Source organism: Panthera pardus, unplaced genomic scaffold (genome assembly GCF_024362965.1).
Source record: "Panthera pardus isolate Hobbes unplaced genomic scaffold, ASM2436296v1 HiC_scaffold_24, whole genome shotgun sequence".
Lineage (NCBI taxonomy): Eukaryota > Metazoa > Chordata > Mammalia > Carnivora > Felidae > Panthera > Panthera pardus.
Genome location: NW_026526810.1, coordinates 29,048,093 through 29,182,533, shown reverse-complemented (window position 1 = coordinate 29,182,533; position 134,441 = coordinate 29,048,093). Strand labels below are relative to the sequence as shown.

At 49.9% G+C, this 134,441-nt stretch overlaps 1 protein-coding gene, 1 long non-coding RNA gene and 2 pseudogenes across 6 annotated transcripts; 1 reads left to right on the top strand and 3 right to left on the bottom strand.

The window, feature by feature from the left end:
- The first annotated feature begins 29,276 nt into the window (after positions 1-29,276).
- Positions 29,277-82,980, top strand: NOX5 (NADPH oxidase 5). Of its 5 annotated transcripts, none has more exons than XR_008417043.1 (18): positions 29,277-29,494; positions 35,121-35,244; positions 36,894-37,044; positions 41,650-41,860; positions 43,502-43,736; positions 45,480-45,633; positions 45,818-45,996; positions 46,935-47,117; positions 48,604-48,736; positions 51,985-52,121; positions 54,163-54,354; positions 56,695-56,739; positions 57,141-57,265; positions 57,541-57,625; positions 58,296-58,395; positions 62,327-62,493; positions 73,954-74,068; positions 82,888-82,980. XR_008417043.1 is itself a non-coding variant. In XM_019441646.2 (17 exons), the coding sequence occupies exons 1-17, from the start codon at positions 29,445-29,447 to the stop codon at positions 74,011-74,013; spliced, it is 2,331 nt and encodes a 776-aa protein (XP_019297191.2). In that variant the 5' UTR covers positions 29,277-29,444; the 3' UTR covers positions 74,014-76,960. The 5 variants fall into 5 exon arrangements, 3 of the variants coding, with proteins under 3 accessions (XP_019297191.2, XP_053744885.1, XP_019297190.2); XR_002077939.2 differs by lacking the exon at positions 82,888-82,980 and adding an exon at positions 74,948-76,960; XM_019441646.2 differs by lacking the exon at positions 82,888-82,980 and having other exon boundaries at positions 73,954-76,960.
- Positions 69,069-71,872, bottom strand: LOC109262777 (uncharacterized). The gene is made up of 3 exons (XR_008417044.1): positions 71,230-71,872; positions 69,854-70,014; positions 69,069-69,289 (listed from the first exon to the last, which is right to left on the bottom strand). It is a non-coding gene; the product is annotated as an uncharacterized LOC109262777 (long non-coding RNA).
- Positions 80,544-81,963, bottom strand: LOC109262570 (suppressor of cytokine signaling 5-like; annotated as a pseudogene).
- Positions 82,192-96,889, bottom strand: LOC109262569 (suppressor of cytokine signaling 5-like; annotated as a pseudogene).
- Between the last annotated feature and the right edge of the window lie 37,552 nt (positions 96,890-134,441).

Sequence of the window (134,441 nt, the reverse complement as noted above, 5' to 3'; positions counted from 1 at the left end):
AGCGAATGTGGCCATTCTCTGGGGTCTGCTGGGACCAGAGGGCCTCAACAGTCTCTACCAAATGTCCTTCCGGCAGTGGAACCTCTTCTCCCCGTGTGGCCCAAGAACCTCCTGGACCCCACTCTGCTCCTGGGAATTTGCCCTTCCCACCAGAGCACTGCCAGGTATGGAGCTGCGGAGTTGCAGACTTTGCGCTCCCCTTGTTTACAGTCTTAATGGAATTTAAACCCTCTCCTTTCTCCTTTCTCCCTTTTTAGTTTAGTCCCTATGGCTGTTTCCAATTTTCCACTTTCTCTCCAGCTGCTTTTGGGGAGGGGTGCTTTTCCCATATTCTCCACCCCCCCCCATCTCCGTCCTGTTTCTGTCCTCTCTCTGTCCGCAAAAGCAGCTCCCTGCCCACCGCAGCTTCTTGCTCCCCAAGTTCACCTCTCTGCACCATGTACCTGCTGAATTCTGTGGTTCAGATTGTGCAGATTGTTGTGTTAATCCTCACATCAGTTTTCTAGGTGTGCAGGATGGTTTAGTGTTGGTCTGGCTGTATTTCATGGACACGAGACACACAAAAAACTCCCATGCTATTCTGCCATCTTGTCTCCCCCCTTGATTTTCTTTTTTTTTTTAATGTTTATTTATTTATTTTGACAGAGAGAAAGAGAGGGAGAGAGAGAATCCCAAGCAGGCTCTGTGCTTTCAGTGCAGAACCCAATGCGGGGCTGATCTCACAAACCATGAGAACATGATCTGAACCAAAATCAAGAGCCTATCGCTTAACTGACTGAGCCACCCAGGTGCCCTGAGATTTTCTATTTCTTCTTGAGCCAGTTTTGGTATCTGTGTTTTAGAAACTGGTCCATGTCATCTAGGTCTAATTTGTTGGCATATAACAGTTCATAGTATTCTTTCGTAATCCTTTTTATTTCTGCAAAGTAGGTAGTAATGTTCTCATTTTCATTTCTGATTTTAGTTATTTTAAGAAACTTCTCATTCTCTTTTTTTGTTATTCTAGCTAAAGATTGTCAATTTTATTGATCTTTTCAAAAAAACCAATTTAGTTTTGATTGATTCTCTCTTTTGTTTTCCTATTCTCTATTTTATTTATCTCCACTCTGATATTTATTATTTCCTTCCTTCTGCTAGGTTTCAGGTTAATGTGCTCTTCTTTTTCTAGCTCCTTAAGGAGTGAAGTGGGTTATTTATTTAAGATATATTTAAGATATATTTTTTTATTTATTTATATTTATATATAATATATATAATATATTATACATATAATATATATATTTATATATTTATATATATTTATATATATTTATATATTTATTTAAGATATATTTAAGGTATATTTAAGATATATTTATATTTAAGATATATTTATATTTAATATAAATATATTATAAATATATTTATATTTAAGATATATTTAAGATATATTTATATTTATATTTATATTTATATATTTATTAAGATATATATATATTTAGTTTTAGTTTTATTTATTTATTTTGAAAGAGAGAGTGAGAGAGAGCACATGCATGCATGAACAGGGGAGGGGTTAGAAAGAAAGGGAGAGAGAATCCCAATCAGGTTCCACACTCAGTGTGGAGCTCAACATGGGAGCTGATTCCACAAACCATGAGGTCACGACCTGAATCAAAATCAAGACCCAGATGCTTAACTGACTGAGCCACCCAGGCACCCCAAGATAATTCCCTTTTTCTTTTTAATGTAGGCATTTACTGCTATAAATTTCCCTCTGAGCACTCTGAAATTCACTGCTGTAAATTTCCCTTTTACTGCACCCAATAGTTTCGATATCTTGTGTTTCATTTTCACTCACCTCTAAGTATTTTCTAATTTCCTTTGTGATTTTTGATTTGACCCATGGTTGTTTTAGAGAGTATTGTTTAATTTCCACATATTTCTTACTTTTCTAGTTTTTGTTCTGTTATTGATTTCTACTTTTTTCCATTGTGTCTGGAGAGAATATTTTGAACCATTTCAATTTTTAAAAATTTATTGAGACTTTCTTGTAGCCTAACATATGATTTATGTTTTATGTACCCTTGAGAAGACTGTGTTTTCTTGTTGTTGGGTACAATGTCCAATATGTCTGCTAGGTCTAGTTTGCTTGCAGTGTTGTTCAATTGTCTAAATATTTAAAATACAAAAACATTTATAAATCAAGTTTTGAAAAGCTAAATTTGTCCTCCTACCTCAAAAAATATATATAGAAGGTTAAGATTTAGAATTTTCTAAGACTCCTTGGAATCCACTCTGGAGTATGGTGGCCCTGTCTATGGGTAAGGGCCTGGAAGAAGAGTAGGTCTAAGGACAGTACTGGCCACTGTTGAGGTCAGGCCTCATTTAGATAATCTAGCAGACTATTAATGCTACCCCCCCCACCCCCTCCAGGGCTTAAGCCATCATATTAAGTCCTGAATCTTGGGTGAGTGCACTGAAGTCAATAAACTCAGTTGCTTCTAGGGATATATTAGGACCAATGAGGTTCTCTGGTCATGTGCCCATTGTCATACTTCCTTCACCATAAAATGGGTACCTTAGTCCAAGGCGATGTAACACGGGATCCCATGAGCAGGCATTCTGTGAGCCCTCAGATGGCAGTGTTGGCATAAGTGCTGTGGGCAGAAAAGAAAATCCCCATATATAAAGAAGAGGAAGGATAAATAACTTCCCCCTCCATGATGAAGGGGTTCGATGTAGTTAGCTGCTTGTTCTTTTCAAGAGATGGTACCACATTGACTGCTCAGGTTCAGTCTATGTCGTTGTACAGTCAGGCAGTCAGCAGTAGCAGTAACTAGATCAGCCTTAGTGAAAAGGAGGTTATGCTGTTGGGCCAACATATGGCCTTACTCCTTCCACTATGGCTGTTCCATTCATGGGATCATTTTGCAAGCACCGAGGTAGCCAAAGACAGAGACTAGCTTACCTGCACTTGATGAATCATCGTTTTCACTGGGTTTCGCAGTGCTCCTCTGAAGAGATACTCTCAGGTAGGCATTGATTGAGAGTCAAAGCTCTACACACTCATGCCCACCCATATGGAACATCTACCTGTCTCTTTCCCAGAGCCGCTAATCTCCATTCTTTCTCCGTTCAGGCCATTTGTCACTATGCAGACACCCCCATATATCTTTAAGTCATTTCTCCCTCCCCAAACTCTTGTGTTCTCAAAGCTGTACTCACTGAGAGGATTCCCCACCACCTACACTTTCTTTGGGTACACTCCTAACGGGGGATGTGCTGCAACAGGCAGTCCTTCCTGCTTTATACCAACATACCAAGCTAACCCATCTGTGAATCAGATCCGAGTTATTTCTCCTTCCTTTATCTGATTGTAGGGAACCCCTCCCCAAGGTTCAAGGTGAGGTGTTGCTGCGGGCATCTTGAATGTTTGGGTCTCCTGTTCATGTATCGTTGCTGCGGGAATCTTGGATGTTTGGGTCTCCTGTTCACGTGAATTATCTGTGCCTTCCACGCCCACGTGAGCCCAATCCTGATTATGCCATTTCCGCGAGACAATGGATTACCGCTATATCTATCCATCTTTTGAGGTGGTAGATATGATGATAAACACCTTATGACGGGTGTTTCACGGTCACTTGATATGCTATGGTTATGTGCTCAGTCTCCACTAAGATTCACCTCAGGACCTCTTTTCCAAGCAGAAAGAGTTTTTTTTGTTTATTTGGTTTGTTTTGTTTTTCTGCAGAAAGCCTAGCTTTGCTCCAAACCCTATAGGTCAGAATCATAGGTTTCCTATCAGGGCTTGCCAGAGACTCCTCATTGTGTATTTATCTACTCTGTTTATCTCTAGTGCCTTGGATAGGCTGGGTCGTATGGCCCAAATGTCAGTGCTGTTCACATCCTAGAGCCAACAGAGCCCTCTCTTATTCTGGGCCTCACTCAAAATTGATAACCTGCTGAGTTACCCAATAAATGAATGGAAGCAATACCAAATGAAGTATACATTGTCTCCAAAATCCAGAGACCCATCCCGTGCTGTGTCTCTTTCTTAAAGATACGGGGGAAAGAGGTACGAAAAATTGATATTATGAAAGGATGAACTGGCATGGCCAGACTATTCACTGATATGACAGGCTTCCAAATTTTGGTAGGGTTCACCTCCTACCCTCTGGCACATTTCCCTAGAACTTCCTACTTCTTGTTTACTGAAACGGATTAACATGATGTTTTATCAATACAGTGGACCAGCACGATATTCTGTGAAATGATAAAATTATCAAAATCCCCGAGGACTGTCTCATGACAGAGAACAAGAGTGTTTAATATAGCTCTGGGCCAAGACAATGAATGTGTACATCTGCCTTTTTCATGTAAATATTATCCTCATTTGCTCTTCTTTATTGATGGAGATTGAAAATACTGCATCTGCCAAAACATTAGTCACATACTAAGTATCAGGTCTGTTGTAGCAAACCTGTAACACCTGGCCCAGCAGCTGTAATTAGAGCTACCACTTGGCTTAATTTTTGGTTGTACATCACGTGATGCCACAGTCTGTCTGGTTTTTGCAGGGGCCATAAAAGTGAATTGAATGGGGGGTGTGATGGGGATTACCACCCAGCATCCTTTAAATTTTTGAGAGTGACACTCAGCAAATGCATAAGGATTCATTATTTCTACTGATTTGCCATCTTGGTTGTTGGGGGGGGGGGGGACACTAAATTAGGAGCTTTCACTTGCCCTTCCTATATAATGACCCAAATGCTACAGGTCAGGAAGACAACGTAAGGACTAGTTGCTGCTAAGAAACTCTGCCTCAATATACTCAGGGACAGTGAAATAACCAGAGGGTGGTGTATGGAGCCTTTGGAAGCAGTGTGAAACAAATATGAGCAAAGAACCAATTGACCACCTGGGGTCCTAAATCCCCACTCTAACCAGGAGCCAGGATGCCAGGCCAGGATGAGGGTGACCAAGTGGAGGCACCTACAGTGCAGATTTCAAGGAAACACTCTCAAATGCCAACCCCGCACTTGCACAGCCCTGAGAACATGCACCTCCTTGGATGCTGTGCCCAGACATCTTACTTGCTTCACCTTAGTCTTGGCCCTCTGTGATGGCCTCACACCGAGTGTAGAGCTTTTGCGTGTACTTCCCCTCCCTCTTTTAACCACCTGCCAACTCACCGCACGGGATACTCTTAGTAGTTCTGAAGCTTCAACATACCAGGGGGCGCAACTGCCCCACTTACTACCAGCAATGAGACGTGTGCTGCCATCTGACTTAATGGCCCAGTTCCAGAATCTCATCCCAAGGGGACTCCTTTCTCGGGCCATTCCTGGCACCCATTACGTTCCTTTGGCTCCTCCCAGATAGCAGAGTTTAGGACAAAGATGTGGACACAGGAAGTTTATTTGCCAGATGATCCAAGAGAGCAGGGATAAAGGCGTTTGAAGAGAAAGACAGCAAATGCAAAGAGTATTTTTGAGCTGGTGTTTCTGCGAGCAACCGGGGTTTAATCATTCTGGGGACCCTCTAACAAATCATGACGTATATACCTCAGGCGTGTCCCCCCAGAGGAAGTGTGGCCATCTTTTAACTCTTAAGGCTGTCTCCCAAGTGTGGAGGGCAGCTCTCCGACAGGTCCAAGCTGGGTGTTCCTTCCATGCAGGCTGAGCACGTTCTTCTGGCGCAGGGGAAATGCCTGAGGCAAAAGGGTGGTGAGAACAAGGGAGGTATCTGAGGCTGAAATCAGAGATGGGCCCAGAGAAGGTAGCCTGAGAGCACTTCTGATTTCCACCACAGCACTCAGGTGATAATTTGAGCATTTATGATACCACTATACTCTGTGGATTGTCTGCTTCACCCCTTCTCCCAAGCAAGGAGTATATATCCTTGTGCTGCACAAATATGTGTGCACTCTCACCCTGGAATCCCATTCTGAGGGGCTTTCTGGGGGCCACATTCCATACCACTCAGGGAATCAGATGGCCCTCTCAAATTACGTGATTTTAGGAGAGTTAGTAAAGAAACTTTTACAGAGGTACGGGCAGGGATACCACAAAGAAGAGTGCAGCGTCCCAGGGCAAGTGACAGCGGGGACACCATTATTTCCCTCAGCCCAGAATGGGGAGGAGAAGGAGACTTACCAGAACCTGGGGACAGAGCGTGCTGTGTGAGAGAGCTCCTAATAGGAGGTGTGACCTTAGATAGTAATACCTGTGACCTTAGAAGTAAAAGGTGGCCCGCTTTTCGTTATCATCATGCATGAGCAATTCCAAACAACACCAGTGATAAGATACGCCGTGCTCCACCATGACGGCCTGGCAGCCTTGCACGTATCCACATAGGCCGTGCAGGCCATGGCTTGAGCCGCTGATCTGAGCCTTGAAAGAGTGTAACGCTCTGTACCTGGGCAAGGCCTGGGTTAGGTTTGGTTCTCAGTAAATGAGTCGTGAGTCGCCCCCCAGCCCCGTGGGGACCTCCTCTCCCAGGACTCAGGGCTTTGCCTTCTCCTCGTTCTCTGTTCCTTCTCCTCTGTTCGCCTCAGCTCAAGCCAGGCTGGGCATTCCTCGCTTGCTCCTGACTCCCTTCCAGACCCACCTCCCTTATCCTTGTCCTCTTGCTTGCAAAACCTTAGCTACGGTTTTAACTTCTCTTTTTCTTTCTTTTTAATTTTTTTAAATGTTTATTCATTTTATGAGAGACAGAGACAGAGTGCGAGCAGGGGAGGGGCAGAGAGCAAGGCAGACGCAGAATCCGAAGCAGGCTCCAGGCTCCGAGCTGTCAGCACAGAGCCAGATGCGGGGCTCGAACTCACAAACTGAGAGATCATGACCTGAGCCGAAGTCGGCCACTTAACCAACTGGTACCCCGCTTTTAACCTTTCTACTGGAGTCTTTCTGGTGCTCTCATTCTAGCAGTGTCCCTATCTGCTGATAAGTCTTTGGCAGTCCTGGGCGGGGACCCCTGCCTGAACACACAAGCTGTCTGCTAATCTTAGCTGCCATCTGAGGGTGGGAGTCTATTATCTGTCTTCCTTTATTAAAAGCATGCAGTTTCCCACCTCCCGGGGCATCCTGTCATATTTCTTGTCTCAAGTCAAAATCACACCCTTCGAAACAACCTCTTTCAATTTGACTTCCTTCCTGACCTCACGGCATTCTATCAGCATGATCTTGGTTGGTAGGATCTAATCCAAACTGCTGAAGGATTGAACCTGCTACTGGAGCCAAAAGCTAACAGTCAGGGAGCTATGGCAGGGCTTGTGCCTGGAACACCTTGGAAAGGTCTCCAGCAGGTCTGCTCTGGGAAAGAGCTTGAGGGGCAGGAACCAACAGTGTCCAAGCAGGGAGACAAACTGTCCCGGTGTGCCTGGGGCCAGGGGTTTTGCAGGACACAGGACTTTTAGTGCTAAACTGAAAAAGCCCCGATCGCTCTAGTCTGGGACAGCTCAAGAGGCCAGAAGGGGGGTCGTTTCAGTTCCTGTGTAGCACCAAGTCTCCTCCATTGAATTTGCTCAACAGATGCAAGTGTGAGCAGGGGTTTTGCCCGAGCCCAAGTGCTCTGTCCCTATCCAGGTAAGTGGTGACAAGAGACGGGCCCAGGCAAGCCCATGCTGGCCCTCAGCATCCCACCCGAGCACGTGGGGGAGGGAGACTCATACACAGGGAGAATGGAAGAAGTGCCATGTCGGTTTTAGCTATAGTGGCAAGGCCCCACCAAGACAAAAGAAACCCTAGTAAATAATGATATAGCCCATTATCAGGTCAGTTTGCTGTTGCCCAATGACGCCCGTGTAGGAGGTCCAGAAGAAGGTACAAAACAGACCTTGTGTTTTCTTTTGTAAAAGTGAGGTTGTTTTTTTTTTTTTAAAGTTTATTTATTTAGTTTTGAGAGAGACAGAGAATGAGCAGGGGAGGGGCAGAGCCGAATACAGGGCTCGAACTCATGAACTGTGAGATCATGACCGAGAGTCAGATGTTTAACCAACTAGGCCCTGCAGGTGCTCCTGAAACAGACCTTTTCCTCAGGTGGATACAGTGGGGAAAGGATCTGGAAATGCATCCTGGATGATTTAATCCATCTGTTCCCTCGGCGCAGACCCGCCACCACTCAATGCGCCTACGGCCCCTCCCTCCTCCCCCCCACATATCCTCACCTCCGTGACCTTCGCCGCTCCTCTGTTTCAAACCGCAGCCCTCTCCTGGCTTCCAGATGCACAAAGGGGCACTGAGACTCTTGGGTGATGGCTTTCTGTCCTGATAGCCTCCCCAGTCTCACAGATGTCTTGATGTCACCCTTTTATGACTGGGGGGGGTGCATCTCCCACTGCATCTCCCACTGAAGGGGTGGACTGAAGCATCGGTGTGGTTCGTGTGTGCAGGCTGGAGGCCAGTTCAGATGAAAGTTAAAGCCTCCTTAAACGGTGAGGCCTGACAGAAAGCCAATGACAAAGCCACTCTTCTGTGCCGACCAAAGGGGCCCTCTGGGTGCCCACCAGGGGAAGGGGGCTCACTCAAGGACCTGCACGCAACATAGCATGGAGCTCTGGGGTCAAACGGTTTCCGGTCCTGGCTGTGTCCCTTACCGATCTGTGGCCTGGATAAATTGCTTGATGTCTCAGGGCTGTTTGGAAAGGCACAAGATAATGTCTACAGGCCTGTGGCACATGGCCTAGCAGTGTGATAAAAACGTATTAGGCATGCATCAGTGCATTACCCATGCCTTCTTCTTTTCCTTTTTTTCTTAATGTTTGTTTATTTTTAAAGGAGAGAGAGACAGAGCGTGAGCAGGTGAGGGGCGGGCAAGGAGACACAGAATCTGAACTGGGCTCCAGGCTCTGAGCTGTCAGCACAGAGCCTGACATGGGGCTCGAACTCACGAACCATGAGATCATGACCTGAGCTGAAGTCCGACACTTAACCGACTGAGCCACCCGGGTGCCTCTACGTCTCCTTATTTTCTAAATTTAATCTTTGACATCTGGGGCCTTGCTGCCCCTAAAGGAACTGCCCCTCCCCGGGTGAGCTAATTGCTAGAGACAGCAAATAACTCACATATATGAGTGTACCTTTCAGACGGATTGGGCACATTCAGGTGGTGTGGCCGTAGTGTGAGAGCACTTTTCAGTGCAAACCAGCCACTCTGGAGCCCCCACCCCCCCAACCCCCTCCTCTTGCACTTTGGGAAACTACTCACCTCAGGGCCAGGTTCCAGACAACTAGGGACAGACAGCCCCTATGTCCCAGAGCCTGCTAAAAGTATTCAAACTAGCCAATCCTGAGCCTGCCTACCCTGCCTCACCCATCCTTCCCATGGAAATGACCACAAGTCTCCTGCCCACCGCTTCCCCTCTTCCCTCCACCTCCCCACTGGTGCTGGTGCTTACCCATGTGGCCCTGAGAGGCGTGGCATGCCTCCTGTTTCTGGGAATCTGCAGGTACAGGTACACTTCACTTGATTGCACTCCACTTTATTATGCTTTGCAAATATTGCTTCTTCTTCTTCTTTTTTTTTTTTTTTTTTTACACACATTAAAGGTTTGTGACAACTCTGCATCGAGCAAGCGTAGGGGCACCATTTTCCCAGTGGCATTCACTCACTTTGTGTCTCTGTGTCACATTTTGGTAATCCTTGCAACACTTGGAACTTTTTCCTTCTTATTGTTATATCTCCTATGGTGACCTGTGATCAGAGATCTTTGAGGTTACCGTTGTAATTGTTGAGGCTCCACAAACCACACCCATATGAGATGGCAAACTTAATTGATACATATCTCATGTGTCTCTGCTGCTCCTCAGACCGGCCATTTCTCTGTGTCTCTCCCTCTCCGGCCTCCCTGTTTCTTGGGACACAGCAATATCACAATTGGGCCAATTAATGACCTGCAATGCAATGGCCTCTACGTGTTCAAGTGAAACCAAGAGTCACACATCTCTCATTTTAAATCAGAAGTTACAAGGGACTAAGCTAGTAAGGAAGACATGTTGAAGGCAGAGATAAGCCAGAAGCTTGGCCTCTCGTGCCAAACAGTTAGCCAAGTTGCGAATGCAAAGGAAAAGCTCTTGAAGGAAATTAAAAGCACCACTCCAGTGAACACATGAGTGATAAGAAAGCAAAACGACCTTATTGCTGATACGGAGAAAGCTTTCGTGATCTGAAAGAAAGATAGGGGCGCCTGAGTGGCTCAGTCGGTTAAGCGGCCGACTTCGGCTCAGGTCATGATCTCACGGTCCGTGAGTTCGAGTCCCGCGTCGGGCTCTGTGCTGACAGCTCGGAGCCTGGAGCCTGTTTCGGATTCTGTGTCTCCCTCTCTCTGTCCCTCCCCCGTTCATGCTCTGTCTCTCTCTGTCTCAAAAATAAATAAACGTTAAAAAAAAAAAAGAAAAAAAAAAAAAAAAGAAAGATAAACCAGCCACATTTCCTTAAGACAAAGCCTAATCCAGAGCAAGGCCCTAACCCTCTTCAATTCTACATAGGCTGAGAGGTGAGGAGGCTGCCGAAGAAAATTGGGAAGTTAGCAGAGATTGGCTCATGAGGTTTAAGGAGAGAAACCGATGGATTTGAAGGTCCCTGGGTCAACCCCCGCCTAGAAATCTCTGTCCAGGGACCTATGTCCAACCATTCCCCACCCTTCATCTGTCAGTTGAGGTTTTATGTTATAAGTAACTTCCGCAGTACTTGATTAGGCTATCAGGGTGTTCACAGATTGATGGAGAAGTTGAAAAGCCAGGGTCAGAGTGTTCACACACCTAAAGGAAGCTGGTAGACAGAAACACAGCCAAGTCACCTTCAGGAACAGTGTGATCTGGACACCACTTGGCACCCTTGTCCCTGGATTCTCGCTGTTTCCACCTCCATGTTGCTATGTCCTTCTGACACTGATTGAGGATCGCAAGTCACTTTGGGGGACGATGAGTATACCTGCTGTTCACTGTGATATGGTGTTATGGGTTATATGCATGTGCCAAAACCTCAAATTGCACACCTGAAATAGTTGTGGTTTATTGCGTGTAATCATACCTCGGTAGTGCTATTTAAATAATACAGTCTGGAGAGTTTGTGCCTGGAGCTGGGGGCCTACAGGGAGGGAAGTGGAGAATATAAGGGAGAGTGGAGGGCAAAGATAGCCCAGCTTCGTGTTTGGTACCGGCTGCACTGGCCCAGAGGCAGACTGCAACTTTTCTTCCTGGGCCTCTCGCTAGGCTGCAGTTATCAACAGCAAGTTATGTGATGTTAGTTTTTGCTACAGCCAAACCTTTCCCCCCTTCCCTCTGCAGCCAGTCCCTGCTCTCAGCTCCTTTTCTTTTTCTTTTTCTAAAGATTTTATTTAAATTCCAGTTGGTTAACATACACTGTGATATTAGTTTCAGGTGTACAATATAGCGATTCAGCATTTCCATACATCAGCCAGTGCCCATCCCAACAAATGCACGCCTTGATCCCCATCACCTATTTCACCCCTCCCCCTAAAACGTCCCCTCTGGTAACTGTTTGTTCTCTATGGTTAAGAGTCTGTTTCTTGGTTTGCCTCTCTCTCTCCCTCCCCTATGATTATTTGCTTTGTTTCTTTTTAAAAATTTTTAAAAATTAAATTAAATTTTAATTTAATGTTTATTTTTGAGAGAGGGGGAGAGAGACAGAGCAGGGGAGGGGCAAACAGAGAGGGAGACATAGAATCTGAAGTAGGCTCCAGGCTCTGAGCTGTCCGCCCAGAGCCCAACAGGGAGCTCGAATTCATGAACCTCGAGATCATGACTTGAGCCAAAGTCGGACGCTTAACCGACTTAAGCCACCCAGGCGCCTTTGTTTTGTTTCTTAAATTCCACATCTGAGTGAAATCATGTGGTATTTGTCTTTCTCTGTCTTATTTCACTTAGCATAATATTCTCTAGCTCCACCCATAATCGTTGCAAATGGCAAAGTTTCATTCCTTTTTATGGCTGAGTAATATTCCATTGTCTGCATCTACCACATCTTCTTTATCCATTCATCAGTCAGTGGACACTTGGGCTCTTTCCATAGTTTGACTATTGTTTATAATGCCTTTATAAACATTGGGATGCAGGTATTCCTTTGAATTAGTATTTTTGTTTAGTTTATTTTTGCTTTTGTTTCTCTTGCGTCAGGAGACATATCTAGAAAAGAGTTGCTATGGCCAATGTCAGAGAAATCATTGCCTGTGCTTTCTTTAAAGATTTTTCTCTTTTCAGCTCTAATATTTAGGTCTTTAATCCATTTCAAGTTTATTTTTGTGTATGGTGAAAAAGAATGGTGTAGTTTCATTCTTTTGCATGTGGCTGTTCAGTTTTCCCGACACCATTTTGTTGAAGAGATGGTCTTTTTCCCGTTGGATAGTCTTTATTTCTTTGTTGAAGATTAATTAACCATATAATTGTAGGTTTCTTTCTGGGCTTCCTATTACTCTGTTTTATTGATGTATGTGTCTATTTTTGTGTCGATACAAACTGTTTTAATCACTATAACTTTTAAATATAAGTTGAAGTCTGAAATTGTGATGCCTGTAGGTGTACTTTTCTTTTTCAACATTGCTTTGGCTATTCTGGATCTTTTGTGGTTTCATAAAAATTTTAGGATTGTTTGTTTAGCTGTGTGAAAAATGCTGCTGGTATTTTGATAGGGATTGCATTGAATGTGTAGGTTGCTTTGGGTAGTATGGACATTTTAACAATATTTGTTCTTGCAATCCTTGAGCATGGAATATCTTTTCATTTCTTTGTGTCATTTTTAATTTCTTTCATTAGTGTTTTATAGTTTTCAGAGTACAGGTCTTTTACCTCTTGGGGCAGATCTATTCCTAGGTATCTTATTGGCTTTGGTGCAATTGTAAATGGGATTGATTCCTGAATTTCACTTTCTACTGCTTCATTATTGGTGTATATAAATGCAACAGATTTCTATATGTTGATTTTATATCCTGTGACTTTACTGAATTTGTGTATCAGCTCTAGCAATTTTTTGGTGGAATCCTTTGGGTTTTCTATATATAGTATCATGTCATCTGTGAATAAGGAAAGTTTGACTTCTTCCTTGCTAATTAGGATGCCTTTTATTTCTTTTCTGGTCTGATTGCTGAGGCTCAGACTTCCAGTACTATGTTCAATAACAATGATGAGAGTGGACATCCCTGTCTTCTTCCCGACAGTAGAGGGAAACATCTCAGTTTTTCCCCCATTGATGATGATATCATCTGTATGTTTTCCATATATGGCCTTTATTATATTGAGTTATGTCCCCTCTATTCCTACTTTGTTGAGCGTTTTTATCATGAATGCATGTTGTACTTTGTTAAATGCTTTTTCTGCATCTACTGAGAGGATCATATGCTTCTTATCCTCTCTTTTATTAATGTGGTGTATAATGTGGTGTATCACATTGATTGATTTGTGAATATTGAACCAAGCAATAAGTCCCATTTAAGCGTGGTAAATTATTCTTTTAATGTATTGTTGGATTTGGTTTGGCAGTATTTTGTGTAGGATTTCTGCATTCATGTTCATCAGAACATGGCCTTTTTTGTGTTGTGTCTTTATCTGGTTTTGATATCAGGGTAATGCTGGCTCCATACAATAACTTTGGAAATTTTCCTTCCTTTTCTATTTAGTTTGAGGAGAATAGGTATTAACTCTACTTTAAATGTTTGATAGAATTTACCTGTGAAGCCATCCAGCCGTGGACTTTTGTTTGTTGGCAGATTTTGATTACTCATTCAATTTCCTTGCTGGTTATCAGCCTGTTCAAATTTTCTATTTCTTCCTCCTCAGCTTTGGTAATGTATCTATTTCTAGGAACCTATTCATTTCTTCTGGGTTGTCCAGTTTATTGGCATATAATTTTTCTTATATTCTCTTATAATTGTATTTCTGTGGTGTTAGTTGTTAATTCTTCTCTCTCATTAATGATTTTGTTTATTTGGGTCCTTTCTTCATTTTGAAGAGTCTGGCTAGGAGGTTATCAATCTTATTAATTTTTTCAAAGAACCAGCTCCTAGTTCCATCCATCTGTTCTACTATTTTGTGGTTTTTCTTTTGTTTTGTTTGTTTTTTGTTTGTTGTTGTTGTTTTTAGTTTCTATGTCATTTATTCCTGGTATAATCTATATTATTTCCTTCCTTCTGCTGGTTTTAGGCTTCATTTTTTCCTCTTTTTTTTTATCTCCTTTAGGTATAATTTTAGGTGGTTTTTTTTTTTTTTTTTGAGAGTTTTCTTACTTCTTGAGGAGGACCTGTATTGCTATATACTTCCTTCTCATGACTGCTTTTGCAGCATCCCAATGGTTTTGGACCATTGTGTTTTCATTTTCCTTTGTTTACATGTACTTTTAAAATTCTTCTTGGAGTTCCTGGTTGACCCATTCATTGTTTAATAGTAGTATGTTATTTAACCTCTATGTATTTTGTCTTTCCAGATTTCTTCTTGTGGTTGACTTCTAGTTTCATAGCGTTGTGGTCAGAAAAGGTGCATGGTATGACTTCAATCTTCTGAATTTGTTGAGGCCTGTTTTGTGGCCTAATATGTGATCTATTCTGGAGAATGATCCATGTACACTTGAAAAGAATATGTATTCTGTTGTATTAGGATGGAATGTTCTGAATTTATCTGTTGAGTCCATCTGATTCAGTGTGTTATTCAAAGCTCCTGTTCCCTTGTTAATTTTCTCTCAACTCCTTTTCTAACCATCTTGCCTGATTGCACCCTTCGAGGAACTCACCAAGACTCAGTCTGAGAGGGGGACCCTCCATGATGACACCCACCCTTTAGGAGTGGCATTGAGACAAGTCTCAATGGCTAGAACTTGTTTGAGGACACCATAGCTCAAATGAATTCCCCAGAAGCGGGTACTGAGATGTGAATTTGTAAGCAAATCATTTAATAAGCTCCCAGGGAACACTTGTAAGGGGATTGATTGGGAAGCAGAACAGGGAAGGGGAAATCCAAGCCAGTGCAGCCTCAGACAAAAGGCCTCACCTATCTCTTGAGTGCCACCCAATCCCACAGGGAGAGTCCAGAGTGTAAGTGACACTCACATGTCCCAAGCTGGGGCCAGGGAGCTGGGCTCTCATGCTGCCCTGCCCATCACCCAGTGGGAGAGGAGGAAGATTTTGGCTCCCAGGCCAAGCCCAGCATTCTTGGCCTCAGCCGTTTTCTCAGAAGAGGTGAGGGTGCCACCTGTGGAATGTGAACAGGGGCACAGAAATGATGAAAAGGGGTCTGTGTGGAGCAGCAACACTATCCACTATAAGCCAGTATCTCCTCAAATCCTAGCAAGCCTGAGGCTTGGCCTACAGAGACTGTGGCAGCCTCATTTGAAGGAAGGTTGGAGCTTGGAACCCTGTCTTCACTATTACATTATTCTTTCACTTGGTTGTATACTTTCAGTCCATCAAGCAAACCAGGCCACCCTAAGACATAGCTGGCAAATTTCTTTTGCTCTTCACATCAGAGACTTTAAGAAAGATCATTTTTCAAGAAGTGCTACATCTTCCATTTTAACTTGGCTGGTGAGTTCATCACACTACTATTATGTTCTGCTGGGAAACTTAGTGGGTATCAGCCTATGGGGCCGGCAAGTGAGAGGGAGGGGGTGACGGTACGGGAGATCAGCAGCTAGGAGGAGAGTCGGGTGACTGGTTCCACAGGCAGGAGCACGTGCTGACCAAACAGAATGGAATGTGGGGACTGGAAACGTGTGGGATGTGTGGCCACTGGAGATCATTCAGTCCATGGCCTCATTTCCCAGACGGGGACACTGAGGCCTAGAAATGAGACACCCCTTGCTTCTTCCACTTATATTTACTGAGCACATCTCTGTGCCAGGGTTTGCACCAGAGCCAGGAATGGAATACTTGGATGCAGGAGACTCCAACCTTGTTGTCATGTTCACTTTTTTTTGAAATAATTCTAGATCCCCAGGGAGTGGCCAATACGGCACAGAAAGGTCCCAGGTACCCTTCACCCAGTTTCCCCCAATAGTAAAAACATAAGTAAAACTACCATGTAATATTGAAACCAAGAAGTTGATATTGGTACAACCCCACAGAGCTTTGTGTGTATGTGTGTGTGCGTACTTCTGTGTATTGTTGTCACATGTATAGATTTGTGTGCTCATCACCACGATCCAGGTACAGAGCTGTTCAGTCGCCACAAAGGAGCTCCCTGTGCCTCCCTTTCGTCGTTGTGCCCTACCTTCCATTCCTAACCCTTGGCCACTGCTTTCCCTTCCAGACCTTGCCTTTGGGGGGGTCAGCCTAGGAGGGAGGGAGATGCAGATTACAAATCCTGGCAATAGGTGGAATATTAGGCATAAATATATGTCGACAGAAATGCCTAGATAAATGTAGAAATGAAATCATTCCAGGTGCAGCTAATGTAACATTCCTGAGAGTGTCTAAATCAAGGAAGTCCATTGAAACGGGACTGGAAATGGGATGCTTGCAGCCACCAAAAAGAACGAGGTGGTGCGTGCAGGTGGCTCTGTGATCATCCACTGTGTGCAAGTCCACAAACATAACACCACGAATGCTCTCACCCCTGGAAACTGAGACCAGGGGCTGAGGAGGGAGGGGGGCTCCTTTTCCCTTGTCTACTCTCTTGTGCTGTTCCAGTTTTCACTATGTGCATGCATGCATGCCTCGTTTATTTATTTTTTTTTCCTTCATGCCTGGCTTTTGTTAAAAGGAAGTTAAATCCCATTTGGACCCTCCTTAAGCAAGGTTGAACAGAAGTTCCGTATTGTCACATCCTTGCTTTCTCCTCTCCCCGGCGTTTGCAAAAGCTCCCCCTCAGGATTTAGCAGTCTGAAAAGGGGGTCTGTAGCCTCTAGTTTCCATGGCAGCCATTGCTCCTGGTGACACAACATATAGGCCTGGCCCGTGTGCAGGGGGCTTGGACACCCCCTCCCCACTGGGACAGCAGCATCCTCACACCATTCTGGGTCCCAAGTGTTCAAAAGATGCCTCTAGTAACACTAGTGTGTGAGTGAGTCAGCAGTGTTATTTTAGGACTCTGTATTCTGTGCTCTGTGCTGCACGGTGTACCTTCTCTGAAGACAAGTGTTTCTCGTATAAAAGCACCTTTACGGGAACCTGGGTGGCTTAGTTGGTGAAGCGTCCGACTTCGGCTCAGGTCCCGATCTCGCAGTTCGTGGGTTCGAGCCCCGCATCGGGCTCTGTGCTGACAGCTCAGAGCCTAGAGCCTGCTTCCGATTCTTTGTCTCCCTCTCCCTGCCCCTCCCAACTCACGCTCTGTCTCTGTCTCTCTCTCTAAAATAAATAAACATTAAAAAAAAAAAAAAAAAGAGTTTACCAGGTAAAGAAATGAGGAGGAGAGGTATCATATGTTTGGTGCTTAAACCAAGGGCCTGACTCTATCTAGAGCCTTCCCGAACTATCCTATGCTGCCACGACCCCAGCCCTTTCACATCTCCAGGATTTAAGGAGCAGGTTCAGGTGAACTCTGAGTCTGGAGAGAGGCAATGCCCCTTGTCATTGGCTAGGACATGTTTGGTCAACCCGGAGCCTGTAATATGCCAATATACTCCGAATCACCAGATGCTCCATCGCTTCTCTTGTGGAACCAGCATTCTGGGCACAGGCTGGGCCATTGCCTTAGAGTAAGGCCTTGCCATTCATGCTGTGGTTCCTCTGGGTGCAAATTAAAGGGTTAAAGGAACACAAGAGAAGGGACAAAAGGAAGGACAAGGCAAGGTAGAGAAATGAGGCAGGGGGGAAGCGGGGGGCAGAGGGGAAGTCAAGGCAAGTCAGCTTTGGTGAAGATCTCAGGCCACAACTCACGGTGGGAACCAGGGATAGGCATTCTCCAAAGTCTAACATCTGAGCCCACGCTTCCTTCCTCTGGCCTTCCCAAAGCCTGGTGGCTCTTAACAAAACCTCTTAATGACAAAAGGCAAGGATAATATTTTTACTTCTTCCGATAAAAAGTCTGAGTTTACAGCTGCTAGCCTTATTCCAAGAACCAATTCTTAGGGAACCGGATTAAGATACACATCTGCAGAATTCCTGGATTAGCTGAAGATTCTTTTCTCATGTAAACTGCAAGTACCCCATCCTGTCTCCCTCCTCCTTCTCAATGCTGAGACGAGCCTCAGTTTTGCAGGCACCTCCTCAGTGTTAAGGCTACTGGAAAGAATGCTGTGTTAGGGGACCAGGGATCTAGTCCCAGCCACATCAACTCCCGAGTTACCTCTAGGAAGCCACACCCACTCCTCGGGCTGGGCCTCACCTTCCCCTTCTAGAAAGGAAAGGTTGTACCAGATCTTTCATAGAAAAAAATCTGTATGCATTTTTTTTTTTTTTTACTGAGGTCAGTTAAAACATGACCCAAGGAGCTAAAAATTAATGTTAAGTGTTTGGAAGCCACTGGAATACGTCATCTCCAAGGCTGTATGCAGACATAATTTCTGTAAGTCTCTAGACTTCTCCAAGCTCACAAAGCAAGGAGGAAGGAGGGGGAAGGGGTCCCCACAAAAACCCCTGCCCGCCCATTGCCTTCTTTTACCGATGGGAGTGTGCCTCACACTTGTCACCTGAGCTGAACAGTGGGGGCAGCAGCTGTTGGCTCTGGCCGCGTGTGTTTCTGAAGGCGGCTGGGAGGGGGTGGTGAGGGTGGCCAAGGAGAAGAGGCCCTCACCCAGCCTTGGAACCCTGCCCCACTCTCTCTAGAGAACAGACTCCTCCAGGAGGAGAAGCAACGGGGGACAGGAGCCAGCATGATCCAGTGCCACCTGCAGAGAAGTGTATCCGTGGTGGCATCTCAGCAGAGTCTGACAACCTCACGGCGGCAGGGCTGAACAGCCCCTTTTTAACAGGCAGAGAAAACAAGGAATAGGGAAAGGAGCATGTTGGCCTCAGACATCAAGGGGTGGACCCAAAGCGCCCATTTTGTGGGTGGTAGGGTGAGCTGGAGCATCAGGACCGAGACCCCTGGGGCGGCAGTTGAGGTCACGTGCACTCAGCTCTTTCTGCTTCAAGAAGACCAACTAGGGTTCTTTTTCAGGAACTTGGTTGAAAATAATCAAAATGGTCTTCTGAATGAGTGAAAACGAATTGAGTGTCTGTTCTGGGCCAGGCGTTTGATCTAATCCTCCCAAGCACGGAGAATGGTGGGCAGAGCGGACAGAGCCCCACTACCGAGAGCTCAGCCTTCGGCGGGGTCTCTTTCCACCCACACACTCCTGTGCACCAGAATTGCTCTCAACTGCCAGGCAGCAAAACAGTCCTTCTCTTCGGCAGGAAATCCTACCTCAGTGGGATCCTCGGAGAAGAGCACTGGGCTAGGAGAGTGACTACAGACCTCTAGGTGCCTCGGTTTCCCCTTCTATGCCAATAAATGTTCCCTTGGTGAGCCTTAAGGCCTCTTCAGGGCCTGAGGGCTTTGACCCTTTTATGGGTGGGCCCCCAAAGTATCCCCGGAGCAGGACCCAGAAGGAATTCCTTTCTGGGGTTGTCACCTAGAAGGTGCCCCACACAGACCCTGTCTCTGTGGTCCTTCCTGCTTGGCTTTGACCAGACCAAAGGGACACATGGTGCTGGAACTCGCCGGCTAGAGGCTGTCCCCATGAACTCTTGCCTGCTGGTTATATAGCTGGATTATATTGAGTTGTGTGGGGATATAAGGAATAAATAGGGAATAAAAGCTCTGTGAGGACAGGAACCGTGTCTCCCTTGATCACCAGTTTATCTCTTGAAGGAATGGATGAATGAAATAAACAATGAATGGAGATGGTTTCAGCCTCTCTAGAGCTGATGGGCTAGTGGGGAAGAGAAGAGGTACACACACACACACACACACACACACACACACACAAAGGGAAATTATGACCCAAGGACTAAATTACCATACAAAACAATGGTATGAGATGTTGCAAGACAGCACGTGTTCAGGCCAAGTTTGTGGTGCAGCCGGTAAGGGCTGCAGGAACACAGGACACTCAGGGCTAGGGACAGCAGTCAGGGTCTCCAGGAGGCCAAAGTTGCGCCGGGCCTTGACAGATGAGCCTGGTTTGCAGTTTGCGGGGCAGAGAGCTCCCAGGGGCTGGCCCAGAGGAGAGGCAGTTCCTGTAAGGGCTCCGCGTTGCAAGCGAGCAAGGCACACTCAGCACCCAGCCGAGGATACATCTCTGCCAAGAGGGAAGGAAGCCCGGGCAGGACTGGCGGGGCTCAGAGCATCCTGGTCCGGGCTCTGCCCCTTAGTTTGTCTGTCTGACAAACAGAGGCTCAGAGTGTCTATGCCACTGGGGTCTTATTGGGACTTCCTGGGAAGTGTTTGCACAAGCATGTTGCAGTCTGAGACGTGGACTGCTAATGCTAATGCCCCCCACAATCCCGGGGGTCCCTGCAAAAGCTGCTGGTCCAGGGGCAGTATTTGCTCTTTCCACGTTTTCCTCAAACTGCGGGACAGCAAGTCAGGGGCCCAACAGACCGACAGGGACCAAATCAGCAACCCCTGGTGGAGCTGCTCCTGCGGGCCGAGCACTGCAGGGGATAAAGAGAAGGAAGACCTGTCCCAGCCTTCCAGGTCCTACAAAGGAACTAAGAAAAGCTGGTGAAATCATACCCTCTGAAATACCCTCTGAAATTGTATATATCAGTCAAAATCATAACAGAACTTTCTGGAATGGTGTTAGGTGACCTTAACTGCCCTGTTTTTCCATGGAAAGATCAAGGGGAGGAGTTGGGAAGGATACACCATATATATTTCACGCCACAATGGAATGACCCTTACTTACAGCAGCAGGAAATGAACTTCTGCATATATTTTTTTTGACCCCAGGGGTGGCAATCTGGGGGACAGGCTTCCAGGAGGAGAATTATCCTCAGCAAATGGTCTGTAAACAGAGCCTTGTGAGCCTTTCTCCCAGATGTGAGTTGCATAATGAGGTCAACTTGTTTGGGCTTTAAAGTACACATTTCCGTACCCACTCTTACACTATGTCCTGATTTAGGGAGCACAGGAAAAAAAAAAAGTCTCCATTGAGCAGATGAGAGACCGAGTCCTGGAGAGGAGGTGGCTCTTCCAGGCCATGTAGAGAGTTAGCAGGCTGGGCGGAGGGGCCACTTCTCCTTACTAATGCCTGGAGCTGGGTGGCCCTCAGTTCCTGCTGACCCTCCTTAGAACCAGAGTGGGGCATTGGGAACGGTCAGCTGGAGTGGGGAGATTCCTCTACGGGGTACTCACAGCCCAGGTACTGTGCTAGTCTCTAGATTCATTTGCTAATAAAACAGGTAAGTCCTCACCCTCCTGGAGCTTACATTCTAGTTGGGGGGAAGGCAGACAAAAAACAAACATAAGGAAGTATATTTTTGTATAGTATGTTAGAAAATAATACATGCTGTGGAAAGAAGAGAGCAGAGCGATGAGAATTAGCAGTTTGGGGTAAGGTGACACCCAATTTTAAAATAGGGTGTTCTGGGTAGACTTCCACTGAGAAGGTGTGAGGGAAGCAAAAGCTCGAAGGATGTGAGGCAGTTAGCCAGGTAGATGTCTGGGAGAAGAGTGTTCCAGGTAGAGGGAATAGTCAGTGCAAAGGCCCTGGGGCAGAAGTGTGCCTGGTATGATCAAGAAATACTGTGGGGGTGTCTGGGTGGCTCAGTCAGGTAAGTACCTGACTCTTGATTTCAGCTCAGGTTATGATCTCAGGTTTGTGAAATAGAACCTTGTATCAGGCTCTGTGCTGAACATGGAGCCTGCTTGGGATTCTCTCCAACCCCCTCATCAAAATCTCTCAAAATAAATAAATAAACATTACAAAAAAAGAAAGAAATACTGAGGAGGCCAGTGTAGCTGGAGTTGAGTGAGTGAGGGGGAGAGCCCAAGACGAGGGCACCAGGTCATGAGGCCATGTCATGGAGGGACTACGGGGGGGCCTTGCAGGACGAGAAACCACGCGAAGACTTTAAACAAGGGAGTGATTTCATCTAACTTACATTTGAACAGAATCTCCAGGGCGGCTGAGTAGAAAACAGGGGTGGAACAGGGAGGTGAATGAGGCTGTCAGAGTCCGGGTGAGCGGTGATGGTGGCTTTGGCTGGGGTGATGGCCGCAGAGAGGCAGTCAAATTCTGGATCTATTTCCAATGTAGAAGCAATTTGCTTGTGGGTTGGATGTCAGGTGTGTGGAAGAAAAGAGTAGATGAATACTCCATTGTTTATCGTCAGAAAAGCTAGGTAAAATGGAGAGGGGATCATTCACTGAGATCATTCACGCCAGGTGACTCAGAGTTAAGGACACCGCGAGTCCAATTTGGGAGGCGTTCGGTCTGAGATGCACGTTGACATCTAAGTGGAGACACGGAGCAGGCACTTACAGCTAGATGCACTTAGCAGGAAGCTAACCTATAGAGAAAAGAGGTCTGAGGACTGAGCCCAACTTTCAAAGTCAGATGAAAGGACAGTATGTACCAATAAGGCAGGAGGCCGAGAAGGAGACAGTGAGTTAGAAAGGACACCAGGAGAGGACGAGATCCTGGAAGTCAAATGAAGAGCGAGGTTCAAAAAGGAAAGGGCGCCCTCACCTTCACTGAAGGCTGCTAAGGACTGAGAATAACTCCTGGGCATAGCCATGGGCAGCTTATTGGTAATCTCATTAAGAAAGGCTTCTTTTGGGATAGAAGTCTGATTGGACTGGGTTCCCACCCTCTCCAAAAAAAAAAAAAGGAAATGAGGAAGTAGAGACTGAGTGTAAGCAACTCGTTCAGGAAGTTTTGCTATTAAGGAGAAATTGGGCAATAGCCAGAGACCTCGAGGGGGTAAGGGGATTCGGGCTCCAGGACACAGGTGGCAGACTAGCCACCCAGAGGAGCACAGGCCAGTGACCTACGGTCTCCCCTGCCCTCTGTCCACATCTCAGCGGCCTTCCCTGACTTTCCCTGGTAGAGGAAATGCCGTAGCAGTGTCTCCATCCTCCAGCAAGCAGGGAAGTATCTATGGGCTACAGACTCGAGACTCAAAATCAGGCCCAAAAATCAGCCATCTGCCATAGGGATAGAATGAAAACATGTCATGCCTTCAAAAAAAAAAAAAAGTAGGGAATAAAAGGTACTTTATTCCCCAAAAAACCCAAAAGAAAACAAAAAAAATCCACCAGTTGGGAACATGACTATAAAAAAGAAGCTCATGTCCCTTCTATGGTAAAATATGTGCCAATTCATCTGAGAAAAAAGAAAAAGAGCATTTTACAACTTTTCCTTCCATGATGATGTTTCACTTCTTCACTAATCAGACAAAGGCAAACAAAACCTGTAAGGTATCATTTTTTTGCCTGATTGACAAGTATTTTATTTTATTTTTAAGTTTATTTATTTTTGAGAGACAGAGACAGAGCATGAGTGGAGGAGGGGCAGAAAGAGACAGAGACACAGAATCTGAAACTGACTCCAGGCTCTGAGCTGTCAGCCCAGAGCCCCACGCGGGGCTCAAACTCATGAACCCTGAGATCATGACCTGAGCCAAAGTCAGACGCTTAACCGACTGAGCCACCCAAGCGCCCCAGTGGTTGACGAGTATTTTAAAGAATAATCCCTATTATTCACAAGTATTTGGTGAAGTAGGCATTCTCTTAAAACATGGGTGGAAGGGGTGTCTGGGTGGCTCAGTCAACTAAGCATCCGACTTCGGTTCAGGTCATGATCTTGAGGTCAGTAAGCTCGAGCCGTGCTGACAGCTCAGAGCCTGGAAACTGCTTCCGATTCTGTGTCTCCCTCTCTCTCTGCCCCCTCTCTCCTGCCCCTCCCCCACCCACAGTCTGTCTCTCTCTCAAAAATAAATAAACATTAAAAAAATTTTTTTTAATAATAAAAAAAATAAAACATAGGTGGGAGAGAAAACTGGCCCAAGGTTTGGGGGAAGAAATTTGGCTCTTTGGCTTTATCAAAAGGCTTTGTAAAGTTTATTCCTTTTACCCTCAGCAATCCCTTTTTGGGGAATGGAGAGAAACCATTGAAAACTTGGGCAAAGGTTAATCACAAGATTTCTCAGAAACTTGTTTACAGTAATGGAATATATATGGAAAAATCAAATGTCTAGACATTGAACACTAGCTTACAACATTTGGACACTTTCATATCTGCCAATAATGAGAAATGCTTAGAATATGTTGGTAAGTGAAAAAAAGCTACAGAAGTATGACAAATGAATGATTCCATGCTATCTTAGGGATTGTATATTCCCCCTTCAACTAGGTCTAGTTTAAAAACGTTATCCTATTTATTGAATTGTAATACCCATGTCATTCTCCCTATGTCTAGCTGGGTTTTCTTCACACCGGCTGAAACTGGTTTCCCTTCTGTCCATTTTTTATTTCTTTATTTCTTTTTTCTAATGGGTGTTTTTCTTTCTTTTCTCTTTTCAAGGAATCTACATAGGCTTAAAGTCTATGATTTTCACAACTTACAGAATGAATTCTCCCTGTTATTGGTTTGATTGGCTGTCTTCTTAGCATCCATTCTTTTGGGGACTTTTGGAATCCTAGCTTGTTGGCTCATCTTGAATGGGGTGTGTATGTGTGTGTGTGTGTGTGTGTGTGTGTGTGTGTGTTCATGCTCAGTCTTCCTCTAGACGTTTCACTGTTGCTTCCATCCAGCTTTCTGCCTACCCCTCCTCCCCAATTCAATACTGGTTTTACCTTGGTGGCCCAGGGCTCCCATCCATGGAGATCTGAGGGCACTGGGAGTGCAGTCACCAAACAGGCATTGGCCTGTCCAGGTCTGGGTGAGGAGACAATGTCAACTCCTCTTTTTCTCCCAAGTACAAAATAAGTGAATCCCCGGCAATGGTTGGTCACAGCTGTTTTCAGCCCTGATCCATCAGTCGGGAGACTCGCATCCTACCCCAGGAGCAGAGTTCTTAGAAGCCTCTGCTCCCAGAGGCGAGCGAGACGAGAGATTCCATTTTACAGCCATTGTGTGTTTCTGTTTCATCTCTGGCCGACAGAGATATTTATCCTATTTTTGAGAGCAGCTGGTCTTTTACATTTTTTAAAGTATTTTATCAGTCATTGCTTTGTGTGTGGTATAGATGAGGGGTCCTCAAGGGGCAGACTTCGGGCCACCTTAACCAGAAGCCCCAAGTTGTATCTTCTTACTTTGCTGACCCCAGCTTGCGTGTGTGAAGGAAGTCACATTAGCTTTCATGCCCACCTTTTTCTCACTGTGGATCTTGGCCTCCCTACTCCGCTTCCAACTTCCCCCAGGGGTTTCTCCCATGGGCCTTTGCTGTCGCTGGTGCTCACAAGCCAGCCTGCTCAAATCCCTGCCACCCTGGTGCTCCCGGAGCTGTCCACCACCAGCCAGCCATTTGAGGACATCTCCTCCACTGCTCAGCCACTGATGTCCTCTGAAACTTCAAGACTCCCTGAGCCCACACCGTACCGGGGCCACCTGCATTCCCTGCAAAAGCAGGAAGAGCATCTCTGCTTTCCGAGAGCTCAGACCAGAGGTCAAGGGTAGAACAGACCCATGCTTTCCTCCTCCTCTTCCCAGGTGCCACCCAAGCCTTTCCCACAAGGTTGTCGGCTCAGAAAAGAGGCTGCGCTAAAATAAAATGCCAAACAAAATATTTGAGCCAACTCGCTAAAATAAATAATAAAATAAAACAAAAGCATATATTTGTGCTCTCAGAATTGCAATTCAGGGAAACAGAGGTAGGCAGTGACCCAAAGGTTGCCCTCCCAGGGAACACAAGTCAAGGGATTTTAAAGACAAAAGGGAATGCTTGTATAAATTGTTTACAAAGAATTTCTGTTGGTGGCAGAAAACCAGTGTTGGCTGAATCCAATTGGTTGCTAGGGCTATCGCGAAGCAAAGTCTCTTTGTGTAGCAAGTTGCAGGTGTTCAGGCTGGATCCTTAGAATATTTGTGGTTTGGCCCGGTTCAGAAGTTCACGGTCTACCCGGTGAAGTGTGCAGGCCCACCTCCTTAATGGCCTCCCAACTCCATTGTAACACCCCATGGGGTAAAACCCCATGTCCTAAGCCATCCCATTCCATTTCACCTTTCAAAAGGCAAACCAGCTCCTACAAATGGGTTCCTCAGAAACTATTCCACTCTGAATCCCATGTTGGGCTATCTTCTGAATGTGACTAGAAAGGAACCCTTCATTGTAGCAGAGACTTCACCTGGGTGGGTGGGTTTACAGCGACTTTTTTTAAATCTGTGTGTGTGCGCGCGCTTTTATGTATTTTTTTCTATAATTAATGTTTATCATTTTTGTGATCATGCAAAAACGTAACCAGGGAAAAAAGTCTATCCTCCCCAAATGTTTGTGAAAAGGAAGGCATGTTTAAAAATACATTTCACAATGTTTATTATCATCCCTTTAAAAATCTGCATTTTGCCCAGATACTAGGATATAAATTCGACTTTTATGTGTCAGAACGTTGGCAAGTATCGGATCACGTTGCTCCATTGCGTTATATTTTTTACTGGCACCCCACATCCCAGGGTAGGGTCCTAGCTCTTTAGCTTGCCTCGCACAAGACCCTTCATGATCTGACTCCTGCTCCTGGCTCTGGGTCTGTTTTCAGGCTCGTCCTTCCCCATGTCGCTGTTTAGTTATACCTGCACTGCTCCTAGCTTCCTGAACACAGTATGCATTTCCATCTTCGTGCCTCTGTGTTCGATCTTCCAGCCGCTCGGAATGTCCTTTTTGTTCTCCAGCTGGCAAACTCCTATTCATACTCTAAAACCCATCTCAGGTCAGTCACTTCCACTGGGGAGTCCTCCTGATACTCTCTTCTTGGCACTTCTGTATCTGCCTTTACTGTGCTGGATTCTTTTACTCATCTCTGTAGACCCAGACGGTGCATGGCACATGGTATTTCATAAATACTTGTCAAATTGAGGCAGGTTTATTCATTCCACAAATACACATGCAGTGCCCACCATGTGTTGGGCACTGTGCTAGCTTCCTGGGATTCAAAATTAATGAGCCAAAGGGGCGCCTGGGTGACCCAGTCGGTTAAGCATCTGACTTCAGCTCAGGTCATGATCTCACGGTTTGTGGGTTCGAGCCCCGTGTCAGGCTCCGTGCTGACAGCTCAGAGCCCAGAGCCTGCTTTGGATTCTGTGTCTCCTTCTCTCTTGGTCCCTCCCCTGTTCATGCTCTGTCTTTGTCTCACAAATAAATAAACATTAAACAAATTCAAAATTAATGAGCCAGAGTCCTTGCCTTTAGGAGCTCACAGTGCAGTGAGAGTAGACAGAAAATCATACATGGGTAATCACAGTGACGCCAGGACAGGGGCAGCTCTGTCTCACCTCTTCTTAGTCCTCCTTTTCTTCCTTAACTGGTTACCACCTGAAAGCATAATTCATACTAACTGCTTTGCCTATTTCTTCAAAAGAATTTTCCATTTCCTACACATAGTTTCTAAAGTCACTTAATGGAAGTTTCTATTTCTCTCTTCACTCTAGAACAGAGGAACACTATTTGAATGCTCAAAATAGCCCCCCATTTGCTACTTCCCAAGCAAGTGATCCCCCTGTGACTGGGGGTGTGCAAAGTCAGGGCTGGCGACCACCAAGTGTGGTTGGGGAAGGACGGAAGAGAGACTTAAGCTAAAAAAAGGTTGGTTAAGCTCTGCGACCTTGAAGGTCTTTCTGATCCTGAGTCGAAGGAAAGCACATGAAGCCTAAACCAAGATCATGGCAATGAAATTATGAAATTTGGGAGTTTGGGGTTCATGAAAGAATGGCTAAGAAAGAATTCTTGAGATGTTTTTGCTGCAAAAAGGTGATTTTATTATGGCACAGGGACAGGACCCATGGGCAGAAGGAGCCGTGCTGGGATTGTGAGGAGTGACTGATTATATACTTTTTAATTGGGGAGGGGGGGGGGCGGTTAGAGAGAGCATAAGTCTCTAAGGAATTTGGAAGCAGGGCTTTCAGGATCTTGAGAAGCTAGCTGCTGTTAAGTAACTAAAGTTACTTTTATTCTTTAATAATATCAAACATAAATATTAAGGCACTAAGGCAGCCATGAGTTCTTGGAGGAGGGTCACGTTCTGTATGTTTCAGGTGTGTATCAATGGGCTGCAAGCTGTAAGGAGATTTAACGTAAACTACACGTTCCCTGGGGCACCTAGGTGGCTCAGTTGGTTAAGTGTCCGCCTCTTGATTTCCCCCTCATGATCTCCTAGTTCGTGAGTTCTAGCCGAGCGGCCACTGCCAACGCGGAGCCTGATGGGGATTCTCCCTCCCCTTTCTCTCTCTGCCCCTCTCCTGCTCTCTGTCTCTCACAATAAATAAACTCAACAATTATTATTGCCCTCATTTTGGAAATTAACCAGAGACCTCTAAAATCACCAGTCGGGGGTCCTAATCTGCCACAGATGTTCAGCCTCAGCTGATCTCTTGCCAGGCAGGACAAAAAGTAAAAAGCACTTCAAATTTTAGTTGCAGCATGGCTTTGTGTTTGTATAATCTCTCTTAGGTTTTTAGCAAATAGAGCTCACAGACCTCCCTCCCTCCCCAGGTCCCTTGAACTGGCAACCTCTTCACAGGACTGTTTCAATATGTTTTTACTCAGTACTTTGGGACTGAGCTTTGCTCCCTGGGTAGTTAAATACAGTCTCCACGGGCGCCTGGGGGGCTCAGAAGTTTCAGCTTCCGACCTCGGCTCAGGTCCACGATCTCACGGCTCGAGAGTTGGAGCCCTGTATTGGGCTCTGTGCTGACCGCTCAGAGCCTGGAGCCTGGTTCGGATTCTGTGTCTCCGTCTCTCTGCCCCTTTCCCCCTCCCCTCCCTCAAAAATAAATAAACATTAAAATAAAAAACACAGTCTCCGGAGTTAGCCTACCATGGTTGAATGCCTGCCTGCCACGCCATCTGGACATGTTATTTCACATCTCAGAGCCCCACTTTCCTCTTCACTGGCTTAATGATGATAATGCCCACCAGACAGGACTGTGTTATATATTTACCTGAACGCTGTGTATACAGTCCTTAGCACACTGCATGGCTCAGAGTGAGTACTTCAACATTTCTGTTGGTAATCAATGCTATTGGGATCAATGAAGTCTCAGTTGGCTCATTAGGTGCTGAGCAGAGCCTACTCTGACTTATTGGTGATTTATTATTATTATTATTATTATTATTGCATGGTGCATTTCTAGATCTCCTACCTACTGATCTCCTTGAGGGAGGGGAAATGCAAGATATCGGGCCAGATGGAAGACAGCCAACATCTTTCCAGATAAATCCTTTCCCCACTCTCGCAATAGGCTCCTTGTTGGAATTTCTCAGGACCAAGTTGGCCAGTGGCCAACACGTGGGTGACCGAGGGGCTGTGGGTGTGAGCAGGGCTTTAGAAGACTCAGGAAGAGGAGGAGCTGGAGAGAAGTGAACTGTGGGTTCCTCGACGCAGGCTGCCGTACAGACCACAGCCTCTCTGGGACCTGTGGTCTAGAAAACAGGAGAAAGGATGAGCACACCGGGAGACCCAGCCCAACCAGACCTTGAAAGCTGCAGAGGGTAAGTGGCTCATTTGTCTAGCTTTCCATGCCACTGACAAGGGAAAGGCAAGGGTTCTTTTGCCTTTGGAGATGGGGTGAACTACAAAGGATGACCGTCTGCCCGGGACAGAAGTGAGGAGACCCGAGCCTGGTCTTGCCTGGTCACTAGCAAGCTGTGCAATCTTGGGCAAGTCACCAGACCTCTCTGGGCCTGTTTTCACATCTGTAAAATCAGGCATCGACATCGTCAGACTAACGACGATATCTGGCATTTGTACAGTGTTTGCCAGTTGCACTTTCCCAAATGGCACCTCGTGTGATCCCCGCGGCAGCTCTTGTTGGAAGAATGCTTGTCACATTTTACAGATGAGGAAACTAGGGTGCATGGGGCCAGTTATTATTCAGTTAGGGCCAAGCAAGCCCGGACCCAGAATCCTGGTCTCCTGAGGAAAATTCTGGCCTCTGGTGAGCATACTGTTCCCCTGGAGCTGTGAAATCTGGATTCCTCGCTCGTTGTCGAGGACTTCTGTCTCCTTCTTTTCTCCCCCATGCCCTCCCTCCTTCCTTCCTGCCAGCTGTTCCAGCCTCTTCTCCACCAGCCTCCCAGAATTTCTTCTCATTCTGCAGGCCCGAAACACTCATATTTCTGAGAAGGGGGTGGTGAACATCAGAAACCCATCCCCACCCTCCCTGGGTTAGCACCTGCATGCAATGCAGCCTGTTTTCCAGAATTCTCTCTGCTTTGTGGAATGCCTTCCTCTAGGTCCCGAGAGGTGAAGTAAGTGGGGCTTTAACCTTCAGGGCAGCAGTTCTCCAGGTGTGAGCCTAGACCCCTCACTGTGGGTCGCAAACTTCCAGGTTGCTTGGTTACACGTGCGGATTCCCAGCCCCTCTGCGCCGAAGTTGGTGAGTCAGAATGGGCATCTTAGCAAAGCCCTCCCTGTTTCTGACAGGCATGTATCACAGTTTGGGAATCACTACTCCTCCCATACTGCACTACTGGCCAGCAGAGGGCACTTCATAGATTACTTAACAGTGAACTATCCTTGTATTGCTGGGAAAAGTCCTTCGTGATAAAGGTGGATTCTTTTTTTTAATTTTTTTTTAATGTTTATTTATTTTTTTTTTGAGAGAGATTGGCAGAGGAGTGTGAGAAGGGGAGGGGCAGAGAGAGAGAGGAAGATATAGAAACTGAATCAGGCTCCAGGCTCTGAGCCGTCAGCACAGAGCCCGAAATGGGGCTCGAACCTACGAACTGTGAGGTCATGACCTGAGCTGAAGTTGGACGCTCAACGGACTGAGCCACCCAGGCGCCCCTATTATTTTTTAAGTAAACCCCAGGGTTTAGCTTGGTTGTATTTTAGTTGGAGTTTTTCATCTCTACAAGTTACATTTGTCTAGAATTTTCTATCTATCCATCTATCTTGCTTGCTTGCTTGCTTGCTTGCTTGCTTTTTTGTATGCTATCTTCATCGGGATTGGGTAATGCTGGCTTTGTAAAGTAAATTGGGAGTCTTACCATTATTTTTTACCGTCTGAGATGATTTGGCATTGGACTTATTCTTTGAAGATTGGCTAGGACTCAGCTGTAACAACAAGCTGGGCCTGATATTGTAAAGGGTTAACATTTCACTGCCTTTCTCCTTTCTTAAATGATTTTTGGTCTGTTCAGGTTGTTACTTCTTCTTGAAATCGATTCATTTCCCTGAGTTCACCAAAAATCTACACACAATACTCTTCCATTTCTGTAGCGCCTCCATTTTTATTGCCTTTCTCAATATTAATGTACTTCTTTCACTTTTTTTTCTTTAATCATGTTTTTCTATTCAGACTTTTCCAAGACCCAACTTCTTTTTTCACTGAGTTGAAGCATAATTGACAAAAAACAAACTGCATAGTTAAAGCGAACAGTTTGATGAGCTTTTAGCATATGGATACATCTGTGAAATCATTGCCCGAATCAAAATAAATTTATTATTTTGACTTTATTCAGTTTTCTAGTTCCTGAATTTCAGACTTTCTACTTAATAGTCAATCCTTCTATTTATTGTGTGTGTGTATTTTTTTTCCCAGTTCCTTAAGTGAAAGTTAGCTTGTTTATTTTTAAATTTAATATATAAATACAGTTGATTCTCATTATTCATGGCAGTTGTGTCCTATAAAGTCATTGAAAACAATGAATTAGGGAATTCTGAGCCATTGCTCCTAGGGAAAATACAGGGTTAAGTCCTTGCTAACATCTGGGTGCAACGTTTTTGTCAAAAATCAATGTATAGCCTTGGGTTTGTTTGTTTTTTTAAGTTTACTCATTTATAATCTCTACACCCAATGTGGAGCTCAAACTCATGACCCCCAGATCAAGAGTCACACACTCCAGGGTGCCTGGGTAGCTCAGTCGGTTAAGTGTCTGACTTTGGCTCAGGTCATGATCTCATGGTTCGTGAGTTCGAGCCCCACATGGGACATGATTCGTGGGTTCAAGCCCCGTGTCAGGCTCTGTGCTGACAGCTCAGAGCCTGGAGTCTGCTTCAGATCCTCTGCCCCCCTCTCTCTCTGCCCCTCCCCTGCTCTCTCTCTCTCTCTCTCTCAAAAAATAAATATATAAAACTTAGAAAAAAAAAGTCATACACTCTACCAACTGAGCCAGCCAGGCACCCCTCAATATATAACCCTGTTTTATGTGTGCTTGTGGTTAAAGCCTCCTTTAAGAATGTAAGTTGTTGGGGCGCCTGGGTGGCTCAGTTGGTTGAGAGACTGACTTCGGCTCAGGTCGTGATCTCATGGTTTGTGAGTTCGAGCCCCGCGTCGGGCACTGTGCTGACAGCTCAGAGCCTGGAGCCTGCTTCTGATTCTGTGTCTCCCTCTCTCTCTGCCCCTCCCTCACTCATGCTCTGTCTCTCTCTGTCTCAGAAATAAATAAACATTAAAAAAAATTAAAAAAAAAAAAAAAGAATGTAAGTTGTTGAGGGGCGCCTGAGTGGCTCAGTCAGTTAAGCATCTAACTTCGGCTCAGGTCATGATCTCACGGTTTGTGAGTTTGAGCCCCACGTCCAGCTCAGTGCTGACAGCTCAGAGCCGGAAGCCTGCTTCAGATTCTGTGTCTTCCTTTCACTCTGCCCCTCCCCTACTTGTGCTCACTCTCTCTCAAAAATAAATAAAATGTAAAAAAAAAAAAAAAAAAAAAAGAATATAAGTTGTTGATTTGTTAACGTAGAACTCACAGTCCACAGTGCTAAAACTCATGTCTGAACAAAGCTTACCCAATACACATATTTTTTCCATAAGGCATATCACAGCCTTTTTGTGCTGAGGAGTGCTAGCCAGCATTTCAGCATCACTCTTGGGGCCATTTTAAAGAGCAAAATCCCTGGTGCAACACAGGGAATGTATTCAATGACATTATAATCATGTTACATGGTGACAGATGGTAGTTAACACTGGCTGTGAGCACAGCATAGCATGTAGAGATACATTATACACCTGAAAACTAATGTAACATTGTGTGTCCCCTGTAAGAAAAAAAAAAATTAAGAATTTTTTTATGTTCATTTATTTTTGAGAGAGAGAGTGCGCATGCACAAGCAGAGTAGGGGCAGAGACAGAGAAAGGGAGACACAGAATCTGAAGCAGGCTTCAGGCTCCAAGCTGTCAGCACAGAGCCCCACTCTGGGCTCGAACCCACAAACCGTGAGATCATAACCTGAGCCGAAGTCAGACACTTAACTGACTGAGCCGTCCAGGCGCCCCTAAAAATTTTTTTTTATTATTATTATTTTTAATTTTTATTTATTTATTTTTGAGAGAGAGGGAGAGCATGAATAGGGGAGGGGCAGAGAGACAGAGGGAGACACAGAATCCGAAGCAGGTTCCAGGTTCTGAGCTGTCAGCCCAGAGCCCGATGCAGGGCTCGAACCCATGAACCTTGAGATCATTACTTGAGCCAAAGTCAGACACTTAATCGGCTGAGCCACCCAGGCATCCGAAAAAAAATGTTTTTTTTAATTTTTTTCTACATTTATTTATTTTTGAGAGATAGAGCACAAGTGGGTGAGGGGCAGACAGAGAATGAGACACAGAATCCAAAGCAGGCTCCAGGCTCTGAGCGGTCAGCACAGAGCCCGACACGGGGCTTGAACTCACAAACTGGGAGATCATGACCTGAGCTAAAGTCGGATGCTCAACCGACTGAGCCACCCATGTGTCCCCCCAATTTTTTTTAAGAATGAAAAAAATGGGGCACCTGGGTGGCTTAGCGAGTTAAGCATCTGACTTCGGCTCAGGTCATGATCTCACGGTTTGTGAGTTCAAGTCTGGCATCGGGTGAACTTGAGCCCACGCTTCAGGTGAGCACGAACCCTGCTTCTGGTGAGCACAATCCAGTTGGGTGAGCCCCACTTCTCTCTCTCTGTCTGTCTCTGTCTCTCTCCACCCTTGCTCACTTGAGACCTCTCTCTCTCTCTCAAAAAAAAAAAAACAAACCACACAAAGGAAGATCACCAACAAAAAGCACAAAAATTCAACTCTTGCAGCACTCAGTAGATCATGAGAAGGACACTTGTTCATAATATGAGAGCTGAAAACAAGAAGGCAGAGCATCACTTTGTTCAACCCCAGCTGGGAACGTGTACATTGGGCAGCTCAAGTTTATCACTGTTCTGCTCAAGTCCACAATGTCTGCAAAAATGCCACAAGCATTGATTTAGGGGTCACAGGTAAAGTGTAACAGATAGGTGAATTCACAAATACAGAATCTGCAAATAATGAGGATCAATTGTAGCTAAATCATTTAAGGTTATATTGAACTCATGGGATACAGACAAAGCCATTCTCTCAGAGGGAAGTTGATAGCAACAGGATGTTATATATCGTCAGTCACAGTCTCAATTCTGGTTTGTCGGATTCTGATGCCACAGAAAGTGGTGTCCTCATTTATCACTAACCTCTGTTCAGGTCATTGTATAGCTAGGTCATCTGGGAGGGTGTCTGCCCACTGATACCCTTGGAACATCATAGAATATGCCCTGGACCCAGAGAGTCAAGACCCGAGGCCTGAGTCCTGGCATGGTGTGTACTAGAAATATTCAAGCAAAGGGTGGGGGCTCTGGGGCATGATGGAAAACACGCCAGCCTTGGATTTGAGCGCTCACTTTCCCCCCCCCCCTCTCTCTCTCTCTCTCTCTCTCTCTCTCCCTCTCTCTCTCTGGCTGAATAAATTTTGCTAAAGTACTCAACTGCTCGGAATCTATTTCCTCCTTATAAAATGTCGTGACCCACCAGAGGGTGACAGAGACCAAATGAAGTGGTGGGTGGGAGGTATTTGGAAAACACTAAAGAGCTGTGCAAATGTGAGGTGGGGGAGGATTGTCACCATGTTAATGGCATTCCCAGAGTGTGCCACTCTCTGACCTTATGCCCACAATCTGGACTCCATCTCACTGGGACCCTGTCATTCCGAAACCTAAGGAGACACGAGCCCAGGCTGGCTGATGCCAGATGGAAGGGAGAGACAGGGGCTCAGCAGTCCTGGGGAGACTGATCCAGCCCATGGAAGGCCCGAGGCCCTTGTTGGAAGAAGGCACAGGGCCTGGAACCACCCGGAGCCCTTGGCCACCCCAAGCCCATAAACCTTTCTCCTTTGTCTCAAGCACCATGAGTGCCGAGGAGGACGCCAAGTGGCTTCAGTGGGTGACACACCAGTTTGAGACCATTGCGGGAGAAGACCGGGAGATCAACCTGCAAGAATTCAAAACAGCCTTGAATGTGAAAGAGGCAAGTGTCCGCTCCAGAAGTAGGGCCCCGCGTTCATAAGGGAAGAGCCATCCGGCTCTCAGGGACACAGTACGTCACAAGGAGGGAAAGATCGTTCCCCGGGCGTCCTCGAGGCTCTAGGCCCCACCTCTAAGCAGGATCGGAGGACGTTTCTGTCTCTGCTATCGATGCCCGTCCGTCCCTTTGGTAGCCATGGCCTCCTGGGGTCTTCAAAACAACATGTGAAGTTGGGTATCAGCAGCTTGCCAAATCTTAAGAAATATTTTTGGCCTCATATTTTCCACCAGCCTCACGGGCCGGGTTGATGCTATCGTGTACATAAGCCTCCTTCCAAGAAATAATGTTTTTCAATGGTTTGTATCCGTGAGACTCCCACACTGTCCCCGTTCCTCTCCCATTTGATAGGGTCTCTGCACATCCCTGGAACAGCCTGCATGCCGGGCAGACTGGGGAGACATCCACAGAGAGACAGGGGGAGTGAGCCAGCAAATGTCAACCTCTCTCCACCTGTTTTGTGGGCCGGCATCTGGTGGTGGCCTGTGTCCTTGATAGGGGCGGGCCAGGGACCATCTACATGTCCCCGTTTGGATCAGAGGGCCCCTCACTTGCTGGTAGCAGGGATGCTGCTAAGAGCTCTAAATGCCATGCCTCCTTCTATATAGTGAACATGGGGAAGGAAAAAAAAAGACCTGCCTGGCAGAACATTACCCTGTCAACAGGAGGCTGCAAAATACCTTAAGATAAAGACCATTCAAGATGGTGGAGGCTGATTAAGGTCTTACCCAGTGATCTAGGGAAGAAAGAGGAGAGCCAAGGCAGGGCTGACTGTCTACAGCCGATTTTGGCCCCCACTTGGCGCTTGTAAACTCCTCACGGTCCCCTTAGGTGAGACCTGAACCCTACGAACCCCTCCCCCCGCCCCGAGGGGAGCGTCTGCGCTTGGTATATCTGGGGCTCTGACCCAGCGTGTCTTAATTTCTGTGTTGAGTGTCTATCACCAGGCCCGGCAGGCAGGAGCTGTGCGGGACATGGCTGCCGAATGAATGAATGAATGAATGAATGAATGAATGAATGAATAGAGTGAGTGAATTGGCGCTTAAGAACAAGCCTGAAGTGTAGGCTACCGGCAGCTTAAACAGTTAGTACAGGCGAGACACAGGTGTTCAAGCACCATCCTCCAAGACCGTCCTGGTTCACTCATCCCTCGTGTTCACCCCAAGGGGATGAGACAGGACCTGGGAGGAGCCTGCAGGGGACCTTCTGTCTGACCCTTTTTGCAGGTTGAGGGGTCTGAACTGCAAGGCTGATGGGGGCGATGGCAGGTAGGAGACAGTCCGTACAAATGACCAGGCTGCCGTGCCGGCAGAGGGCCTGAGGCCCAGACACAAGTCCATCCTCCCTGCAGGGATCTGAATAGTTCTTCCACCGGGAGTCCGAACTTGCTCTAGGCAGGCAGGATGGGCCATGGACACCGCCCCCTAGTGTGGCCAAGCGGACAGATCACACCCTGCGATCACACCCCACGCACCGGACGGAGTCCTGCCGGAATCCCACCACCCCACGGCGCATGCGCGCACGCACACCGCGCGACTTCAAAGCGGAGGCCCTGAGTCTACGCTGTGCCTTTTCCCCTCCTTCTCTGGCCACAGTCCTTCTTTGCCGAGAGATTCTTCGCCCTGTTTGACTCCGATGGAAGTGGCACCATCACGCTCCAGGAGCTGCTGGAGGCGCTGACCCTGCTCATCCACGGCAACCCCATGGACAAACTCAAATTCCTCTTCCAGGTGTACGACGTTGACGGTAAGGGCTCTTGGGGGTGGGGGTGGCCTCAGTGGGAGGGGACAAAAGGAATCGACCCATCTCAGCGTCTCTGGGGCAGAACAGGATTGTTTTCTCCAGGCCAGGCTGATGGCTGTCTCCCTCGGCATGACCCCGACCCGTCTCTCTGTCTGATCTCTGCCTCCCTTTTGTGGAAGGTGGCGAGAAGGGGCCATTCTAGCCCAGGAGACAAATGCCTTTGATTCAACTCACCAGAATCCAGAACTTTCTTTTGTTCTTTTCTATGTTTGAAAAAAGAAATTGCTTCATTGCTTTTTCCATATTATAATAAGAACGTTAAGTCCACTGTGAACATTTTAGATGATACAGAATGGTTTTAAGAAGAAAGCAAAAATCACCCATAACATTTTTCTCTACTGCTTTCTAATTGATCTCTGTCACACACACACACACACACACACACACACACACACACACACACATTTTTAAATTAAAAAATGGGATTATACTATGCATATTGCCTTTTCTTACTAAATAATATAAACACTTGTTTATGCAAGACTGTATTGCTTTGTAACATCATTTTTACTGTAGCAGAATATATATAACATTAAATTTACCACTTTCACCATTTTAAAAATGTTTTTATTTATTTTTGAGAGAGAGAGAGACAGAGACAGAGTGCAAGGGGGGAGGGGCAGAGAGAGAGAGAGAGACACAGAATCCAAAGCAGGCTCCAGGCTCCGAGCTGTCAGCACAGAGCCCAAACGCGGGGCTCGAACCCACGATCTGTGAGATCATGACCTGAGCCCAAGTCTGACGCTTAACTGACTGAGCCACCCAGGAGCCCCCACTTTCACCATTTTTTAAATCTCAGGTCAACAGCATTAAGTGCATTCACCTTGTTGAACGATCATTACCACCACCCATCTTCACACCTTTTTCATCATCCCAAACTCTATACCCATTAAACACTCACGAGCTTCTATTCCTCCCTCCCCAGCTCCTGGCAACCACTTTTATTTTCTGTCTGTAAGAACTTGACTATTCTAGGGTATTTCATATGAGTGGAATCATAGAATACTTGTCCTTCTGTGACTGGCTTATGTCACTAGGCATAATGTCTTCAGGGTTCACCCATGTTGTACTATGTGACAGGACTTAATTCTTTTTTAAGGCTGGACAATATTGCATTGTGTGGATAGACCCATGTTTTGTTTATACATCCATCAGCGGACCCTTGGGTTTCTTCCACCTCTCGACTATTGCGAATGATGCTCTTATGAATACGGGTGTAGGTCTTCAGAGACCCTGCTTTCCATCCTTTTGGGCATCGACCCAGAAGTAGAATTGCTGGATGAAATGGTAGTTCTATTTTTAGTCTTTCGAGGAACGCCGTAGTCTTCCACAGAGGTTGTAACGCATGACGTTCCCACCAGCCATGCACGAGGGCTCCAGTTTGTTCATATTTTGCCCACACTCGTTACTTTCTGTTGTTGTTGTTGTTGTTGTTGTTGTTGTTTTTCTAATTGTAGCCACCCTGGCTACTAAGTGGTAACTTAGTGTGGTTACAGCATTACTTCCTGTGGCCACATCATATTCCACTGTATGTATATATTGATCCTGGGTCCCATGCCGCAGAGTCTAGGAGTTAAGATCTCTGACTCGGAGGTCAGGCTGCCTGAGTTCAGAAATCAGCTCCATCACTTATTAATAATCATGGTGGGGGTGCCTGGGTGGCTCAGTCGGTTAAGCATTCGACCTCGGCTCAGGTCATGATCTCACGGTTCGTGGGTTCGGACGCCACAACAGGTTCTCTACTGTCGGCACGGAGCCTGCTTCAAGTCCTCTGTCCCCCTCTCTCTGCCCCTCCCCTGCTCGCGCTGATCTCTCTCTCTCAAACATAAATAAACATTAAAAAAATAATAATTATTATGGTGAGCCTTGGGCAAGATACTTAACTTCTGTGTGCTTCAGGGTTTTTTTTACCTATGACATGAGAATAATGGTTATAATAACAGTATATACTCATGAGGTTGATAGGATTAAATTAGTTAACTTGTGTAAACTCAGAACAGTGCCCAGCACAGGATACACCCTTTATAGGTGTCAGCCACAATGTGTTACTGTTTACTCAAACTCCATTACCAAAATGGACAATTTGTCTCCCCCTTCCCGCCACTTTTTTTTTAACATATTTATTTATTTATTTTTGAGAGAGAGAGAGAGAGAGAGAGAGAACACCAGCAGGGAAGGGGCAGAGAGAGAGGGGAAGAGAGAGAATCCCAAGCAGGCTCCATGCTGTCAGCGCAGAGATAGATGGGGGACTCAACCTTAAACTGTGAGATCATGACCTGAGCCAAAATCAAGCATCAGATGTTCAACCGACTGAGCCACCCCCATGAACATCCTGCTTTTAAATCTTTGGCAACTCTGAGGCGCCTGCTTGGGATTCTCTCTCTCTCTCTCTCTCTCTCTGTCTCTCTCTCTGCCCTTCCCCTGCTTGTCTTCTCTGTCTCTCTCGAAAATAAATAAATAAACTTGAAAAAAAAATACACTTAAACCTTTGGCAACTCCATGGCAGCAAGCATCTCTGAAGGCCTGGAATCATCAGAGGAAGGGATACTGCAGTGAGAAAGAGGCACCCAGTGAGACTGGGATGGTTGGGGAGGCCAGACTGTGCGGGCCTCGGTGGCCAAGGGTTGGAGTCTCAGTACAGTTAGCAACGGGGAGTCGTTGAAGAGTGTTGAGCAGGGAAGTCACTGGGCTGGATTTGCATCCTGAAAAGCTCAACCTAGGTGCGGGCATGCTGCTGGGCAGGGCCTTCTGGCCTATGGGGTTTCTCTAGCTCCCCGCTGCACCTGACTCAATCTAGCCAGACCTCATTCCTGGAACCCATTCCCCAAATCAACCCCCTTCCCCTAGTACGTGGGCAGTTGGCCAAACCCACTTCCTGAACATCTTCCTCAGACCCCACCCAGTCTCCATGGGACAATCCTCACTGACTGCTTTCTGAGCATCAAGCTTTGCTCGCTCCTGAGGTTTACCGATGACCTCAGATGGAGAGGTCGGTTTGTGACGGGAGGAGTGGCACACTCACGTTCTCCTAGCAGGCAGTGGCGGGGAGGAAGGCAGGGCAGGGCAGGTGAAAGGAGATTTGCAGTTTTATGGCAGGAACTAGAGGGCATTCCCTTCCGGTGGCTTCTGCTTTCTCTGAGATCCAACGAGGGACTGGATGGCCATGGAGGTGAGAAGTGGTCCTTGCAGACAGCAGGAGAGTGACCACACTAGAGAAGCAGGAGAGGGTTGCAGGGCAAGTTGAAGGCCTTGCTCTGGCTGGGGATAAAGCTTCCTGCCCTCTTGGGTGCTTTTCTTCGGGAGTGTCCTATTAGCTGCCCTGGTGCAGGAAGGGAGAGAGCAGGTGGCTAGATTCCCTCAGAGATGGGATATTTTTAGGTCATTGGAATAGAAGGACAGCGGGACAAGGAAGAAGAACGTGTGTCTGAGAATAATTATCAAGGAGGACCCTAGATTTGAAATTAGCAAAGGAGTGAATAAAGTTGGATGGATGACAGGGTGTGAAGGGGACAGGGGAGGGACCGGAGCTCCAGATGCGGTTAGAAACCTGTTGCATGGTGGCTCTTGACTAGGAAAGCCGAGGACAGGAGTGTGACTGGAGAGGGGTACTTTAGACTCTGCCCTGGCATGTGATTTGAGACTTTGGCTTTGGGTCTTCCTGACGATCATAATACCAGTAAAGACTTTCCATTTATATGCAACTACTTTTTTCCAGATACTGCAGTAAGTGCTATATAATGATCTATCATCCTTGAACAGTCTGAAAGGGAGGAATTATGATCCCCATTTTATAGATGAGCAAAGTAAGTTTCACTACTCCGAAGGACTTACAGCCCACCAGCAGTTAGCAAGGGGCAGAAATCCAAAGCTACCTCAAGTGTGTCTACATCCCAACAGGCCAAGAACTCATTAATCACAGGCCCCGCTGCTCATGAAGTATGGAAATACACACAGAAAAAAATATGCCTCTAATTCTCATCGCGGTGGAGAGATTTGGCTTCTTTTTCCCATCACACTCTCAGTCACCCATATTCATGTAAAGTCATGTGGCTGGACTTGAGTGCCCAGCTGTGGCCTCTCAGGACAACATAGAAGAGGAAGGTCTGCTTCAAGTGAGAGAGCAACAGGGAACTTTCCCTCACCACCACCCCACGTACAATTGCTTCCGGATAATTAATACTCTAAGCAGAGTAATCCTTACAAATTAAGCAAGCAAGTGCATCTTCTGTGCAGATGGTCTTGGAAGCTCAGTACTTAGGAGGCTGCAGATTCTCGAGAAAGACATGCACTGAGGCTAAGAGGAGTTTATTTGTCCTGAACTGGGCAGGAGGGAGCCATAGAAGGTTTCTGAGAGGAGGGTGATAACTGTGTATTTTTTGATTGCCTGGTCTATACCCCGAAAGGGAGTTGGTTCGCAGAAAACTGGAGGTGGACGATTAGGGAACGTTCGCCACTCGATGCAATGGCTGTGTATGGGAAGGGGAGTCTGCGGGTACAGAGTGGGGTCCCGGGCAGGCCCCCACTCGTCTTCATCCCCACTTGGGACAGGCAGCGGCTCCATCGACGCGGATGAGCTGCGCACCGTGCTGCAATCGTGCATGCGCGAGAGCGCCATCTCGCTGCCAGACAAGAAGCTGGACCAGCTGACGCTGGCGCTCTTCGAGTCGGCTGACAAGGACAACAACGGCGCCATCACCTTCGACGAGCTCCGGAACGAGCTGCAGCGCTTCCCCGGGGTCATGGAAAACCTGACCATCAGGTGCGGCCCTGTCTCCAGCGTGGGCCCTGCCCGCGTAGGGGTTACCCTTCAGGTGCGCAGAGAGGCCGGAGGCCCGGGGGATCCCTCAGCTCCGCCCCCAGCCCGGCCAGCCCGGCTCAATCCTGCTCCAGCCCCGCCCTAGGCCCACCCCAGCCCCGCCCCCCCACGCCCTACCCTACCTAGGCCCGCCCCATCAGTGGCCCGCTCCAGCCCCGCCCCGCCACGCCCTACCCTGCCTAGGCCCGCCCCACCGGTGGCCCGCTCTAGCCCCGCCCAGCCCCGTTCCAGCCCCTCCCTAGCCCCGCCCAGTCCCGTCCCACCGGTGACCCCCCCTTCAGCCACGCCACGCCACGCCCTACCCTGCCTAGGCCCGCCCCACCGGTAGCCCGCTCTGGCCCCGCCCAGCCCCGCCCAACCCCACTCCCGCCGCTCCCTAGCCCCGCTCCGGCCCCGCCACGCCACGCCCGACCCCGCCCAGACCGTCCTACCGGTGACGCGTTCCAGCCCCGCCCAGGCCCAGCCCCACCACGCCCTACCCCGCCCAGGCCCGTCCCACCGGTGACCAGCTCCAGCCCCGCCCAGCCCCGCTCCACCCCAATCCAGCCCAGCCTGCCTAGGCCCGCCCCACCCGTGGCCCTCTCCAGTCCTGCCCGTCCCCGCCCCCGCCCCGCCCCAGGCCGGTCCTTCCCAGCCCAGTCCCAGCCCCACCATGCTCCAGTCCCACCTCGCCGCACCCTGCCCAGCCCCACCGCTCCACACCCTACCTAGTCCCAGCCCGCCCCACCCTCGCCCAATCCCGCCCAGCTGCATTCTGCCTAGCCCCTCCAAGTCCGGCCTTTGCCCTCTTTTTCATAGGGGACAAAGGTCTTGTACTGCGGGGCAGCTATGGTCTTGCCCCCGTTTTCTACAGTGTCTTTTCAGAATCAACCTCACAGTATTAAGCACCTACTGTGGGCTGGGCATTTATACAAATATACCAGTGCATTTTATAGCAACGCCCCAAAGGAAGTTAGTTACCTCACCTGAAGTAACTTACCTGGGGTCACACAAATAATTAGCAAAGGCAGTCATTTATTCAGCTTGATGGAGCAGGCACCGTTAATTTATATGTAATTGATACCAATAAACAAATGCATAAACTAGGGAAGTACTAAATTGGTAAGGGCTGCGGAGGAAATAAAATAGACGTGGTGTAACAACACACCAAGTTTGATTCCGAGGTCTGAAAAGTGCCGGTTTTGTAATTCATTCTTTTCGTGTATTAACTTACTTGTGGGTTATTCACCACAACACGTCTCAGATTCTTCCATCCTTTTCGATTGCCTTCCCCCACCCCTCCCCCACCCCCCCACCCCCAATTGGCAAGTAAGGGAGGTATTGAAAATAGCCATGGTGGATGCGGCATCGGACAGATGGGAGTTCCATCTCGGCTTCACCTAACTGTGTGACTGTGAGCAAGTCGCTTGACCTCTCTGTTTCCTGGTGTCAAGGGAAGCCGGCCCACTTGCTACGAGGCTCCAGAGACTTGGTCGGTTACAAGGGTCGGGGGGGTGGGGGGGGGGGTCTCTAGGTTCCGACTTCGGTGGTGCCCGCCGCAGCCCGCCTGGCCGAGTCCCCCTGAGCCGAGCCCCTCTCCCACAGCGCCGCCCACTGGCTGACGCCCCCTGCCGCCCGGCCGCGCAGTCGCCGTCCTCGCCCTCTGACCTCCGCCTACTGGCACAACCACCGCAGCCACCTGCTCTGCCTGGCCGCCTACGCGGGCCTCCACGTGCTGCTCTTCACTCTGGCGGCCTGCGCGCACCGGGCCCTGGGCGCCAGCGTCATGGTGGCCAAGGGCTGCGGCCAGTGCCTCAACTTTGACTGCAGCTTCATCGTGGTAACACTCCGCCGTCCCAGGGCAGGGAAGCGGGCGGGAGGACTGATGATGTAGGTTCCTCATAGACCGACAGGTGGACACCTGGGGTGCCTCAGGGCAGGATGGCAGGTCAGCTGGGGCAATACGCGGTGGACATGAGGCCCAGAGAGGGGCAGTGGCTTGTCCATAGTCATGCAGCACGTAAAGCACAGCTGGCGTTTTTATTTTATTTAAAAAAAATTTTTTTTTTAAGTTTGTTCTCGAGAGGGAGAGAGAGAGAGCGTGAGCGGGGTAGGGGACAGAGAGAGATGGAGACGCAGAATCCGAAGCAGGCTCTAGGCTCTGAGCTGTCAGCCCAGAGACTGACACGCTAAGGGAGGGGGCGGGGGGCAAACTCACAAACCGGCTGAGCCACCCAGGTGCCCAACACAGTTGGCATTTTTGTGCACTTACTTACTCTGTACAGTCACCGGGCTAAGCACTTTCCGTTTGATGTTCACAACAGCCTTATGGTGGACCCTGGAGGAGGTGGAGCTGGCTCTTGTGCAGGGCTCCAAGCAGAGAGCACGCTGTAAGAGCCCTTGAATGCCAGGCTAATGAGTCAGAATATGATACTCTGGGCCAGGGAGTGAGGTCTCCAAGTGGTTTCGATTCTGCTCCTACAATTAAAACAAAAATCCCTTCCAATAACCCAATTCATGCTCATTTACTTGTAATTATGTGCATGCCCTATTATCATTAGCTATTAGACTTCCGGCACACTATGTGGCAAGAGTTATCCTTAATGATCAGGGACGTATAGCTTTAGTTCAAATACTCTTCTTGATAATATCAGCTTCTTATGTGGGTTTTTTTTTTTAATGTTTATTTTGAGAGAGAGAGAGTGTGAGCAGGGGAGGGGCAGAAAGAGAGGAAGAGAGAGAATCCCCAGCAGGCTCCATGCTGCCAGTGCAGAGCCCGACTCGGCACTCGAACCCACCAACTGAACAGTTGAGCTCATGACCTGAGGTGAAATGAAGAGTCGGATGCTCAACCGACTGAGCCACCCAGGTGCCCCGTGGGTTTTATTTTTATCCTCAGAACTGGCTATGTGTGGGAGTTGGAGACCCATGACTTATCTTCTTGGTCACTTGCTCTTGCATTATTAACATTGCTTTCAATCAGCACTTTCTCTGCAGGGAATCTTTTTAAGCTACTTGTCCTTTCTGTGAGAGGTACTTTAGCTTTGTTAGAATCAGACAATGTAATCTACAAGTTCACATATCTGGGCACACGTACATTGAAAGCAAATGAGCAAGGAGGGAGCCCTTGTCAAAAGCCCCTTGGAAAAGCCAGTCTTTCTCCTCCAGGACACCTTGAGAACTAGACATAACATGTGCCTGTCTGACGTAAAGACTAAATGAGGGCACCATGTCAACACAGATATCAAATATTACCAAAAAGCTTATGTACTCCTCCTGTGTTTAGATCAAAGTAATACCAGCAGTCATTCTGCAACATTTTCTGTTCCTGCCCCACCTCTGGAGACGCTGCTTTGGACACCCCAGCTGTGGACCTAGGGGGGCAGTGAAGGCTTGGGGACAGGGGAGATGGGGAAGCGGCCGGTGCAGGAAACACAGCTCAGAAAGAGGATGGGAGGTGGCTGCCGGGGAAAAGAGAACGGGGCCGAGAGAGAGAGAGAGAGAGAGAGAGAGAGAGAGAGAGAGAGAGAGCGCGCCAGCCAGAGAGAGCCAGCTGAGGCTCTCCGCCACTTTGCCCGGCCAGGTGCTGATGCTCAGACGCTGCCTCACTTGGCTGCGGGCCACGTGGCTGGCTCAGGTCCTGCCGCTGGACCAGAACATCCAGTTCCACCAGCTCATGGGCTGGGTGGTGGTTGGGCTCTCCCTTGTGCACACCGTGGCCCACGTTGCGAACTTCGGTGAGTCGCCTGGGGGCCGGGAGCCCGGTGGGCCTCCCACAAACCACTCATTATCAGCCCTGTGTGCCCTGCATGCCCGGTGGGTGGAGAAGGGGTCTCTGCCTGGGTGGGTGCCTGATGGGGAAGGGAGGGGACCCCAAGGGAAAGGTGGAGAGGGAACAGCTTGTCTTGTGCTTGTCTCCAGCGCTCCAGGCTCAGTCCGGGGCCAGCCCCTTCCGGTTTTGGGAACTGCTGCTCACCACGAGGCCCGGCATTGGCTGGGTCCGTGGCTCCGCCTCCCCGACCGGAGTGGCGCTGCTGCTGTTGCTGCTCCTTATGTTTGCCTGCTCCAGCTCCTGCATCCGAAGGAGCGGCCGCTTTGAGGTGCCAGGCCCTTGCCCCTTTGCTCTCCCAGGCTGGCCTCCCAACTTCGTTTCATGCCGTGTCCCCTCTCACTTACTCCAGAGCCCAGGAAGTGCCCAGGCTGCTCTGCATGTTATGTGCCCGCGACTTGGGTTCTTCCCCTGGGCTGCAGTTCATGTCTGCAAAGCGAAAAATGTTTTGCTCTGGAAGATTCTGCCTGTTGGCTGGCATGCCCCCTGCCCTAATGGGATTGAGCTAGGAAGGGGAAGGGACACAGGCTCACTCAGCTTCCCCATCTATAAAATGGCCCTATAATTCTCTACCTATGAATTTATGTTAGGAATTAAATGGGATACTATATGTGAAGCCGCTAAGTATACACCTGGCACGTCGATGCTCCAACAGAGGAGCGTTAGTTCTGCGCAGGAGGTCACAGATTTGGTTTGGAGCCCAAAACCAAACCACGTCAGGTAGACAGAGAGAGAGAGCACCAGCAGCAATCCTTTGAAGTCGGAATCCGCATCTTCGCTTGACCCACAAGGAATCTGATGCTCAGACAAGTAATTTCCTAGCCCACGCTCCCACAGCCAGTAGTAGAGGAGGCATTCCAGCTCGGTGCTCTGCTCTTTTCTTCTCCATGCTCAGGAAATGGCTGTCTTCACATCCCCCTGAGAAAGGGTCCATGTGATGGGGACCGTGATGCTCATGAGCCCTTTGGGGGCACTCTACTCTGCCCAGAACATCCCCAGGCAGAGGTTTCGGATGTTTGGTGTGAGCTCCAGGAACCCTTATACAATCCTTGGGCCAAGGGCCCAGAATAAATAAGCCCCAAAGCTTCCCAGCCCCAGCCCCTGTCCCCAGGAGAGCAGTGCATGACCAAGGCTCTGGGGGCTTCCCTGTTCCACCCCCAGGACTTGAGCTCTGGAAGCTTACTGCCCCCTCCCTCCTCACCCTCGCAGGTGTTCTATTGGACTCATCTGTCCTACCTCCCCATGTGGATCCTGCTCATTGTGCACGGGCCCAGCTTCTGGAAGTGGCTGCTGGTCCCTGGCATCTTGTTCTTCCTGGAGAAGGCCATCGGGCTAGCGGTGTCCCGCATGGCAGCCCTGTGCATCGTGGAAGTCAATCTCCTTCCCTCCAAGGTGTGAAGGGGGCCTGAGGTGCCTAGGGGCGTTGCGGATGGTAGGGCGCAGCAGCTGGGTACCCTGATAGACCCGCAAGGAAGCAGGGAATAGCGTAGCTATGGCCCCTGCACAGCAGAGGAGACAAGCAAAGTGTGGGATCTGGTCTAGCCTTCAGGAGGGACATTTTAGGAAGCAGCGTGACAGGTAGGCAGGATACCATGAAAGATCAGTCTTAAGAGCCTGCAAACTGCCAGGCCCTGTGCCAGGTCACGGAGACGGCTCGGGCACTGTCCTGCTTTGCCCTTTAGTTACAGTGCAGGGCTGTATGGGTGAGAGCAGAGTGTCAGGAGGTAGGAAACTATCTTTGAGAGGTCAGAGAAAGCTTCAGAATGCAGAATGAGATGTCCCATTGGGGTTTTGAGAGATGAGCAGGAGTTTGTTGCGTAGACAAGATAAGGAAGGGTACTCCTGGGAGAAGGAACAGGCTGAGCAAAGGCACCGGGTTGTGGTGGGGGTGCTGTCCTTGGGGACTATGGGTAATTTAGCACAGCTACAGCCAAGGTGCCAGGGAGAGGGGTAGGCAGGGCCTGGTGGAACGCCTGATCAGGGGGAGGGGGGTGGGGGTAGTAAGCCAGTTTATTTTCCAGCTAGATTTCTGCAGTGGCTCTGTGGAAGACGGTCCAGTGAGGACCATTTGGGGGCTGTTGCACAATATGCAGACGAGAGCTCATGAGGGCCTTGACCCTAAACAGGGGCAGTGGCTGTGGGATGAGAAAGGGGTGGCATATCACAGAAAGACTCAAGAGGTAACTGGCTGCATTTGGGGGTGGGGAGAGGAAGGAGCCTAGGACATCTCCTGGGTGTCTGAGTGACTGGGCCATTTATGGAGAAAGGGAAGGCAGTTCTGGGTGGCTCAGCTCTGGACAGCCTCCGCCGTGATTAGCTGCGGATCCCGTGGTTTCCTAGCTGGTGGCCTTGAGCAAACTCCTTAACCATTCTGAGCCTTCGCGTCTCATCTGTAAAGCGGAGAAAGAATGGCATCCGTCTCAGAGAACTGCCGTGAGGACCAGAGATGACACTTTTAAGTGCCTCGCACGGCTCTGGCACGCTGTGGGTGCCCAATAAACAGAAGCTGTTGTCCAGGGGGATATTGTTCTCCTGGGGGAGATGCCCATTAGTGGTTGGATGCCAGCCAAATACTACAGCAGTTGCAAGAAACGGGCTACAGCAGTCAGGGGGCTTCACCGAGAAAGGCCACTGCCAGCAGTGTTCACCCCATAAGAAGTGGGATCAAACCAGGATCAAACCCTACTGTCCCTTTCTCTGATCATCACCTACCGCCTGGCTGGCAGAGGTGCCGCAGGCCAAGCCCCACTCACAGGCCGGAGGGTCTCACGTCCAGGGCTGGCCTGGTGTGTGACGGAGGAGGATGACCTAGCCTCTGCCCTCTCGCCCGGAGGCCCCTGGGCCTGCTCGGATGACCCCAATCTTCCTCTCTTCCCAGGTCACCCATCTGCTCATCAAGCGGCCCCCTCTGTTCCACTATAGGCCGGGCGACTACCTGTATCTGAACGTCCCCACCATTGCGCGTTACGAGTGGCACCCGTTCACCATCAGCAGCGCGCCGGAGCAGAAAGGTACGCCAGCCCCGCTGCTCGCTCGGCAGGCATTTACCGAGTTCTGCCTGGTGCCAAGCATGGGCTGGGAACTGGGAACCCAGACGTGAGCAAGGCCAGGGCCACAAAGTCGACCTCCAAAAGCTCCAGGAAGCTTACTAGACAGAGAAGGGGATGAGGGAGGAGACAGAGCAAAAGACGTAAGGAACAGCATGGAAAGCTGGGAACACAGGACAATTTAATGTAGTCGGTGCTACATCGGGGGTGGGGCGAGGAGGGAAGAAGGGAAGGACAGGGCGGGGAGGCAGGAGAGAGGGTCAGAGAAGAGGTGAAAGGCAGACAAGGTGGCTGGCAAAGCTGGCTAGAGCCTGGGTGGGGCCGAGGGGGACTCTGGCCGAGGGGGACTCTGAATGAGGATGGTTGGTGGCAGCACTTGGGAGCCTGCAGGGGTCTGAGGCAGAGGACGAGTGAACTCAGAGGAGCCAGGGAGTTCTCAAGGGTGCTGTGGTGAGAAGCCAGGCTTCCCCCATCTCTGTGGAGCCCCGAGGCAGCAGAATCCCTCCAATCCTTCTTCCCCATCCCTGGACCACTCCCATCTCTCTCTGGGTCACCAGCACACCCGTGGAACTGCTCAGCTGACCCTCCCTTCACCCAGTGGACCTCTGGCCTCCACCCATGTACATGCCCTCCTTCTGGTCCTGGACTGTTGTTAAGCCGGCACACAGACCTGTGCCCTCTTCCTAGGCCAGAGATCGGCCTTTCCACCTTACGTGGTAATTCTGGCAGCGAATGCCTTGCCTGACCCTTGCTCGGCTTCATGAGGGATGAAGGGTCCTGGTTGCCTGTTTCCTCTGACCCATCCCTATTAAAAACTTTAGTTCCATTTAGGATGCCTCCCAGCGCCGGCCCAACAGGACCCGTGGCCCAGCCCCCACAGTTCAGACCCAAGGCAAGGGTTCCTCATGTGAGGCTACGTACCACCTGCCCCAGAGTCACCTGAGTGGTGGCTTGGACGTACAACGGGGCAAAGGTGGGGGCGGAGGCAGGAGGGGGAAGGTTCTTTTCTTCCTATTTTTCTTTCCTGTTCTGTTTCTCCAAAAGAGATCTGCTCTCAGAAAATTCAAACCGTATAGGAATATGCACAGAAGAAAATTAAAATCCCTCAAACAATGCCATCCAGAGAAAGCCCTTGTCAGTCTTCTGGTGAACAGTCTTCCAGATCTGTCTTTATATACCCACGTGGTTCTATAGATGTGGAGATGGTTTTGCCTACACGGGGTCACATTCTTCACGCTGTTTTGCAGCCCGCCTTTTCTCTGTGAGCAGTATGTCATAAAAGTCTTTGCATGTCAGTTCTTTAAAAAAAAAAAAAAAAAAAAAAACTTTCCAAGGGGCGCCTGGGTGGGCCAGTCGGTTGAGTGTCCGGTTTCAGCTCAGGTCATGATCTCACGGTTTGTGAGTTCAAGCCCTGCCTCGGGCTCTGTGTTGACAGCTCAGAGCTTAGAGCCTGCTTCAGATTCTGTGTCTCCCTCTCTCTCTACCCCTCCCTGGCTCGTGCTCTGTTTCTCTGTCTCTCAAAAATGAATAAACGTTAAAAAAATTTTCTAATAAATAACCATTTTTAAAAATACAAAAAAAATAAATAAGAACTTCCCTTTGCATGGCTGCATAGTATTCCAGTATAGTGATACCAGTATGATTAAAATGACCACATACACTAGATGGATGTGCCATTGACTTGGCCGATTCTCGAATGGGGTTTCTTCAGGGCGTTTGCTTGGAACCTGCCTGTCTCTCAGGCCCTGAGCCTCCTGTGGTGGGCTGAGTGAGTCCGTATGAGGGCTGGTACATACTCCGAGTTGGTTTACGGAGCTGGCTCACAGAAATCAGGAGTGGACTCAGGTTGGCAGTAGTAACTGATTGCATTCTCCCAGCGTTTAGGGAGGCCCCCCCCACATGCACTCACTGTGTGGGGTGCCTCAGAGTGTGTTGTGTAAACAAGGCACAGCCCAGCCCCCCTGGCACTTGTAGGGTCAAGGGAGAGGAAGCCTCGGAGAATTAACTGAACCTTAGCATCTTCTTCGATTGTGAATGCCCACAGCCAGCCACTGAAGCATTAACAATACCTGTGACTCTTTCAAAATAAAAATCACAAGATTCTTTGAGATCGCATTGTCATGGTTGCCGGCACCTCGGGGTGTCCTTTATGCTCATCAACGACTTCAGGTTTCAGTGGCCACGCAATTCTGGCGGGACCTCATAGTTTACTGTGTTGGCAAAGAAGCAGACGTATTCTTCAATCACACATTGGGGGGGGGGGTGTGCTTGTTTTTTGTTTTTTTGGTTTTTTTGCAAACAAATACGTGCTGTCTCATTTGTGATTTCCATGTGTGTGACTTTGTGTATTTAAAAAACCCTGCTCTGAGAAGGAGTCTCTCTGTTGTATTCACAGGACTGCCAAGAGAGTCCATGGTTTAAAATGTTTTTTAAGTTTATTTCTTTATTTTGAGAGAGACAGAGAAAGTGCAAGCAAGAGAGAGAGGGAGAGAGAGAGAGAATCCCAAGCAGTCTCTGCAGGGTCAGCACAGAGCCCGATGTGGGGCTCAAACTCATGAACAGTGAGATCATGACCTGAGCTGAAATCAAATCGGACGCTTAACCCACTGAGCCACCCAGGCGCCCCCATGGTTTAAAGAAATTGTTTAAAGGGTAAGAATGCCTGAGCAGGAGATCTCTCGGGGTGGGGGGCTCCTTGTTCAAATGTTGTGGATTCTCTCTGGTACCCTTCAGCAGAGGGGTGGCCACCCACACCACCTTTCTGCCGGTCACCCCTCAGCAGAGAAGCTACATCCCAGGTACTAGGCACAATGAAAGCCATTGTTCGTGCCACAGACTGAACACCTACTGTGTGCAGAGCCGTTGACAAGCACCTGGTTGAATGTGGGAGGGAGTGGTCGCCACCTTGGTGAGACCCTGGCCTGATCAAGGAGGCAGGAGCTTCTAGCGTGCTCAGGGCCACTCTGACCCTGGTCTTGGCAAAGCAGATGGCTTAAGTTGACTTCATGGAGGAAGACTACAATATCTGCACCAGAGAGATGAGATTTCCAAGTCCCAGGGCTGGGACTGCTAGTTTGGGCCCGTGGAAGGACATTCAGTCTGGAGCTTGAGCAGTAGATGCCCAGCCCCAGTCCCTCAGGTGAGACGGGCCTGCTCCCTGCTGGAGGCCGGCGGCGCTGACCCCCTCTCCCCCTGCCCTGTCTCTTGCTCAGACACCATCTGGCTACACGTCCGGTCCCAAGGGCAGTGGACAAACAGGCTGTATGAGTCCTTCAAGACATCAGACCCTGTGGACTCCAAACGGCTGTCAAGGAGTTTGAGGATGAGAAGGAGCCAGAGGAAGCCCCAGGTAGGTTGCTTCAGGGGAGGAAGGGTCCACTGTGGAGTCAAACCCAGTGGGGACCGAGTTGCTGATGTTCTCAATGGTGAACATCAATCATTGAGCAACGGCTGTATACACTGGCTGGACGGCAGCACAGGGGGCGAGGCAACTGTGGACAGTGTGATCCAACAGCCCAACCGCCCCAGGACCTCCCGAGCCCCAAGTCCTCCGTTAGAAGCCAGGTGGACAATGGAAAGAGAGGGGAGATTGAGATCGGAAAACCCCGCCTCCACGTCCCTGCTGCAGCACCTTGTGACTGTACGGCCTTGTATGTCCCTTCGCTTACTAGAGCTTTAGCTTAGTCATCAATGGACTAACTGCAGGTGGTTCCCATCCTTGGCCTCCCTTTCTCACGTGATGCTTTTTAAGAGCCAATGATGGAATGAATGCAGGGAAAGCACTGAGCTAACGGGACAGCACGGTCCACATGGACTATTCACCATCAGCGTCAGCAGCATCAGTGGCAGTGCTGTTATCTTTTGAGCTCTGATGAACCCACGAAGCTGACAAGTTGCCAGTGTCTGGAACGAATACTGACTCGGGGAGGTTTTGGAGGAGGGCAGCGAGACGACAGTGAGAACGGACAAAGGAGGCTAAGGCGCCCGAACCCACACCTAGTAGGCTGTACGGCTCAGTTGGGAGACATGTTAATGTGGGGAAGCCCCTGCTGAAGGTCAAAGGAAAAGCAGCCCCGGGCCTGGCTCAGCCCTGTCGTGCCCCTGTGGAATTTAAACTCCGAGGGGAGAAAAACCAGGCGGAATCCTGCCAGGCCAGATCACAAACCCCTCTAGAAAGATGCCCAGAGCAAAGCTTTGGGAGATGAAGGGGTCAGTAGAAACAAGCAGAACGTTCTCTGTTCTTAATCAGGGGAACCTTCCTGAAGGAGGAAGCTGGCTTTGAACACCAGGAGAGTCACGCACACCAGGAATCTGTGGGTAGATACGTTAAAGACTGTGTTTCTTTAGGACCTTAAGGTACCACCGCCATAGAATAGATTGGCATAATCTTTCTGGCAGGCAGTCTGGCCACATGCGTCAACATTTTAAATATGTGTACCCACAGGCCCAGCCATTCCATTTGTAGGGATTTGTCCTAAAAAGCTAATTGGGTAGCTGCACAGGAAGTACATTAATCACCTTGTTCCTTCATTCATTTAGCAAATATTTATTGAGCACAGCACCTACTGTTTTCCAGGCACTATTCTAGATGCTGGAGATAAATCCGTAAGCAACAGTGATGCAGTGCCTGCTTCCCTTCCAGAGGGAGAGGTAGACAATAAACAAACAAAATACAGACATAATGTGTCAGGTGATAATACGTGCCAGGAAGAAAAATGAATCAGGGTAAAGGGATAGAGATGAGAAAGATGTTATCTTCTATATGGTGGTTGTTAATTAACACTAATGAGAAAATGGGGATGATCAAAATTGTCCAACACTAGGGATGTAGCTAAATAAATTACTGATCACCCTTATCACGGAATAGTAAGTTCCTTAAAAAAGATTATGTAAATGTATATGCATTAGCATGGAAAGCTAGTCAAGATGTAGTGAGTGGAAAAGGCAGGTTACAAAGCAATATGTTTCATTTATGTAAAAGAGAGAGAGAGAGTAAAAGTCTGGAAGGACATAGAAAAAAGTGTTTAGAGAAGTGATTCCACTTTATTCAGGGTACTTTTTCACCTTAATCTTTATAGTTCTGTAACATGTGACTCTTTAAAAACTAACATGTATTGATTTCATGATTTAAATTTTTTTAAATGTTTATTTATTTTGAGAGAGAGAGAGAAAGAGCTTGAGCAGGGGAGGGGCAGAGAGAGAGGGCAAGAGAATCCCAAGCAGGCTCCACACTGTCAGCACAGAGCCTGACGTGGGGCTCGAACTCACGAACCCACGAGATCATGACCTGAGCCGAAATCAAGAGCTGGATGCTCAACCACCTGAGCCACCCAGGCACCCTAGTTTCATGATTTAAATAATAAAGCCATTTCCACTTCGAACCCAAACAGAGTTTTCAGTGCCAGCCCGTCCGGTCCGGAGCCGCGGTGCAGGGAGCTATGGCCTCCAGCAAGGATGTGACCGTGGAGCTGACATCCTACAGGCCCAGGGGGACTCCACAGCATGGGGACCCAGGCCCGGTGCCCACAGGGACAGAGGAATCGGCTCAGGCACAGCGGAGAACCACGTCTGAGTGGGGTCTGGTAAGGCTCAGGAAGCTGGGGCTGGAGGCGGGAGAGCCGGCCTTTGTGTCCCCAGGGGTGGTGGATCCATGGGACTCAGGAGAGAGAAGTGCTTAAGGGCAGCCACATGCACGAAGCTGTGCATATGATGTGGTGCTCCTGCAGCCAGGCATGTACACACTGCCTTCCTAACTTCTGCCGTGTTCGCTCCTCACTGGGAATATTTCCTACCTGGTCTCTCTCCTCACACCCCAACATGACTTTAAACTTACTTGTATTAAAAAAAATTTTTTTTTTGTAATGTTTATTTAGTTTTGAGGGAGAGAGAGACTGAGTGTGATCAGGGGAGGGGCAGAGAGAGGGAGACACAGAATCGGAAGCAGGCTCCAGGCTCTGAGCTATCAGCACAGAGCCCGACGCGGGGCTCGCACCCACAAGTGGCGAGATCATGACCTGAGCTGAAGTAGGACGCTTAACCGACTGAGCCACGCACGTGTCCCTATAAACTTACTTGTGTTTAAAAGGACGCTGTAGGGGCGCCTGGGTGGCTCAGTCGGTTAAGCGGCCGGCTTCGGCTCAGGTCATGATCTTGCGGTCCGTGAGTTCGAGCCCCGCGTCGGGCTCTGTGCTGACAGCTCGGAGCCTGGAGCCTGCTTCCGATTCTGTGTCTCCCTCTCTCTGACCCTCCCCCGTTCATGCTCTGTCCTCTCTCTGTCTCAAAAATAAATAAACGTTAAAAAAAAAAATTAAAAAAAAAAAAAATAAAAGGACGCTGTAGATTGCTATCTTGAATGGTAAACTAATTTCGTGTGCCATAATCAGAAGGTAACTCTCAAAGTAAAATCAAGGAGCGCCTGGGTGGCTCAGTCGGTTGAGCGTCCGACTTCATCTCAGGTATGATCTCACAGTTTGTGGGTTTGAGCCCCACATCGGGCTCTGCTGGAAGCCTGGAGCCTGCTTCGGATTCTGTGTCTCCCTCTCTCTGCCCCTTCCCCACTCACACTCTGTGTCTCTCTCAAAAAAACAAAAACATTAAGGAAAAAAAAATTTAGGAAAAAAAAAGTAAAATCAATAAAAGCCAATCTTAATCAATTCTGGCCAGATGTTCCTGCCTGCTGACGCTCTGAGCCTGAAGCCACAGTCTGCTGCTCCTTCTCCTTCTCTCTCTCTCTCTCTCTCTCTCTCATGCTCTTTCTCTTTCTTGCTTTAGTACCAGAAAAAGAAAGAGGTGGGCTTGGTAAGCGTAGCACGTTAAAGATTACTAACCGTGATGTGGGCTTTCTCCTTGCAATTGGAAGGTTTAAAGACCACGGAAAGGAGAGTCGCTCTCGTCCAGGGTACCTCCTACACAAGTAGTTCAAGTCTGACACCGTGGGGGACACAGCATTCAGTGGCCCCCGGACAAAGAAGCAGCAGGCTGTAGTGTGACGGGCACTGGACGGTCAGCAGGAGACCCAGGCTCTCCCCTGAGCTTGTTCCCACTCTTAGACTGGGCTCCTTTTCTGTCAAGTGAGGGATTGCTCTGGGTAATTGTGAAGGTCACTCCTAATGCTGCCCTCCAGCAGCAGACAGAAAACTATCACAGGCCCTATAGCCTGTTTTGGGGTGGGGGGGGTGGGGGTTCTATTTCCTTCACCTTGTGGGAGGAAGTGCGCCGACCTCCCAAATCTGGTCTCTCATGCGCTCAGGCCTGGAGGAATCAGGCAGAGCAGACAGAAGAGGCCTCCTCCTTGCCCTCAGTGGCTCCCATCAGCAAGCCCAGGACAGGGTCCCAAGGGCAGAGTGGAGCCATGAGCCAGGCCAGCCACTGGCTTTTCTGCCTGGCGAAGCCGGGCAGAACTTCAAGAAGGAGCAGCTACTTTAGATGAGCTGGACTCTGGAAGATGCATAGGAATTTGCCAGCTGGGGAAGAGGAAAGGGTGTTGTTCTCAGCTGAGGGAAAAGAATGGTCAAGGCCAGGGGGTGTGTTTGGGGACGTGAAAGCTATAGTAGTGGCTGGAGATAGGAGGAGGGAGGGAGTGTTCTCCAGTCACCCCCTGGAGCTGATTTGTATTGGATCACAAGAGCCAACTGTTAGATTTTCAGGAGCTTTGAGAGCCGGTTCTTAGACACAGTCATTATGGTGGCCGCCGTGATGGCAGTGTTTCTACCAGAAATCTCCAGACGGAGTCAGGAGCGTGTTGTTGTTTTCTTTTCCTGAAGAGCCGGTTCACCGGCACACTCCATGCTCCCTGCCATGCTTGGGACAGAAAAAGCAATTCCCCTTTTGTGAAGGTGCTCAGACTGGCAGAGGCCAGGATGCCTCTGAGGATTGCCTGACCCCTCCACTCCCAGAGACCCACAACTCTCTGCTCATCGCAGGTCTCCGAGATGTCCTCTGAGAACCATCTGTTTTGCAACATCAAGGTAGGAGGCTCCAGCAGGTGGACATGACCGAGAATCCCTGCCGCAACCAGAGAATATGAAGCCTCTGCCTGCAGGGAGGGCTTGCCGTGGCCCTGGGTACCCCAGTCCCTCAAGTCCCCAGGGCCTGACTTCCCGGTATCCAGAGAAGGGGATCGAACCCTGTCCCCTTGCAGGTGCACACGGGGATGCTGGCTGGGTCCCACTCTCACCAGTTCTGCCTTCTAATATTCCAGGGCTCTCCCAGATTTGGGCTCCAGGCACTGCAGTGGGAGCCACTTAGATCTGGGCTCCAGCCCAGGAAGTGACTGCCTGCATATAAGAGGGAGATGCTGAAGCCTTGGGGTTCAGCTCTCCCCCATGCCTCCAGCCCTCCCCTCGAATGCCCTCCTGTTTGTTCACAGTGCTATATCGACGGCCCTTACGGAACCCCCACCCGCAGGATCTTTGCCTCTGAGCATGCGGTGCTCATCGGAGCAGGCATCGGCATCACCCCCTTCGCTTCCATCCTGCAGAGCATCATGTACAGGTGGGCGGGTGGGCTGCATCCCGGGACAGAGTCCAGAGACACTCTCCTCTCTCCTCTCTTCCCTCCCCCTTGCTCTTCCCTCCTCTCCTTTCACCCTTTTTTCTCTTTCCTCCCCTGCTCCCCCTCCCTCTCTCTTTTGGCTCTCATCCCTCCGCTTCCTCACAGGGTGGGCCCTGCCACCCCACCCTTTTCCCCTGCCCCCTGCACTGTTCTTTGGGGTCCTGAGAAGTCTTATACTCACCCCAAATTCAAAATCCCTCATCACCTCCCCCCAGGCACCAGAAGAGGAAGCACATCTGCCCCAGCTGCCAGCACTCCTGGATGGACAACGTCCAGGATGAGGACATGAAGCTCCACAAGGTGAGCGCCACCTCCTCCAGGCAGGCCTCTGGGCCCTGTCTCCCGGAAACCTCCCTGAACCACAGTGGGCTCTCTGCTGCAGATGAGGGGAAGGGACAGATGGCTCTCTCCCCTGCTTGGATCCACTGGGCCCTATGGTGCCTCCCGAGCGTCCAGGCCTTCCCCTGTCACTTCTGAGAGGCATTGAGGGCCCTGAAGATGGAATCCCACTAAAGACCTGGGAGCCCGAAAGTCAGGCACCTGGGATCCAGTTACAGCCATGATGTGTTTACCATTGCCTGGTGGTGGTTTTAAAAATGAAAACGTTTGCCTTTTGAAAATTCGTTATTTTCTATAGACCACTGAAAAGAGTTTCTAAAAAATAATTAACTAATGTTCTCTTGGCTTCTTCCTAAGCTTCCTATTTCAGAACCCTGCTTGCTATAAACAAATAGATCATTACAGAAAACCCCGAGCCGGCAGTCAGGAACCTGGGTCCTGATCCCACGCTGCCCTGTGACCTGAGCAAGGTTCCTACCTCTGCAAGCCTCAGTTTCCCCCTCCATTAAATGGGGGTGATAATGTGTGCCCTGCTGACCCCCAGGTGGTCATCCCGCGGTGGGGACCGCAGGTGTGAGCGTGCTGTGAGCAAGGCAGCACCAGCTCTGAGCAGAAGGGCCCCTCCCCCTAGGTGGACTTCATCTGGATCAATCGAGACCAGCGGTCTTTCGAGTGGTTTGTGAGCCTGCTGACCAAACTGGAGCTGGACCAGGCCGAGGAGACACGAGAGGGTAGGAGAAGGATGGGGCTGAGGAGCGTGGCAGCAGGGTGGCGGTTCAGGCTCAGGGTCTATTTAAGAGGGTTTCTAGATAATTCCATTTCTATGCAAAATGTGGGAGAAAGAGGATGACTTCCCCCCCCCCCCGACTAAAATGTAACATTTGTGAAACCAAAAAAAGAGGAGAAAAATGTATTCATAATCCCATCAGGCTATGCACACGGTCTTTAAAAAAAGGACCTCCTGGGGCACCTGGGTGGCTCAGTCCTTAAGCGTCCGACTTTGGCTCAGGTCATGATCTCATGGTTCGGGGGTTCAAGCTCAGAGCCTGGAGCCTGCTTCAGATTCTGTGTCTCCCTCTCCCTGCCCCTCCCCCACTCGCGTTCTGTCTGTCTGTCTCTCTCAAAAATAAACATTAAAAAAATATATTTAGAGAAATTTAAAAAGGACCCCCTGATATATTTTCTTACATTTTTTAAAGATGTATATTTGTTTGTTTATTTTGAGAAAGAGACAGCATGAACGGGGTAGGGGCAGAGAGAGAGGGAGAGAAAGAGAATCCCAAGCAGGCTCCGCACTGTCAGTGCAAAGCCTGACATGGGGCTCAAACTGATGAACGGTGAGATCATGACCTGAGCCGGTCAGAAGCTTAACCGACTGAGCCACCCAGGTGCCCCATCCAACATAAATTTTTAATGTACATAATCTGCTGGTAGAGATGCACAGGTAAATAAGCATAGGCGTTGATTGAGGGTGAATGCTCACTCTTTTTCCTGACGAGGTGGTAATCAAAAAGTGTGGAGAATGGTCTGAACACCTTAACGTGTATGAATTATTTTACTGTCTGGTCCCTTCTTTTACACTTTCATCAAAAATGAATGTTTCGAATGTCCCCCTCCAGCCCTGCGGTCTCCGTCCACCAACCCCTAAGTGTTGCTGCCTATGTGTTGTGCTAAGCCAGCGCTTAGCCTATACAATAACATGCTTCTCTGGGTTCCATCATAGTCTTTACGGAACATCTTTACGGAAGTTGCGCTGCGTTTTTAAGTTAATCTGTTAGAATCGTTTGGTTTCGTTTCCTTGTGGAATAGCTAACATGAGGAGGAATACCTTTAGATATGTTTCTAACTTTAGAGAACTGGCGGGTTTTTCTTACACTGGTTGAGGTCAGATTTTATTTGGCTGTTTAATTATCCTAAAGCTGCCATGAGCGAATTCAAATTCCTATGAAAAACAGTTTATAAGTTCAAGTACTCAGATGCAGTTTTCTATAAGAAATGTTTAAACAGACGACGCTTACTACAACAAATATTCAAAGCCATAAAGCACAAGTCAACAGTGTTTGCCATGGAATCGGCAAACTTTAGAATGTTACAGTAAAGCTCTTTGCTCTTTCTTGTAAATAACAATTATAGCAAATATTTATAGAGCCTCGACTTTGCTCTAAATGCTTTTATGTATATTAATTCATTAGAAACTCACTTTTATGATGATGAGCTAGGGGGAAAGTTTAGATTTCATTTAAGTTTCCTGGTTACCGGTATATAAATATTTGCCGTTTGCTTCTTCGTAATCTGTATAAACAAAGGGTAACAGCCAACCTGGTGCTTTGCGTTCTCGAAGCCCCTTGAGTCAACAACTTTATTACCTCACATTTCTTCCAAGGCTTCTCATTAACGGCAGCTGAAGCCCGCGACTTCTGATTTCGTCTTTAATTATTTACCAAGGTTTGAGTCCTAGAATTTGTGGTTCATCGTGTTCAGTTTCTGTAGCTTCGGCTTCGGACATTCTGTTTGGGTTTAATTTTTATTCTATCCTGTAATCGCTGTAGAAACCTGACCATGGTATTGCCTTGCTTACGTTTCTCATGTGAAAAACAAAACAAAACAAAACAAAACAAAACATGGATACAACTAGCGCCTACCCCATAGGGCTGCTGGGAGGATAAAAAAGGGAAACTCGGGCCAAGCTGGCTATGTGCATACGTGACATCCCTCATGACCTTGTAACCTGAGACCACTTAATCAGACTGCGCGTTTGTACGTTACCAGATACGGGAGACAAAGAAGTGGCAAGTACATAAAAAACCACGCCACGTGGCGTTCGGGGCTCAGGTGCAAACCCAAGTGAGCTGTGCCGGCACGAGTAAAGTTACCTCCTGGAAAGAAAAGCCTCAGCGTCACCGCTAACAGTAACAGTATTTAATGGCTGTATAATGAATGATCCAGTTAACGGTTTGCCATGCTTCGGCTACTAGACACTATATTTATTCCTGATGCTCCACTATATATATATATACATATACATATACGTATACGTATATGTATATATATATATACATAAAGCTGCAATTAATATGTATGTGCACATAGTTCAAGTCTTTCCTTAAGAGAGTGTCCCAGAAACGGACTGACTGTCTCCCACACGACTGTTTGGAGAGGATGAAAACCATGTCAGGTCATTCTCCAGAGCCCCTTCTTCTCCCTCCCACTGTGGTGTCGCTCCCCCTTACCCCTCGCAGGGGGATGGGGAGTCTCAGGGAGGGGGGAAGAAGGGTCGGGGCTGTCTCAGATGAGCGTCCCCTACGGTACATCTTCTTCCCTCCCACACCACCCCGCCCTACTCAACTGGAGTGATATGTGAAATAAAATGTGGAATCTCTCCTAGGGCCATTTGCATTTTAACAGTGACTGAGACCTTGAGCCAAAGGAAAAGCAGGCTAATGGTATATCTCGCAAGACAGTAGAGAGCCAGCTGGCATGGCGTGAATCCTTTAGTCTTGGGAGAGAAGGATGAAGTGATCATCAGCTTGTGGACCCAGCGTCCTAAATCGGGGCCTGTCATTAGCTTGGACTAACGCACAGGTGGAAGGCATCATTCGCCAGCCTTTTCCCCATCGTGGCACTCTTGGGAAATGAGAACATTTGTACGCCATGTCGGGGGAAACGGAGGAAGGTGCTTGAGCCCAGAGGTGCCCACCAGGGAGCTCCAGTTGCCCTGAGAGCTCAAGGGATCGGTGTCTCAGCAAACCTGTCCTGTTGCAGGCACTGAGCTGTGTGCACCCACCAGTGTCCAGGCAGGTCCAGGCCAAACTCTGCCCTGTCCCTCCTGTCCTCTGGCTCCCCTTTCTGGGGTGCTGTTCTCATCCCATCATGCCCTGCTCCAACACCCACTCCCTTCCCCCTTTTGCTGGCTGGGAATTCAAGCCCCTTCACGTTCTGGTCTCAGTGGGTGTCCAGGCCCATCTCGCGTTTGCTCCCATTCAAGGATCCTGTGTTCCAGGCAGGCAGTCACATCATGCCCCACAAACACCACATCTGTTCGGGCCTCTCATCCTCGGCTCACCTGGTCCCCCTTCTTAGGATGCCCTCTATTCATCCCCTCCCCCCACCTTGGAATCTTGGTCCTCTCTCAAGACCTATCCCAGCACCCTCCCTCCCCCGCCCCCCAACCCTCTCAGGAAGCGGCTCAGTCTGCCCCTTCCATTTCCTGTAGACCAATAGCATTGCCACTCATATAACCCTTGACCTTTTGTTCTCAGTTACATTTCCAGGTGTGCCTGGCCTGTGTCCCCAAGCAGACTGAGCAGACACCATGAGGCAGGAAAGGGCATGAGCTCAGAGCCCAAGGACTGCTGTGCTGTGCTGTCCTGGGATTCATTTCCCCGTCTATTCCTGGGGTGGCTGTGGGGCGCACATCAGAGAGTGGATGGACAGTCACTCGTGTATGCCATGCACAGAGTAGGCTCCACTCCAGCAGTGGACCACCTTTCCTTTCTAAAGCGCTGGTCCCTTGGAGGTCATGGGCGAGCGCAGTGGGCTGAAGGTGTGAGTTCAGAGCACTCTTGGTCTCTATCCAAGCCCCAGGACTAGGGGCTGGCGTCCTACCCTGTCCTCATCACGGGCGCGAGCTCCTCAGTGCCACCTTCTCCCCCCGCCACACAGGCCGCTTCCTGGAGCTGCATATGTACATGACCTCTGCACTGGGCAAGAATGACATGAAGGCCATTGGCCTGCAGATGGCCCTCGACCTCCTGGCCAAGAAGGAGAAGAAGGACTCCATCACGGGCCTCCAGACACGCACCCAGCCTGGGCGGCCTGACTGGAGGAAGGTAAAGGCCAGCGAGGGCCCCACAGCCTGCAGGGCCCAGTGGGGCTGAGAGCCTAAGACAGTGGCTGGGAGATTAGGGCCGGGAAGCTAGGGACCAAGCATGAGGCCAGCATTCAGAGTCCAACCGGGATCCCAGACCCAGAAAGGGAGGCAGGGGACCTACGTTCTGGTGCCATCACTAGCTTACCTTGTCGTATTATTGGCCTCACTTACTCCATCTGTTCAGAGACGTTAGCCTATATGACCTCCTAGGCCTCCCCCAGCCCTAACTCCCTATGAAGGGAGGCTCAGAAGGCCTGAGAAGACAAGGGTCTTGGGGAAGTAGCACCATGTCTTCTTATTGTTTCTGGTACAAATGGAAAAGACTGAGACCCAAAGGCACAGAAATTTACAGTCTTTCTATTTGATTTCTCAGATTGGTTTTCAGATCATTTTTCCTGCTGAGTACTTCCCAATCAGGTGCAGAGTTTGCATGAGGTGCCAGAAGGGACTGCTTTTCAAAGTGCTGGAGACAATTGTCCCCAGTGAGGGAGCAGGACGCTGCCGGTGCTTGGCCACCAAAGAGGACTTTCAGCAGTGGCCTCCTTAAGCAGAATGTGGGGTGGGGAAGGGTCCTCACTGGGGGAAAAGCTGGACTTTAAGAAAGAGACATGTCAATGGAGGCATGTGACCAGGGGAGGACTAGTGTGAGGTCTGAGCAGTCGGGGTTCAGCGTGCTCTGGGGTTGCCCTCCAGCCCTGCAGTCTCCCCACAGGCACGCTCTGGGAGTGGAAGAACTGGGTCGTTCCGGCCCAGCCCCTTCCTGGGGTCTGGGTCAGGCCGGGGGGTGAGCCAATGGCCCCCAAATTAATGGCTGCACGTTGGACTCTGCTCTGAAGCCATGTGGCTGTGCCTTGGATTTCCTCGTGGGGACAGAAGGCCATCCCGCCCCCCCCCCCCCCATTATGTTGTCAGCTCCAGGTGGGTAGGTACCTGAGCAGGTCCACAGGCCTACTCCCCCTCCCTCTCTCCTAACCCCGTGTGGGCTCCAGGTGTTCCAGAAAGTGGCTGCTGAGAAGAAGGGCAAGGTGCAGGTCTTCTTCTGTGGCTCCCCAGCTCTGGCCAAGGTGCTCAAGGGCCATTGTGAGCACTTCGGCTTCAGATTCTTCCAAGAGAACTTCTAGCCTCACCTCTGCCAAACCCACCCCGCCAGCCGATTTGATCACATTGCTTCTGTGCCCTGCAGGGGCCAGCCTCAGAGGGCCTGCCTAGTCCTGCTCCACACCCGGCACAGGAGGGCCCAGGGGCAGATGGACTTCCTTCAGGACCCAGGGGACAGGGCAGTGGCCTGCGCGGGGGCTGCTGTGCATTCTGGGATTGCTGAGAAACTGATCAGACCCAAGGCGCCGCGGAGGGGGGTGCAGAGGGCGCTTGCCAGGCGACTGCTCCTCCCAAAGTCCTCGGAGGAAGCCTTCCCCTACAACAGTGGTCCCAGACCTGCCTAATCAGCACAGTCATTCAGGATTCTATCCCAACATTTTCTTATGAAAATTTTCAAACATACAGACAGCTAAACGGATCGTACAGTGAACGGGGTTACCCACTTGCTGGATTCCTCCGTTAACAAGCCGCTGTATTTGCTTTACTGCATATTATCCGTCTGCCCCGTTCTGTCTCCACCCATCGATGCATCTTGTCTTTCGGATGCACTTCAAAGCACGCTTTGCTGCTCAGAGGAGCTTTCTTTCCACGCAGACTCCTGGGCCCCACTCCCAGAAATTCTGATTGCGAAGTTCTGGGGATGAGACCTGGAAGGCATATTTTATTACAAATCCATTCATTCCCTTAGGAAGAGATAAGCAGCTTATTTCCACTTCTCTCTAGGTCACTGTCTCCCCATCTGTGTCCCTTTGCCGTCCCCCGCCTTTCTCTCCCTGCCTCTCTCTACCTCTCCCCTGCGTGCGTCCCTCCGTGCCCTTCCCTTGTTCCACATGTCAGTTTCTCCCTTCTCTCCATGCATGGAGTCATTAGAGAAATAGGAAGGTGACAATCTGTGTGGGGGGGGGGGGGGGACATGGCAAGGCTGTGTGCCTGGACACTGGGTGGGTGGCTCCCAGAAGCTCAGTTCAGACATGGCCCAATGGTGTAGCCCTGGGAACCCCTCTGAGTCGGATTCTTCATCTGAAAAATGGCGCTCCCGGTCACAGTTGCTGTGAGAGTAAGAGGAGACATCACCATCCGTGCCGTCTGTACTCAGGACACGTGTCTTCCCTCCCTGCCCGTCTCTTTATCTCGGCATCTTCTCGTGGCCCCTTCTGTCACTGTGTGGCCAGAGTACCTGGCAGAAACAGCAAATGCCAAAGTTCTCCTAGAAGACACTTTGTGGAAGGGAGGCCCTGGGCTGAGGGCAAGGGAGGGTGGGCTGGCCTCACCTCCTCGGATCTGAGCTGTTTTCCGCCTGCCCCGCACAGCAAGCCCCCGTGAACCCCACAGTTCCTGGGAGTCCTCCATGTTGCGGCCTGCCCTTCTAGTTCTCTCCCTTCCGTGACAGCCTAAAACCCTCCTCCCCAAAGCTGCCTTCCAGGGGTCCGGCACGTTCCCATGGAAAGTGCTTTTCTTTCGTGTGGGTCGGAAGACCCCGAGGGAGAACAGATAAAGGAGCTGGGTGACACCCGTGACGATGACACCCCTTATAAAGGTCTGGGCATCCAGGGAGGGAGCTGGGACACAGGCAAGGGGAGGGGGTGTGAGCAGCTGAGGGGAGAGGACGATGGAGGCATCATGTGGGTGACAAGGAAAGCGGGTGGGAAAAGTTCTCTTCACAAAGTAGCCATGAGAGAAGGGGATGGTGGCTGAAGGAGTTGAAGGGCCCACTGGGGGAGAGGACAGTATGCTCCGTGAGGACTGAGGCAGACGGAAGGTGAGGGGCATGACCCCGGAAGCAGGAGGCAGGAGGCTCAAGAGGAAGAGGAGGACAGGAGGAGGGACCAAGCACCTGCAGGGAAGGAAGGCAACCGCATTGGGAGGGAAGGTGGGGAGGAGGGGAGCCTCACTGAGCCCCTCTCTGGCTGGGAGCCCGCACAGCTGGGAGACCTGGTGTTGGGGGCCCCTCCACATGTGGCCAGGTTTAATTTCCAACACGCTTGGGGTACACACGCAGCTCACACGGAGAAACTCGGATCTGGAGGAATTGTGTTATCTCACTGAGATGGCAGAGTCTTGGAACCCATTTCCCCCTGCTGGTTTAGGGTTTCCCCCCCAAGTTTCATCAAACTTGCGAAGGCTTGGGGGGAAACAGGCACTATCAGGAGTTAGAAGTTAACTAAGAGGGTGTCCTGACTTGGGGCTGGGGGATGCAATAAGAATGGACCAAAGTCATTTGGAAAATTGGCAGAGCAGAGTCTGTTTAGCATTGTACTTTCCCTTCTCCACTCCTCCATACAAACAGCCAACTGTCCTTTTAGAATTTTCTCTCACGCAGAGGGTGGGGAGCGGGTGGAGGAACTTGCATATAGATTCTAAAATCCAGTAAGGAACTTGCATATAGATTCTAAAATCCAGTAATGACCTGCCACGTGGAGTCCTAAGACTTTCTCTGCAGACATACTCCCGTTACCCACTGGAGGGCGCTGCAGAATCAGAGATCGCGGAGGTTTTGTTTGCCGGGAAGGAGACCGGTTCCGGAGTGGCAGTGAATCAAAGGCCGGGGGAGGCTGCGCCCCACCCCGAAGCTCGGGCTCCACTCTTCAGACCCAGACTTGGGCAGTTCTGTGAAGTCAGGAGAATTCAGTTTCAGGATCAGAGTTCCCCTAGCTGCCAGCCCCTAACCCCAACACTCGAATGCATACACAGACCCTCCTTCCCCTGCCACACCCCCCACGTAGCGCTCCCTTCCTGGTCCTTGCTGTCCAGGTTCTGGGCTTCCCACTTTTCCATCTGTAAGTGGAGAGAGCCTGTAGGCCCTGAGGCTCTGCCACCTTCTATCACTGTAGGTGGCGGGATCGATGGGTAGCGTGTCCATCTGGATGTTGCCGGACGTCCAGATGGGGGCCATCCTGCTATCAACAAGAAACGAATGTGTCCATATGGCTGGCTGACTGTTCTCCATAGACACATCTGGGTCTCAGAGGGCTAAGGCAGACACACACAAAGAGAACAGAGGGAACACAGGCGAACTGCGGTAAAGGGCGGATTATATATAGGTGTGTGCTGTCCTCCTCCATCAACCTGTGAGCTCCCCAAGGTCAGGCCTGTGGCCCCAGAATCTAGCACAGAGGGAGGGGCAAAAGGCCTACCCCGCATGTCAGCTCCCACAAGGCCAAGGGCTTACTGAACTGGAATTATCCTTGGGAAGAAGGGTCCTCTGCATATAACTGTCATTTGTAGTCTGGGGAAACAAAAGCCCACTGAATGAATCACTGTGTCAGGCTCCACGAGGCCACTCTGCACTGAGGACAGCTCTGACAGAGACGGCAGGCGTTTGTGAAGCGATTAGACAGGCCCACCCGGACGAGAGGCACAAGTGCAGTCTATTAATACACCGAGAGCCAACAGGCGCTCACGGGAGGGGACGGTGACACGGGCAATATTGAGAGGTGTCACCAGCCTTGCACACAAAGTCAAGATTAGGGAGGGATTAGAGACACCAGGAGAGACTGGCTTTGGGCAAACAGCTTGGAGACGTGCAGTGAAAGGGCCTCCGCCCACCACAGTCAGGACATTGGTTTCCACATTTGCCTCTGTCCCAGTCGGCTGTGTGACCTTGGATAAGCCCTGTGACCTCTCTGAGCTGTCACTTCCTCGTCTATAAAATGGACACAGTAAGGATGAATATATTTTTTAAAATTATTTTGAGAGAGAGAGAGCTGGAGCAGGGGAGAAGGGCAGAGGGAGAGAGAGAATCTCAAGCAGGCTTCAGACTCAGTGCTGAGCCCGACATGGGGCTAAGCCCATGACCCTGGGGTCATGATTTTGACCTGAGCCGAAATCAAGAGTCAGACGCTCAGCTGCCTGAGCCACCTAGGCACCCCAGAATGAATGTGAATATTTTTAAATACTGGTGTATACATAAAATATATTTCTTTAAAAGATGCACAAATATATACATATATGTGTGTGTATATATATATACATATATATACATATGTATATATATATACATATATATACATATGTATATATATATATGTATTTGTATCTGCTTTGGGGAGTAGGGATGAGGAACAGGAAGGATTTTCTTTTTTTTATAATTTTTTTTACTTTTTATCTTTTTTTTTTTACTTTTTATCTTTTTTTTTTTTACTTTTTATCTCTTTTTTTTTACGTTTTATCTTTTTTAAAAAAACTTTTACCCTCCATAAAGTTTGAAGTTTCTATGATAAATGTCTGTAGGTTTTATTTTTTTTTTAATTTTTTTTTAACGTTTTATTTATTTTTGAGACAGGGAGACACAGAGCATGAACAAGGGAGGGTCAGAGAGAGGGAGACACAGAATCTGAAACAGGCTCCAGGCTCTGAGCTGTCAGCACAGAGCCCGACGCGGGGCTCGAACTCACGGACCGCGAGATCATGACCTGAGCCGAAGTCGGCCGCTTAACCGACTGAGCCACCCAGGCGCCCCTATTCTTTTATTTTTTATAAAAGAATATTAAGTAAAAGAAAAAAGAACAACTTCATGTAACCCAAAATACCCCGTGTATGCGTGGGGAGCAGGGGATACATCAGTAGAAATGCGTCAAAAGAGTTAGGAGACACAGCAAACATTCACAGTGGTCAGCTGTAGAGGAGGCGAAGGAGGACTTTTGCCTTTTTCTCTTTCGTATTTCATGTATTATCTGTGTATGTTTTATATTATGGTATATAAATTTTACATCATGCTCTTCAGGAATTGCTTGTGTGGTTGTGCTACTTTTTAAAAAACGTTTTTTCTATGTTTATTTTTGAGAGACAGAGACAGAACGCAAGTGAAGGAGGGGCAGAGAGAGGGGGACATAGGATCTGAAGAGGGCTCTGTGCTGACAGCAGAGCGGGGCTTGAACTCACTGTGAGATCATGACCTGAACTGAAGTCGGATGCTTAACCAACAGAGCCACCCAAGTGCCCCTAACCGGTTTACTTTTTAATCTATGACCTGAGGTTAAGGCCTATATAATCTTTTTTTTTTTTTTTCCAAGTGTAAACAAAATGGAGAGATTGTCTGGAGTATCGTTAAGATCCCAAAGACCATTAGCTCCCGAATGAAAGTGTCTGGGACATGTCTGGGCAGTGGGACTGGCCCCTCCAGTGGGGGGCGCTCCAGGCCTCTTCTGAAAAGTTAGGCTGCCACAATATGCCAACCTGGGCACCCTAGCCAGGCCCCTTCCGGGCCTGGGGCTGGTCCGCAAAGACTGCAGAGGCCTGGGGCACTCAGGAGAAGTTGCCCGCATGGGGCTGGGCCCAGCAATAGCCCAGCCTCTCGGGCCAGATGTGTGGGGTGGGGATGGGGCACACTGTTTCTGCTAAACAAATACTCATAGTAACCAGCCTTCTTGACAGATTGATGCATCTTTTTATGATCTGTCTTTACAATATGACGACTCCCTCCTTTGCAAAATAAGATTAATTCAGACGAGACATTTATTTTACGGGGAAATCCTTCCCAGGGGGAAAAATACTCAAGCTGCATGGCAGAGATGGCTGGAAGGAGACTTGACTCTCAAGGAAACTTCCAGCCTCCCAACCGTAGCCACGCGGCAAATGGCCCCAAACAGGCTCCCTGATCGTGCCCGCGGACATTTGGGGCCATACTCGAACCATCCCAGTTGTGTGCGTGCAGCCTGCTGGAGAAAACAAAATAAAGAGAAATAGGCAGTGAGTTTCTGTGTGGCAGAGGAGCAAAGGGCACATTTTTTGGTAAAAGAAAGAAGCTATTTCCTCCCCCCCATTGGAGCATCCTCCCCCACCTGTAGACTGAGGCTTCAGAAGAGCTCATCACCCGCCCATCTGTGAAGACTGCCTTGCTGGTCCCTCTTGTCACAGAATAAATAGTCTCCTCCATATGCTTGCACGGGACTTACTTCCACTAGACCATGTACCGCAGGTGTTGTGCTTACCTGTGTACTAGCCCGCGAACCCCTTGGGGGCAGGAATAGAATCTGTTTGTCTGTCTTTCTGGCACTTGGCACATGGCAGGTGACCAGTGAAGGTGTTGGTAAGCTGACAGGACCCACTTGAACCCCCATCTCTCCTTCCTACCTTCTTTGCTGCTCCCCTTTGAGGGTGAGAAAACCCCCACATTCCCGCAAGCGTGTCAGGAGACCTTGCGTGTGAATAGAGCAGGCGGCTGCCTTCAAGGTGGGGCTTCAGCAGTCCAGAAAGGCCCCTCCCTCCCCCACCTCCCTTACCTCCCACACTGGCTTTTCTCCCACGGGCAGAGGTCAGGTGTAATAGAGACATCCTAGCAGGAGAGGTGCCGTTGTCTCCGGTGCAGTCGGTGACAGGAGGAGGCAGGGCTCCTGGCCCCTCGCCCCTGTGACTCCTCCTCCTCCTCTTCCTCATTCTTCCTCTGACTCAAAAAAGATGAATGACTTAGGAAGAACAAATGAATCAGAAATAGGGAGAGCAAAAAAAAGAGAGTAATTTTGCCAAGTTATTATTCAAAAGGAGCTCTCTGGGACCCAGAGCGAGAGCAGCCCCATCAATCACCCCGCAGAGCTGCGTGGGCAGTTGGGGGAAGAGGCCGGGCTGTCTGTAGATGGCTCCGCGTGAGTGAGCAGGTGCATGAGTGTGCAGCCAGGCCAGGAACCTGGAGCCCTCTGCCAGCTATCACAGAGGGAGGGGGGAGGACAGAGGGACACAGAAAGGGGTCAGCTAGCCCCAAGGCCTGGGACAAGGTCCAGTGACTTGCTTTTCTCGGCAGACCAGAACCCTTTAGGCTGCACTCTAGGCTGGACCAGCTCTGGGGAAAGGTCCCCTCAGAGCAGAGAGAAGAGAGATGTGGGGGGCAGGCCTCTGGCCTGGAGCCCGCTCTCCTCAGCTGCTGGCCCCAGGCCTTTGCTACCCTTCACTGCCTCCTCCCACTGGAAGCGGGACCTAAGTCACTCTCATCTCTGCATCCCAGGGCTGAACCCACTGAATGCTCCTTGAGTGAGTGAACAAATGAATGAATAAATGAATGAACGAACGAATGAGAAAATTATTACAGCACATTGTTTGCTTCTCTTTGTGATTTTTGTTACTTTGCCATGGTTTTTCTGCATAGGTCATCCCTGATTTAAATTGTAATTATAGGGGCGCCTGGGTGGCGCAGTCGGTTAAGCGTCCGACTTCAGCCAGGTCACGATCTCGCGGTCTGTGAGTTCGAGCCCCGCGTCAGGCTCTGGGCTGATGGCTCAGAGCCTGGAGCCTGTTTCCGATTCTGTGTCTCCCTCTCTCTCTGCCCCTCCCCCGTTCATGCTCTGTCTCTCTCTCTGTCCCAAAAATAAATAAAAAACGTTGAAAAAAAAATTAAAAAAAAAAAAAATTGTAATTATAATCTACTCGGGAGCCAAACCTAAATCTGATTTCCCTCTTTGTGAAAGTGCTGCATGTAAGTGGCCTTGAAAAATAAGCGTGGACGAAAAGAGGGCAGGAGGCAGGGGCAGACCTCTTGAATGGCATCATAGCCTCAGTCCGTTTCCCAGGTCCCACTGGGCCATCATCCGGGAGGTTGTTGGCCCCTGAGCTCCCCATTAGAGCACATCATGGTGCCATTAAACAGACAAGTATGTTGAATTCCTACCATTCTGGGTGCTGGAGTTCAACAGTGGACAGAAGGGTCAAGGTCTCTGCTCTCGGTTTCCTCATCTGTAAAATGGGCACAAGAATAATAATGGTACCTATTAGATAGGACAATGGTAAGGATTAAATGAGGTAATGTGTGAGAGCTGCTTAAAACAGTCCTCTGCATGTAGTACATTTCAATAACTGTTGGTTGTTTGAGCTGCTGTAACAAAACAGCACGGACTGGGGGCTTATAAACCACATGATTTATTTCTTGCAGTTCTGGAGGCTAGGGGTCCAAGGACAGGGTGCCAGCCCTGTTGGGTTCTAGGGAGGACACTCTTCCGGCACTGCTGTCAGGAAGCACCTGTAGTCCTTGTCTTTAGGTCCTTTATGACCCGCCACCTTTGGAGGGCTAATAAACACCCTCCCATCCCAGGGAGGGCCACCAGGCGCCCAGGGGTCAGCAAACACCACCGCCCCACCCCTCCCGTCCTGGGGGGTGCCCTGGCCAGGCCGTGTGGATGCTGGTGCGGCAGACAGCGCCCCTCCCTGCGTCCCGTCCCACACCCAGCAGTCCTGGGCTGTAGGAGGCAGGACAAGATCAGATCATAGCTCCTCTAGCTCATTAGCGGTTCATTGTGAATTCCAGGAATAATGTATGTTCTTTTCTCCCCTGATTGCTTCTGAAACCTCCTGCCTGTTTATCAAATCTGAGCCACACTTTGCAGCCTCTGCCCTTCGGCTCTGTGCTCCTCTTCTCCAGAAGACGAACACAGCAAAATTCTCCTGTGGGTTTCAATTCAGTGTTGAGGACAAGAAGGCCGGTTTCAAATAGCCTGTCCCCATGTCCCCAGATAAGCAGGGAGATGGGGTGGGCTTTAGGAGGCAAGAGGGCCTCAAAAAGAACCTGGCAAGGGGCGCCTGGGTGCCTCAGTCAGTTACGTGTCCGACTCTTGACTTCAGCTTGGGCCCTAATCTCACAGTTCGTGGGTTCGAGCCTTGCATTGGGCTCTGTGCTGACAATGCAAAGCCTGCTTGGGATCCTCTCTCCCTCTCTCTGCCCCTCCCTCACTTGTGCTCTCTCTCTCTCTCCCTCTCAAAAATAAATAAATAAACAAACAAACAAAAAAGAACCTGGCTGTCCACCCAGGCTAGACTGAGGCTAATCTCCCAGGAAGGAAAACCCCCTCCTCGTGCCCTCTTCCCCCAACAAAACCCTGTCAAATCATCTGAGGCCTGCTGGCTCACCATTTGAAAATCACTCATTCATTCATTCATTCATTCATTCTAGAAGTATTTGTTGAATGCCTGCCTTGTGCCACATGACAAGGACAGCAAGTATGGTCCCAATACAATGAAGCAGATACCAGGGGAGGTCCTCATAAAGTGCTGTGATGGCCAGAGGAGGGAACCAAGGTCAGGGTGGGGTGAGATGAACCCAGGCCTTGGTCCTGAAGGAGGAGTGGGAAATGGGGGTGGAGGGAAGTGGCTATTCATTCATACAGGTCCAAGTACGTGCACAGGTTTCCCCGTGGGACTGTGTATCTCGGGGTGGTGGAGGGCGGCGGGGGGGGGAGGGGTTGGGGGGGGGAGCTGGCAGAGCAGGAGCGCAGCGGTGGAGCTGGGTCCGCAAGGCCGAGCCGTGAGGAGCCACTCAAAGATTTAGAGCAAGGGCATGCCAGGGTCATGTTAGAAAGATCACTGTCCACATGTGGAAATGAAATGGAGGCAGGAGAGCCAATGCAGGGAGACCAGTTGGGGGAAGAGAACCCGGTGCAAGGTGGAGGCAGGGGATAGATTGGGAAGCAGGTAAGAGGTGGGTGAAGGGGTAAGGGGTGAGGGGTGAAGGGTAAAGGGTGGAGGCAAAGCCTTCCCACACCAATGGCATTCAAGCCGAGACACAAAACCCACTCAAACCAGCCCTAGTAAAAGGGAAGTTGATGGTCAGGATGGAACCAGAGAGGATGGACCCAAGTCAGGAGTGAGAGGCCTCAGCTCTCTGCTCCCTTCAGGCCCCATCTGGTATCAGGACCTCTTGCACAGGGGCTGTTGTCTCTGTGTCCCTTACTTTAGATGAGAGAGAGAGAGAGAGAAAGTATCTGAGTGGCTGGGCTCGCCTCCTTGCCGCCAGCCAGGGGATCCGCTGCTTTTGACTCAAGGCCCATGTGTGGTCCCCACAGCCATGGGCAGCGGTGGGAGGGGCCTGTGTGGGATGGGGAGGGGCCTGCGTGGGGTGGGGAGGGGCCTGCTGGGGGTGGGGAGGGGCCTGCATGTCACAGGACTACCCGTTAAGAGCTGTGAGCAGAATGTGTTCTCCAGGAGGGGTGTGGGCAGGGAGGGCCATGAGGGTGCCTCATGCGATGATGGCCTTTACCTGGACCTCTGTTCGATATCTGTACATTGAGATCCCACCAAAGCCTTTTTATTCTCTCAGGGGCATAGGCTGTTTCATGTGCCTGTCATCTCCAGCTGGTCTGAACATTCCCTGAGGCTGGAGCCTTTCATCCCCCTTCACATGTCCTGAAGAGCGCTCGCCAAAGAGCTCAGTAAACAGCAGTAAATGAGTAAAGCCTTTTTGCTTCATCTGGGATTGTATCTAATGCCACTTTTAACTTGTTTCTCTATTTACTTAAGATTTGACCACAGAGTGTTTACCTTGTGGGTGGCTGCCGACCCCCAAGAGCCACGGGGGGAACAAGACAGCCTGACCCCAATGTTCCTTCCCCCTTTTCTTTTGCAGACTAAACCCCGACTTTGTTCTGGGCAACCCCAGGTGATAAATGACAACCAGATTAACTAGTCATGAAAAATCTGAGGTAGCCGCACGCTGCCCCAGGGTCTCCCCAGTGATGATGGTAAGTAAGAATCTGCTGGGGGTTCCGGGAAAGCTTGTGTCCTTCTGGTAGAGAGAACAGGAATGGCTGGTCACCTCTGTCTCCTGCTATCTGTCTCCACTGAGATTCCTGGACATCCCAAGCCACCTGTTGACCACGAGGCAGAAGCCAATACAAGGGGGGACTGGAGGAGAAAGGTGCCCGGGGTATTCAAGGCAAAGTCAAGCCCCTGCCCTCACAGGAGCTACCTTCTTGCTCCGGAACAGGAAGTTCGCTTTTCTCTGCTCTCTCCCCAGCTCCTACAACAGTGCCTGGCATGGGGTCACCTCTCAGTAGTTCTTTGTGGATTGGGGGAATGTCTTTATCATTTAGGGCACAGTTCGTTGGGCGCTGTATTCCTCACAGCTAAGCAGGCTCCTAACCGATTCACTCCATGCCTATAAAAATTAATAACAGTGAATACTGAATTTATCAATGGAGTAAGCTGGGTGGACCCACAAGTTCAGGTGCCACCCTACAATTTGGAAAGACGTGGCGGGGTAAGCCGCCTGGCCCCTGACCCTGTCAGCCCTTCCGTGCCTAGAGCAGGGACCACGTGCCCCTCTCCCTACAACTTGCACTTGGGCCCCTGTTTCCTCAAGGGAAGGGCAGAATCGCTCATTTTCTTAGGAGTTGACGTTTCTTGGGGCTAGCCATCACCTTCTGGCCCTGACTCCCGGAGCCGGGGAGCAAACATGACGCAGATCTTCCCAGGTAGGAGAGGTCAAAACCCCACCAAACACGGAGGGGAAGGAAGGGATTTTAAAGTCATTTCCTGCCCTGGCTCCAGCCTCACGTTAGCCCTGAAGTGAGCCATTAACTGTTAATTACCTGTTAATTAACCTGTTAATTACCAACCAGTTCGCTCTGGTGGCTGCTGCTTCCACAGATTTAAGTCTTCCCCTCCTCTTCAGCCACACGGAGCCCCCTCCCTCAGCTTCACTTCCCGCCCCCACATGCCATCCTGGGAGGAGACCTGTGCACCCCCTGAGCCTCCTCCAGGGGGTGCTGAAGAGTCCCCAAGAGACTGCAGTGGCAAGCTCGAGCATGTGCAATTCTGCAGCGAAGGATGCTGCCATTCACAAGTTATATTTTTACCAAATGGGATGGAGAAAGTAAAGCTCATGAAATAACCAGCTTTTTCTGAGGCTCCCACAGGCCTAGCTTGGCAAGATCCCCTTTCCGCCCCCCTTATTTTTTTTTTAATTTTTATTTATTTTTGAGAGAGAGATAGAGAGACAGAAAGACAGAGCATGAACAGGGGAGGGGCAGAGAGAGAGGGACACACAGAATCCGAAGCTGGCTCCAGGCTCCGAGCTGTCAGCACAGAGCCCAGCTCGGGGCTCCAACTCACAGACCACGAGATCATGACCAGAGCCGAAGTGGGACGCTTAACCAACTGAGCCACCCAGGCTCCCCAGCCCCCTTCTTTTTATACCCAGCTAACACCAGACTTTAAGTTTCTCAGCTCCTCCTCCCCAGGGTCCTAATTTCCCCACCATGCTGCTATCAATGCCTTACCCTTCATTCTCTGAGACATCTTCTCATGTCATCTGCTCTTTCCTTCAAACCCAGCTCAAAACTCCTTTTCTCTAGGAAGTATTCCTGCCTCACCCTCCCAACGCCATCATCAACAGTCCGTGCATCCCACTTCTAAGCACACCCTTGAGTGTGGATTAATAACAGTCTCAAATCTTCATGCTTGCCCGTGTGCAACCTCCTTGCCCAAACCAAGCTCCCAAGGGCGGTGCCTGTGTACCTCTCATAATGAGCGTCCATGGTTTGTCACATAGCGATAACTCCAAGATCCCGCTAACTGCTTCTTTATCTATTGCTGTATATAATACACAGAATTTAATGGCTTAAGACAACCGTTTTATTGTCTCTCGTGAGACTGTGGGGTGATTGGGATCTGCTCGGCAGTTCTGTTGCACACAATGTCGGCTGGGACCGCAGTCATGTGGGGGCTGGACTGGGCTAGAGTATCTGGGTTGGGTCACTCACATGGCTGGTGCCTCAGAGCCGTGGCTGGAGGGCTGGGCTCCGTGGCACACGGGAGTGGCTGGGCCTTTCTCCCACTGTCCGTCTGTCTCTCCCTCTCTCCATATATTCTTAGGGTTTCTCCTTCTCCACGTGTTCTTTCTATATGGTCTCTCCAGCCCAGAGAGACTAAATTTCTTACATATTGGTTCCAGATCTCCCCAAAGCACAAAATTGGGACCTTCCAGGGCTTCTTAAGGCTTAGGCCCAGAACTGCCTCCACGTCGCTTCTGCCACATTTTATTGGTTAGAGCAAATCACAGACCAGCCCACATGGGACGTGGAAGGAGGCCACACCGAACAAGACTTTTGGGAGGACGGTCTTTGATACGCCCCCCCCGGCAGCATTTGATAGAGGCTGGGGTCTGGTTTTCTAAAGTGCTGAAATTTCTACAAAGACTCTGGTCTCTCTCCCCCACACTGTTTTCATCGAGAAACACCCACCCACACCCACACCCACTCCCCTCCTGGAACACTGCCACCCCAACCTGTAAAAATGACCAAACCTCTAAGACGGTGAAGTATGTCACCTGTGTTATGAAGGAGGAATTACACACCACCCTTTTTTAGCTGCCTATTTATAAGGTGTCTTAAATATATTATCTGGTTCGATCCTGATTTCTGGCCCTATTTTAGAGCTGAAGAAACAGGCTAAGCCACGTGCCCACAGTGGCGAGCTAGGTCTGCCTAACCCCCAGACTCTTCCGTCATAGCAGAAGGAATGATTAGAGAAAGATGTAATGTTTCTGGTTTCAAGAAATGAGGCCCTGAAAGACCAACGTGCCCAGACTCCCGCGACCAGAATCCTGATTCCCCCATGAAAGAAGGGAAGAGGGGCGCCTGGGTGGCTCAGTCGGTTAAGCGTCCGACTTCGCTCAGGTCATGATCTCACGGTCCGTGAGTTCAAGCCCCGCGTCAGGCTCTGTGCTGACTGCTCAGAGCCTGGAGCCTGTTTCAGATTCTGTGTCTTCCTCTCTCTCTGACCCTCCCCCATTCATGCTCTGTCTCTCTCTGTCTCAAAAATAAACGTTAAAAAAATTTAAAAAAAAAATTAAAAAAAAAGAAAGAAGGGAAGAGACGAAAAAGAAAGTACTGGGCCTGGCACATAGGAAGCATCAGTAAATCCGAGCCTCACCCCACCTCCGCAAGCCGTATTTCTTCCACAGCTCACCGTCATGGGCCACAAGAACACAGCATGCACTCTGAGATGGGCACAGTCGCGGGCACGACGGATTCCCTGTCTGCTCGGGCAGGAGGCTGGTGGGCGAACTAGAAGGGCGCTGTCACTCCACCTCGGCCTTCCCCACTCACGTGACCCACGAGTCATTTGCTTCTTGAGCAACCCGTTCCTGGAAAGCAGAGGAGAGCAACAGATTGATGCATTGACTGTGTGGGGCTAAGTGATTTATTTTTAATGTGACTAAACAGGACACACACCTGCCTGTGGAAACGTAATCACATTGAATCATCAGAGACTCAGATGGCCGTTTAGGCAAGGAAGAGACACAGAGGGAGCTGAAGAGACAAGAGAGGCAAGAGCGGGGCGCCTGGGTGGCTCCGTCGGTTGAGCGTCCGACTTCGGCTCAGGTCGTGATCTCGCGGTCCGTGAGTTCGAGCCCCGCGTCGGGCTCTGTGCTGCCAGCTCGGAGCCTGGAGCCTGCTTCCGATTCTGTGTCTCCCTCCCTCTCTCTCTGCCCCTCCCCTGCTCGCACTCTGCTTCTGGAAAAATTAATAAACCTTAAAAAAAAAAAAGGTAAAGAGAGGGAAGAAGATATTAAAGAAGAGAGGGGAGAGGAGGTCAGGGCCGGCTCCCTAAAAATTACAATTTCGACAGCATCAGCGAAGCCCCTCCTAGCGGGCCAAGCGCCCCCACCTAGCTTCACTGGTGCCCGAAATTTCATAGTTAGACTTTTCACGTCTGTGGTCTAGTCAAGCACAGTATGTCCCCCACTAGAGTGTACGTGTAGCAGGAGAAGTGCATTAAACAATACCAGTCATTCTTATCTCGGTGAGAAAGAATTTATGAGATCTTTTATGAAAGCAGGTTCCCCCTCCCCCCCCCCACCCCAGGGAGATGGGTATTAAAATCTATGTAAGTTACCAGTGAGGGGACAAAAGGGCACAGAGAGGAAATGGGGGGGGGGGGGGTGCTGGAGGCTTTCTTTTATAGCTTTTCTTAATTATTTTTTAAAGTTTGTTTATTTATTTTGAGAGAAAGAAAACACATAAGCGGGGGAGAGGCAGAGAAAAAGAGAGACAGAATCCCAACCAGGCTCTGAGTCATGGCCATCAGCACAACGTGGGGCTTGAACCCCGACCTGGGGCTTGAACTCACGAACTGTGAGATCATGACCTGAGCCAAGATCAAGAGTCGGAGGCTTAACCGACTGAGCCACCCAGGCACCTATATAGCTTTTCTTCATTATAACAGCTGCCTGTACCAAGGCTTTGCTGCCTCCAGGTGCTGTGGTCACAATCTGATGCTCATGTAACTTCATTCGGTCTTTGCAATGGCCCTGGGAGTTGCCCCCACTCTCCAGGTGAGGGGACTGCAGCCCAGCCTGGCTTATTGTCCCTCTTGGCCCTCCACAGGTGAGCTCCGGATACAGCAGTTTCTCGAGGGAAACTGCGCCTGGCGCTTAGCGGGCACTCAGGTACATCTCACCACAGACAAGTGGCAGAGATGGGACATGCAGGCGGGCAGTGTAACTCCATTTCTCTCTCATACAAAAGTCTAGGCTGGTAGGAAGTCCTGCGAAGAAGGGCAGCTCCATGAGGGGATCCAGGGATGGGTTCTTTCTACGTGTCACCCCACGATCTGCACCGGGAAGGAAGTATGCCAATAGCTTCCTTTAATTTAAGGGCACGACCCGAAGTTTCACACAATACCTCTCACTGGGCAGGACTTCATCGCACATCTCCATGTAGCAGCAATGGAGGTTGGGAGGTACATTCTCGAGCTGTGCCAGCTAAAAGTCAGGAGGTCCAGTGCTAAATGGAGAAAGAGAGACGATGGCTGTTGGAGGACGATGAACGGTTTCTGCCACAAACAGGAATTACCAAGATTCAAAGTGCATATATCACTTGATCCAGTCGTTGAGTTCTAGAAATCTGTTCTAAGGATACCTTTGCATAAGTCCATACAGATCGTGCGTCAGGGCAGAACTGATGGTTTTAAAATATGTTCACAAATCCTTTGCACTCCTTCCTTCAAAAGTGCTGGACTTAGTGACTGGTTTCTGATGAACAGAATGTGGCAGAAGTGACAACATGTGACTCGTTTGTTGTTGTTTTACAAGGAGAACACCAAACATACTTTATTAGCATAAGAACACAGATGGAACAAGGCGCAGCAAGCAGGAACCTAGGTTAGCCATCAAAGGGTTAGGGTTGCATACAAATATAGCTTTTCTTTCGTGTAGCCTTGGCAATAGCCATCAGGATGTAAAAGAACTTTCTGTGGCAGCAGGTAAGGAAACCAAGGCGCACTCACCAGTGGTACAGAGCACATGAACAAAAAGACACACGAATGGATTCGACTGGTACGACATGTCTAGGACAGAACTGTAAATGTAGTTCAATACTAAGAAGCAAACCCTGGAACTTGGTATTTCTTGCAAGATAGCCCCCTCGAGTAGTATGGCACGCTATTCTAGGTGACAAAAACGTGCTAAATAATTTACAAATATAATGGTTGCACAGTACCTTTAAAAAAAATTTTTTTTAATGTTTATTTTTGAGAAAGAGAAAGAGACAGGGCTTGAGCAGGGGAGGGGCAGAGAGAAAGGGAGACACAGAATCTGAAACAGGCTCCAGGCTCCGAGCTGTCAGCACAGAGCCCGATGTGGGGCTTGAACCCACGAGCCGTGAGATCATGACCTGAACCAAAGTCAGACGCTCAACTGACTGAGCCACCCAGGTGCCCCTGTACAGTACCTTTTAAATCCACAATGTAAGTTTCAGATTTTCCATTAGAAATTAACTGCACTGAAATTCTATAAATTGTACTTAAGCAATTCAGCTATGAGAGTTTACAACAAAGAGATAAATCCAAATTGTTCATTACAGTTTAACAATAATCACATCAGCAACCACTGTAGTTATTGTTGATCTGACCTGGTCGGGCATCTTCTAGTCTCATTTTCTTCATGGTTCACAAACTCATCATGGGCCCAGGAAAAGATGCAACTTTAATCAATGGTTAGACTACATGTTTTAACCTAAAAAACCAGGGGCTCCTGGGTGGCTCAGTCCGTTAAGCATCTGACTTCGGCTTAGGTCATGATCTCACTGTTCATGGGTTCGAGCCCCGCATCAGGCTCTGTGCTGACAGCTTGGACCCTGGACCCTGCTTTGGATTCTGTGTCTCCCTGTCTCTCTGCCCCCCCCACCCCGAGCTCACCCTCCATCTCTCTCTCTCAAAAATAAAATAAAAATATTAAGAAATTTAAAAAATCACACACAGGACTACATTGCAGCTTTCCCCAGTGTGTTTTAAGTTAAAGCACTCATTTTTTTAAAAAGTTAATACCTAGGGCCTTTAAATAAAATTCTATTGCCAAGTTTAGAAGCCTGAAAATTTAGAACAACTACTTAGAAAACCCGGTTTACTTAACAGTACCTTTTGCAGAAGAGACAGGGGACTGACTATAAACTATACCAATACCTTGTGGCCAGAAAACTGCATTTTTTTTTCCTCAAAGGAAAGCCGTCTTTATTTTTTGGACTTCCAAAGCTTGATTTATAGCCACTACAAACATCATTACTTTTGGAAGCTCACAGAAAAAGTCTGGAAAAAAAAATAACGATTTTAAACATTAGTCACACTGTTGAAACACTCATCCAATATTAATAATTTGTTCTTTAGTAATAAATAGAATTCTTCACGGCAAATGCCCCGGAGTTGCCTCACTCAATTACTACAGTTTGCAAAAACCAAACGGTTAGCTCAATGGACAAAATGTGTTTGTAGCCTTCCTGAACACCTGTAGCCCTGTCCTCTGATGTCTCCATAGGCACCACGTTTATCTGAGTAAGTAACAGCAGATTGCCTCTGATGGATACTAAGCCTACATCCTGTACTGAAAAAACCTAACACTGATGCATACAGTACTTGCTATAGGTTTATTGTTTGATGCACATAAAAGCAGATTTAGTTAACGCCCTTTGAGGGCAGGAGAGTTTCCTTTGCCTTCACTGGTTCTCATTCTAACCAGCGAACTCTACCTTTTTGCCTATAACGATACTCTTTCAAAAAAAGTCCTGCAACGCTGATGGTAAAGGGAGCCCATCAATTCCATCATATTAGTGCGTCTGCAGATTACGGCATGGCAGATATACTGCAGGCTAAAAGGGAAAGTCCTGCTTGGTGAGATAGTAAGCGATGGTTCAAAAAAAGAAACCATGCCAGCACTGGGACCTTTATAATGTTCCGAAAGTCCTGTGACAGCGGAGGAGTGAAACACACATGGTCGTGGGTGTCAGAACCAACGTTGTGGTTCCACTGTGCAGTCGGGGCACACAGGGATCTGTTGTAGCGCCGGGAGCTCATGGAGAAGAGGGAGACCTTTTGCTCAGAGTCCCTGAGCGAGAATGTGCCTTCAGGTTTCCCTTCAAGGAGGCTTAGCTTCGTAACGGTCCATCACTCCCCAGCAACAGGGATTCCCTGTAATCTGAAGCAAATCAGGCACGAAGCGGGGGATGTAATCAATCTGTGTATGGACTTTCCAAGCTCCCTGTCTGCTAACCTGTGAGCATAGGCTGTCTCCGGACACCTGCTGTTGCTTCTGCCTCCTTGACCTCAGACACAGGGTGGTAGTATCCCCTGCTGAGTCACATCAGCTTATGGAATTGCAGGATTGTCCCCACTTAGTTCAGTCATTCCAGGTTAACGTCAGTCCCACCTTAAAACGGATCAACCTGTGTGGTCCACTTCAAATGTACATATGTGTGCGTTGGGAGGGGGGGTCAACCCCCTCTTCAATACTTTGCTGCTTTCTTTTTCTTTTTTGTTTATTTATTGAGAGAGAGAGAGACAGAGTGTGAGTGGGGGAGGGAGGGGGGCAGAGAGAGAGGGAGACACAGAATCAGAAGCAGGCTCCAGGCTCTGAGCATTCAGCACAGAGCCCGACGCAGGGCTCGAACTCATGAACCATGAGATCATGACCTGAGCTGAAGTCGGATGCTTAACCAACTGAGCCACCCAGGCGCCCCGCTGCTTTCTTTTTCAAAGCTGATCTCCTTCATCTTTCGTAGAAACCGAGGATCTATCAAATGTATCAAAAAACGTGGAGTGTAGGCTCACAGGGGCTATATGCCGTGTAATAAGTGCCGTTTGGGGGCTAAATCTGAGTTAGCAGGAAAAGGGCATTTCTCAAGCACTAATTCAGAAAGGTGTATTTTTCCTTTATTAGAAGAGGGGTTTTGGCCGCTTGCTGTAAGTCCTCATGGGAAAACACAGGCCCACAGTTTCCCGCAACCTCTGTGTCAGAGAGCGACTTCCTACAGTTCTGTTGGACCCTCTGTCCGTCTTGTGCACAGAGCTTACGCCATACCTCTCTTCTTTGGAGTCCAATTCGAGTTCTCCCAAACCTTTTATCAGTATCCGATGAACTGTGTCTTTGGAGAACAAGAAAGTTTTTTTCTTCCACTCCATGGAACATGCCCAGAGTAGGAATCTCTTGTTGCGAGTCGTGTTTCTCCCGAGGGGCTGCTTTGTTGCTGAGGAGCTGAGTCACCTATCCTGATGTTTCTCTCTTTAGCAGACAAATAACTGTTGGAGTTCACGTCCACGTGTTCACTGTGGCTTCCTCCGTCATGACCGAAGAGATTCTGGCACCTGTGTTTGAAATTATCCCCCGTCTGCCCCGCTTAAACCGTTGATGATGAGATCTGTCGGCGGGGGCGGGGCGGCCTCAATCAGGGGTACCTGTGACCCTGGACGGGTCCAGACAGCGCAGGCGCGGTCGAGAGGTCGCTGAGAGTCCGCCGGCTCCCTGGCTGATGCGGTCCAGTCCCCTCCAATGGAAGGCAGTCTAGCTTCCTCCGGACTGCCTGTCCCCAGCCAGCCCCCCCCCCCCCCCCCAGCCCCCACTGGAATGGAAAAACACCTCCTACTGACCACGTGTGACCTTTGAACTTAGGTTTAACAGGCATTGCTGCGTCTGCTTTGCTCGCTCTTGAATAACTCCTTCTGGGGGAAACCAGCCACCATGTTGTGAGAGTGCCCAGTGGAGAGGCCCACATGGGGAGAAACGAAGGCTCGCCGCCATCAACTGAGACCCACTTTCCAGCCCTGTGAGCGAGGGGACCCTCCAGCCCCCGCCCCCCACAACCCAGTGACTGCAGCCTCGTGAAAAATGCGGAGGCAGACGCCACCTGACCGCGCGGCTCCCAGATCAATGCCTGGCAAAAACCGTGAGTGATAATAAATACGTATTATGGTTTTAAGCCACCGAGTTTTGGGGTGATGTGCTAGGCAGCGACAGATAACTGATCATAATAGTCATCACTTCCTTGTTTGTGATACCAAAACAAACCTTTGAAACCCCAGAACTGTCCATAACGAGAGGTTAAAAAACCTGCAGAAATCTGCAGGTTGGAACGTGCAGCTGTTAGGACGAGACAGGGCTCCGGTGTAGACCTGTGTGTTCTGTGATTGACGGTTCCCCCAAACACATCACACGCAAATAGCAAGTTGCAGAACACTTATGGTATGGCCTCGATTACATCAAAACATCGCAAAAGTTATACGTACGTACATGTACATGTAGGCATATAGGTAAGAAGGCCGTACTTGTATATACTGGGCAGACGTGTGTATTCACATATGTGTAAATGCAGGAACTTCCCCCAGCTACGGGGATGAGATGTGCATACCAAACTCTGGCAGTGATTCCACCTGGGAGGAGGAAAGGGGGATTGTGGGGGAGGTGGAGGCACGGCAGGGTGCTGACGCTTTGCTTTGTAATCTCAATCATGTATGGTCTCAACGTCTTACCTGAAAATGCGGTTGTGTATCCCCTGTGTGATGGAAAAAGGAAAATCATGAAAAGAGAAAGAGGCAGGCAGGCAGACAGGACATGGAAGGAAGCGGAGGAGAGGGAGAGGCATTTCACAACTCACTGAGTCTTCACTACAGGCACCTGACCTGAAAACAGGAAGGAAGCCTCTCTGTGGCCTTGCCCTTGCTGGGCGCCGTCCCGCAGTGGTGCTCAGGGTGGTCTGTTGAGGAGAAGGAGGATGGTAATTACCTGATTTGATCCTTCCTTGTCCCTGGACTCCGTGCTCCCCTTGTGGGGTTTGAGGTACGGAGGGGGTGCAGGGGTGGGGTAGGGTGCCTACACCCAAAGGGCAGGGTGCAGGCCATGCAGAGTGGCTGAGCGACATTAGGGGAGAAGGTGGAAAGGGGTGTGGGGCGTTCTCAGTCCCCTGGGCGTGCTGCACTGCTTGCCCTGCGGGGACAGCGGCTGCCCCAGAGTTCCCAGGCTCAGGAAGTCCACGAAGATTCTTGATAAAGGCCTGGGGAAGACTCAGTTGGGCCCTTCCTTGGGCACAAACCAGAGACTGGAGGAGGGGACACAGAGAGGCTTGAGCCGGTTTGCAACCCTACAAGGTGCAAGGGAGGGAGCTGGCCTCCGGCTCTGGGATCTGGCCTCTTGGCCGCTGTGCTTGTCCCCACCCTGCTTAGGCCTCTGCAAGAGAAGGGGACACGGAGGGGGCTCTGGACCTGGCGTCGGACAGGGGACTGCAGACCTGAGGCATCTGTGGATGTCAGACACGCCAAGTACGGGGTTCCTCCTCCGCCTTCCTCCCTGCAGGCTGGACCCCCATCTCAGCAGCCTTACTGAACCAACTTCCCTGGGCACCTGAGATGAAACGAAGAGAACGCTGGGCTATGGTTTGCTACTCCCTCCCCTGCGTAAACCCTTCCAAAGCTCCAGTTAGCCTTAAGGAGCTCACAATCAGAGCTTTCTCCATCACAGGACTTACTGCACTGTAGGGTAATGTTGGGGTCTTCACGTTAGTGTCCCCTCCCCCTGACCCCCCACCAATTCATGTTTTGGAGCCCTAACCATGTGGCTATAATCGGAATTAAGAAGTTAATTAACATTAAGTGAGGCCATAGGGTGGCCTCTGATCTAATAGGACTAGTGTCCTTATAAGAAGAGACACCAGGGGCACCTGGGTGGCTCAGTCAGTTAAGCATCCAACTCTTGATTTCAGCTCAGGTCAGGATCGCATGGTGGTGGGATCGAGCCCCGCATCGGGCTCTGTGCTGAGTGTGGAGCCTGCTTGGGATTTTCTCTCTCCCTATCTCTGTCCCTCCCCTGCTCACTTACTCTCTCTCAAAATAAATCTATAAGAAAAACATGAAAAATAAAGAAGAGACACCAGACGGCTTTTTTCTTTTACGCGTACCAAGGAAAGGCCATATGAGAACACGGCGAGAAGGTGGCCATTTTGTGCTCAAATAAATACATCAATATTTGAAATTAGCCTTTTGTGCATATAGAACAGATAGTACCCAATAAAAATGCAGAGTCCGTTCTGGCCTATGCAATTAATTAATCATTCCTTCACATTCAGCTTGTCAACATTTATTGAGCTCCTCCTATGTGCCAGACAGGTAACGCTCAATACAAGTTAGCCTCCTTCATGCTAAAATGAACTTGGTATCCACCTACCTTTGCTGGAACCCTAAAGGAAACTAATTATCCTGCCCTTTCCCCGGGTGTCTGATTGAACTCGGCGCGTCCATCATAGCCATAGAAATATCACTAACAGGCAATGCCAGCAGGATTAGATCTGCAAAGTGTTTAAAGTTTAGCAAGAAAGCTTTCTGCAAATGTCAACACTACTGTTTGTTCCCTGCAAACCAGCATTCTAATCAGCACGGCTGCCGTTTCCAGCTCATTGAGCAATGACATAAAACAGTCCGGACACAATCAGTTCTCTAGAAGAAAAACACTGGAAGGCAGAGGGAGGTAATAACAACCAGAACTGCCTACTATGTGCAAGGTTTGGTACTTGCTGCTTCGGTCCCGGCACTCCTCATTCTGTTTGTTTTTTTTTTAACATTTTATTTATTTTTGAGAGAGAGAGAGAGTGAGAGAGGGAGCACAAGCAAAGGAGGTGCAGAGAAAGAGGGGGGGACAGAGAATCTGAAGCAGACTCCGGGCTGACAGCAGTGAGCCTGATATGGGGCTCAAACTCACGAACCGTAAGATCATGACCCGAGCAGAAGTCAGACGCTCAACCAACTGAGCCACGCAGACGCCCCCACACCCCTGATTCTTTCTTTCTTTTTTTTTTTAACGTTTATTTATTTTTGAGACAGAGAGAGACAGAGCATGAACAGGGGAGGGGCAGAGAGAGAGAGGGAGACACAGAATCTGAAACAGGCTCCCGGCTCTGAGCTGTCGGCACAGAGCCCGATGCGGGTCTCGAACTCACGGACCGCGAGATCATGACCTGAGCCGAAGTCGGACGCTTAACCGACCAAGCCACCCAGGCGCCCCACCCCTGATTCTTTCAATAATACCAACAGATGGAGTAACTGAGGCTCACAGATGTCACCCAGCTCCAGCCAAGGCCAGTTGGGGAGCTTTCCTGCAAGTTCATGTCAGGGTGGGAGTGATTTCAGAGGCGAGTCATAAGAAAAGAGAATAGCTAGGCTCCTCTCACCTGGATGTCCTGGGACCCCAATCTTTTCCCTCTTCAATCCCCCTCAGAGGCCAGGTGTAGGGATAGAATAATTTTGGAAATTTTGATCTGAAAAGCAAAACATTTTGTTTTCTTTTTTTTTTTTAAGAGGGAGTTGTTAGGGTGTTTACATATTGGGTTCTTGGCATAGCACCTGGTAGACTTGATGGGATTTCAAAATGGAGTCACTAATGGAAATTCTACACCGGGGACTTTGCAAAGAAATTGCTAACGGAAAGCAACCTGTGCTCGGGGACTGGACTGTCCTCCAGGCAGTCACAGCTGTGCACAGAAGGCATTAGGGCCTGACTGAAATGGTAGGGGTCACCTCCCAGACTTGGCTTTGTACAGGAAGCATAGCCAAGGAGGAGCCGAAGCAAAAGTATAAAAGCAGATGCGAAGGCACAGTACGCCAGCTGGCCATCAGTCTGTCCCTGGGTGTAGATCTGAAGACATTTAGCCTTGGACACGGGCGGGCAGGTGGGTGTAAGAGCCTAATCGTGACTCCTGGGCAGGAGTGGATAGCCTGGGAGGAGCGAGCTCCTAATTCCGATCTCCAAACATCCCTGAGACTGCAACAGCCCTCCATTCTCAACCCCGGCAGTTCACTAGCATTACCTGGTGAGCTTTTAAATAAATACAGAAGCGGGGCGCCTGGGTGGCTCAGTCGGTTGAGCGTCCGACTTCAGCTCAGGTCATGATCTCACAGTTCGTGAGTTCGAGCCCCGCGTCGGGCTCTGGGTTCACAGCTCGGAGCCTGGAGCCTGTTTCGGATTCTGTGTCTCCCTCTCTCTCTGCCCCTCCCCTGCTTATGCTCTGTCTCTCTCTGTCTCAAAAATAAATAAAAAAAATAATAATAATAATAAATAAATAAATAAATAAATAAATACAGAAGCTCAGGGCTCCCCCAGATGGATTAAATCACAATCTTTAGGGGAGGGACCCAGGTGTCGTGCACATGAAAGCGTGTCATGTGATTCTATCATGAACTCGCAGCCTAAGTTCAAAACCTCTAATACAGCCCAGGCAGCCAGTGATCACAAGAATCAACTGAAACATTCTTTCAAATAATTTCGCCAAGTCTCTCCCCTGGAGATCTCCAGTGAGTGTATTATCATCATTATAACCACCATTTCTGACATGTCATATTTTTACTTGTGCGTATGTTCCTGTTTCATACCCATCACTAGATTGTAAGCTCTGCAGGGAGGAGACTTGGTCTTATTTGTTGGGGTGTTTTCAGTACGGAGCCAAGGGCAGACAGATCATCACGGGGGCTCCATGGACGCTCCGTGGACGTTTCTTGAATGAGTGAACATGTTCTTTTGCACTTTGTCAATTGTACCTTGTGACCCAAGTCAAGGATGAGGTAGAGATGCTGCAATAGAAATATATATATATTTTTCACCTTTATTTCACTTTCCTTTATAGATCAAAAGTCCTGCTGTTAGAAACATAAAGATGTATTTGGTATGGAACTTGATTTCATTCTATAATCAAGTTTGGGTTATTTGGAGACCTGAAAGACCTAGAGAAAACCAGTCATATTCAGGAAAAAAAAAAAAAAAAAAACTTTCAGAAGTTTTCAAGAGAAAATCCCCTAACCCCGCCCGATTTTTTTTTTCCTGAAAATTTCTGCTTCCTTGTGGAATTTATTTACCATGTAACTACTGTTAGCCGTGGGACGAGACAGTTACAGTTCAGAGTGATAACATGTGCCTTCTGTTGTAGGATGTGCCATTCATTTAGGGCCCACCAACAAGCTTGCTTCGGATAAAACTAGGACACGCTGTGGATTGTAAGACCTGTTCTAATTTCAGACGTACAAATGTAGAGAGGGAAACGTGCATTTTAGAATTAGTAAAATACGCGAAGTGGTGAGAGGTACATTCAGATCCAAAGGGCTAGCCCCGTGGAGGGTTCTGGAGTGTGGCTGGGCACAGAGAGCTGGGGGCTGAGCGGGGAGGCTGGAGAGGGCCGCAAGGGTCAGGTCGTGACCACCCGCGTAGGTGGGCGACTTTAGTCTCAGGTTACACATGTAGCACCGACCCCCGTCCCACCTCAACACTGCCCTGTTGCGCAATAAATTCTATGGTCGCCCTACGGCTAAGCCATCTGGAGATGGATGTACACTCTTTATCCTAACGGCAAGGAGAGCCATTCAGAGGTTTTCAGGGAGCGGAGTAAATAACACGATCAGGTTGGTAAATGTGCATGCGTTATGTGTGCTGGGGGCTTTTGGGATTTGCCGGATGAGAATATTTCTTGAAGAGCTACTATGTTCATGCAAGTCAACATTCTTAAAAGGCAGAAAAGTGGAAATTCTCCCTTCCATCCCTGCCCTCCTCCCACCCCTCCCCTCCCTAGAGGCAAACCATCCGATCAATTTCTTGTGTGCTCTTTCAGAAGTAGTTCACGCACATACAAACAGCTCTTTTTTTGTCCTTCATACCTACTGTCTCCCAGCCGATCCATTTCTGTAATTTGTACTCCTCTGGCTATTTTTCACTGAGTTTTTAACAGGATTTATGGTCCCCTTTACTCCTTCAGATTTTAGACTTTATTTTAAGAATGAAGTTTGGATGGCTGTCTTTTTTTCTGAGCACTCCGGCTCGGGATCCATTTCCTCCTACTGTTTCATGACCTCTTCCGGGATCTCTAAGGTCTGTACTTTTCTTCACGGAGGCGATTGCTTCCCTACGTTCTCTTCATTTTCCGGTTAGAGTTTTCATCTGCTCTGTGGCAACATTTTTGGGTGTATCTTCTTTGCCTGCTGTTTGTTTCTCCCCCCACCCCTCCTTTTTTTCTTGTCATTGTTTTGTATAGATTACTTGTCACTGAAGCAGGTGATTTTTTTTTCTCCTTTCCCATTGCGCCTCCTCTATGACAGTGGACAAGGTTGTCTTCCAGGTGGGCTAAATTTTCCTTATGACCCGGGGGCAATATAAGGGCACTTAGCCTTGAATTCTTTTCACCAATGGCGAGGCTCTTCCCAGCGTGCAAAGTCGCTCCTCCCCTGTTGCCACAGAGACAAACCACTTCCTATGAGTATGGTTAGTCCCGGTCCAGCAGAACCCATGTCACCAGCACGTGCACCTGCTTCCAGCTGTTGCAAACGAGGGCTCTCTGCGTTGCTCGTCCAGGTGCGCCCCTTACCTTCTTTGCAAGCTGGCAGTTTGGTGTGCTCTCTCCGCTTCCTCCTACGAGCGCCTCTGCTGAAGATCCATCGTTTGGGGGGGGTCACTCTTCCGCCTGTTTTGTGTCTTAGGTTCTACTTTTACTAAAAACGGAGTTAGTGCTTTGCTTTCAGTTCCTTTTTGGTTTTGGATTATTTCCAGTAACAGAAGGGGGCACTGTTACCTTTACACCATCTTGGAAACAGAAGTTCAACGATCACGTTGGCTGTGGCACGTGGGGAATAGACCCACGGCAGAAAGATTAGAGGTGGGTGGACCAATGAGGAGATCATCTCGACACTGGGAGCTGGTGTTGGAGAGGAAGAGAAGTGGATCCAAGACAGACTTTGGAGGCAGTGTGGATGACTTTCACTGGCTGACGGCATGTTTGAGTGGGTTTGGGGGACCATTTCAGGGCTGGCTACCAAAAGCCGCTTGTGATGTAGCAGGGAGCTAGCTTCCTCTTCCGCGGCTTCCCCCCCAGTTCCAGGCCACATCTGGTCAGGCTGGGCCCTCTGGGAAGACCATAGAGGAATCCTAATGGGGCAGTGAGCAGCCCATCACTTCCCTGGAAGGTCCCCTGCAGATATCTGGATGAAACTTGGGACTGCTAGACCCATCTGGGAAGACCTAAGGCAGTCAGAGTTCCTTGTCATACCCCCAAATTTCTGTCCTATTAACCAAGTCTCCCGGATGACGAGACTTGAAAATAGGTTTGCAAAATTAAAAAAAAAAAAAATGGGCAAAAAATACTCCTGACATCCCAGGATTTGCTGCCAAGTCTTGGTGGGGGTGGATGTGACACATACTGGAGGTCATACAGTCCACCCCCCTGCCTTCAGAAAGGCATTCTAGGGTATCTAAGCCGCACAAACTGAACAGAGAGCTTTGGCTTTCCCTAGGATTCTCCGGGGGAGGATCTGATTTTTATTTTTAATCAGACTGTGATTAAGTCCTGGGCATTTCCTTTGGGTTTGTGTTTTGTTTTTTTTCTACCCCCCCCCCCCAACGTTCAGTCAGCGTTGAGAACTGAGGGCTACCTAGTCTCAGAGATGGTCAGAGCTTGAAATTAGGAATCTCCTGCTCCTACGCCTGTTCATTCCCATCCAGGAATACAGCTGTCTGCCTGTGTCCAAGATGAAATGTCACTGATTCTACTCCTGGGGGACGGTTGATGGCTGCTGCCACAGTCACCCAGGTTGAGTACCTTTTGTGTCTGTTTGGTTTTGTTGTTGTTTTTTTAATACTTTTATCTTGGCCCCTCCTAGGATGTGATTCTTGACCCAGCTCACTCGGGTTACAGCAGGGCTGGCCTCAAGCTGTCTTGCACACAGCTCTGATATCCTAGAACAGCCTTTCCAACTTAACGTAAGCTGTTCCCTATTAGTGATTTCTCTGGAAAGTCTCCAGCAATTCCCAAGCTAGTTATTAGGGCTCTTAAGGATTTACTTTAGCAAGAATGATCCTGGGATGTTGACTTTCTGCCCCTAAAAAGCCCAGGCTCTGTTCTACGATGGAATGTTACACAATGGTTTTAAATGGTGCTTATGTAAGACAGGGTGTTTGGGGAATTTTTTTTTTTAAATGGGGGGACAGTGTTTATCACATGGTGAAAAAAAGCAAGATACAACATTGTGTATTTTCAAGTATGTTAAAAATATGTGTGTGATAGACTGAAAGAGTGACTTTTCGCCCCACCCATCCCCCCCACCCCACACCCACCCCAATTTCCTTTCCGAGCAATTAAAGCAATATGCTTTTTTGTCAAGTTAATGAAGGATATCTTGTCATCTAACCTTGACAGAGAGGAGGTAAATGTTCTCTCGAGCTAATAAGGTCAGGCAGTTTGCTCACAGGAAATAGCGTTATGAGTATAGTAATAGGAAGAATATTAATTTCTTATGTGTGTCAAATATTATTTGTACGGTTGTGGGTATTTTTGTTCCTGGAAGAATTAGTCTTGAGCTCGTGAGACATGTTGTATTATAGGTACATTGTTGGGTGAAGCGGCTATGATTTGGAGGAAGGACCCTCCACCTGCCCCCCTCTGTCCCTGCACTTCAGAGAACAGGGCTCCTCCCTCATCCCCTGCACCCCCCTGCAGAGGCCCTCTTGTCTTCCAGACAGGAGCAGCTGTGGCAGCAGTGGAGACGAGCCGTGGTCATTCAGAGCCAGGAGCTGGGAGCGTGGAGGTACAGGAGTGGATTTAAGAGTCTCTGGTTTGTTTCAGGGAGAGGTTGTTCCAGAAGGGGATGAGCTGGATTTCTGAGCAGGAAGAGGTGCGGCGTCAGAGGGGCAACAGGAAAGAGAGGAGAGGAGAAAGACATCCAAGCAGGAGGGCCCCTGGGCTGGCGGGGGGTGGGGTGGTGGGGGGGGGGGCGGAATATCACGAGATACCTACACCACCTTCCCACCCCCTCCGAATAGGACTCCCATTCTGTAAGACTGGGAGACGGTATTCTGCTGTCATCCAGTACGGAACTGAAATGTTCCTTAAGGTCCCAGGACCGCTGCCGAGAAAGGTTGCTCAACCTTCTCCCTGGTGGCATGGGCCAAAGCAACATGGCCAGCAACCCCCTACTGGGGATACCTGAAGGTCCTAAGTGAATCTCCATATGCCCCCTCCCCAGAAGACCCCAGAAAGAAGCCTCTCACAGGAGTTACAAATATATATGCGTAGAAAGACTAGAAGGACATAGGCTAAAAGGTCAACCGTGGTTCCTCCCGGATACCTGGATTGGGGGTATCATAGCTTCCTGCTTCTTTATGTTTTTCTGAGACTGTCAACTTTTTAATAATAAGAGGCATGTGCTATTTTTATAATCAGGAGGCACAAAAATTCCATGGCCACTTGCCCAGGGAGGTCTCAAATCTGGAGGTTTCAGAGAAAGAGGCAGATTTGCCGGGGTGGGGGTGTGGCAGTTGTGGATACGTGGGACTGGTAGCAACCCCGAGGGGCCATCCAGTCCACCCCCCCCCCCACCACCTCTGAGACGAAGTACCTGAACAAGACGCAATATCTGAACTCCTTCCCTACGCCAGAAACCACCCCTTGCCCTCCTCACCCTTCCACCCCCAGCAGAACCCCGAAAGACGCTCAGCTTCATACCAAGTGTCCCTGTTGCTCCTGTGGTGGCCCCAGCATTGTGCAGAACAGAAACAGGGCACCGATAGCTAGATGGAAAATAGGGCAAGATCCTCCTGCAAGGTCTCTGCTCTGAGGTGGCCCTTAGAAAACCCAGGCACCCAAGGGGAGAGAGAAGTCAAGCTGAGCTCCAGGTGAGCAGGAGGGAAGAGAGAGGGAGGCCCGCTGGGCTGCAGAAAAGCAACCGGCTCCCTTTCTTCCAGCCCCCCTCCTTTCTTTTCTCTCTGACAGCAGGTGGTACCACAATAGGCATATTGGGTACAAACCAACAAAAGCTGAAACTTCCAGGAGCTTAGAGCCTGGTCAGGGAGTAAGGTCCAGCTGGGAGAGTTAATTTCTTAGCACAAGAGCTTGATTTCCAGAAGTTGTCCCTGTGCCAGATGGGAGGGGGGTTTGTTGGGGTGAGAAAGAAACAAACACGGTGATATGCCAGCCCTTGAAGAATAAGGGTACCCCCCCTTTTTTTACACTTATTTATTTATTTTTGAGAGACAGAGACAGAGCACAAGTGGGGGAGGGCAGAGAGAGAGAAGGAGACACAGAATCTGAAGCAGGCTCCAGTCTCTGAGCTGTCAGCACAGAGCCCGATGCGGGCTTCGAACTCACAAACCGTGAGATCATGACCTGAGCCGAAGTCAGACCCTTAACCTACTGAGCCACCCAGGTGCCCCAGGCTTCCCCTTTTAGATGGGGTTAGAAGAAGAGGTCTGCACTGAGGCTTAGGTCACACTGCATGTAGAAAGTTCTAGAGTGCCAGAGATGGAGGAGGGGTGGCTATGCTTTGGAGCAATACTACCAACCCTTCTTCCCACCCCTCCTCCGCCCACCAAAAGATGTCCATGTCCTTATCCCTGCACATAGTCACAATTTACATGGCAAAGGGGTCTTTGCCAACGTGATTAAAGATTTTGAGATGGGGAGATTATCCTGCGTTATCTGGATGGGCCCAGTGTAATCACAGGGATCCTTCTAAGAGGAATCAGGAGGCTCAAATAGAGAGGAAGGATGTAAGGATAGAAACAGCCAGGGAGGAGAGGACTCTATGATGCTGGCTTGGGGGGAGGGGCCAGAAATCAAGGAGGGTGCCTAGAAGCTGGAAGAGGCAAAGAGATAGGTTCTCCCCCAGAGCCTCCAGGAGGAATGTAGCCCCGCGACCCACTTCAGACTGCCAACCTCAGACGGTAAATTCGACTGGTTTTAAGCCACCAGATTTGTAGTAATTTCTTATGGCAGCAATAGAAAACAAATACCGCCCCTTCCTGCCCTCCTCCTGGTCCTTATGAAGCAATCATTTGAGCCACCTCTAGGAACAAGAAATGTGAACATGTGTTTGAGATTATACAGTGAAAAATGAAGACAATGTATTTGTAACACATAAAGTTGACCGAAAACTGACTCCTGTAAGTCCTAAGAGTTTGATGGGGAAAAAGACCCCAAACCGGGTTTCTCAAACGAGCAAAGAAAATGAACACCATGTGCTCAGGAAAAGGAAGGTGGATGGTCTGGTGCTAAAGTGGGAAGATTCTCTCAGATGTGGTACGGAGTGAAAAAGAACAAGGTAAAGAAAGAACATCTCAGGGGTATCATGTGACCCTACTCCTGTCACAAACAAAATACAGTCCTACACGTATGTGTTCCTTTTGGCTGAAGGAATCACAAGAAAATGTTAGCAAAGATTGCCTTTGGGGGAGAGAGAGAGAAGGTAATAGTACTTAACTTTAAAAATGTTCCTGCTGTTTGAATTTCCTGAATTTATACTTAGGTTTTCCGCCCCCAGTTTTATGGAGATATAATTGACAGGTAACATTATATAACTTTTAGGCGGACAACATGACGATCTGATACATGTGTATTTTGTGAAATGATACCACAATAAGTTTAGTGTCCACAAAGTCTAACCTGACCAGGGAGCTTAATGGCTCACTTTGGGTTTTCTTCTTGGAATCTCTCCGTATTAAAAAGAAAAAGAGGGGTGCCTGCGTGGCTCAGTTGGTTAAGTATCCAACTCTTGGTTTCAGTTCAGGTTGTGATCTCGTGGTTTGTGGGATCGAGCCCCACGTTGGGCTCTGCTCTGATGGTGTGGAGCCTGCTTGGGATTCTCTGTCTCCCTCTCTCTGACCCTCTCCTGCTCTCTCTTGCTCACTTTCTGTCTCTCAAAATAAATAAATAAATATTTAAAAAAAAGCAAAAGGGGCGCCTGGGTGGCTCAGTCGGTTGGGCGTCCGACTTCAGCTCAGGTCACGATCTCACGGTCCGTGAGTTCGAGCCCCGCGTCGGGCTCTGGGCTGATGGCTCGGAGCCTGGAGCCTGCTTCAGATTCTGTGTCTCCCTCTCTCTCTCTGCCCCTCCCCCATTCATGCTCTGTCTCTCTCTGTCTCAAAAATAAATAAACGTAAAAAAAAATTTTTTTTTTAAATAAAAAATAAAAAAAATAAAAAAAAGCAAAAGAAAAAGTTTTAAGCATCATAATACAAGGCGAGCCTCATATGGAGAAATCAGGCAGAGAATCTATCATGGTACGCATGTATTATTTTCTTGCAAACGTGAAACCTGGACTGTTCTGTAAAGTTTACTGCTCAGGCTTCTCCTCGGGAGCCAGAGCCAAAGGCAGTTTGAACCCTCCACCCCCAACCCGTCCCCTGTGCTTCTGACATGTGTGATGCAGGTTACAGAGACCCTAAAATCTAACCATGGCCGTGTAATCAGCCTGGTGACGAGGTCTATAGGAAAAACAGATTTGCACGCAGGGCGCAGTATTGACACTCGCCAACCCCTCAGCCTCTGACAATCGGGGGCCTTCTCTGAGCCTTTGTCTCTTCCTCTATAAAAAGGAGGAAGGTGAAGATGTTTGTTTTCAAGGTTACCGTGAGGTTTAAATAAGATCATGCTTGGGAGGTGTCCGTGGAAACTGGCCCAGGCAGGAACACGACAAAACAGAGTCTTCTCCTTCCTTTCCCTTTTGTTCCGAGCCTGCCGAGGGCAGGAGGAGGCCCCTGTTCAGCGGGAGAGAGGTAAGCGCGAGTCTTTGTCTAGAAAAGTACAGAGACCTCATAGAGAAAACCAAAGTCGCGGAGCCACACGTCTGTTTCCACATCCGTGTGTTTGCCACCAGCTTACCGTCTCTGCCAAGTCACAGGAGGTTAATAAAGTTGGTGAGCTTTTTACAGCCCAGCAGGCCCATTTTGCCTTCTCCTCGATACACGTTTTCATGTCACCGCAGGAGCTGAAATCCTAGGTGTCATTAACCCACATGCCCGGCACCCGTGACCGTGACCTGGGCGGGGGAAGAACAAGCACGCTTTGTTCCCAGAGCCCCTGGCCTCGAGATGCTCGTTTTCTGATGAATTCAAACAAGAAACGGGGCGATTCAGCTTTTAACTGCTCCCATGGTCATCGGGCCTCACCACACCGAGCCTGAGGGGATCCCAGGATCTGGAGACCCAGAGGACCTTCAGAGTCCTCTGCCCTCCTGGCCGCCTCACAGGGCCTCACAGATGCTGACTCTTTTCCCCAGGAGGCAGTCCCTTTTTCTTTTCTCTCTCATCCATTCGTCCGTGTGTTCAATCCACGCAGTTCTGGGGAGATCTTTAAGCACCAGGCACCGTCCCGGCCTCTGCTCAGGCAGCAGTTACAACAATACAGACCCTGCCCTCGTGGCAAGGCCATTCTGGTGGCTGCGGGAGCGCTGAGGTGGTTGTGCAGAATAGGGGGTGTGGCCTTGGCTGAATCAGAAGCCATCGGTCACCCCGTGCTTCCCGAGCACCTAACATGAGCTGGGCAGTGGGGCTGGAAAGAGGTAGATGGATTCCCCAGAGATTTATAGTTGGGGCTTCGTTATATCTGGGGGAGAGAGGGAGGAAGGGTCAAGGCTGACCGGGTTTCAGAGCAGTTTTGGAGCGGGTGGTTTGGGGGGTGGGGGTGAGAATGAGTCAGGTTTTAGGGATGTTGGGTTTCAGGCCCCAGCGGGTCCAGCAGGCAGCTGGACTCGTGGTCTCATGGCACAGGGTGAGACCTGGATGGGCGGTGTGGATTTAGGAGCCAACAACTGGGTGGGGAGGGGACATGGAAGAGGGAGAGAGAAGGCCTAAGACAGCACTGTGAGGACCCTCATACCTCAAGGATGGGAAACGAGAAGGATCCCCAGTTTCTAGGAGGAGTGGTCACAGAAGCTAAGGACATAGGGAGAACCAATGTCATGGTGGCCTGTGTCCATATGCTACTTCTGAGGGCAGTTTCCTTCAGGAAATCACCCTTCCTCTCCTGTCATTCTTTCATGTGTTTTGAGTGTTTTGAGGTCCGTCCTTGGGCAATTGTGTCTCCCAGCCCCTACCACACGGCTCGGTTTAGGGAGGGCCGTATAAGCTCTCAAGGCCAATGGAAAGCAAGGAGACATGGACTGAGTGAGGGGAGGAAAGGGCGGCTGTTCTTAGAGGAATACTTCTCCCAGAAGAGAGACCCCACACACATACAGCACCCATCCGGCCTTGGAAAGAGTAAAGTAAGGATGTGAATCAGGCACCAGTGCAGCCATTCATAATTGTGAGGAGGACGCCTGGGGTGGCTGGAGATTGTCTAAGGCCTGAGGAGGAAGTCTAAATTGCAGATAGCAGGACAGAGAGCAGCCAATTCTCCGATGACACTGTTTGAGCCACTAGATCAAGCTTGACCTGAAGCCAGCTACCTCTAGGCTTTTTAGTTATGCAAGTCAGTAACTTCCCTTTACTGCCCAACCCCACTTGAGCAAAGGTTTTGTTTGCTTTGCTGCTTGCAACCCAGAGTCCTAATTAATGCACAAGCTGAAGGGGAGGTCTCCTCGGGTCAGTGGGTAGAACATACGATGGGAGGAAAAGTGTCAGGATTTCGGAAAGTTTGACACTTCTGTGTCCCTGAATCATTGTCACCTGCAGAGCCACACTTGCAATCTCTTTACGGGTTTTTGTTGTTGTTGTTGTTGTTGTTGTTGTTGTTTTCTCTCCTGCTGTATCACTTCCCTGACTGTACAGTTAACATCCTAAAGTTGCTTACTCACTTAGAAATGAGATGTTGCTGGAAAATAGGTTAGACTCCCTTTCTCCTTATGTTGCCTGTTCAGATGCCGAAGCGCCGTCCTCATAAAGCAGGGTCAGCGGCAGGTAACAACACGCCCCGAGTCTCTCTCCACTCAGATCCATCTTCCACACTGCAGCGGAGTGGGCTCTCTGAAACGCACGTTCCTGCTGATAAAACGCTAGTACTTCCCATGGCCTTCAGGGAGAAATCGCAAACCCGCTGGCCATGGTGCATGTGATCCCATACGTGCTCTAGATCCTGGGTCACTCTCCTGCGTCCGATACCATCCCCTGAGCCCCGTGCTGCACCAGCCGTTGGCGATCCAGCTATCTGAGCGCGCCATGCCCCTCCGCGCCTCTGTTCCACTTCCCACTCTGCCTGGAGAGGTAATTAATAACAATAGCTAATGTTTATCGGGCACTTTCGTGCGCCAGGCGCTGTACTAAGCGCTGCACGTGAATGGTCTCATTTAATCCTTACAAATCCCCCATGAATAGTGCCATCCCTGCTCCTCCCCCCGTGTCGCCCCGGTCAGTGCCCCAGCTGGAAAGCAGATATGGATCCCGGCTGGAAGTCAACCACCGTAGTTAGACAAAAATATGATAGTTCAGAGGCCAGGAGTTTGAACATGAATTGGGGACATCTAGGTGAGGAACGGAGGAGGTGGCCACGAGGGTGGGAAACTCCACCTTAGCTGACATTGAGAATCCCCCTCAACTCGAGCAAGGGTCTCCGGGGCCTTACGGAATATGCACTGTTGAGGCTAGGTACTCCAGTCTCCGTTCCGCTGTGGATGCCACAGGTAATAGCTATGTCCAAATTTTCTAGACCCCGAAGACTAGAAGCTCCATGGTGTCCCTGCCAGGCATCTGTGCGTATGAGGGATTGTTTGCATCTTTGACAGTGTTGGAAGCCTGTGTGATGGGGCTGACCACTCCCCCTCTAAGGTCCCCCAGCGCACCCTCCCCACCTCCCAAGCCTGACCCTTTTCTGGTTGGGAGACACTCCCAATTCTCTCCTCCAGCTGTTTCCCCCACCCCCACTCCCTCCAAGCCCCGCATCCCTCAGACAATGCAGCATAATTCCCCTGAAAACGTGTTTTCACAAAACAAAAGCCAGGAAGGGGAGGGATGTCTTTGGGGTGCTTGGCAACAGCAGCCTATGGCTGGCTCCCCCTGCAGCACAGAGGCCTCTGGGAACAGAACTCACAGACACTGGGCCCCCTCCCATGCTGGGGGCACATCTGCTGCAGAAGGAGCCAAGGAAGCACACGTGAGCCCCTCCCCTCCCACCTCCGGTTGCGATTGCATAGTCATTTGATGAATGACCGTCTCCGTGTTCGCCAGTTGACCATAAATAGGCTGCACGAGGGCAAGGTTTTGTGCCTCTTTTCTTCACTTTGGCCCTAGCACAGGCCTAGCACACAGGAGGGCTCAGTTAGTGTTCTGGAAGGGAGAGAGAGAGGGAAGAGAGAGAGAAAGGAGGGAGGGAGGGAGGCAGGAGAGCAGGTAACATACAGCCTGAGAGAGAGCCCTTGATTTCCCCTTTATCCCCTCCTCTTTTCCTGGAGCCCCGCCTACCGGCTTCGTATTCCCACACCTGGCAGGGAGAAGCGCGCTGCCTGCTGGGAACACCTCGGTAAACTGCTCACTGCAGTGTGTGGGGGGGGGGGGGGTGGGGACGACTAGATAGGGGGGCCCCTAATCAGAAGCTGTGCAGCTTCGCGGGAAGCACACAGACTTCAGAGTCCGGCAGAGCTGAGGACAAATTACAGCCTTGTGACCATGGGCAAATTATTTATTCTCATCTGCAAAATGGAGGTGCTTCTTTGTAGGACAGGAGCTGCTAGTAAGTAAATGTGCCTGGCGAAGGGCAGGCGCTCAAGAAACGGTGCCATTGTCATTTACGTGCCATTTTGAGCTTCATTCATTCAACCCACACTAATGAGCACCTCCAGGTCCTCCCCTCACTGGACTTCCTCTCAGAAAGCCCCATAGGCCCCTTACTTTCTGAGAGGGGCCCCTGTTGCTAAGGGGCCAGGGATCTGGGGATGAAGAGGATAGAATCCTGTACATTGGGGGGGGGGTCACATCTCCCCTCAAGACATTCTGGTCCCCCAGTCTTTCCTTCTCCTTCTCTAATCCCCTTGGGCTCCAGTGTCCCCTGGACTCAGTCACTGTCTCTCTGGAAGAAGCCACTGCCAGGCATCCTGAGCCCGGGTGCTCCTGCTGTCCTTCCCCTGTCCTCTTGACAGTAGATGCTCACCACCAGTGCAGGCCCAGAAGGAGGGGGGAGGTCAAACTCTTCCCTCGGCTCCTCTCCCTGACTGTGAAAATTCCAGGTCTTTGCTGCTGGCTCTTCTGGGACTCCTCTTTTATATCCCAGCTTCTCCCAGCTGGAAGAAGACCGGTAGGAGGAAGGAAAATGCAGCCTCACCGAGGACGCCTCCTTTCTAGAAGGGCTTCCCAGGCTCAGAGAGGGAAGAAAGAAGTTTGGTACCATTCAGGTATTGGTCATGCTGGGCCTCATCGCTGCCTCAGCCTCCTCCTTCCCACCGCCCCATCCCCCCACCCCTCTCTTGGGGATATTTGAATTTCAAAAAAGGAGCATGGGGATCTGACAGAGGACTTGTATACAGAATATATAAAGAACTCCTACAAATCAATAAGGAAAAAAAAAAAAAAAACCAGTGAATATATAACGCAAAAGGCTTAGAGCAGCGGCTTCACACAGGAGGGTGTCCAGATAGCCAATACCCATGAAAAGATGCTCGGCTTCGTTGGCCATCACGGAAACTGAAATCAGAATTATACCACCACGGAAGGTCATGTCAAGTTTTGGTGAGGGTGCGGGGTAACTGGAGCCCTCATGAGCTACAGGTGAAAGAGTAAGGTGGCATAGCCCCTTTGGAAAACAGTTCAGAAGTATCACCAAAGAGGGACATACTCAGACCGACCCCCAAAACCCTGAGCCTGGGTATACACGTAACAGAAACTGGTTTCTAAAACACCGAAAGTCCTGTACAGTCGTGTTCGCAGTAGAGCTGTTTGCAATAGTCGCGAACTGGAAAGGCCCCAAACTACTCTGGGCGGTGAATAAATGAAGACAATATGGTAATTTAGACACAGGAAATGTGTGCGGCAGCGAGCATGAATGAACTTTGGCCACCTGCAACACCATGAATCGCACAAACGTAACACTGAGTAAAAGAAGACACCTGAGTGTGCACACCAGGTGACCACATCAGTTTAAGGGCCAAAGACCAGCAAACCTTAAATCTACCGATGGTGTTAGAAGTCAGGACGGTGGTTACCTTCGGGACGGAGACAGGCACGAAGAGATTCGGGCGAGGGTGCTAAAATTCTGCTTCCTGATCTGGGCAACGGTGACGGGCTGCGTTCACTTTGCAAGGATTTGAGTTGTCCATAATTCAAAGAGCTTTGCACCTTTCTGTATGCATGTGGACTTCAACAAAAAGGAAGGTTACTAGACAAAGAGGCGGGGTGGGAAAGAAGGTTGCAAGGGCAACGTTCAGGCTGAAGGCTCAGCCACAGACTCAGATGGACGCGAGTGGTGTTAACAGAGGACCACTGGTTAGGGAGCCCCTGGGATCTGCAGCGGTGGGAGGGAGGGAAGGCAGGGGAGGCAGAGGCAGAGGCAGAGGTCACAGTGCAGTAGGGACCCACTGACAGCCTCAGCTGACCTCTCAGGGAAGTCCTGGAGCTAGATCAGCCCCTCAGAGTTGTCTTGACTTGGGCCACAACGGCCAGATCCTTACCTTCTGGCACCGGTCATTCTCTGAATGTGGGCTGCGGCGGGGGAAAGCGGGGGGAGCTGGCATACAGCCCCCTCTGCAGCTAGGGCCATCCTGCAGGAGCTGACCGCTTCCAGCAAGCCCCCCCGAAGAGGCATGTGGGCGGCCACCAAAGGCAGCCTGCCACCTGAGTGGAAAAGATCTTTCGGCCTGGAAAGGTTTTTCTCAGACCCCTCAGCCCAGCACTGGTCATCTGGTTAAACTCTCCCCTGGGCACGCCTCACTCACAGACCTGCCTCGCATTGCAGCCCGCGGCCATCTCCCCACACGGAACCAGAGGCCCGGATGCACCATGGTGCTTTTGTAGTTTCCTTCCCACACCTCCGCAAAATCCTCCCCTCATCTGGATGCCCTCACCTCGGACTCACTCGGTGAAATCCGGCCAGCCTTTAAGACTCAGGAGGCACCTCTTCCAGGAAGCTCTCCCTGATCCTATACCTTTCCTAGGAAGGGTGGCCCTCCCTCTTCCGAGCCTCCTCCGAGCACCCTAGCCCCCCACCTTTTGTAAAACTCTCATTGCACTATTTGTTTATCAGACCATGTCTCTGACTGGTAAAGCCAATTTGATGGGGAGATGCCTTATTGATCCACTGCACAAATGGATGGCTGCCATTTGAGTTCCTCCGGGGAGCCTGGCACTGTGCTGTGCACTGGAGCCTGAATTCACATAATTCTAACGACCCTGCGAGGTGAGAGGGGAGCACCTGCCCGCCGCCATGCCATCACACCATCACTAAGCATCAGAGTTAATACACACATGGGAGTCGGTGTGAAACCTCCAAGTCCTCCGGAAATGGTGGATAGGGAAGGAGAGCAGGGAAGGGAGGGAGGGAAAGGAAGAGGAGGGCAGGGAGAAGGAAAGAGAGAAGAGAGGAAGGGAGCGAGCTAAAGAGGAGGACAGGAAGGAAGGAAGGAAGGAGCGCTCCTCTGTTCAGCCCCTATGGGCAGCCCATTCCACCTGCCGGCTGGCTCGCTGCTGGCGGCTGGTGAAGGGACTTGCTGGGTTGGGGGGGGCAGCTCTCTCCCCTCCCCAAGCCCTGCCCATCACTCGTCCCCAGAAGCCCCTCATCCTGGCCTGGGGGAAATGCAGTTGCAAATCACTGCCAGTCTGTGGAGGAAGGTCCCTGGGCCAGGGCTGAGCAGGGGCACGGTCAGTTCGCAGTTTTAATCCCGACGTGTGCCTCCTTTCTTTCCACCCCCAGTGCTCCCTTTGAAGAACTGCCTCGGGGTTCACGTTGCAGCATCAAACAGGGACAGAAGGTGCATCTCGCCTTAGCAGTGGGAGCGTCTACAGCTTAAGTCGCTGGAGGTGCGTGGCACACGGAGTGCTCCACTGAGTGAGTGCTCCACTGAGCCCAGAGCGTGAGGGGCGGGGGCTTCGCCCTTGGACTGGGAGCAGCAGGTGGACACACAGACCATGAGACAGACACACAGATACGGTCGTGCGTGCAGATGGGCCTGAGAGCATCCGGAAGCTCCCGGACACAGGTAGGTGCGTGCGAGCCCCAGCGTGCGTCCAGAGAGCAGCGTCACGTGCACGTACGCACATGCATGCATACACGTGACACGCACGTAAACAGACGCACACCGTCACGCAGACACACAGACACACGCCCAGAGGTTCCTGGCAAAGAACGTAATCTTGTCCTCAGCGTCTTGCCCCTGAGGGTCTACTGATTCCCTCCCCGAATGTCTCACCTAACCGTCCCTCTTCCCCACCTCCCACGGCCCTGGCTCCCTTTACCCCCCACTTGGACCCCTGGACGACAGCCACAGGGTCCCCACCTCTCTTCCGGCCCTAGACACAAGAGCAGGGGCTGTGTGGGTATCGGGCAGATCTGATCCCATCACTCCCCTGCTTAAAACCCATCTGCCGCCTCCCCTTTCCCCCCAGATGCAGTTCAAATCCTCTGGCCTCCCAGAAAAGGCCCTTTGCGATCTGGCTTCAGCTCGTGGCATGAGCTGGCACGGAGCCCCACGCACTTGGCGCTCCAGCCGAGGGACTCCTGCAGGAAGCCGCCCTGCACCACACTTGCGACCATACCGCGCGCGCCGCGGGAAGCTCCCTCCTCCCGGCTTCCGTTGTGGTTCCTTTGCTAAGCTACCACTCGGCCATCCCTCGAGGCCCCGCATCTCTCCACTTCACCCCGATATTCAAGGCACGGCCGCCGTCCTGCCCCACCGCTTTCACAGGCCTTTGGTTGGCCCTCACTGGTGTCGCTGTCACCGGTGTGCACACCAGCCTCTCCCGCGGAGCTCCCAGCATGGCTGATACGAAGCCCAAAACGTACTGTGGGTGCGGGCCAGGGAATGAATTGGCCTGTATGATGCTCACCTCACACGAGGTGATCTCGCCCGGCTAGGTGATCCTCGGGCATGCACGTGACTTCTCTGAGCTCCGCCTCCGCGCGGGTGAAGGGGCATCTTGCTGCAGTTACTGGTGGGGGCTGTCACCGGGATGCATGTAAAGAGCTGGGCTGAGTGGCTAACGCATGGTGGGAACTCCATCAATAATAGCCAAGCTTACTGTTGCCAGCGTCTATTTTTATTTCCACTGAGGTCTTCCCACCACTGTTTTCTGATTCTCGTCCCCCTCACTGCCTACTCAGTTTAGTGCCGGGCTTCCAGGACTGACTCACTGATGGTTCGCTGTGGGATTGATCGACTACACGGCTCTCTGAAGGCTTGTTTGCCGTCCGAGGATTCTGAGCTGAGCACCGCGCCTTCTCCCTCCCAGCCTCCCCCGAGACTGGAAGGCGAGAGCCACGGAGAGTCCGGTCCCCCTCCCTTCTCCCCAAGCTCAACAGCTGCTCTGTTCCGAGTCCCGTGAACCGAGCCAAGTTGGGACCTGGGGGGACGGGAACAGCTGGGCCTTTTTGCCCCAAAGCGCAGCGTCATTGCCGCCAGCCCCCCAGCAGCTGCGCACTACCCACCCCCCCCCCCCCCCCGCCCCACTCCAGGATGCTGCACATGTGGCTGGGGTTCCCATAGCAACCTCTGTGGGGACCTGCCGCCTCCACCACTTCACTCCTCCTCCTCCTCCTGGACTTGTGTGAGAGGTAGGGGCGAAGACGAGGGGAGAGGGCTGTCGGGCACTTTTCACAGGCAAACACCTCCAGTCCGGCGAGGAACGCGCTGTTACTATCATTTTACTGGCAAGGAAACCGAGGCCCAAAGGCATCAGCTTCTAGCCCCAGTTCGCCCACCAGCCAACAAGAGCACTGATCTGCAGTCACATCCGTTTGCACTGATGCAGCCAGAGGCGGTCAACACGGGGTCAGGGGCTCTGGCCGCCAACAACTGAAACTGACTAGCCCCCACACGGTGAACAAGGAGGCGTGGACGGAAGGACGGTGGTGCAGCTCCAGAAAGAAACAAGTGAGACACATGACTGATAAGGACAGGAACAGGGTGGCTTTGAGGACCCGGGGTGGGGCAGGAACGAATGGACAGTCATTTCGTCGGAATGAATAAACTGTTTTGAAATCTTCCTGTCTCTCCACGTAGGACTCGGGTTCAGGCCTGGGGCCAGTGCCACCTGTTGGCCGGGAGAGGGCAGACGCTGTGATCGACAGTCCTACCAAACCTGTATCTCATGGGGTCGGGAGTGGTCTCCAAATTAAACTCGGGATGCGGCTTCCAGAAGAAAGGGGAACGAATGCCAGGCAGGCCAAAGCCCAAGTTCCCCTGACCATCCCGTGGTGATGGGCACGCAGGGTGGGAGACTTCCTACGGGGAATGAAGAAGGGGATAGAAGATGCATAGAGGGGGCTCTTCTGAGAAAAGCTAGGGCCAGCAGCAGTGAGGAGACGGGCACCCAGAAGAAAGAAGGTGTAAGGTAACCTGTCTGCTTTCATGGGAACAAAATGCACCTATGTCCACCCTGTTAACTGATCATCCTTCAGCACCCCAACACACACACACATTCCTTTTCTCGTTAGCTTCTTACCCAATATTTAATTCCCAGGATCGTGGACAACTGTCTAGCATCAGCCTTGGTTGACAGAAAAAGTCCGGTCACCTTCTAATATTCTATATAATTTACTTATTATAGTCATTGTTTATGGCCTGCCTCTCCTGTCCTTTCTAGAATATAAGCTCCAGGAGGGCAGGGATTCTCTCCTGTTTGTTCACTGCTGTATCCCTCATGCCTGAGGGAGTGCCTGGCACATAGTAGGTGCTCAATAAATGTTTGTTCAATGAGTGAGGAAGTACCAAGCACTCCGATAGGCGTGTGGGATACAATAGTGAACTAAAGGAAGGTCCTGACCTCATGGAGCTATAGTCTAGTGAGACCCAAACCACAGCAAAAATAGATAGCAAAAGAACAGAATGAAAATACTGAAAGTTGTAATATATGCTTTGAAGGAAACAAGTATTTTTAAAAAAAGGAATAAGGAAGCGGGAAATCAAGATATGGCAGTCATAGGACAGAAGTCCTCTCTTCAGCAACATCTATTTAAAGGGAGAGCTAAAGGATAGGAAGGGGCTGACCACGAGAGGTGTGAAGGCAATTCTTCCCAGAAGTGTAAAGAGCTTGTGTGAAGGCCCTGAGGCTGGAAGGAACTCAGTGTGTTTGGGAAATGGAATGACGAGACCAGTGTGGCTAGAGTTTAGTAGCCAAGGGCCAGAGGATACAGGTTGAGAATGGAAAGCGTGCCAGGCACCAGGCCCCCGGGGGCCTCGTCAGCCATGGTGCTTGGATTGCATTGCAGGAAAGGTGGGAAGCTGTTAAGGCATTTTTCGCATGAGTGCTTGACCCTGTTTATGATGCAAGCTGATCACTCTGTTCTGGCTGCCAGGTGGAGAATACACTAAATCAGGGCACGGTGGACCAGTCACTAGACACTTGTGGCAGTCCAGATTGAGCACAGGTGGTCCAAGGCAGGGGACAGCGGGCCACTCTCAGGTCACCTCTCAGTTAAATCAGCTTGGATGATATCACCCTCTGGGGGCCGTAAAGGTACCCCCCAGCCCCAGTCTGCTACTCCCAGTCCATGGGTGATGGATGGACCCACTGATGATCTGGCTGGGCCCTGTGCCTAAGTGACGGGTGACAGATGGGGTTGGAACAGAATGCTCTGAGCCATGTGGCCAATGCACTGCTCTGAGGAGGACTTGGGAGCCAGGAGTTAATTTAAAGAAAGGAGTGGGGGAGCTCAAGATCGCTTCCTCCACTGCTCAATTAGCGGAGAGGGCTGTAGGGAGCTGGAGTTTTAAAGATCCCCTTAATCATCTTCTGTCTGCCTGGCAGTGTGCAGGAGTGTGGCAGGGATAATTGCACCTACCCATTAACAAATGCAATTAAGGCTCTGGGGCCTCCAGCACCCCCTTCTCCAATTAAACAGCAGATGAGGGGCCCATGGGGGTGGCCTTTGAGATGAATCACTTGAAGCTGAAAACTTGGAGGCTGGAAGTCTGGACAGAGAGGCGATTACAGTCGATAAAATTGTGATGGGAAAGGAGAGACTCTTATCTACTCCCAGCCTGCTCCAGCTTGAGGCCCTCCGGGCAGTTGGATGGCCATTCTTTAGGGCAAATTAGAAGTTCTGCTTTACACAGAGGACAGCCAATATTTGGAACCCACCAACCAGCGCCTCAAACCAGCCGCTTCCTCTCTGCCAAGCACACACTCACAGAGTGTCTAGATGCAAGAGAATTCCTAGGTAATTCATGCTGTGAGAAACTAGGCTGTCTAGTGTATGGGGAGGGAGGGCATGGGGGGTGGGGGGTGGGGCATGCTCCTAGCCTATGAAGAAGGGGGGTGGAGGGAAGGGAACTTCCTTGGGCAGCTCCAGTAGGCCAAGCTGTGCTCCCTCCTTCCCTATGGGCCATGTTCTTTCTTTCTTTTTCTTTTTTAAAATATTTATTTAATTATTTTGAGAGCGGGGGAGGGGCAGCGAGAAAGGGAGAGAGAGAGAATCCCAAGCAGGCCCCAGACCCGGGGATCGATCTCACGAACGGCGCGATCATGACCTGAGCCAAAGTCAAGAGTTGGACGCTTAACCCACTGGGCCACCCAGGTGGCCCAGGCCATCTTCTTTCTTTCTTTTTAAATTATTTTTCACTTTTTTTTCCAAACATTTATTCATTTTTGAGAGACATAGAGCATGTGGGGGGGAGGGGCAGAGAGAGAGGGAGACACAGGATCTGAAGCAGGCTCCAGGCTCCGAACTGTCAGCACAGAGCCTGCCGCGGGGCTCAAACGCATGAACCATGAGATCATGACCTGAGCCGAAGTCGCAGGCACCCAGGCACTCCTCCTTTCTTTTAATCCAAATCCCAACAGCTTCAGAGGAGGGACATGAGCTCTGTTACAGATGATGGAACAGAAGCTTGGGGAATTCAAATGCTTTGTCTAAGATCACAGACCTAGCTGGGGTAGAGCCGGGATTTGAACCCTGGCCTGTCTGACATCCAGCTCTTCCCTCGCCTCTTTGAGATCACGGCTGCCAAGATCTTGCCCCTGTGCGCCATGGGGATGGGCTCCGGCAGACATTTCAAATGCTATTCCCAACTCTCTCCCACCTCCTCCCTGCCCCTGGCTGGATCCCAGAACTTCTGAAAGGAGCCTCTGTGGTTCCTGACACGGCCTGAGGTAGGACTTGACAGGCTGCTGAGTACTGAGCTGCCGACCACCACGCTCATCTCCGGCTGAGAACAGAAATCCCTCCTACCTTCCCTGCCTCTCCCTAGTCTCTTGATGTGTCTCACCCATTACAAATGCTGTGAATCATTATGCGTGTGCTGATTGTCACTTTCACTTAGCGTCCCCACCAAAGGCTCAAAGGCTCGGGTGCTGAAGTGCATAATTGGAGGGACGCACCATTTGTTTGCAAAGAGGAGACCGGCTCCACCTAAACATCACAGAGCGCAGGTCCCCCTGCAGAGGCCCTGACAGGGGCCGGGAGACACGGCCTCATACTGCACCTGCCCAGGGATGCGGCCACCCCAGGCGAGCACTGAATCTAACTCTGCTTCCCCCCGAGGGAGCCCAGGGGGTGAGTAATGTTTCCTAGCCCCCACGTCCCCCCATCTTATTGCCCTGAGAATCTTGCTTTAGGTTTATGGTTTGGTTCTGTTTGTCTCTGGGGCTTTGCTGAGGAGTTGGCTCTGGAGAGCCAAGTTGTGGATTAAAATTGTATTAACAGGGGAGCCACCTGCCAGTCACCCCTTCCTTTGAGGCTCTCCTGAACTAACAGCAGAACACCTGCTGCTTCCTGTGGCCTAGATTCTTCCTGAGTTTGGAACTCTCCCACGTCTGCCTTATCTACTCTCGACTCCGTAAAAGCCCCAGTGAGATGGGAAGAGAAGGGAGCAGGGGTGACCGGCTGTGGCTTGGCCCAGATGGGAAGCCCGCTGCCTGCCTTCAACAGCAACCAGGGCTGACTTCTACAGTTCCCTCACCGCCCTCCCCCCCCCCCCCCAGGACTCTGCTGGGAGTTGAGAATGGCGGTCGAGTTCTCTCTCCTCGCCTCCCCCAGACAGTTACCAAATGTCCGCTGTGAGTCTGGCCAAGTTCCAGGGGCTGGGGACCAAGTGATAAATAAGCCCGTTCCCTGTAGGTAGGAGAGACACTCAAGTGAGGAACACATAACAACAAACACAACGCAAGGAGTTTCTCCGTAGAAGCAGGGGCAATGGCGTCCCTCTGGGAGCACGGAGGAGGGGATAATTGACTCTGGAGGAGGAAGCAGGCATTTACACTCAGTCCTAAGGGTAGCTGGGGCCCGGTTGGCGCCAGCTTTCCAGGAAGAGGGAAAGCCTGAGCCAAGGCACAAAAGACATAACAGACGTGGCAGGTTTGGGGCCACCTGGACCCTGTGGCCTCCACAGCCCTTGAATCATCAGAGTTCCCCAGAGCCAGCCCCAAAGTGGAGGAATGACACAGGCCTCCCAGATGGCAGCCCCTGAGCCAGTAGGAGCATCAGAGGGCTCCGGTGCCTTCTCCTCCCGCTCTAGGTACATTGGAGTAGGGACAGGGAGGCTGCAGACACCTGCTCAGGGGGCCGGACTCCAGATTCGGGGAGAGCCCTCAGCCCACACACCTTGTGCGTCAACGGGCCTAGTCTGGCCAAGACTTCCCTAAGCCGGAGAGAACACACGCATGCGCACACGCCCCTCTCCCCGCCCCCTCCCGCACAGGGCTGCGGGCCTGGCTCCCTGGATCCTCTCGGAGCCGCCTGCTCGCCTCCCCTTCCGTGAGCAGGTCCCCCTTCACACCAAGCTGAGCATCACCAGCCGCTCGATGCCAAACAGATGGCGGGAAAGAGTGCTTGCTTTGGGGGGGGGGGGGGTTGGTGGGCTGCAAGGTCACCGCTGACACGCGAGGGCTGGGCTGCAGGGCAGTGAAACGTTAACGAATGGCTTCGCCTCGTGCTGATGCTCAGTCGGGGCCCTTTCCGGCCCAGCCACCCGTGTTCAGCTGAGGTGCGGCTGGGTTTGGAGCTGGGCAGCGGAACTCGTTCAACGGGTTACTGTCCCCGCGCCCACCAGCACCGTTTCCTTCTCTGCCTCTTCTTTTCACTTCCTGAGCCGCACACCTTCCTCACTCTTAACCTCCCCTCTACTTTCCTTTGCCGCTGGCTGGGAAGGAGGATGGATGGGAGGGTTTGGTCCGGGGAGAGAAAACAGTGGCGACCTGACATTTGGAAGCCGGCCTGACACGCGGAGCCAAGCCAGGCTAAGCTCCTTTAGATCAACACGGTTTCACAGAACGCCAACCTCGGACAAGTTTGCACTGAGACCAAGATGAAATGAGACGAAGCAAGGCCACGTCATCATTTTGTTTAAGCACAGACAAAACAAGATCACTCTGCCACCCAGCAGTCAGTCACCCTCTTGGCCATGACGAGTGACTACCTCTTGACGATTTCAACTTTGTCTTCATTCCAGTCTCCCCTCCCCCTAGAGGAGCTCTATTGAGATATTCATAGCGTTGCCCCACTTGCTGTCATTGCCCCCCCATCCAATCTAGAGCAACCCCCACTTCCTGAGATGCACCCCTCCCCCCCCCCCAAGTCGCCCATCAAAGCCAAGTGCATTCACTTGCTTAACTACGGATATGCTCCTGGTGCTCTTTGGCTGAAGAACATGGACAGAATTAGAGGTTTCACTGAGACTCAGCTGATACTCTCACCACCTTGGCCCAGGACCCTCCCTCAACTCAGTGACTGTGCATACATCTTTTAGGGCGTGGGCACTGGGTCCTGGTGTTTTTGTTAAGGCTCCCTAGGTGATTAGAATATACATCCTGGGTTCTGAGGGACTTTGGGAGGCTGTGGAGGGGCCAGTAGGGCGATGCCTGTAAAGCACTGAGCTCGGGCCACGTGGTGCTCGTTACTGTAAACTGTCACTGGTTCGCTTCGACGCCTCATTCACTTTGCTGTCCCTCCCAGTAAACATCTGTTGGATGAGCATTGATGTCACGGATGGGAGGTTGCGAATCACATCCGCCACAATACATCTCGGATCGCAACGCCATTTTTCTCCCGAAATCATCTTTCCCTCTGACTCGGTGCCCTCCCAGTCACCTGGGGCGGAGTCTGGAGTCAGAGGCTCTGACTCGTCCCAGTGCCCTGTCCCCCCACTCCACGTAGGATCTCTTGGCACCCCTTCTTTTCCTATCTCACTGACACCCCCAGTTCAGACCCCAAGGACCCCATGGTGGCTTGTGCTCTCAGTCTGCCCTCTGGTCTTCCTCTCGATGCCGTTTATAACATCCAGGAGAGCTCTTTCCAGGGCTTGGCCTGACCGTGACACCCCCCCAGCTCAGACACCAACCATGGATCCTCATCACCTCCTAATGGAGTTATCTTGACATTCAAGGCCTACCATAAGCCCGCCCTACCTCACACCTGGATCACACCCAAGTGTTCTGCTCATTAGCCCCACGGACACTCTCCATGCCTTCTAGTCACTGTGCTTTGCTTAGACCATGCTGCTTGCAACACCCTGCCCACCCTTATGTCTGTGTCATTCCCACGTATCATTCAAATCCCAGCTCACAGGCTACTTCCTCCATCCTTGCTCACCCCAACCAAAAGGGACTACTGCTCCCTTTATGATCTCTTAAAACCATCTTCCCTTTTGGACTCACTCGTGACCCTCTGTCAAACCCAGATCTGAACTGTGATTATTTTTATTCACCCTGCGTCCATCCGTGATAGGAGGCACTTCGGACCAGAGGGTGAGGCCCCGGGCTTTGCCATCAGGAGACCCCGGAATTACAATGTGACTATCTCCTGCTGCTAGTTCGGTGACCTTGGGCAAGTTTCTTAACTTCCCCGAGCCTCAGCTTCTTCACAAGCATAATGGGGGGGAAGCTCGTAGGGTTATGGCAAAGATTAAATGAGATAGCCATACATGTCGAATGCCTCACACAGAACCTGGCAGAATTCTAGAGCAGAGTGTCTCCTCTCTGGTGTGCACCCAGGTCACCCGGGGATCTTGCTAAAATCCAACTGTGATTCAGGAGGTCTGGGTGAGACCCGAGATTCTGCATTTCCAATAAGCCCCCGGGGGTGCCCATGCTGCTGGTCCAAGGGGCACACTTGGAGTAGCAAAGTCCTAGAGGGCCGGGCTCGTGTGTTGCGTAGCAATATCTCTTCCGTGGAACCTAGCATGGTTTCCTGCACAGAGTAGGGGCATCGTCATGTTTTAAAATGAATGCATCCTCGTGGTGGTGTAGGAATGATATTGCACTCTCGGTGCCTTCCTTACTCAGAAGATTACACACACACCCACCCCACACCAGCTAATCTAACCTTGCGGAGGACCGAGATTTCCCAGGGGCCCCACTGCTGTGTTTCAGAAATCAGTGCTCCCGAGATGGAACCGGCTGTGCTCTAACCTTATAGCCCTGATTAATTCCCTCCCTTTGTTTGCCTCATTATCGTGATTAGGTTCTGCCCGTAGCATAGCAACGGCTAATTGTAGGCTGGTTGCAGAGTGCATAATTCCCGCTATTAAAATTTTATCGAGGCTTAATTGTGCTTCTTTTTGCAGCAGCAAAGCTTCAAAGTTTCAGAAAAGAGGGGATGTGGTTAGTGGGAGCCGATGATTTTTTAATCTCAGCAAGCTCTGTAAAGCCCTGCTCTGCAATAGCATTGACCTTGAGACGGTTTCCCGTGGCCAGAAAGAAGCCCATCATTTATTTATTAACCCTCCAGAAGGTCTGCAAACAATCCCCTGTGGCCAGGCAGAAAGCATATTATGGGTCAAATGCCATTACAAAAAAACCCCAAAGGGCAGGCCTACCAGTTTGGCAGCGAGGGCATTTGGGCCGGAGAGCTGCAGTTTGCCCGCAGAAGTGGTTCTGTGTATGACTCACAGAAGCCCCACAGCACTCAGTACCCCTCCCAAACCAGTGGCATTCGAAAGTGGTTTTCTAAGAACTGGAGTGCCAGATTGCCCTCCCAACCCCGTGCTTAGTGGTGGGTAGAAAGAGATGAGCCCATTAGCAGGTACTTTCTACAAGTGATCACGTAAGCGATCACTAGCGTCCCCTGGGGAGCTTGTTAGAGGTACACACTTCCAGGCTCCAGCCCAGACCGGCTGATTCACGTGGGGATGGGGGCGAGCCGGGAACCAGTCCTCAGGTGGTACCGATGCTGAGCCACTTTGGGACTCGCTAACCTGCTGCCACGAGGGACTCTGGAAAATCTAAAAAAGGCAGCAGAGGGGCACCTGGGTGGCTCAGTTAAGCAACCAACTTCTGGAGGGTTTTGTAATCGGGCTCTGCCCGGAGACATTACGAAGGCGTTGGATCCTGGGTCCTGAATGCAAACGTGGTTGAATCCAGATGAATCCACTACCATTATTAAGTCAAGCAAGGGCTTTTAAGGGGAGGTGGGATTTGGGGCACTGCTTAAACAAAAAGGCAAGGCGTTGTTTTTGTTGAGCTGTCCTCAAGCGGGGCGAGACTTCGGGCCCAGCACAATAACGGAATTACGGTGAGTGAGTGAGTGGAAAATAACAATGAGCACATTTTACAGGGAGGAGATAGATTGTCGGGGCGGGGGGAGGAGGTATGGTGAATGAGAGAAAATTCAGAATTAGTTTCAAGCAGGGGTTGCGACTCAAAAACTTTCGGAGGCCTGCCACATAAAAGGAAGGAGTGAGGCAGGTAAGTCGAATTGGAATCCGTTGTGGGGAGCCTGGTGGGCTGGGGAGCCGTGGCCCTCCTGAAAAGGGAAGCCCCAACAGCCCTTGCCGGTTGTTGCCATGGAGGAAGGGGAGGCCAGAAACTCCTTGCTCTTTCCCATTTCCAAGGGAAGCTGCGAATCTGAATTCCCACGTGAAAGTTCCCAGTTTTTTAAAAAATCTACGTAGAGTTGACAAACAATAGTATATTAGTTTCAAGTTTAATACCTAGCGATTCAACACTTGGATACATTACAGAATGCTCACCACAGTAAGTGTACTTACCATCTGTCACCATATGATGTTATTACATTATTGTCTGTGTTCCCTATGCTGTCCTTTTCGTCCTTTTCTAACTGGAAGGCTGTACATCTTAATCCCCCTCACCTGTGTTGCCCCCCACCCGCCAACCACTGGTGTGTTCGAGGTCTTTGAGTCTGTTTGTGTTTGTTTGTTTGAAATTTCCCTACTTTAAAAAAAATGAGCTCCAATCGAAACGTGTCTGTAGGTGGGGCACCTGGGTGGCTCAGCCGGTTAGGTTTCTGACTTCGGCTCAGGTCACGATCTCATGGTTCGTGAGTTTGAGCCTCTCGTGGGGCTCTATGCTGACAGCTCAGAACCCGGAGCCTGCTTAGGATTCTGTGTCTCCTTCTCTCTGTCTCTGCCCACCCCCCCTTGTGCGCTCACTCTCTCTCTCTCTCAGGAATGAATAAACATTAAAAAATACTTAATAAAAAAAACTCAGTTAAACAATTAAAAAAAAAAAAACAAACATGTCTGTAGCCTATCAGTTTATAACCCTAAAGAGTTCAGGTCCTAATCCCTAGATTCTAAGTCACTGAGCTGCTTTTGTGGAAACGTGGCACATTTTTTGCCTTTTTGGGGGGTGAGGGTTAGTTGTAAGAAGAAAAGAGGAAGAAAGGAAAGAAGGATGGAATCGTGGAAGACACTGTGAAAAGAAGGAATCTACTATCTAGAAGGGACCCGGGGGTTAATGTCGTCCTATCCTCTATGTAAAGAATATATTCTTTCCACAACGTTCCTGGTGTGGTAGACTATTAACCTGGTCGCACAGCGACTCTGGGTTTGGCTAGTAGGTCATTAACAAGCATAATGCAAGCAAAGGCTTGACAAGTCCTTGTAGACTGGAATGTTATCCTTGGGATCCAGCTGCCATGTAAAAAGACATGTGGAAAGACCATAGAGAAAGGAGCCCCCGGTTTTCACCTGTGACTGCCAAGATGCCAGCCAAGCACAACCACATGAGACCCCTAGAGAAACCAGCAGAAGGATCATCCAGCGGAGCCTCATTATTTCACAAGAAAAAATAAAATGGTGGTTGTTAGGGAACGCCTGGGTGGCTCAGTCGGTTAAGCGTCTGACTTCAGCTCAGGTCATGATCTCACAGTTCGTGGGTTCAAGCCCCATGTCAGGCTCTGTGCTGACAGCTCAGACCCTGGAGCCTGCTTTGGATTCGGTGTCTCCCTCTGTTTCTCTCTCAAAAATAAACATTTTTAAAAGGTGGTTGTTTTAAGCCACTAAGTTTTGGAGTACTGTGTTAGACAGTGAAGGGAAACACCTAGTAAGTAGCTGGCCTATGAATCCGATAGAATTCACTTGGTCTTTGTCTCTGGTTCCTAGCCCAGGAGCTCCTAAAACCCTTGGAATCTCTTGAATGATACCGTCTTTTATTTGCTAATGCAGTGACGGGTGACTGCTCCCCACCCCAGCTAGCTTCAGGCTGGAACCAGGAAGACCAAGGCTTGATTAGAGGAGTGGAACTTTGAGCCCCATCTCACCTCCAGGTAGGGGAGAGGGGCTGGAGATTGAGTTCCATCATGAATGGCCAGTGATTTCAATCAAAAAGCACCTGAACCGTTGCAGGTGCTTCCGGGTTGGTAAACTCCTAGAAGTGCTGAGAGAGTTTGGTAGCTCCATAGGCACCCCCAGACCTTACCCTGGGCACCTCTTCCATTCGGCTGTTCCTGAGTTCTAGAGCTTTTATAATAAACCAGTAAACACAAGTAAAATTCTGTGAGCGGTTCTAGCAAATTAGCAAAACTGACGAGGGGACAGTGCCGCCCCCAATGTATATAGCTGGTTGATTAGCAGTATGGACGGCCCAGGACTCATGACTGGCATCGGAAGTAGGGGGCAGGTTTGTGAGGCTGAGTCTTTAACCTGTGGGGTCTGATGCTAACTCTGGGTAGACCGTGTCAGAACTGAATTGTTGGACACCCAGTTGAGGATCTGAGTATTGCAGAGACCCCGATTGGCTGGAGGTAACAGAACATCTGATAAACAGTGACTCGTAGGAGGTTTATCAACTCCTGTAACAAAAGTCAACCTTTGTGTCGCTGATAAGGACAATCTGCCCCGGGGAGTAGGGAAGTGTGACTGGGCACATTCACATCCTGACCCAACCTGGGGTTTTAACTAGTAAGGACGAAGGAGGAATGGGTTTATATTTTGCCGTGTCTGCCACAGCCAGCTTCTGCTAGGAAAAGAAATTTGTGTTTCTTCTCACAATTTTTTCCTTCCCTGCCAAATTTAGCCATAAAACCGCAGGCCCCGCATTGCCTGCACCCAGCACATACTTACCCTGCGCTCAGAGGAAGAAGTCTCTTGTCTCAGTTTAAAGGCTCGACATTTCATGTTCGTCTGTCTGCTGCTTCCATATTCATTTCATAAGAAGCCGATTGATCTTGAACTTGATTCAGCCCATTGGTATCATCACTACTGATAAAAGGTCTCCGGGCAATCAACTTGAAATCTGAAGCAAAAGAGATGAGCAAACATTTTCAAATGAGCGTACCTTCTGCAAACCTTCGCTGACTTCCAGGGTATTTGGCACAAAGGAAGAGGCCATAGAAGGAGCTAAAGATAAAGCCTGTAGTTCACAGAGTTAGCCTGTGGCTGTTTCAGAAGTTAGAAGTGTCTTGATGGGAGGTGGGAGAGGAGCGATAAAAGAAAATGAGATTGAAATTAACTCATTTTCTTTCTTTTTAGCAACTTCTTGGAGGGAGGAAATGGAGATGAATGAGACATAAAATCACAGAGCTAGGATTTGGCCACGCTCGTAGAAATAAATTATCCAACCTTTCACCCAGTTGCAAATAATAATAGCTAACATTTATTGAGGGTTTGCTACATGCCTAATGTTGTAGAAAATCGTTTATTCTCTTTAATTTTACTTTTACCGTATCTCTAAAAGTCAGCATGATTTTATTTTATTTTTTTAATATTTATTTATTTTGAGAGAGAGAGAAAGAGAGCACAAGTGGTGGAGGGGCAGAGGGAGAGAGAGAATCCCAAGCAAGCTCCACACTGTCAGTACAGAGCCCAAGGCAGGGCTCGATCTCACGACGGTGAGGTTATGACCTGAGCCGAAATCAAGACTCAGATGCTTAACCGACTGAGACATCCAGGCGCCCCAAGGAAACGTGGTTTTAACGTCTGTATCATCTGGTCTGCCCACCAAAGCAGCACACAGGCCAATCCCTCTACCTATGACTGTCCTTCCAATATCCGCTCTCCACAATTGTGTGTTCTCTGAGCCTTATTCTTCGCCAGGCTGATTATCTACAGTGTGACCCTTCCAAGATGCTGTGCCTCTTCCTCTGTGTGGACTGTTGTCAGACCGTGACTTCAGGCTTCTGCAGACGCCGGGCTAGTCACGGACGCAAAAAGAGCAGGCCAACTCCAGCAAAATCTCGGCGGCCGCCTCACTCCGCCATTGACCCGCTTTTCATAGAGACAGGGATACAAAGAAGTTTTTCTCTGCAAATTCAGTGATAAAAGGCAACCATCCCTCAGGCTCACCGTCAGAGACGACCGTGTGTGGTGGGCACTGTGCAAACGGGCAAGCAAATGGCTTGGTCTGAAGGAAGCCGTTGCTGTTCGGATCCAGCCTGGAGTCGTCTCTGAGGGAGGCTGCCAGATCTCCGAAGCTTTCCAACGCTGCTGGAAATCTGGGTTTCTATTTGAAATTTTTTGATTTTTATCAGATCCCTTTTTATGGGTTTCGTTTTTTACAGCATCGTGTAAGCCAAACAAAATGTGCCTACGGGCTGGATCCAGCCCCTGGGCTGCGGGTTTACAACTGCTGCCATTGTCGTTCACACCGCCAGACCCCAAACCCCAGTGAGGTCTGGCCAGTCCTGAGGAATTGGGGGAGGGACTTCCCCACCCCTCCCCTCCCCTCCCTTCCCCTCCACACTACACTTCTAGGAATGCCGGCTACGTTTGCAATAGCTTTCCTCGCAGCTGTGTCCTTTTCTGTAAGTTCCTATGGAATTTGTGGCCAAGTAACTTCAAGCCTTCATGTAAAGTGCTGTCCAGCCCGGCCTCTCCAGCCATCTTGTGCCATGATATTTTGAACCTCTCTGCGTGCCTTTGCACTCATCCCTGTTGGTCCCCATTCTGTCTTGGAGAGTTTTGTCTGTTTCTTCCTAACCCACTTTTGTGCACAGCTTTGAACAATGCCGCTTCCGTGAAATCACCCGTTGGGCCCAATACCCCGATGAACTCTGACCAGTTCAGAGGGCTTTAACGTTGGCTGGAAATATGGAATTCTAAGGCACCCCCAAATCTCACCAGTGCACTAATAACACTCCTTGGCTTCAGGATGGAAGGCGACATCCTTCAGGATGGAAGGATGCCCTGCGTTGGGCACGTACTGTGAAATCAAGCCTGTTAACTCGCTCATCCCCAAGTCCTACCCACTGCAGAGACCCCTCCTGCAGCTCTGCCCAGTGACCGAGGAGACACCCCAGGCTTCACCCCCATCACTACATCTGAATTCTCAGCTCTGGATTGGAATTCCTAAATCGATTCCAGATCGGATGGTGTATTTGGCTCTAAATCCCTGTTTCACCTCTGGATATATGCCTACATCCTGCAACTCAAGGATCAGTGTGGTCCCCGCCTACTGCCCATCCTAGGCACCTGGCCCCTTGCTTGTGGTCTGAGACCGAACAATTGTTTGTCCAGGAGGACACACACTGTGCCAGGCACTCTCCTTGGCACCACAGCACCCACTACATCGCTTAATGGTGGCGAATCTACTTACTTCCACTGCCATCTGGCCCACGTTTTCCAATCGATCCTGTTTGATCACTGAGGAATTTTTATCGTGTTGTTCCTGCTGCGTTGGGAGTAATTGCGAGCAAGGCGCTGAGCTGCTCAGCAGCTTGTACAAAGCCAGCAGTGAGCGGCTTATCAGATTCTCTCTCTTTGGGGGAGCTTTTTTGTGCCTCGCTGTTCTCCTCTACAAAATGGGGTTGTCGCGACGGATCTGTTAACAGATGTTAAGCGTTCATGGCAGAGCTAGGCAAGCAGTGGGCACTCATGTGACGTTAGCTCAAAGGAGTAACAATTGGAGAACTCATTGTGGGCACCTCCTTGGCTGGTTCCCAGTAGCCAAAGAGGGGACGCTCCTTCTCCAAGGAAGTGCCACTACTCCCCTACCATCAATGAGCTCGGCAGCAGGGGCTCTGTCATTTTTCCAGTAAAGGGGAAGATTTGGCCTCTGGAAGACCCAGGCCTGACTCCAGCCTCTGCCCATTGCTTGTTGGGTAACTTTGGGCCCAACCATCTGCCCTCTCGGAGCGCAAGTTCCCCGTCTGTAAAATGAGGGTGCTGGTACGGAGCTTATGGCACGATGGTGGGGGATCAGGTGAGACTTAGAGTAAAACGCTTGGCACATGGAAGGCCCTGGATATGGCGACATTGATGAAGACACTGAAGGTCATCGGATCTTCCCAGGGGGCAAGAGCATGAAGGTCATTGGATCTTCCCAGGGGGCAAGAGCAGCCTCTTGCCAGATTTGCAAATCTTTATCCTGCCAGATTTGCAAAAATTAAATTACAAATGTATTGCTTGGTTGTTGTAAAAAAAAAAAAAAAATTCAAACAAACAATATAGGGATTTATAAAATAGAAAGTTGGAGTTCTCTGCGCTGCTAGCCTACTCTCCAGAGAGAGCCACTGCTGACTGGTTTGTGTCCTTGCTGATGTTTTCCTACATTGCCCCTCCCCCACACATTATTTTTATATATATTTTTTAAGTTTGTTTATTTTGAGAGGGGGACGGGGTGAGAGACAGGACGAGAGAGAATCCCAAGCAGGCTCCGTGCTGTCAGCACAGAGCCCAATGTGGGGTTCTAACTCAAGAACCATGAGATCGTGACCTGAGCCGAAATCAAGAGTCAGAGGCTAGGGGCGCCTGGGTGGCTCAGTCGTTTAAGCGTCCGACTTCAGCGCAGGTCACGATCTCACAGTCCACGAGTTCGAGCCCGGCGTCGGGCTCTGTGCTGACAGCTCGGAGCCTGGAGCCTGCTTCATATTCTGTGTCTCCCTCTCTCTCTGCCCCTCACCCACTTGTGCTCTGTCTCTCACTGTCTATCAAAAATAAATAAAATGTAAAAAAAAAAAAAAAAAAAAAGATGACCCTCTTGACCTCGGTTTTGTTCACACCGATCACCCCTGTCTATTCCAAAACCTTGGTATCATCAACCACCTGCAGAAACACCCAAGGTTCATGAGCGGAGAAAGCTCTCAGCCGACTGTGTAGTCCCTTCATGGTGAAGGTAAACTTGATTAGAACAAACAGCCATGCTACAAACAGAAGCATTGATTTTAATCTTTTAAGAGCATAAACAGATTTGAATCACATACAGTATACTGGATTTCGGGAGGAAATATTTCATGACAACCTGCCAATATCTTTGTTTTCTCGTCTTTCAGCAAATGGCAACGGCGGTTGAAAGCTGCAGAAACGGACAGAGGTTGGCAGCGTTGTTTTGATCTCAGCTGATGTGCCTGGCTGGCCTTTTATTTGGAAAGGAAAAGATCAGAAATGGGAACTGTCTTCTGTGGTGGAGATGCATTTGGGGGCGCCGTGGTCCAGGTCCTTCCCGGTGAGTGCAAGGGGGTTTCCCCAAACCGCGAGGGGCTTTTTCTTCCTTCTTCTAGCTCCTACGCTTTTATACGTATGGGTGTGTCCAGAAGAGCTGACCATTAAAAGAAGTCTACGGAAACAGAAGCCATGACCTATCAGCCACTTGGAGGATATATGCAGGAGGCGTGCTCATGCCCCATGGTGGTTGGGAAGGAAGGCTGGCTGGCACTCTCTCCTTTACCCTGGCATTTATATATCCATCTGCCTACCTGAATCTCCATCCGGGTGCCAAATTCTCATCTCCAGCTTAGAACGTTCAAGACTGAACTTCAGATCGGGGCGCCTGGGTGGCTCAGACAGTTAAGCGTCCAACTCAGCTCAGGTCATGATCTCATGGTTCGTGAGTTCGAGCCCCTCGTCGGGCTGTGTGCCAACAGTGTGGATGAGATTCTCCCTTTCTCTCTGCCCCTCCCCTGCTTGTACTCTCTCTTTATCTCTCAAAAATAAATAAATAAACTTAAAAAAAAAAAAAAAGACCTAACTTTGGATTGAACCCTCCCCCTAGTCTGAGCCACCTGCAACGTCTCTAATCTCATTGGTGGCAACTCTGACCTTCCAGGGGCTCAGCCAACACCTGTGCAATCACTCTTGACACCTCAAGTCCTCTGGGCTCTGTCTTCCAAATATATTAAGAATCTTTTAAGACTTTCACTGCTACCATCCCGGCCCTAGCGCACGGTAGCGGGTTGAATTATCCGCCAAAGATATGTGGAAGCTGTGACCGTGGCCTCATTTGGAAAAGGGGTCTTTGTAGATGTAATTAGGAATCTTCAGTTGAGGGGCACCTGGGTGGCTCAGTCGGTTGAGCCTCTGACTCTTGATTTCGGCTCAGGTCATGATCTCACCGTTGTGAGATGAAGCCCCACGCTGGGCTTCATGCCGGGTGTGGAGCTCCCTTAAGATTCTCTCTCTCCTTCTCTCTCTGCCCTTCCCCAACTCACACGCTCTCTGTCTCCCAAAAAAAAAAAAAAAAAAAAATCTTGAGTTGAGATCATCCTGCATTCAGGGTGGGCCCTAGATCTGTTGACAGGTGTCCTTGTAAGAGAGAGGCAGAGAGAGGTCAGAGACACAGGGACAGCAGGAGAAGGCCACGAGAAGACAAAGGTGGAGGTCGGAGTTTTGCAGTCCCGTGCCAGGAAATGCCTGGGGCCACCAGAAGCTGGCAAAAGCAAGGAGGAATTCTCTTCTGGAGCCTTCAGAGGGAGCACCGCCCTGCTGACCCCTTAGCTTTGGGACTCCTGGACTCCAGAAGTGTTGGAGCATTAGTTTTCGACTGTCTCAAGCCACCTGGCGTGTGTTAGTTTGTTAAGGCAGGCCCTAGGAAGCGGGCACCTCACTATCGTCTCGCACTTGGATTGTTGGAAGAGCCTCTGACTGGTCTCCTGTTTCCATCCTTCCCTCCTACACACCAGGGCAATCCTGTTAAATCCTAAGCCAGATCTCTCCCATCTACTCAAAACTTCCAGTGATTCCAATTTCACTCAAAATAGAAGCTAAATTCTTTACAGTGGCCCCAAAGGCCCTATCTGTTCTGGCCCCTCCCCGCCCACCCCCTGCTGGACCCCCTCGCCTTCTCCTCTCCGTCTTGCCCACCCCAGTCCAGCCACCACCTCCTCTCCGTTCCAAGCTATGCATTTGCCCCCTTCGAGCCCTGTCTGACCATTCCCTCCCGCTGGAAGGCTGTCCCCCCCGCCCCCTGCCCGTATCCTCTGCTCTCTCCTTGGCCTCCTTCTGGTCTATCCCGAGCTCACCACTCAGACCCCGCCCTGACCACCTTGTTAAATGTGGACGCCCAGCATTCCTCGCTCTGCTTACCCCGCTTTCTTGCCCCCATAGCCTCTATCATCTCTGGTGTGCTGGATTCTTCGTTTACCATGTTTTTTATCACTTATTATGGTTTCTCTCCCCCTGGAATGGAAGCCAAAGGGCAGGGATTCTTGCCTGTTTTGTTCACTGTTGAGCGCTCAGCACCTCGAAGACGGCCTGGCATGTAGCAGGGGTCCCACCAACACTCGTTTTGTGAAGGAATAAATAAATAGCTGTTAGTACACTTTTTCCGATTCTAATTATCATTTATTTTCCGAATATGTCATACGTTCACCTCTTTCAAAATTCAAAAGGCACAAGAAGATTTACAGCAAAAAGCCTTCCTCCAGCCCATGTCCATCCAGCCCCTCTTTACTTCCTTACCCCAGTACAATTGATATTCCTTTTCTATCCTACTAGACTTTATACCTCTTCCTCTGTCTTTTTATCTCTATCGACTATCACCTATCTCTGGTTTGTTTGTTTGTTTGTTTTTTAGAGAGAAAGAATTTTAAGTAGGCTTCACATTCAACACGGAGCCCAGCGCGAGGTCTCGATCCCATGACCCTGGGATCGTGACCGGAGCCGAAATCAAGAGTTCTGTGCTTCACCAACTGAGTCATCCAGGCATCCCATCTATTTCTAATTTTTAACTCACTCAGAGGCATTTGAAATTCAAAGGTATTCCACGCCAGCGCATAAGAACTTTTTCCTTTTTATAGTGGCATAGCATTTAATGGTATGTAGAAAACTTTAAAAGGTTTAACCAGCCCTCGGTTAGTAGACATTTAGTTTGTTTGCCATTTCTTGATATTTCAGACAATGCCAGAATGTTGTATATAGATGATTTCCACGCTTGTGAATGTATCACTGCAGCATAGTACATTTTGGAAATGAGTGAACTTTGATCGTGACATTTTTAATACAGGAACGCTGGGCCCAATCCTATGTTTATAAGGTTGGAGTCCTCCCCATGCCCCAGCTGGGCTTGCCATGCCCTCGTGTGCTCTGCTTCTCTGGTCTCCTTCTGGGTGGGGCTGGTCTTCAGAGCCGGCTAAGAGTCATTTGACATGATGCAAAATACTTAATCCCACTCAGTGCTCTGTCAGGGAGGGATTAGAATCCCTACTTACGGTTGAAAACACTGAGGCTCAGAGTGGCTGGGTAATTCAGTCACCCAGGTTTACACAGTGAGAACCAAAAGCAAGATTCTTTTCTAGAGAGTTCCTGGAGGGAGGTGGGGCGGGGGGAGGGGATGGGCTAAATGAGTGATGGGCATTCAGGAGGGCACTTGTTGGGATGAGCACTGGGTGTGATAGATATGTAAGTGATGAATCACTAAATTCTAGTCCTGAAACCAATCCTACACTATATGTTAACTAACTTGAATTTAAGATCTTAAAAAAAAAAAAAAAAGATTTTTTTTCTAAAAGTTGGACTTATAATCAGTACAAGTACTTAACCTCTCTGGGCCTCCCATTCCTCAGTTATAACATGGAGATTACAACAGCGGCTATTTCATAAAGTTGTTTGGAGGGTGGGAGAGGGTGTTATGCGGGTGTTTTTTTAAAGCAATAATTTTCAGTTTACTAGATAAGACAGATTTGCAACATAGGCTGCATGAATCCAAAATAAGCGAGCTACAGCAAATGATAAGGAAACTGGGCAGAAAAGAAAAAAGCATACATCGTGGGTGTGGGGGGAGATTCAAATTAAAAAAAAAAAAACGTTATTATAAAAGACTTTATTATAAAAAAGGCAGCAAGGACTAGAGTGGATCAGAAACCATTGGGCAAAGAGTGGGAGGCAGGTCCCCGGGAATATTTAGGGATGAACAGTGTTTTTTAAATTGTCATCAACGGCTACCCACATTAGCATAACTTTGGGTGCTTATTTTCAGTGTGCGGATTCCAAGTCCTCTTCGTAGATTTCCCCAGGAGTGGAGATTGCATGTAACTCTATCCAGATAGCACTACCCTGACTCCATCACAAACCTCTCTTCACCTTTCCTCCTCATGCCCCACACACAAGTCATGCTGTCTTCATCACCAGCATAGGTAGTGATCTATCCAAAAGAGATTCCTGGATTCCAAACCCAGATATCTGTCTGTGGTTCTGATTTGTTTTTGCTGGGGGGAAAAAAAAAATAGTGACAGACGACCCATGAATACGTCAAGGTGTAGCCTGGTGTCTTACAGGTACAGGGATCCATCCAGTCTCGACTGTGAAGGTCACCCCCAATGCCCATGCACCCCACCCCCCCCCCATAGTCGCTCTAATCTCTGATCCCCTGAATCTCAGGGCTAGTTCCTTTAACCCAGTACCTTTTACAATCTAAGTAGGTGGTGAAAATTTAAGTAAACGGTATTCATTGATGTTACGATCGTGGGTGGCATTTTCTATCACTAAATGATCCTGGTACACAGATATTATTCACGTAAATAATCAATCACTGTCAACAAATTACAGGATGCAGAGAATGAAATTAACAAAGTGAACTATGGATATAAAATTCATTTGAAATTCAATTTAGTGACAACATTAGCTTTCAATTAGTCTGCCCAACTGTTTGAACATCTTCCTTTTGCACAGATTTAAAAAAAACAAATGTAATTAACCTTTTTACTGTTCACTTGCTGTTGGGTGCAATAACCTCATTATTACATGGCCCCTATTATTGGTGCGTGAAATAATTAAATGATGGCTTGGGATGAGGGCATCAGGGCAGTGCTGGGGCTGTTTTCTGGGGCCTCTACTCATGACCGAGGGGTCGGGGAGAAGAGGGGTCCAGGAGGTAAAGATGGGAGTGCATCTGCTCTGAGGCTTCCCCAGTGAGCGTCTGATATTGTTGGCACTGTCTCTGGATTCTCGGAGACACCTTCTCAGGACCCGTCTCACACTCCAGATTCCTTATTCCCTATTCCACATCCGAGTTTCCTGCCAGATTCCCCTGAACACTTGGCTCCTTCTCCCACACCTCATTTCCTTCCGTGGTTCTAGGACACCTTTTATCTAGTCTCTCCAGCTGGAGAGCTGGAGTCTCACCAGACTCCTGCCTCCCCTCAGCTACACGGGCAGGGAGTCGCCTCACCCCGTCCGGTCTTTTCCCAATGGCACCTGCCACTCTCTCTTGCTGTCTGTGCCCGTGGCTGCCACGAACAGTCTGGGCCCTCGTCTCCACTCACTTCTTGTGCCCCTGCATTGCTACATCCTCTCCTCGACCCCACAATCCGCCTTGTACACTTCTGCCAAGCTGTAACGGGCCACTCCCAGGCTCAAGACCCTGCCCCGGCTCCCCTCCGCCCATACAGTCAAGTCCAAGCCTCCCGGACACCTGTCCTGGCCGTCTTTCACCGCCTGCCCTGGCCTGGTAGGCACAACATCACCCACTTCCCCTGCCTCTTCTCCCTGCCCGGACCCAGGCTGCCCTTTAAAAATTGGCCACCTGCTTGCCTCCGAACATGCCCTGCAGTTTCTCGCCCTCACACCTTTGCTCATGCCAGCCGCCCCGTCTGGGGAAAGAACACAAACAAATGAAAAATCCTTTCCATTTGTCTCCTAGTAAAATCCTTCTTCCCGAGGCCAGCCCAAACCCCACACTTGCTGTTCAGCCTTCCCTGCTGCACCCCAGACTCCAGAGATCTGTCTCTGTCAAACGGTTCACACGCCTATTGTCTGGAACATTCCTTCTGATCCTTAATAACATGCTTTGTGATTTTCCTCTGTGCTCTTGGCTGCACAGTACATTCTTTGAAAGCAGGGACACGCCTTGTGGTCTCCACTTCTTGCAGACTGTCTTGTCTAAGGGGTGAAGCTGTTTCTAAGCCTCTCGTCCTCTCTTCACGAGGAACCGCAGGGAAAAGAGCCGCATCCAGACATCCTCTCCTTTTTTAGCAGCTTGGGATCAGAATTCTCCAGGAATCTGTGGAGAAGTTCCATGAACTCCTGGGATTCTTCTCCAAGAATCCTGAAGGGCTGGCAAGGGGCTGACCTTGTCCCTTCTCGGGTCCGAGGGTACAAAGAAACAGCTTCCCTCCTCTCTAAGCTATAGCTCCCCTCCCTTCACTTCTGAAAGCCAAGCCATTTCTCTGTCAGCGGGCGACCATTCACTGAGCTGCCATTTTTGTGCCAGGAGCTGTGCCAAGGGCCCTGCATGTTGGGTCTCCTTTAACTCCCACAGCAGCCCTATGAAGAAAGGTTGTTCCCATTCTACAGATGGGAAGTCTGAGGCTGGGAGAAGTTAGTAATCACAGCTGATAAGCAGAGCCAGGTGAGAAAGCACGCTGAGTCCCACACCCCATTCCAGCCACCACCCCGACCCAGCCGTTCTGAAACCCGGTCTCCTCCGAGAAGCTTCCCCGACAAGCGGGGCGGATCAAGAGGCTGCCCCGGTTAGTCCCTCGCTTGTTTCTTGACATCCTGTTTAAAACGACGGCATCAGGTGCTCGTCCTGACATGTGGGGTTACGAAACGCGTGGGTCTGGTGATCACCGTGCCACGTTCCCCGTGAGCGGACCCAGTATCGGGGCTGGAGTCAGGTTGTCCGCCTCCAAGGGCGTGAAGCACGAAATGACAGCGTGGGTGGGTTTGCCGTGGCCACCGAAGCTACCATTTCCTCCCACCCACATACTCTTCGGAATACTCTTCGAGAGAAAGCCAGCAAGGCAGGTTCTCCCCACCCCCCACCTGCTCCCCCCGCCCCCGCAAGCTGTTTCTTGGACTGAAGTTTTTGGCTCGACATGTGCTGGTCTTTGCCTTCCTGTGCCTGTGTCCTCCAGAAAACGAAGGCAACATTCCCTACTTGACTGCTTGGGCCGTAAATGAAATAAAAGTATGTTAAACATCCTGACACCGCATCTCACATACTGTGGGTTTCCTACAAATTAGGACTTCCTTCAGACTCCAATTACATAACCCAGGGCCTAACCGTTCGAGGGAGAATAAAGTCTGGATAATGACCACATCTCAGGTCGTGCTGGCCGGACCTCCCGTGAGCAGGACCCAGGCACCTATCTCAGCTCGTGGCCCGGGCTCCCTATGCCCTCACCCTTGTCTGGCCATCCACAGCTCTTCGTTCTGCCCCAGCCTCGACAGAATCCTTCCTGGGGAGGCAGAGAGAGAAACGGGGGAAGGAAGACAAGAATGGGCTTGCCCCCAACAGCTCCAAGGACACAGAGTCCTGCCAATCCAGGGGATACCCCTGCCTCTCCCTCCAGCTCATCTCTCATACATACCTTCTCGTGCAAACACAGATAACTTGGCACTTTGCAAGATTGGAGCAGTAACCAGAGGGCTGGTGGGGTCAAGGGAGGGCCTTTTAAAAGATGGAGGTTTTACTGATGGAAATGATCGAATAGGAGGACTGGTGGGAGAAGGAGCCTTCCGTGGAGTCAGTTTTATCTGGACTCCTTCATCCCCCTTAAATTTTGGGTCAAGCCTCCCTTTCTCACGTCGGTGACTCCTTTATACTCCATAGACGGCATGGTCTAGTGGGAAGAGCTTTGGAACTTGGACTCAAACCCTGCTTCTTCCCCTTAGGGGCCAGGCGGCCTCCCTAGGACTCCATTTCCTCGTTCCTAAAATGGGAATAATCCTAATACTTCCCTGCTGAATTTGGTGTGAGAGTTAAAGGAACAGTGTTTGGCCTGGAGCAGCCTTTAGTGAGAGCTCAGAAATGGCCATTGCCGTTGCTCACGTTCTTTTTACCAAAAAGTTTCTTCCAAGTCTTGCTGAGATGCACTGAATCCCTCTGCTAGGAGGCAACCGTTTCTTCGGCACCAGCCGAGGTCTGGAATCCCGGATCCAGAGATTTGACTCTGTGATTGTGTGTGCACGGAGAGAGAGGGAAAGATAAATACAGACCTGGAGTTCCAATCTCGCTTTACACATCCATCCAGCCGACCCCTCCTCACAAACACTGTTTGTTCCCAAGTTTGAAACTTCAGCCGGAAGTTTTCAGAAAAGCATAGCCGGTGCCCCCCAGGCCCTTCTTTGCAGTGCCTCTGCTGGAAACTCCAGGATCACCAGGGATCCACTCTAGCTCTCCTCGAACCCTGGCTCATTCACTGCAAAACAGGAGCAAGAAGAATGTAAGAACTTGCTAAGCTCTCTAGTGGAGTGCACGGGAACTGTCTAGAACAGGGATGCCAAACTCTGTTACACTTGGAATCATCTGGCAAGTCCCCGCCCTGAATTCTGATTGACGGGCATGAGGCAGGGCGTAGGGATTTCTGGAAGGTCTCCAGATGATTCCCAAGTGAAAACCACCAGAAAAGGAGGTTCTCAAGCTTCCCAAATGGGACTCTCTGCCCTAACCTATGTCACGTCCAGACCAAGTGAGCCCCTAACGGGTCAGGAGACTGGTTGATTCATTTACTTATTCAAGTGTTACAACTTCTAATGGTGTCTCCAGGGCCCCTTCCCTGCCCTTAAGGGTGAGGGTCCTTCATATCACAACCCCAGCCCTTGTACTTAACCCTTCAGGGCCTTTGTCATGCTATGAATCTCTTGTTTTTCTTCTCCACATCCTGGGAACTTGTCTTCCTTTCTTACTACCCAGTGCCTAATATGTTTTGTTTGATTGGTTTTTCAATGTTTATTTATGAGAGAGAGAGAGCATGAGCAGGGGAGGGGCAGAGAGAGAGGGAGACACAGAATCCGCAGCAGGCTCCAGGCTCCGAGCTGTCAGCACAGAGCCCGACGCGGGGCTCGAACTCACAACCCATGAGATCATGACCTGAGCTAGAGTCGGACGCTTAACCGACGGAGCCCCCCAGGGGCCCCTAGGGCCTAATATGGTTAAACGGGGGAATCCACGAATGCATGTATGACTGAAAGCAGCAGTGACCGGTGGGAATCCACGAAAGCAATGTACGAACGAGCAGTGACCGGTGGGAATCCAGGCTCACACGGGATGCAGTGTAACAGAGAGCACGGGATCTGGAGAGGGAAGGTTTCTGCTCGGATCCCAGCTCTGCTGCTTACTAGCTGTGCTGCTTCAGGCCAGTTACTCAATCTCCCTGCACCCCACTTTCCCTACGTGCAAAATGAGGACTGTAAAGTCCTGATAGTGTTATTGCAGGGAGTAAATGATAGGATCCATTTAATGTGCTTTGCCCAGTGCCCGGAACTAGTAAATGCCCAATAAATGTTAGGCTCTTATTAGAATGGCCGGGGGCCGGTATTTGAGCCTGTAATGGTCATTCAGACGCCGTCCTCATTACCTACCTCCTCTCGAACCTGGGTTTCCCACCCTCTTAAGGAGGGGACAGCTGGGTGACCAGGAAGCCCTTCCCTGTGCCCTCCACGTGTCAGGCGGTGGGGCAGCTACCCCGACCCCCGGTGGAGTCCTCCGAGGGGAGCAGTTGCTCTGCCTTCTAAGCCCCCGACTCACCACCACCCACCCCCCAACCCCCAACCCCCGCCCCCGTGATGCTTTGTGTTAATTGCTAGCCAGGTGGGGGCAGCTGCTATGACTGGGCCACAGCTGCTGTGGCCTGTCAACCCCCTGTCAGATTCACCCTGAGGACAAATAGGGCTCCTGCTAATGAAAAGCTCACCGCAGCCTCTGGAGCGGCCCCACACCTGCTGTCCCGGTTTTTCCTCTTGTTTTCTTGTTGCGCTTGGGCACGGCCAGGGCCAGGGCCGGCTGAGGTTCCTTCCCCAAAGATCCAGTTACACAGCACATTCTCTGGCTCCACCTTGAAGAACATCAAAGACTTGAGCAAAAGCAGCCTGCCTGGGGGGAGAGGAGGCAGCTGCCTGCTTGGTGTGATTCCAGGATCGCTGGAAAAATCCCTCAAGCCTCAACTAGTTTTCTGTTACAAGCCTGAACTCCACCATTAAACAGCCAAGCTTATGATTTGGGAGGTCTTAAAAGTGGGGTCCCCCTGCAGCAGCACCTGGGAGCTCATTCGAAACGCAAGTTCAAAGGCCCCTCCCCAGACCTCCTGCATTAGGATCCGGGGGGAAAGAGTATCTGTGTTTCACCCGCCCTGTTGGTGATTCCGAGGCACTGGTGACCCCACGGAAGGGATGATGGTACCCAGAAGGATAAAACACATCCGTATGATGGTTCTGATGTATTGCTCAGCTTGATGGGCGGGGAGGAGGTTGGGACGGGGACAGGAGGCAGGGAGGGAAGGTCCTACCTGGCTCCTACAGCCAAACAAACATGGGACAGACTCCCAGCTCTGCCTTCCAGCAGCGTGACCCTGGGCAAATTACTTAATGTCTTCAATTTTGTATTGTAAAATTCAGATTGTGCAACCAATTCAAAGGGCTATCCCAAAGGCCTGGACCAGGAAAGGAAGTCAGTGGAAGTGGATAGGAGGCCAAGAGAGAAGAGAGGAGCAGGCAAGAGAATAAGGAGAAACCCTCAAACTCCAGCCTCAACACCGTCCTTCCCTGATGCAAGCATGCAGGGTGGGGCCGATTCTATGCTTCCTTCCCCCTGCTTTATTCTAATCTCTTTTGGGCGCATGACTTACAGGCCTCAAGAGTTCCTCTGGGGAGATGACTGGTGAAAATAGAGAAGTGGTGAGCTTTCCTGTAACTCTGGGTCCCTAGAGTTAAGAGGAGAGCCAACCGTTGTTGCGGAGGCCGCTGCGGAGATCTGCCTCTTGCCCAGACACTGCCAGGGTCTCCCAAGGAGGTTGAGAGCCTCCCAAGAGAGGCAGGTGAGCCCTGGAGAAGCAGATCGATGGCCCCACAGCAGCCCGCTTACCCTTTCCTTTAAAGCCTTTGATGGGAGAGCACATGAAGATCTCAGTCTCACGAGGCAGGCTCACATGACGTGATTCTGGGGTAATGACACCCCGATCTTCCTACCTCCCCACCGCCAGGAATCCCAGAGTCAACATTTCATCGTCAATGTAAGGGTTTATCCCTACTAGAATTCACATCTCCATTGAGCTATGTTCTGGGCTTGGGCTACTCCGTCTGCCTGCATACCCCGGCTCTGCCATTTGTTAGTTGTTATGTTCTGGGTTCAATATTCCACCTCTTCAAGTCTCACTTTCAGCCTTTGTGAAACAGGGACCGTGGTTATTTATGTGTACAGTGATAATATATTTTTTATAATATGGTTCCTTATGGTTCCTTATGGTTTCAAGGGTTCCTTATGGTTTCAAGGGTTTGAAATATGCAGTGCTGTTTGGATTCCTAATGAACACATTTCTTTAAGGTTACAAAAAGAATGGAGGACAGGGACTGACGTGGAGGGCTGAGATCAGGGATTAGCTAACAGGTCTCCAGCAGGACGCTCACTTGGGTGTGGTCTGGCAGGTGCCAGCGGGACGCCACCCTGCCGGGGCTGTGAAGGATTCCAAGGGCAACCCCAGCCTCGACGGAGTGCGTGACGGGGTGGAAATGTCTGCTCCGCCCTGGGCAGGGGGCCTCGTAGCATCTCCAAACCACAGGTGCCGTCTGTGCTCTAGTTGACTCCCCCCTGAAGGCCAAAGACAAGCTGTGACCCTTGTAATTACCTGAAGGAGAATTATAGAAGCCATTGCCTGAGAATTTCAAAGTCTCACATGGAAGGAGCGACTTGGCCTCCTAATTGAACGCTCTCCGGGTATCACTTTGGACCATCGGTGATGTCCCTCCCCAGTCACCATGCACTTCCTGTTGATCTTCATAAGCGTCCTTGATGTGGACTCGCAGGGAGAGAGAGCGAAGAATCTGTCTCTGTAGTGGCCCTAGTGACGGGTGTTTGGTGCACAGATCCGGAAGCTGGTTTCGGCGTGATGGAGTAGGAAGGATGGAGTGAGTACTAAGAGGTTAAGGGGGACCCAGTGGAACCCAAGCACCAGAGGGGAAGCTGAACTCCAGCCTCCTGGCTGCTTGGGGGATCAATTCTGGCTGTTGTGTGTTTCCCAGCTGGAGGCCTGTGAGGCACATGGGTATTTACATTATTAATCAGCTCGATCTTTCTTCTTCCTAATAATCTCCTCTCTCTCCACGTCATGGAAACACTTCGGAAAGTGGGCAGAGCATTTAATGCCGGGCTGCAGGGCTGGCCCACTGGTCCCTGAGGACAGCAGGCGCTGTGTCTGGGGCCCACGGGACTCTTGGGGGCCATGAAAAGGTTTTCAGCTTGTTGTAAAATCCTAAGGAAAAAAAACGCATATCATATTAATGAACACGGAATAACGAATCCGGCTGGGATTTTGTCTGTCTTCATACCAACACAATCATAAAATATACTTTTTATGGTGGAAGGGGTCCATGAAGGCAAAAGTGCCTAGGGCTCAGGGAAATCGTATCGCAGTCCTGAGCAGGGGGTACGGAAGAGACTTGAACGGGGACTGGAGAGGCAAAGCCGTGGTCCTTCCTCAGACCTTTTAACCCTGTGACCTTGAGCAAATGATCCATTTTGTGGTTCAGAGTCCTGCAAGTACAGGGGACAATCCAGGGCTTCTCTTCTTCCCTGCCTCTCACTCCATCTCTAAGGAGCTGTGAGCTGTGTAGAAACGTGGAAACAGGCACCAGGTAGTACAAGGTCAGAATGCCCATTACACGGACTGAAGGTGGAGACACGCATGCTCCAGGAACGGACGGATCCAGAGGACCGGTGAATTTTTTCTGGATGCCCTTACATCCACCAGGCAGCCGCCATCTGTCCCGTTCTTGGGCAAAAATAAGTTAGGGAGAAGCTGGATGAGTTACCTGGGCCTTTGATGGGTTGCACGGGCTGCAGGGAGACAGAAGCCTTCAGAGAACCACACAACTCTGGCCAGAGGGCTGATCTGGCTTCTAGAATAACCCAGGGGAGCTGGGAGATGGAGAGAGGAGAGGGAGGGCCTCCGGGGGCCAGAGGCGTGGCCAGCCTGCAGACCAGGGAGCGGTCCTGCTCCGTGGGGTTCTGAAGCCCCCACAGATTGAAGAGACCTTTCAAAACTAGGCTTCGGGAGAGTTAGGGGAGAGGAAAAAGGGGAGCATTTGATGAGGGTCTGCTATGCTGGGGTGTGATGTGACCTGCTCCTTCCCTGCAAGGGAAGCCCATAAAATCAGCATTCCTCACCCCCCGCTCTGGAGTTGAGTTGTATGCTTTGGTGATACCACTAAGTGCCAAACAAATCCGGTGTGTGTGTGTGTGTGTGTGTGTGTGTGTGTGTGAGGCACCCATCCGCCTCGTTGCCTTCTTGTTCTTTACTCTGTTCTCCTTCCCTCCTTGGTCCCCTCTATTTCCCTTTTCCTTTCTTCTCTCTTCCCCACTTCCCCTTTCTCCCCTCCCTCTCTCCCTCCCTCCCTGCTGGCCCCTGCTCCTCCCCCTCTCCCTCCCTCCCCGAGGTCCCCATCCCCCTCCCCCAGAAAGAGGGAAGCAAGCCCAGCAGAGGTCTGTGGGCACCCCAAGCAGAAGATCAGGAGGCCTCCCAGAGAGCAGGGAACCCCCCTTCTTTCTGATGAGTGGAGCTCTAAATGGCTCAGTCTGACTTGGAAGCTAACCCAGGTTTGGTCAGTGCCATTACTAATTTAAACGCCATTTCTTAAGCACCTTGGACAAATGGACTGGGC

Excerpts from the sequence above, each read along its gene's own strand:
- NOX5 (XM_019441645.2), top strand. The coding sequence starts at position 29,445 with ATGAGCACACCGGGAGACCCAGCCCAACCAGACCTTGAAAGCTGCAGA. Across the intron at positions 43,737-45,479 it reads TTGACTGCAGCTTCATCGTG|GTGCTGATGCTCAGACGCTG; the intron begins GTAACACTCCGC and ends TTGCCCGGCCAG. Across the intron at positions 62,494-63,523 it reads GGCGGCCTGACTGGAGGAAG|GTGTTCCAGAAAGTGGCTGC; the intron begins GTAAAGGCCAGC and ends TGTGGGCTCCAG.